General features: G+C 43.9%; 6 protein-coding genes across 12 annotated transcripts in view; 3 read left to right on the plus strand and 3 right to left on the minus strand.

Moving 5' to 3' along the window:
• The first annotated feature begins 10,811 nt into the window (after nt 1–10,811).
• On the plus strand, nt 10,812–15,265 carry smim35 (small integral membrane protein 35). Of its 2 annotated transcripts, none has more exons than XM_033049664.1 (5): nt 10,812–10,935; nt 12,285–12,323; nt 13,781–13,894; nt 14,473–14,506; nt 14,957–15,265. In XM_033049664.1, the coding sequence occupies exons 1-5, from the start codon at nt 10,899–10,901 to the stop codon at nt 15,111–15,113; spliced, it is 381 nt and encodes a 126-aa protein (XP_032905555.1). In that variant the 5' UTR covers nt 10,812–10,898; the 3' UTR covers nt 15,114–15,265. The 2 variants fall into 2 exon arrangements, with proteins under 2 accessions (XP_032905555.1, XP_032905554.1); XM_033049663.1 differs by having other exon boundaries at nt 10,814–10,935; nt 12,285–12,386.
• A 2,152-nt stretch (nt 15,266–17,417) lies between these two features.
• Nucleotides 17,418–31,329, minus strand: il10ra (interleukin 10 receptor subunit alpha). Of its 2 annotated transcripts, none has more exons than XM_033049703.1 (7): nt 31,025–31,329; nt 26,475–26,598; nt 23,029–23,207; nt 21,781–21,947; nt 21,003–21,156; nt 19,788–19,918; nt 17,418–18,096 (listed from the first exon to the last, which is right to left on the minus strand). In XM_033049703.1, the coding sequence occupies exons 1-7, from the start codon at nt 31,071–31,073 to the stop codon at nt 17,497–17,499; spliced, it is 1,404 nt and encodes a 467-aa protein (XP_032905594.1). In that variant the 5' UTR covers nt 31,074–31,329; the 3' UTR covers nt 17,418–17,496. The 2 variants fall into 2 exon arrangements, with proteins under 2 accessions (XP_032905594.1, XP_032905593.1); XM_033049702.1 differs by having other exon boundaries at nt 26,475–26,601; nt 31,025–31,328.
• Nucleotides 31,330–35,591: 4,262 nt separating this feature from the next.
• Nucleotides 35,592–51,050, minus strand: mzb1 (marginal zone B and B1 cell specific protein). Of its 5 annotated transcripts, none has more exons than XM_033049684.1 (5): nt 50,960–51,050; nt 43,853–44,219; nt 40,644–40,765; nt 37,116–37,220; nt 35,592–36,548 (listed from the first exon to the last, which is right to left on the minus strand). In XM_033049684.1, exons 2-5 carry the CDS (start codon nt 44,075–44,077, stop codon nt 36,392–36,394), a joined length of 609 nt encoding a protein of 202 aa, XP_032905575.1. In that variant the 5' UTR covers nt 44,078–44,219; nt 50,960–51,050; the 3' UTR covers nt 35,592–36,391. The 5 variants fall into 5 exon arrangements, with proteins under 5 accessions (XP_032905575.1, XP_032905580.1, XP_032905578.1 ...); XM_033049689.1 differs by having other exon boundaries at nt 36,149–36,548; nt 44,161–44,219; nt 50,963–50,996; XM_033049687.1 differs by having other exon boundaries at nt 36,149–36,548; nt 44,161–44,219; nt 50,960–50,991.
• An 11,483-nt stretch (nt 51,051–62,533) lies between these two features.
• On the minus strand, nt 62,534–70,559 carry LOC116991115 (uncharacterized protein C4orf54 homolog). Its single transcript, XM_033049464.1, has one exon. It carries the CDS (start codon nt 70,460–70,462, stop codon nt 65,783–65,785), a length of 4,680 nt encoding a protein of 1,559 aa, XP_032905355.1. The 5' UTR covers nt 70,463–70,559; the 3' UTR covers nt 62,534–65,782.
• Nucleotides 70,560–107,704: 37,145 nt separating this feature from the next.
• LOC116991134 (transmembrane protease serine 13-like) lies at nt 107,705–128,810 on the plus strand. Its single transcript, XM_033049499.1, has 13 exons — nt 107,705–107,863; nt 115,765–115,984; nt 116,662–116,766; nt 117,267–117,377; nt 117,471–117,600; nt 118,218–118,316; nt 119,967–120,010; nt 121,251–121,416; nt 122,103–122,281; nt 123,666–123,764; nt 125,135–125,277; nt 125,923–126,075; nt 127,716–128,810. The coding sequence occupies exons 1-13, from the start codon at nt 107,849–107,851 to the stop codon at nt 127,725–127,727; spliced, it is 1,476 nt and encodes a 491-aa protein (XP_032905390.1). The 5' UTR covers nt 107,705–107,848; the 3' UTR covers nt 127,728–128,810.
• Nucleotides 128,811–136,595: 7,785 nt separating this feature from the next.
• Nucleotides 136,596–144,179, plus strand: part of LOC116991211 (FXYD domain-containing ion transport regulator 6-like) — a 21,708-nt gene continuing 14,124 nt past the window's right edge. Inside the window, exon 1 of the mRNA XM_033049636.1 lies at nt 136,596–136,767. The gene's annotated coding sequence lies outside the window, so the exon portion shown is untranslated. The remainder of the gene's footprint in view (nt 136,768–144,179) is intronic.

A 144,179-nucleotide genomic window follows, 5' to 3' on the forward strand; every position in this document is an offset into this window, starting at 1 on the left:
CTGGCTGGTGTTCATTCATTCTCTCCTTCTAATATATACAACTATATGCAAATAAGGATGAGAGCGAAACTAATGCATAGTTAAGGCCAACCAACAAAAATGATCACAGGTGTTTGTAAAGTAACTGAACAGACTTCAACAAGGTTTTTAAACATAGATATGAATATCAGCCTCGTGAAATGTAAAATATGACTAACTTTCCAGGAAAAAAAAGTCAGATTTCCCTTTGACCTTCTCAAAAGAAAATATTCTCGGTCCCACTAGAGTCATTGGCCTCTGATCCCAGGAACTATTATTGTAAATTTGTGAGGTATTGTGTCTGGCACCATTTCCTTCCTACAATGTAGTGGCCCAAGCGGAGGCCATGCCAATCTCCCTGAAGGTTCATAATGACTTCTCTGATGTGACCAGAGCAGTGATGGCCTCACTAACACGTTTCACAGCCACTCTGCAATCTCAATGGATTTTATTTGCCTCTATTTACCAGGGGCCTTTGCTCCTACACTCCCTTTAGCATGTGTAGGGAAGAACTGCAGATGCTGGTTTAAATCGAAGAAAGACACAAAATGCTGGAGTAACTCAGCGAGACAGGCAGCATCACTGGAGAGGAGGCGTGGGTGACGTTTCGGATCGAGACTTCTTCAGTCTGGATTTCAGTCCTTTATTCCATGTTGTCTTTTCCCATTCTTCCTGCAGAAATGCAGCACCTCCCACTTCTCAAACTAAACTTCATCTGCCTGTTTAACCAGTCCCTTGATACCATGTGACAATGTATCAGTATTTTATTTGTATCTCATAATAAAGTTTTGCCGAGTTTTGTGTCAGCTGCAATTTGCAAAATGTGGTTTGCATCACATGTCAAGGTCATCAACGTAGAGTTATTGCTAAGTAAGAATGTGAAGTAAGAATTTCATTGTTCCGTTCGGGACAGGTGACATAAAACACTCGTGACTCTTGACTTGACTCTTATATTTAAAAGAAACGCCCTGGAACTGATCCCTGTAGAATTATTCACCTTCCTCATGAGAGGAATAGATCGAGCAGGTGCCCAGAGTAGGCATATCAAAGACCAGAGGACATAGGTTTTAATAGGAATCTGAGGGGTAACCTTTTCACACAAAGGGTGGTGGGTGTATGGAAGAAGCTGACAGAGGAGGTAATTGAGGCTGGGACTATCCCAACGTTTAAGAAACATTTATACAGGTACATGGATAGGATAACATTACCTCATCAAAACATTCCATACAATTGATTAAACATAGTTTTTCCATAACAAATCTACCTTGGCTTATTTTTTTTCATTTTCTTCCTGGTTACTATTCACTCTGTCCTGAATCGATGTTATGAAATGCTTTCCCCGTCCCTGAGTTTAAACAGACTGGCTGTGTTACTGTGCTAATCCTTGGTGCTTTGTGTTTGAACAAGGGAATAAGATTCACCATGTAGAACAAGGAACTGCAGATGCTGGTTTATACAAAAGGACACAAAGTACTGGAGTAACTCAATGGGCCAGGCAGCATCTCTGAAGAACATGGATAGGTGATTTTTTTGGGACGCCATTTTTTTAAAATGGCGTAGACTTGATGGGCCGAATGGCCTAATTCTATTCCTATCACTTATGATGTTATGAGTTTCAGGTGTTTAATAGCCTGATGGTTGTTGGGAAGAAGCTGCTCCTGAACCTGGACATTACAATTTTCAGACTCTTGCACCTTCTTCCTGATGGCAGGAGTGAAATGTGAGTGTGGTCAGGGTGGTTTAGGTCTCTGACCATGCTGGCTGCTGTTTTGAAGCAGCAACTGCTGTAGATGCCTTGGATGGTGGGGAGGTCAGCAACCGTGATGGACCAGGCTGTTTACAATCCTCCTCGTCCCCACCCAGAACCAGAACAGTTAGGTGACGTTTTGGGTCGAGACCCTGATTACTAATGCCAGGCTGAGCAGTCTAATGTGTTGCATTGATTTGAGCAGCTGTTTTCTGGGAATCCTGGGCTAATGTTCATTGTTTTGGGATATATATAGTTGGCCATTTTGGACTGAGATGAGAAGAAATACTTTTTCCCAAGACTAGAGGGCACTATGGTGTGAGAGGGGAAAGTTTAAATGAGATGTACGGGGCAAGTTTTTCTTACACAGAGTGGTGGTGGAGACAGATACCATGGTGGTGTTTAAGAGGCTTTTAGACGGACGTGTGGGGAGGGCGGCTACAAGAGGGGTATGGATCACATACAGATGAAATCAGTTTAACTTGGCATCATGTTTGGCACAGACATTGTGGGCCGAAGGGCCTGTTCCTGTGCTGTACTGTTCTATGTTCTAATTGATTGACGTGGTTGTGGGTATGTGGCATTGTGAGCACTCAAGAGCTGTATCTGCTCAGCCAGAGACAACCTGAAGGAAAGGTTTGAACGGCAGAATCAGGAACTACTGCTCAGCTGCACATTAGCAGAGTGGACTTGCGAGAATGTGGCTTATATTTCCCAGTATTTCTCTCAATAATTACCCGAGTTTTTGAAAATTGCACCAAATGCTTTTCCCATGAGAGGTGAAGACCTGGCAGTCAATAACAAACGTGATCCCCGTCTGTGACCTTTCCTGACAAATCATAAACAGAAACTGGGTGTGTGCTTGTCTTGGATAAAAGGCTTCATGCTGCATTCAAGAATGTTTTGCAATTTGTGGTCAGTCATACACATAGTATATACTGGCACCGAGGACTGGAGTGTGCTTTGTATTCTGATGAATGTGGTTCCTCACTCACCCAGTAGTTCCTGAGGCAGAGGGAGCAATCTCAAAAACATTTAGACTCCCACCAGCGAATGTTGTGTTGAGATTCGTGACGCAGGGTGGAATTGGGCCCCTTGGCTCACCAAGTCTATGCCAATCATCGCTGCTAACACACTAGTGGCAATTCACAGAGGCCAGTTCACCTTTCAAACCCGCACGTCTTTGGATGTGGGAGGAAACCAGAGCACCTGGAGAAAACCCACGTGGTCACAGGGAGAACGTGGGAGCTCCACACAGACAGCACCAGAGGTCGGGATGGAACCTGGGTCTGTGGCGCTGTGAGGCAGCAACACTACCCGCTGCGCCACTCTAGCAGGTTGCCAGCTCAGTGAGTCACCTGTCAGTGCGGGGCTCTGATGTGTTCATGTTACCTTTACCCAATCACTTGGCCAGCAGCACCTCTGCCAAAACTGATTGATGAGCTGCTGAGTCATTGGGAACTGCCCAAGGGAACTAAGGCTTTTATATAAATAAAAGGTTTAAATTGAATTAATCTGAAACTAAGCTAGAGAAGCAGCACTGAAATTCAAAGAAACTTGGAACCTACTCCTGCACCTATTGTCTATTGTCATGCAAATTTTCGGGATAATTGAACGATCAAAGAATCACTCAAATCCTTCTTAAACACTTTGTCTACTCCACTGCAAAATCTCCTCAAGGTATGCCTACTTTGAAGAAGTTCTCCTCATCTCTCCGGAGACAGTTTCACAACCTTCTCTCTAACTGATCCCCCTCTGTGATTCCCCCTTCCCTCCAACCCTACGACCACATCGTTACCCAGACTCGATCACCCTTGCTGTCTCCTCCCCTTCCTACCTCTCCCTCAGCCCTCGGGCTCCTCCTCCTCCTTTTTCCTTCCTTCTCCCTGCCACCCCCTATCTGTCTGAAGAAGGGTTTCGGCCCGAAACGTTGACTGTCCCCTTCGCTCCATAGATGCTGCTGCACCCGCTGAGTTTCTCCAGCTTTTTTGTGGACCAAGAATCACTCAAGTCGTGTCTGTTTCAAGCGTCAAAGGCTGTTGTTCATGAGCAGGGGGGAGAAAGTCTCTGTTAAGCTCACACAGCCTCTCCCAACAAAGAGAACAATCTAACGTTAAACTTTACAGTTTATAACAAACCAATAATAGTAACATAACGTGTAGGAAGGAACAGCAGATGCTGGTTTAAACCAAAGGTGGACACAAAAGGCTGGAGTAACAGTGGGTCAGGCAGCATCTCTGGAGAAAAGTATAAGGTGACGATTCATGTCGATTCCATTTTTCAGACTTGTTTTGAAGAATGGTCTGGGCCTGAAACGTCACCTATTCCCTCTCTCCAGAGATGCTGCCTGACCCGCTGAGTTCCTCCAGCATTTTGTGTCTATTAATATTAACATAATAGTTGTGTCTGTCGATAATAATGGCGATCGATTGCAAACATTGTGACCATATTCACCTGTTTGGGGAAATGGTTCTCCCATCCCATGGACAGCTGATACACAGCTCCTCAGCCAGTCACTAATGTTTATCAAGACACCCTGTCCATTGTAACCAAAGATCCTACAGCGAGCAAGATAGTCCACTCGACGAAAAAGACGTACGGTCATGGGCAGATTCGTGGGTAATTTTCGGCCCCATTTCCGTAACCGGCTTCCGTCTCTGCACCAAAGATCCCGTAGCGGAGCAAAGATACTAGTGCGGAGACGGAAGCCGGTTACGGAAACATCCACATAAAAATAAAAGTTATTTGGTAAAAATCTTCTCCTCATTTTCAGAATTTTAATTTAGTAACACAAACTGCTCCCCCGCAACGTTGATTACACTGCGGGTCGGGTCGGGTCGGGTTACTGAAATGGATGAAAAAAAGGCCCACGTTCCGCTCCGTTGCGTACTACACGTCAGCCCATTGCGTTTAGCAGGAGTGGTCTATAGGATGTTTGGTTGTCACCGTGCTGGAACCATAGCCCTGTGACCTTGTGTATCCAGCATCATGTGTCAGTGCTGATAAGGGAGGCCAGGTTCATCGCTTCTGTCTGAACACAAATGGAATGTGGTTGCGCGGGTACCACAATAACTAGTTCTCCCACATGTCTATGGTGCCTTTGCCCTGATCACTTCTAACAAGGTCAATTGTCCCTCATCATAAATGGAAGAGGGTGAAATCCTCCTAAAGTGTATAAATGTGGAGAGCTGGAGAGAAGTGAGGCAGGTCCATCAGTTAGTTGTTCAAGAAGGAACTGCAGATGCTGGAAAATCGAAGGTAGACAAAATTGCTGGAGAAACTCAGCGGGTGCGGCAGCATCTATGGAGCGAAGGAAATAGGCAACGTTTCGGGCCGAAACCCGAAACCCGAAACGTTGCCTATTTCCTTTGGGTTTCGTCCCGAAACGTTGCCTATTTCCTTCGCTCCATAGATGCTGCCGCACCCGCTGAGTTTCTCCAGCAATTTGGTCTACCCATGAGTTAGTTAGTGTCACATGTGGACAGTGGGCCAGGAGGCTCATCATAGGTACAGAGTGGGGAGAGGGGGGGGGCAGGAAATGAGGCTGGAAAAGAAACACTGAGCTAAGACAACGAAACTGAACGAGGGAGCGAGAAACAGAGAAAATGGGCAGGGGAACGAGAGGCCCAGAGGTGGATAGAAGAAGTGAAACCGAGACCGAGAGAGAAGGGAGAAATGACGGAACAGGAAGAACTAAATTTGACAACAAGAGAATTCTGTGAAGTTTGGTGCAGACAGATGAAAGACAAAGGCATTGTGCTGTGTGTTCCTGCACCAGCTCCGAGCCATTACACAGCGGGAAAGAGGCCAGGATGTCTGTCATCTCCTTGGGACATCACATTTCCAGTAGATCGCCCCTCACTCTTCTCAACTGCAAAGAATACCAATCAAATGTTGTTTAGTATCTCGTGATAAGATAGTGTCTTATCTGTAAATGGACCAGTCACTGTCTTTTGCTACTATGTCCTTTCCTGGATAAGGGGCCAGAATTGCAAGCACCATTCCAGGTGTGGGTAGACAAAAATGCTGGAGAAACTCAGCAGGTGAGGCAGCATCTATGGAGTGAAGGAATAGGTGATGTTTTAGGTTGAGACCCTCTCCCTGCCCCCTCTCTCTGCCCCTCTCTCTGCCCCTCTCTTGGCCCCCTCTCTCTGTCCCTCTCTCTGCCCCCTCTCTGCCCCCTCTCTGCCCCCTCTCTCTGCCCCCCTCTCTGTGCCTCTCTCTGCCCCTCTCTCCGCCCCTCTCTCCGCCCCTCTCTTGAAGTCCCTCTCTGCCCCTCTCTCTGCCCCTCTCTCCGCCCCTCTCTTGAAGTCTCTCTCTGTGCCCCTCTCTGCCCCTCTGTGCCGCTCTCCGCCCCTCTCTCTGCCCCTCTCTCTGCCCCTCTCTCCGCCCCTCTCTTGAAGTCTCTCTCTGTGCCTCTCTCTGACCCTCTCTCTGTGCCTCTCTCTGCCTCTCTCTCTGCCCCCTCTCTGTGCCTCTCTCCGCCCTCTCTTGAAGTCTCTCTCCTTTGTTTGTTTGTGTACATTTTCTATCGACATTAACCTGAATTTTTGTGTTATCTGGTTCTTCCACACCCTTGCTCATTAGTCGGAGAATCACGAATGAGGGGGCTATAGGGGCGACACGGTGGGACAGCGGTAGAGTTGATGCCTTACAGCGCCAGAGACCCAGGCGTGATCCTGACTACAGGATCTGTCTGTACGGAGTTTCACGTTCTCCCTGTGACCGCGCGGGTTTCCTCCCACATTCCAAAGACGTGCAGGTTTTTGTGTTCATTGGTTTCTGTAAAACTGTGAGGGGCCCCTCATGTTTAGCAGAGTGTTAGTGTGCGGGGATCACTGGTCGGTGCGGACTGCAGGGCCTGTTTCCATGCTGTGTCTCTAAAGTTTCAGGGTAAGGGGCCAAACATTGAATATTCTAGAATAATCACGTTCAACTTCTATGCCCCAGGGAATTGTGGAAGCCAGCTGATTAGGAATATTGTATGTGGAGACCATTTATATGCAAGAGCAGGGAGTTGAGGGCTAAGGGGAACCGGCATGGAGAGGTACGTGGGTATCCTGTTGAACGGCCGGGCTGGATTGAAGGGACAACGAGCCATGCCCTCTGTTCCCGGTTACTTGTGTGATGGAATCTCCACCTTGTCTGCCAAGCGACCCACTGATTGACCAAGTGTGTGTGGAAGGTGCCAGCAACTCCATCTACTGTTCACTTCTCTCACTGCGCCAGTGACATCTCCTTTAAAGGTACACAAAAATGCTGGAGAAACTCAGCGGGTGCAGCAGCATCTATGGAGCGAAGGAAATAGGTGACGTTTCGGCCGAGACCCTTCTTCAGACCAAAGATTTTATATCACACACACAAACTGTTGCCCCGCAACATTGCGAGTCGGGTCGGGTCAGGTAGGCCCCGGTTACTAAAATGGGCGGGGAAAAATGCCCAGGATCCCCTCCATAGCGTACTACACGTCAGCCCATTGTATTTCGCAGGAGTGGCCTATCTTGCTCTGCTCTAAGATCTTTGCTTCAGACTGATGGGGGGGGTGGGGGGGAGAAGGAAGGAAAAAGGGAGGAGGAGGAGCCCGAGGGCGGGGGGATGGGAGGAGACAGCTCGAGGGTTAAGGAAGGGGAGGAGACAGCAAGGGCTAGCAAAATTGGGAGAATTCAATGTTCATGCCATCCGGACGCAAGCAACCCAGGCGGAATATGAGGTGCTGTTCCTCCAATTTCAGGTGTTTCCTTTAAACATTGCCTCTCTCGTCTCCTGTCACCATCAGAGAGATCACCAGGCATTCTCATCCTACCGTGGGAAAGTCGACCCCAGGAGAGGGCGTGGAGTGAATGGGGACAGGAAGTTGTGGTAGGGTGGCGGTGGAGGGGCAGGGGGGCGGTGGAGGGGCAGGGTAGAGGGGCGGGGGGGGGATGAATGGGATTCAGCCAGGGGCTGTGGACGGGCCACAAATGGTAGCGAGGGGGGCCGGAGAATCCAATGTTCAAGGATGTGGGAGGAACTGAGTTGAGACTTGCAGACTGTCTTTAATCAGACTTTACAGGCACTAAAAGTTATTCCCTTTGCCCTGTAACTGTACACTGTGGACGACTTGATTATAATGGTATATCGTTTTTCTAGTGACTGGATAGCTGGCAACAAACATGCTTTTCCCCGCACCTTGTGCAGGTGACACGAACCTAAACTAAACTAAACTCATTGTGATTGTGGGTTGAGCCAAGGCTAGCACTCTCACTCCTCTCCTCCCTCACTCCTCCTCTCTCGGGTGGTCAGTGCAACTCACATTGGGTGAGTCAAACTGGGTCTCGACCCGAAACGTCACCCATTCCTTCTCTCCAGAGATGACGCCCGTCCCGCTGAGTTACTCCAGCACTTTGTGTCTATCTTTGGTGTAAGCCAGCATCTGCAGTTCCTTCCTACACACTGTGTCTGTTCCTCCATCACTCCAGGCCTGGGTCAGCTCTGGCATTCTCTCCATACCATGTCTCAACCAACCAGACCTCTCTTAGTCGTGCATGCCCGAAGATTCCCCGGTGAATGCCGCTGTTGGTCTACAACCCCCACAGCCCACATCAGCAGGGACTGGCCAATACCTTCATCTACAGCCTGCTACACATTTTTTCCCATATTCACGCACAGAATCAGTTGATTTCAGCGCATCAGGTCTATCCCACTCACAGAGCATCACCACCACCATATTCCCTGAAACCTGTTCTTCCCACATTCCAATCAACGGCCCATGGACCCACACCACATCCACACGACAGGGGAATTCACAGTCTCCAGTTAACCCACTGAACCACACGTCTTTGGAAGGACCTGGGGAAAACCCACGTTCCTTCTCAGAGTCCCCAATGGCCAAGGGTTGCTTCTCCTGCAGCTGTGCCGTGGCTGATGTGGTCAGTGTGGGGATTGCTGGGGAATGGTCATTTGCACTGGACCTCCATGCGTGGACATCAGAGAGGTTCTCACTCACTAACTAGATGCACCTTCTCTGGGGGAGGGGTTGTGGGGGGGGGGGGGGGGGGTTCCCATCATCAGTTCAGTTTATTGTCACGTGTACCGAGGTACAGTGGAAAGCTTTTTGTTGCGTGCTAACCAGTCAGCAGAAAGACAATACAGGCAGTGGGGACATTTCAATTTGCTTAAGGAATCTTTGAGAGAATCCTTAATGCTTCCTTTGTGTCCCTGGGGATCCCTCCTTGTGGTGGGGCTGTGAACTGAGTGCCTGTGTTGGGAAGCCATTGTGAATGTGCAGCATGTGAATGGTGGAGGCAGCCGTTAGCTGGACGATCGTGTGTTATTCTAGCCTGGCTGCTGGAGCTGCTCGTCTGATGAAGGTCTCTCAATAGGAGCAGGAGTCGGCCATCGGCCCTTCGAGCCAGCACCGCCATTCAATATGATCATGGCTGATCGTCCCCAATCAATAACCCGTGCCTGCCTTCTCCCCATATCCCTTGACTCCACTAGCCCCTAGAGCTCCATCTAACTCCCTCCTAAATCCATCCAGTGATTTGGCCTCCACTGCCTTCAGTGGCAGGGAATTCCACAAATTCACAACTCTCTGGGTTAAAAAAAAATTTCTCACCTCAGTCTTAAATGGCCTCCCCTTTATTCTAAGACTGTGGCCCCTGGTTCTGGACTCGCCCAACATTGGGAACATTTTTTCTCCTTGGGAACGTTATATGGAGACTGGGTTAGTGCTGACCACAAGCTTGCCTGTGTAGACATAAAGAACTGCAGACGCTGGTTTACGGACAAGGAAACAAAGTGCTGGAGTAACTCAGCAGGTCAGGCAGTATCTGGCGGGAACATGGATAGTTGCTGTTTGGGTGGGGACATTCTTCAGACTGTTTGTAGGAGGTGGGGAGGGGGGGGGGGGGGGGAAGGAAAGCTCGGAGAGGGAAGGGGCACGACAGAGCATGGTGGGTTATATGTGGGGGGGGGGGGTGATGGGCAGATGGTGTAAACAAAGATTAGAAAAGGTGTGAGATGAACAGATTGTACAAAACATATATTCTCCACAAGGTGGACAACAGTGGGATTCACCGTTGCTTCCAGTTCACCTGTAACGCTGCAGCAGCAGCAAGAACGTGGTTTTTCAGGTTTATACGACAGGTGAACACTTGTGATTCTTGCCAGCACTGACGTTGCTCATCTGAGAAGAAGAACAGGCAAAGATGATAACCTCAAACAAAGGTGTGGCAAGAGGCTGGTTACAACCAACAAGACGTACAAATCCTCTCCTGCTTCAATCCCCCAGAGCTGTAACACCTGCCTGAACCAACCCCTGGGAGATATTCTGGCAACAAAAATCCCACTGGTTTATTCAGGTACATATTCAGCAAGTATATTCCAATGTTTAATTGTGTTACTCTATATCTACATTTTTAATTTGTTTAGAGCAGTCCCCCTCTGGTTCACATTTAATAATTAAAAATAAAATTTAATTTCACTCGCAGCATGTGGAAGATGCAAACTAGAGTGTGAACTTTAGCACTGATGATGCAGTGATCATAGGTCACAGAAGGTCTCGAGTATTTTGCCCACTCTGTCCAGGATGAGATGTATAAACTGTGGAGGTCCAGCCGTAAGTGTGATGCTTCCCTGGTGCCCCAGTGCCTAGATATATGAATGGTCACCCTAGCAAGGCCCAGGAACAATGTAACAATGCAACAGCTTGACCGGCCCACCACTGCTACACCAGGTGCCTGAAGACCAGAAAGGTAGGGTTTCCCACACACACACTGCTCTTGCTCATGGAGGATGAGGTGGAGAGGAGAGGTGGGGGAAGGAGAGTGGAGAGAAATGGTGTGAAGATAAACAAGGAGAATGCATGGGGGAGGGGGAGGGGGAGGGGAGGAGATGTAGAGAGAAGGGAAGGGTAACTGGAGAGGAAGGGCAACAGAGATGTTAGGAGAAGTGAAGTGTGGAGCATGTAGCGGGGGCAGCAGGGTGATATTGGTGAAGTTATGATGCTTCACCAACTACATGTGCCCGCGCGGGCGGCTCAGCTGATGGTCCAGTTTATTTTGAGCACCACTGTGGTTGACTTGCCAGGAATCAGGACAAACCAGTTTCAGTCATAGCCCAGTTTGCTGGGAACTCTCAATCTCGACAGCAAATGCTGCGCTGGCTGCAGTCTCACGGAGAAATAATGGGTAAGCATACAGCTCTGGTTTGTTGCTTCAATGTTTAAACCGGTTTTATTCTTGTTACCCCCCCCCCCCCCCCCCATCTCCGTAGCATTGGAGGGTAAGGGAACTGTAAAGAATGAGGGATTGTGTACGCTTGTAACATGAGATGCTCTCTGCCTTTGAATATATTTATTACTTAACAACCTCTATCCTTTGTTTAAGAAGGAACTGCAGATGCTGGAAAAATCGAAGGTAGACAAAAATGCTGGAGAAGCTCAGCGGGTGAGGCAGCATCTATGGAGCGAAGGAATAGGTGACGTTTCGTGTCGAGACCCATAGATGCTGCCTCATCCGCTGAGTTCCTCCAATCTCTATCCTTTGTTTGGATTAAAAGGACAGGAACTTTTTTAACTTGGTGCCAATGTTTCTGCAATTATTATTATTGGTCAGGTGAGCAATTACCCAAGAGACTGCAAGTCTCCCTGAGACTAATGCCAGAGCTGTGTGCACGGGGCCCTGAGTGGTACATCACACTGCAGGTAATGGGTGGATGGCCCCCCATCTCCAATGCTATAGACATGGAGGGGGGCATCCATGCATCTGGGCCATGTCTAGCTGGCAGCTTTTGTGTGTGCAAAGTGGATTTGCAGGGCAATGTCCCTCAGTGCCCACCCTGAACACAATCTCTCTTCGTAGAGGGTGCTGATGGTTTATCTTAGTAAGGAATCTTAGAGCACAGCAGCTGATGTTGAATTGCAGGAAGCACAGCGGTTATTTTGTAGATGGCAGATTCACAGAGTGCAAAGTTTGTTAACCAATACAACTGAGTCCAATATTTCATTGCTCTTCCTGGTCCTAAACGTGGCCACAGATCTGAGTCGAGCTTCGCATTAATGGTTCCGCCAGATTGCTAATCACCACCTGTGAGAACATATATGTGATAGGAGCAGAATTAGGCCATTCGGCCCATCAAGTCCACCACCATTCAATCATGGCTGATCTATCTTTCCCTCTCAGCCCCATTCTTGTGCCTTTTCCCCATAACCTCTGACACCCGTACTCATCAAGAATCTGTCAATCTCTGCTTTAAAAATATCCATTGACTTGGTCTCCACAGCACTGTGTCAATGACAGACAGAATCTGGCAACAAGCACACTAGATTTTGTGCTCAAGTTTCTTAAGTTGACTGACTCCCAAGCTTTTAGTTCAAAGGCATGACCACTATCCATGCAAGCGTGGCTAGCTCCAGTGGATCGAGACCTGAACCTTACCAGAAGTACGATGAAAGCCGCAGGCTGACCACACCTCAGTGTTGACCCGAGCCTGGCTGCCACCAAAACCCACAGTAATGTGTATCTCTTCTTGTCTGTAGATCATCCGTACAGGAAACTCACAACAGTCGTTCCTTCAGGTGACGTCCTCCGACTTGTCGAAAGGCTGCTTACTCCCACGAACCACACAGAGACCGGAAATAGTAAGGAGAAATGTGCCGACATTCCATTCATTGCCGAATAAACCGAGTCTTAAATATCTAACCAATACCTGAAACTTAAAGAAAACAGAAATGCCATTTATATGCTACCTTGCGCAATCTTAGTGTGTTCCTAATGATCTCAAATGTTTTAGAGTTGGAGTGTGGGAGCAAACTGGAGCGGTCACAGTGAGAACGTACAAACTCCGTACAGACAGCACCCCTGATCAGGATCGAACCTGGGTCTCTGCCGCTGTAAAGGGCCTTATCCCACTTGGGCGTCATTGGCGTACACAGTGACGCGCGGTAACGCATGGCGCCCCAGGATTTTGTAATGCTCAAAATCTTCGCGCACCACCTGCGTGACGTATCCCTTGCGCACGCTGATGTACTGATGGCGTATGGTGATGCACTGATGGTGTACGTGTAGCGCATGGTGAAGCACGGTTACGCACGAACATTGCCTATGCTAATTTATTATGCGTCACCGTGCATCAACGTCCGTAACCATGCGCCACCCTTACGCCGTCGGCGCGCCATTGCGCGTCATTTGAGCGCCGCACCACGTGACCACCCGGGTATAAAGCGCTCATAGTTTTGAAAATTTTTCACTGGGAAAATCCTTGCCACAGAGCTCGGACCAAGTGCGAATTATATCGCAAATGGCTCCCAAAGGAAGCAGGGCCCAGAAGAGCACTTGGCGCACGGCTATTGTACTGCGAGACGACTTTTGCGCAACTGTCGCGCGTCAGTCACTGCCAGCCTGTCGCGTAAATGACGCCCAGGTGGGACAGGCCCTTAAGGCAGCAGCTCTATTGTTGCGCGCCACCATGCTGCTCACACTAACTAATCAGTACAAAACATTCTTCCACAAACCCTAACATCACCAGATATTCTACATTTCCAATAGCGTGGATTGGACGGTAAATATTTAGTGTAGACAAACTCTAATAGTTCCGGGAAGAGAGATCGCAATATATTAGTTATTATTATGATATTAATTATACCAGTTACATTCTCATTTAAATCATTACTGTGCTGAATGCTAGCTGTGAATGTAGTGGGGGTATCGTGAACCAGCCCCACACTAACACGTATGGAGAATTGTCTTCCTAGTTCAGTAGAATATGGGACTTGCTGTAAAGTGGGTTATTTTCATTTAAGAGGGAGAATGATAACTATGTGAGGGAGACAGTGAGGTAAAGCTAGGGCGATGGGCTGAGATGAGGTAGATGTGTGTACATCAGGCAGGGACTGTTCCTTGTGTCTTTGGTGTCATTTAAAAGGTCCAATCAGAAACATCAAACAAAAACAATAGTTAATGAAAAGGCAGAGTCTGTGCTGAGGGCAGTGGTGAGATGTGTTCATTCTGATAATGTTCCTCTCTCATGTTTCAGATGGCGGTGTGAATACGCGAGGGATCATCATTGCCGTCTGCCTGCTGCTGCTGACCATTGTTTCCCTGGCTGCCCTCTTCATCCTGTACCACCGACGTGGACACTCCTTTAAACGTAGACCAGCGATGTTTCTGTAACCACTGACCCCCCACCCCACTGACTGCCCCCCCCCACTGCCCCCCCCCCCCCACTGCCCCCCCCCCCCACTGCCCCCCCCCCACTGACCCCCCCCTCCATTGACCCCACTGACCCCCCCACGGCCCCCCCCCCACTGACCCCCCCTCCATTGACCCCCTCCCACTGACTCCCCCACTGACTCCCCCACTGACCCCCGTCACACGCGGCTGTGGTCACTCTTGGTGTAGGACCTCCCGGGGAACAGGCATGGGGTGAAGCAGGACCTGGCGCTGGGACCCTACACTTGGGTCATTAAACAGCCTAGCCCAGATGAGTAGGTTTTGGATATACAATGAGAAGTGAAAAATACAGTCAGATATCTCTTCTGTGAAGGTTGGGTTATGTTTCCGTGGGATACTGTGGTGTGTGCGTGCGTGCGTGCGTGCGTGCGTGCGTGCGTGTGTGTGCTGGTACCGTGCATGGGTGTCTATGTGGATGTGTCTAATATGAGACCAGCTTGTTGCTCCAATGCAAAGGCCGTTGTAATCCTTGTTCCTCCTTCTGTACGTCCACAGGACCCAAGATGAACTTCCGTCGGAATATTCTGAGGTACAGTTCACTATTGGTGTAGTTGTGGATAGTTCACTATTGGTGTAGTTGTGGATAGTTCACTATTGGTGTAGTTGTGGATAGTTCACTATTGGTGTGGGTGTGGACATAAAACAGAATGAAGTCAAAGCCTGGCCATTCTATGGAGTGCAGCATGTGCTGTTCCCTGGAAAAACCACAATGTTTAATTGTTGTTCAGTAAACCTGTTTGAGCAGAGTGAATGTGCTGCATTGCAGTTCCGCTTCACATTGCAGGTCTGAAGAATCTTGCACTAAACGCAGCTCTTCTCCTTAATCCATTGTAACACACATGGTGCCTGCACAATACACCCACCAGCCTTTGTGTAAAACAAGTTGCCCCTCGGGTTCCTAGTAAATATCCCCCCCCCCCCCTCACCTTGACTTGTGGAAGTGGCAATGTACTAACTGCTGCCTGGGTTATTTTTACAGGGAGCTGAACGCCATCCAGCTGGAGTTTCATCCCCCGTTCACTGTCAGTGGGATGATGAACAGTGTGGGGAATCGCAGCTCAGACCACCAGTTCCAGTATCGCAATACGAAGGGAGGGGGTTGGGGGCACAATGGGACTGAAGAGGATGAGCCGTAATTCTCACCAAATCACAGCTCGTTTTGCAAAGAAATGCAGAGAATCAAGAATTTAAATCATAAACATTCCTCTACTGCAGTAACCACTGTGCCACCACAAGGCATGGTGTATTTGGTGCCCTTTAATGTTTATTTGTTGTATGTTTATTTGCTGTTTTTTCCCAGACATATTAAACCCCTTATTTGGTTGTAGCAGAACATTGGCAATAACAGGCACCACCCCCTCCTCCCTCTCAACTGCCCCCCAACCCACCCCCTCTCCCCCTGTCCGCCCAGTGTGGTTCACTATAGCAAGGGTTTCTGTAATTCATGCTCCAACTTGACACCATTCAGATAATAATCTGCCTTCCTGTTCTTGCCACCAAAGTGGATAACCTCACATTTATCCACATTAAACTGCATCTGCCCACTCACCCAACCTGTCCAAGTCACCCTGCATCCTCATAGCATTGAGGATGCAGGATGACTTGAACATTCCCGTGAATACAAGCCCAGTCGACCCATTCTTTCATCATATGTCAGTCCAGCCATCCCGGGAATGAACCTGTTGAACCTACGCTGCACTCCCTCAATAGCTGCTCGGCTGTGTGTACGGAGTGTCCATGTGAGTTGTGCATAACCCAGAGTGGAGCCGTAAGCTTCTGCCATTCATTCTGCACTTTGTACAAGTTCAAGAGGTTCCAGAGTTCCTGCTCATTCATAATTAGTCAGTTCACAGCTTTGGTTTTTGTGAGTCTGGCTTGTCCCACTCTCTGTATACGGTCAGTGACGGGGCGAAGACGTTGCCATCAACGCCTGCCCACGAGGACGCGAACCAGCCTTGCCTCCATAATGGCATCTGTTTGGAGGCCAAGACTACTTGAGACTAGGCGTCTCCTCCAGACTGGCCCAGCTGGACAACAGAGAGAGACTGCTTTATCTGTACCAGCCTTTGGCTAGGAGTTTATACTGAGGCCCCACCTTTCCTCTTGGGGAGAAATAAAATATCCCAGAGTAAGTTTTAAGAGGACAATGAAGATGGATAATTCTGGCCAATATTTATCCATATATTAATAATAATAATAATAATACACTATTACAGAAACAGATCTGGTAAAGTGCTGATCTGGGCTTACTTGGCACAAAATGACTCCTGCATTTCCCCCAACAGTGACCACTCTAGTTGCTGCAAGCTCATAAAAGGAGTGAGTGAGTTATCTTTGACATTGGTGTAATGGGTCTTCTTGATATCTTTCTCCACCTCAGAGTTTTGTGAGAAACATTCGGCAGGTAGTTTACATTTTTCCCATTTCTGAGATTTATTTGCCAGTGCAAATGTTTTTAATTCAATATTTTTGTAATCATTTGAACATGAGAAGAAAAAGACTGATGCCTTGCATTTGTACTAGCACTGAGCTACATCTCACTAGCAAGTAGCTTGCATCTAGTTGTGATTTTGGAATATAACTATTGGTATAACGTTAGTACCTCCACCAATGTAAAGCACTTTGGTCAACGGGAGTTGTTTTTTAAATGTGCTATAGAAATAAAAGTGACGACTTGACTATAAATGTAGAAATGTTCTGGTGTGAACTTGTGTTCTGGTGTGAACTTGTGTTCTGGTGTGAACTTGTGTTCTGGTGTGAACTTGTGTTCTGGTGTGAACTTGTGTTCTGGTGTGAACTTGTGTTCTGGTGTGAACTTGTGTTCTGGTGTGAACTTGTGTTCTGGTGTGAACTTGTGTTCTGGTGTGAACTTGTGTTCTGGTGTGAACTTGTGTTCTGGTGTGAACTTGTGTTCTGGTGTGAACTTGTGTTCTGGTGTGCACCAATTTGTACAGATCAAGCTCCTAAGATATAATGCCCAGTTAATTGTTTTACTATAAAAAGGCACAAAGTGCTGGAGTAACTCAGCGGGTCAGGCAGCATCTGTGGAGTATGTGGATAGGTGATGTTTGGGGTCAGGACCCTTCTTCAGATGTTGGTTAGGGATAAATATCAGCCAGGGTATCAGGGCAAGAAGTACTCAGATCGAGGAGATCTACTAGTCTACCTGAGAGAACAGGTCCCCCTAGGGTGCTGTCTATTCCAGGATTCAGCACCTTCATGTCAGAGAGAACATCAGGTTATATGTTCACGCCTCAGCAGTGGGTCCTAAACATTCTGACCCTGTGGTGGCAATGCTGATTGTGATGCTCGTGTCTAGAATTGAATGAAGATTTTAATTTGTGCCCTTGTGAATAGCTTGAGCTGCCTTCAGCTTTGTGGAAATCATTATTTATCAAGGTGCTTCTAGAAATAAACCAAATTACAATGGGTGGGTGAAATGAAGTTTTTTTTAATAAATAGTTAATTATAAAACGCACGGTAATCACTTTCAGAATGTTGAATATGAAGATCTTTTGCTTAAAGTTCATTATCCATTAACACGACGTCACCTAAAGTGAGAAATGTGTTTGTAAAGTCTTGTGCCACAATGATGCTCGATATTGAGATGGTGCAGGATGGGGAGTCTGGGGTAGGCTCTGCCATGACACTGCTCATTGCTGCTACTGAGTCATCGTTAACCCTGGGCGTCTGCCTCTGATAGCCCAAGTCAGCCGTGCCCGCAGAGCATTCGCCTAGGTCCGGGCTTGCAGCCGGGATGTGTACCGAGCAGACATTGCCGGGCTGGGAACTGGTCTGTCCACACTCACAGTCAGTGCTCTGGACACTACTGGAGTTGGTGTTCTGGGCACCACTGGAGTCTGGCGTTTGCTGCCTGTAGAGATTCATAACCTCACCAATCAACACTATCCGCCCGGGCGAGTGGCTGCCAATATCGATCCCACTGTCCACGGAGGATGCCTCCCTCATCTTCTGCTCCGTCCATGGGTCATCCTGGTCCAGAATCTTGGTGACAGGGTGATGAGCACCGTCAGCAAACACCTTCTGTACCACCACATCCTCTATTAAACTCATGTAGTCCATTTTGCTCAAAAACTTCCTGTTCTTTCCAAAGGTTTCCTGTGAGAGGAAATAACAGTTTAATTGTGAATGCAATTTGCTAAGTAATGCAACAGAGAGCACAAGTTGGGAAATCTGCTGAAGCACAATGAGCGAAGCCAAAGCCTGTTTCAGCCCGGCTTCGAGCCGATCCTGAGGTGCCAGGTATAGACCATGCACATCCACCAGCAGGTCTGAATGCAGCCTAAACCTCATTCACCAATGTGATTCCATATGAACATTCAAGGTAAAGAGTGCTGTGTACCGGAGTAGATGGGGCATGTCTAGTATAGATGGGGCATTAGTGTAGATGGGACATGTCTAGTGTAGACGGGCCATTAGTGTAGATGGGACATTAGTGTAGATGGGACATGTCTAGTGTAGATTGGGCATGTCTAGTGTAGATGGGGCATTAGTGTAAATGGGGCATTAGTGTAGATGGGACATGTCTAGTGTAGATGGGGCATGTCTAGTGTAGATGGGGCATTAGTGTAGATGGGGCATGCCTAGTGTAGATGGGGCATTAGTGTAGATGGAGCATGCCTAGTGTAGATGGGGCATTAGTGTAGATGGAGCAATAGTGTAGATGGGGCATGTCTAGTGTAGATGGGGCATGTCTAGTGTAGATGGGGCATTAGTGTAGATGGGGCATGTCTAGTGTAGATGGGCATGTCTAGTGTAGATGGGGCATTAGTGTAGATGGGGCATGTCTAGTGTAGATGGGGCATTAGTGTAGATGGAGCAATAGTGTAGATGGGGCATGTCTAGTGTAGATGGGGCATGTTGGTCGGCATGGGCAAGTTGGGCACTGTGGGTTAGAAGCTCAACCAGCTGAGCCACTGCCTGTACCGGCTTCCTTTACTACACCACAAGGAAGTCCAATCCAAGGGGGTAGCTCCAAGCTGTAGTTACTCATAAACCCTGCGTAGATTATAACGACGCGTTTCCTTCTATGACAGACTCACGTGACCCAGTTACGTTTGTACGATTCTATTGCTTCATAGGAGTTTCTAAGCATAGCTTATTTTTCCCCCAGATGTACATGTCTCAAAGGGAAGTAGAAACTAACATTGCTGGTCTTGCCCCTGTTGCCCTAATGCCGTGTATGATTAATACCCGGGTGAATAATAAACTCACACTCATCCAGATTATTAATCATCAATGTTACCATACTGAGCTGGCAAACCAGGCGTGAGGATTAACACAGTGACATTACTATCTGGTAAACGCATACGGGGACATTCTGAAAGGGATGTGGAAACTGCTTGTGTAGCTGTAAGCGGCTCTTTATTTTTAATATATACAAAAAAACAGCGGTCCCCGCACATTAACATTATCCTGTAACAATTGTTCCCAGTGTGTGCAGGATAGTGTTAGTGTGCGGAGATCGCTGGTCAGTGCAGACTTGGTGGGCCGAAGGGCCTGTTTCCATGCTGTATCTCTAAACTAAACTAAGCTGAATTCTGCTAGTTTTCACGATCTAGTTCAGTAACGCTGATGGAAATACAGGGGGCACTAGTCAGTCAGAGGAGCAGGAGGGCGGGCAGGTTTGGGGTGTGGAGGATAGCCAACTATAGGATTGGCGTGGAGTCAGGGTAGAGTTATGCCACTGGGCTCACTCTGGAGGTGAGAGATTAGATCAGAGTCCTTGGCAGTAATTCACTTGAATATAATGGTTTGCAAAACTGTCAGTGAGTGAGAGAAGAACTTACTAGGACAGCTGGAGTCATTCTTCGTTCCTTCAAATAATACCGGCAGAACATCGCCAGGCAGAAGCAGAGAACAAACAGTGTGATGGTAGCACCAATTACTCCAACGACAGTGTTGATCAAAGTCTCCAAATCTGTAAAATCAAAGGCCACTAATTATCAGTAGGAATAACAGCATAATAAAAACTTAATTCAGGCCCTTGAGATTCATCTGCAATTCAATCAGATCAACGTCGATCCAAATCTTATCTCCATTTGCCTGGGTACTTTTGTTCTTTGTGGATAACAATCTATCACCCTCCGACATCCCACCCATCTCTGTTCCAAACTACCCTGTTATAACCTGTTCACAATCCCTAAACCAGCCCGATAGTTCCACATATTTCAGGCCATGTCAACCCAGTCTATGCTTCTTACTCCAAGATCTTTATTACAAGGGGGGTTTTACAGGGACGTGGACTTAGCATTTATTGTTTTGTTTATGAAGTCAACGTGAAAATATATGTTGCCCCAGAAATGATTATGGATCAAAGTGCTGCCAAATACATCACCCTGTTCTATAATGAGAAGTGTTTTATCTTATAATTAAGCAAGATGTGTTATCTAGTGCCTTTCATGCCACTGTTGTCTTTATCCAACAGATTCCTACTCAGCTTGGCTTCCTGTTAAATTGTAAATAAATGCAATGGCAAAGTAGGCACTGTGATAAAGGGATTGACTTCAAACAGGAAGTGTTACTAACTGCGTCACATTTAAATACTTCACAAATTCACATCCCCTTTGCCTCCCAGCGTTTATACTTGGACGGGCCAAGGCGTTTTTCATTTCGCACTTTTTACATTATTTTCTTGGTCTTTCCACTGGGATAAGATCTTAAGCCCATTGTTTCCTCACAGGTTTTCTAGGAACATTAGTCGGCCAAAGAAACGAAAACTTGGAAATGTTCAGGCAGTTCCTGACAGGAATTGGTTCATTTACTGAGTTTTCAACTCGGCACGACAGACCAGAATGGAGGCAAAACCTTTCTCAACCTGTCTGGACTAAATTCACTTGGCTCAGTTCTAACTGTTATGCCAGACTAATCTTGTCAAACTAAACTAACAACAGGCTCCTGAGATGTCACTAACATTTATATTAGTCAAATTCTTTGTATGTTGCAAACCATATTCGGCTAATAAATGAGTTACCATTATGCTCACGATTAATGCCGTACATTACCTGGATTAGGAGTTGGGATTTTGATACATTTCTCTTCTGTAATGTTGCTTTTCCTCGAGTCTCCGTATAAATATACTCTGACGCTGATGCAATAGATAGTCCCTGGTCGCACGGTAGTTTTGACCGGTGCTCCCGAACTGTGAAATTTCTCAGACTGTTGGAACATGAGCCGGAAACACATTAGCTATGTTGAAGCTCTGTATAAATTCAATTTATTAGTATTAAAGTAGTCTAGTAGACCAAAGCCAGTGTGGGCCTAGCAATGCTCAGCAGCAAGGTCGTGCAGGTAAATGACTGTCCAACTGTGCCTTATGCCCCTGTCCCACTTAGGAAACCTGAACGGAAACCTCTGGAGACTTTGCGCCCCACCCAAGGTTTCCGTGTGGTTCCAGGAGGTTGCAGGTGGTTGCCGGAGGTTGCAGGTAGTGGAAGCAGGTAGGGAGACTGACAAAAACCTCCGGGAACCGCACGGAAACCTTGGGTGGGGCGCAAAGTCTCCAGAGGTTTCCGTTCAGGTTTCCTAAGTGGGACAGGGGCATTACACTCCTGGGATGACTCGCTCTTGAGAAACATTCATCAGGGCAACAAGCAACAGGAGGATTTTGCTCCAGCCCTGTCAGGAGTGAGTGGGGAGATGTAGGTGGCTGTTTGACTACCAGGGCAGGGATGGGGCAGCAATGTGTACATTTGTCACCAGCAACCATCCATCAAATTTATGAGAATTACCATTGTCATTACTAACCGCCGCAGAGATTGGCAGAGATCCACAAGGTCTTACCCTGTCAGTGTCATTCGCATGGACATATATGATGTACTTCAATCCCTGTGGGTACACATCCCCCATTGACCTGTTTCTCTTTGCTGTGTACAGGGTGGGCGGGAAGAGTCGGACTGTAATCACGTCATGCTCCACTTCGGTAACAAAGGATGGCAAACCCAACAAGGCTGAAAGGAAATGAAATCCACAATTAGATTTTGGTCTACATACAAAATGAAAATGAATTAACCTGTAAGTATTAATGTGCCAATGAATGAGTACGGATATGCATGGTGAATGTTTCCATAGGTGCGCATTGATGAGCAAGCCTGTCAGTGCCTGATGTCCATAGGTGAATGTGGCAGTGTTTACATCAGTGAGCCTGCATGTCAATGATTATGGACGTCAATGATGATGTCTATGTAAATATCAATGCCTATTTTGGTCTGGACGTGTCTGTGAGCGTAAATATACTTGCCATGTTTATAAGATGGAGCATGTCAGTGAGTATGAGCGACTCAGTCTCTCTACCTTCCCTTTCTGCTCAGTTCCCTCTCCCCGACTCTCAGTCTGAAGGTCTTGACCCGAAACTTCACCTATGCCTTTTCTCCAGAGATGCTGTCTGACATCAAGTAGGTCTAGCTTTCCCTCTCTTTTTCCTTTTCCCAGTTCTCTGACTAGTCTTTTCTCTCTGCACCACCCACTCCCCTGACATCAGTCTGAAGAAGGGTTTCGACCGGAAACGTCACCCATTCCTTCTCTCCAGTGATGCTGCCTGACTCGCTGAGCTACTCCAACATTTTATGACTATTTTCAGTTTAAACCAACATCTGCAGTTCCTTCCTCCACAACATGTAGGTCTTGCTGCACACATAGACCATCTGCCACAATTAACTATGTCAAGCTAGCTGGAGGCAAGAGTCGTAGCTTCTGTTAGTACCAATGCTTACAAAGCAAAAACATCAGGCAGCCTTTCGGTTTTTGGTTAACTTTTGGTTAGGATAGAGTTGATCGAGAGATTATAATCCCAGCGATCACCTTGAAAGTTAGGCAAAAGCTGTGTTCTCAACTTGTGCCGTGGATATCTACCTCAGCAGTGAATTATTTTAAAGTTTCAACTCATAACAAAGCAACTTAAAAGTTATCTTCAGTCACCAGATTTGCAGAAATATTTCAAGCTGTCATCTTTGATTAAAAACTGTTCCATATGTGTAGTGGGCACTCGAGGTGATTGATGTAACAGTCACTGTGTGTGGAGAGGTTACTTACTGGAATCGAAGGGGTTGAACCTCGTCCCTTCCCATGTGGAGCTTGTGTTGCCAATCACACTTCTGACACTGACAATGTAGGTAATGTTGACATCCCATGTCTGTTCAGTCAGGTCACAGTAGCAGTGGGGAATCCCTGTACAGTGTGACACAGGGATAGGTTCTTCATCATGTCCATACCTGGGAATCAATAACAAGACTCATCAACACATTATCAGGCAATCTAACTCTCTCAAGAAGCAACCTCATTCCGGCGTTTCGTGTGCTAACTCTGGGCATTCATATTTCAGGATGTTCGATCACACGATCTCTTGCCTACAACCACCCTCCCTGATACTTATAAAAACAGGGGAGGACTACTTGTGTCCAAACCCACCTTTATACAACCCACCTGTAAAAGCAGGGGAAATGTAAAAAGACGGTGGTGCAGCGGGTAGAGCTGCTGCCTCACAGTGCCCCAGACCCAGGTTCGATTCTGACTCTGGGTGTTGTCTGTGTGGTGTTTGGGTGAACTTTATGTGTTGGTTGTACGATCTCCACGTGACAGCATGGGTTCCTCCCACATCCCAAAGACGTGCGTGCGGGTTTGTAGTTTAATCGGTTATGTGAATTGCCCCGAGTGGATGCAAAAGTGGGAAAACAGAACTGACGTGAATGGGCGATCGATGATCGGGATGGATGGAGGGCTGAAGGGCCTGTTTCCATGCTATATCTCTCAATCAATCTACTCTTCTCCGCATTGCTGTCTATGTAAGCTTGCAGCACGCTGCTGTGTTCTCCACGTTAAACAGTAACTATATTTCAATGTGATTTGGCCATGCTGAAAGGGCATTTGAAAGGCACTAGTTTCATGAAGGTATTTTTTATATGCACTTATATACATGTGGCGCCCAAAGTTGTGTGTGTCAATCGTGATACCAGTTGTGTGTTTGCTAAGTTTGAGAAAAGTCTATTACTTTGAAATGACCTTAAACATTTCCACTCTGGGCATGCAAAACATTGTATTAATATGGTGACACAACATCACTTAGATAGACACAAAAAGCTGGAGTAACTCAGCGGGACAGGCAGCATCTCTGGAGAGAAGGAATGGGTGATATTTCGGGTCGAGACCCTTCTTCAGACACTTTGGCAGAACCATTAATTCTGTAATCTGACTAAATCAACAGCATTTTCACAGCAGGGCGCAGAGTATTATTGTCCAATTACCCTGATCCTTGCGCACTAAAGGTTAGGCTCTCCGCAGTAAAGGCGTAGTGGTGGAATGGGAAACCCCAAGTCATTGAAACGACTTGCAAATGGACTTGGTAAGAACAGGGTTTTTCACAGAAAAGGTGGATGTGTTTACATGTAATGGATGACTCAGGGCCAAACCAGGAACAAGAAGTCTGAAGAAGGATGTCGACCCGAAACATCACCTATTCCTTTTCTCCAGAGATGCTGCCTAACCTGCTAAGTTACTTCAGTTTTTTGTGTCTATATTGGGGTCTATGTTTGAAGAGCATAATCAAAGTGCATTTAAAGGCTGCTTTAGCCCTTATAATTCCAAGACATCTCACTGTACAAGTGGGCTCACCAACACCTTCTCAAGGGTTACTGGGGATTAGTGACAGAATGCTGGCTTTATTAGTGACAAGAAAAGATCCCTCTGACTTTCCTGCTGTAGTTTCTGAGGCTGGCATGTAGTGTTCTAGTTAGAGTGTTGTGTTGACACAGTTCTTCACATCACCGTTTACTTCTCAGTTTAAACCACGTTGCTGAAATAAGTGCGTAATCACACACGCAAGATTCATGATCACTATGTGCGGGTTTTAACATTCCCAACATTGCAACACAATTACATGAAACAGCGTCAGTGAAAGTCAATATTAACAAAAAAATTGATAAATCAGGAAGTTAACTGTAAAATGCTGAAATATTGAGTAAATCAAACGAACTTTTTTTATACAGGCAAGTTCTGAGTCATCATGTTAGTCCCTACATAAAGCTATTTCAGTTCTTTCACTGGCTCAGACCTCCACTGAATCTCTGCCCAAATTTGATGTGAATTGTTCGTCTGTAAATGTACAATTCCTATTACGCCCAGCTTTCGACCTGCTCCAGATTAAGCAGGATGACCCATAACTCAACTGTGGTAAATAATGAAGGGGTTGTACAATGGTCTCCAGGACAACGTTGATCAACCTGGGAAATTAACTCTGAAAGCATAAAATTAATGCTGCAAAATGTGTAATGTGACGTTTTCAATTCAAAGTTATGAGGAGAAAGAAGGAGACACAGCCTCAAGTGCTATCTAAAAAGAAATAAAAGTGTTGGAGTAACTCAGCAGGTCATGCAATATCTCTGGAGAACAGGGTCAGGTGACATTTTGGGTCGGGACCCTTCTTTAGACTGATTGTAGGGGTGGAAGAAAGCTGGAAGAGAGGTGGCACAAAACCTGCCATCTGAGGAAGGTTCCCGACCCAAAACTTTGCCTATCCATGTTCTCCACAGATGCTGCTTGACCCGCTGAGTTACTCCAGCACTCTGTGAAACGTCACCTATTCGTGTTCTCCAGAAATGCTGCCTGACCCGCTGAGTTACTCCAGCACTCTGTGAAACGTCACCTATCCATGTTCTCCACAGATGCGCCTGACCCGCTGAGTTACTCCAGCACTCTGTGAAACGTCACCTATTCGTGTTCTCCAGAGATGCTGCCTGACCCGCTGAGTTACTCCAGCACTCTGTGAAACTTTACCTATCCACGTTCTCCACAGATGCTGCCTGACCCGCTGAGTTACTCCAGCACATTTTGTCTTTTTTTTTTGTGGGAAGTGGTAGGTGGATAAGGGTAAGGGGTGTTTATGATTGGCAGATTTGGTTGGATAAAGGCCTGAGATGAAAAGACAGAGTGTGAGATAGGGCCTGTAAACTGTGTTGCGTACGGTGCCCAGGGAAGAATGTGAGGCGTGCTCCGGACACAGCTGCCTGCCACTGGCTGGAGTCCACTGAGTGCTGCTAACTATGGATGCTTGCACTGATTGGTACCCTGTCTGCATGCTCTCTGATTCCAAAAACAAATAGTTGCAGTTGAAACAACTAGAATAAGTGCTGCTTGTTGTATTACAGGCACCCCAGCCCCTGCCTGCATTACAGAGCTCACATTGCCCATGTACCCACCACTTCATGCCAATCATATGCAAGTTCAATTCAGTTCAGTTTAGTTTATTGTCACGTGTACCGAGGTACAGTAAAAAGCTTTTGTTGCGTGCTAACCAGTCAGCGGAAATACAATACAATATTACAATTGAGCCACTTACAGTGTATAGATACATGATAAGGGAATAGTGTTTAGTGCGAGGTAAAGCCAGTAACAGATTCACTGAGCTTAATGTAGTTGCTGCATTAGAACCTTCACATATCCTCAAAGATCACCATGTTGGCTATGAGACAACGAGACTCTCTTACCTGTGGTACTGCACGTCATATCGGATGTGTTGTGGACCATTCTCTGCTGGACTCCAGTGAAGGATGTTTTCAGTATTCACAGAATTAAAATGAGGATGTAAAGGGGGCTGCAGGATGATGTCAGCTGCTGCAAAGAAAGTTAAGCAATAATTCCAGTGATCAAAGCAAGTTCACTCCACAGGTTGATTGTCAATGGTGTTTCGCACAATTAGAATTCCTCTGAACGTCCGCACATTTTTTCAAATTATTTCTCTTAGGCGGGATTGAAAGTTCAAGACCCAAGAGGGGATTACAATGAGCAGAGAGCAACAGGAAACAACATACAGACAATCAGTGTGTGGAATTGTGCACAAATATATCAATGTGTTGTGCAAATAATTACATTTGGCCTTGTATGACAATAGACAATAGACAACAGGTGCAGGAGCAGGCCATTTGGCCCTTCGAGCCAGCAACGCCATTCAATGTGATCATGGCTGACACAGGTATGACACACGTCTCATATGTAATTCCTGCCATGATTTACACTAAGAAAATTCCACCGTATATGCAGTACGTTGAGATAATGTGGGCGCAATGATACCAAAGAAAGACAACCTATTACTCTACGGAGACCAGAAAACATAATTTGGCCCCACCTCGTTCACGTTGCAATTACCAAGGCACAACGAAAATCTGCAATTCAACAATAGTTTGTTCAACAAGTCTGTACAAGGCCCTTGCAACCACCCCTGGTGTGTGCGACTTAGCTGGAGGGAGATGGGGTGGGGTAGCATGACTGGAATATATCCATATGAGCTCACAGCTATAATCGTGTTAATAGTGAAGGTGGTTTTGCCCTGGCACAAATGATTGTGTGTGGTCTTTTTCAGCAGCCAGGGGACACGATGTTTGCAATACTCATTATTTATATAGAATATATAAAATTGAGAGCTCAGAAACATACCTTTGATCGTGCAATACATGCCATTGTTAATGCTCCGTCACCAGGTAACCCAATCTTTTCTATCTCATCTACTTGGCTTACCCACAAATGTACCAGCATTACATTCACTTCCGCGACCCAACACAGGCAGATGTTTAGCTCTCTAGCCACTCTGCAGGTAGAGTCGCCCATTCATGAGCAAGTAATTATGTCATTGTTGATTCCTAGAATTTCTCTGAAGTGAAAACATCTTTTCCACCTGTTTCCTGTTAAACTACATCATAATAAAATAATGTGGGGAATTCAGTTATCGAGTGAATGTGCAGACTCATTTGCCCAAGGTTGGGAAATCAAGGTACTATGACAGCATTTAAAAAACACTTATGCAGGTACATGGATAGGAGAGGTTTAGAGGGATGTGAACCCAATGCAGCAAATGGGTCTAGCTTGGATGATGCATCTTGGTCCACATGGACGTTGCGTTGAGGGGCCCATTTCCATGCTGTATTGTTCTATGAATCTAATATTACAGAACTACATAGATATAGACAATAGATGCAAGAGTAGGCCATTTGGCCCTTCGAGCTAGCACCGCCATTTAATGTGATCCTGGCTGATCATCCACAATCAGTACCACGTTCCTGCCTTCCCCCCATACCCCTTGATTCCGCTATCTTTAAAAGCTCTATCCAACTCTCTTTTGAATGTATCAACTGAATCGGCCTCCACTGCCTTCTGAGGTAGAGAATTCCACAAATTCACAACTCTCTGTGTGAAAAGGTTTTTCCTCATCTCAGTTCTCACCCTAGATCCTCTGGCCACTAGTACATCAGGGAGATTATTTGTGTCCTCCTTAGTGAAGACGGATCCAAAGTACCTGTTCAACTCGTCTGCCATTTCCTTGTTCCCCATAATAAATTCACCCGTTTCTGTCTTCAAGGGACCCACATTTCTTTTAACTAATTTTTTCCTCTTCACATACCTATCATGTGCAGATCTTTATCAGCTTTCTTCTTGTTGTGGTTTATGTGCCGCCTACCTATTGTGGCAAGTAATTCAATAACTCTGCATGTTAGTAGCTGCCTGATTGTCACGTAACCAAAACCCTATCGGGTTTACTAATAATCCCGTCTGACCTTTTGTTACTATTTACCACCAAACGCCCCTGCTTTGTGCATAGGTGAATACCAAAGATCTTCAGGGTCGGTGCAGATTAGACTGGACCCTAGCAAAATAATTGGGAAAATGGGATCTGTTGCAGCACGCTATGTTGGGATGGAAGGGAAGGCGGAGGAAGCACCATCCAGTGTTCCTGTTTCTCACGGTGATTCATGGAGTTATCTCTTATTCATGGTGTTATCTGCATTAACTGTTGGAATTTTGTGAAGGCGTAACTACAGATGGGAGAAAACCAGTAGACGTGGCGTAATTGGATTTTCGTAAAGTCTTTGGTAAAGACCCATATCAGTCTGAAGAAGTGTTTCGGCCCGAAACGTTGCCTATTTCCTTCGCTCCATAGACGCTGAGTTTCTCCAGCATTTTTGTGTGCCTTCGATTTTCCAGCATCTGCAGTTCCTTCTTAAACCCATATAAAGATAATGTGTAAAATGAGGTGCATGGAATATGGAGCGAAGACTAGTTGAGAAGAGACAGAAGAGAGAAAACAGGATTAAAGGAGTGGTCGATGAAAACTAGTAGGATCATTGCTTGGGCATTGGCAAATCATATCACACATTATGTGTAGGAAGGAACTGCAGATGCTGGTTTAAACCTAAGATAGATACAAAAAAGCTGGAGTAACTCAGCGGGACAGGCAGCATCTCTAGAGAGAAGGAATGGGTGACATGAGGGAGTGCAGGGTAGGTTCACCAGGTTCATTCCCGGGATGGCAGGACTGACCTTATATGATGAAGGAATGGGTCGACTGGGCTTGTATTCACTGGAATTTAGAAGGATGAGAGGTTATCTTATAGGAACATAACATTCTAAAAGGATTTTAAGACAGGCTGGATGCAGGAAAAAAAAGTTCCAAATGTTGGGGGAGTCCAGCATCAGGGGTCACAGTTTAGGACTGAGATGAGGAAAATCTTCCACACGCAGAGAGTTGTGAATCTGTGGAATTCTCTGCCACAGAAGGCAGTGGATGGCAATTCACTGGATGTTTTCTAGAGAGAGTTAGATTTATCTCTTAGGGCTAAAGGAATCAAGGGACATGGGGGGAAAAGCAGGAACGGGGTACTTAGATACATAGACAATAGGTGCAGGAGTAGGCCATTCGGCCCCTCGAGCCAGCATCGCCATTCAATGTGATCATGGCTGATCATCCGCAATCAGTACCCCGTTCCAGCCTTCTCCCCATATCCCCTGATTCCGCTAGCCCTAAGAGCTCGATCTAACTCTCTGTTTACGGTCTTTTAACTGTAGATGATCAGCCATGATTATATGGCTCGAAGAGCCGAGTGGCCTATTCCTCCACCTATTTTTCTATGTTTCTATGCTCCCGTAATTTAAACTCAAATACTTCCTTCAGCTAACACTGCCTTTTAAATTCAAAGTCGCCTCTAGAGACTCAGGCGCAGAGTGCAGCTAGCTAACCCGGGTGTGTAGTCGTGAGTTCAAAAATTCATAAGTGATAGGAGAAGGATTATGCCATTCGGCCCGTCAAGACTACTCCGCCATTCAATCATGGCTGATCTATCCCTCCCTCCTAACCACATTCTCCTGCCGAAGATAGACACAAAATACCGGAGTAACTCAGCGGGTCAGGCAGCATCTTTGGATAGAATGGGTGGCGTTTAGTCCGCTGAGTTACTCCAGCTTTTTGAGTCTATCTTCGGTGTAAACCAGCATCTGCAGTTCCTTCCTACACATTCTCCTGCCTTCTCCCCATAACTCCTGACACCCGTACCGTACTAATCAAGATTCCGTGAATCTCCGAGTTCGTGTGAGTTTAAAGCAACAATCGTGTCCCCCTCTCGGGTGGAGGTGACTGTGAAACCACGGCGTGGTACAGCGGCAGTGTCCTCCTCTGTGGAGTTTTTCCTTCATTAACATTAAACAAAAGACTATCGGATCAATAACAAGTTGCTTTCCCCGGAACATTGCTGCGGCACACAGGACGAAGATTGCATTTCAGGGAATACTAATTTGGCTGAATTTGTGTGGCCAAATTAAGCGACCCTACGGATAGACACAAAATGCTGGAGTAACTCAGTGGGACAGGCAGCATCTCTGGAGAGAAGTAATGGGCGACGTTTCGGGTCGAGACCCTTCTTCAGACCTCCCCTGCCTTGAAACATAGAAGATAGGTACAGGAGCAGGCCATTCGGCCCTTCGAGCCAGCACCGCCATTCAATATGACCATGGCTGGTCATCCACAATTAGTGCCCCGTTCCTGCTTTTCCCCCGATATCCCTTTAGCTGTGACCAAGTCCTAATCAGCAGGTTTAACTGCGCCCAAGAAACGCCAACTAACGCCACTCCTCAAATTCTCTCATTTCAACACGTTTCATCGCTGAGTTAATGATCGACACGACAGGATAAAATGTGACCAATAACTTCTACAGCAACTGGAAAGTTTTCGTATTTTGCCGAGTAGATCGCTTTAGTAGATGAATGAACCTACCGGCGAGAGTGATGGCCAGTGACAGGAGAGTTGAGAGTTGAGGTTCCATTGCCCTTTGCTGTTCCAGTGATTAGATAAATATCCAGAGAGCATACCCCGCCTTTAGCCCTCAGTGTACTACGCCAGCCAGTCTGGCCCCGGGGCAGGTATAAACGTGGGAGGGAAGAGGGAAGGACAATCCGCTTCCGCCTCCACAACCGCGGCCAGTAATCAGCAGTAGCGGGGAGTTTTCTTCAAACTCTCCCAGAAGCTGATGCACTGACTGAGCTCACCAGCACGGGGTGTACGGAGAGGAAGTGCTTCTTGGACCTATTCCCGGCCAGCCGGCCGGCCGGTGTAAATAGGGCGACGAAACCGAAATATGCTCTCCACGTAACACAAACCATTTTAAACTCCACATTGCCAATGTTCAAATTACAACAAAATATAAGTGTTCTGCATTTTTGAATGGAGACAGAAAAGTCGGCGAATGTTGGAATATGGCACAACAGAAAAATAAAGTGCTGGAGGAACACAGAGGGTCCGGCAGCGCCTGTGGAAATAGAGGGATAGTCGACGTTTCGGATCATCAATTATCCCATGTATTGGGAAAATGAAATCTGTATCATAATTTTTGTGAATATTGTTATGTAAATATTCATGTCAATATTCATTAATTTTCGTGAAACAATATTAAACAATTTTAAACAATTATAAACAAAGTTAAATAAAAATCCCTTTAGTTAAAAAGGGATTGGGTGCACTAGAATTACACTAGATTTAATCAGTGCCACCAGAAAAGTAAATGCTAAACGTCTACTTCTTCTTGCGTATGGCGTGCACAGCCTAAAGTTGTGTTCTATTTGATCTTATTTGATTGTGCGCGCCAGGTTGATTGCATTCGTCGAAACCAAAGATACGCTGGTATCTTTGGTCGAAACAGGGCGGACCACGTGAAGGTTGCAATCTCCCACCCCAAACGTTTACTTCTGTGCAGGATTGTTTACAAGTTTACAGGTTATATTGAAAAGCCACCGTTTTTATTACTGACCGCACTCATTAGAATTAGTGAAGAATGGTGGTGGCAGGGATATCATCCAGAGTCAACTTGTCCTTTCTCTCCAGAGATGCTGCCTGACCTGCTGAGTTACTCCAGCTTTTTTGTGTCTATCTTCGGTTTAAACCAGCATCTACAATTCCTTGTTTAAGAAGGAACTGCAGATGCTGGAAAATCGAAGGTAGACAAAAGTGCTGGAGAAACTCAGCGGGTGCAGCAGCATCTATGGAGCGAAGGAAATAGGCAACGTTTCGGCCCGAAACGTTGCCTATTTCCTTCGCTCCATAGATGCTGCTGCACCCAGCTGAGTTTCTCCAGCATTTTTGTGTACCATCTACAATTCCTTGTTTTTCATTGTCTATCTGAAGGAAGGGAAGCACCAGACTGTCCCCATTCCTCCCGCATGTCAATATTGCATCATACCGCAAACAAGAAGGCAGGTTCTCAAACTGGTCAGCACAGTGGAGCACGAGTGGTGCTGCCTCATAGCACCAGAGACCTGGGTTTGATCCCGACCTTTGGGGCTGTCTGTGTGGAACTTATGCGTTCTCCTTGTTACCACATCTACTTTCTCTGGGTGCTCTGGTTTACCCCTACATTCCAAACACGTGCAGGTTTGTAGGTTATTTTACAAAATTGTCCCTAATATGTAGGAACGTTAAATAATGTGGAACTGGTGTGAATGGGTGATTAATAGGCAATGTACCCTGGAGAATCACCTAGGATGGTACCTGGTGTAGGGATATTTCAGTTAGGAGATTCAGATTCAGATTCAGATTCAACTTTAATTGTCATTGTCAGTGTACAGTACAGAGACAACGAAATGCAGTTCGCATCTCCCTGGAAGAGCGACATAGAATATGATTTCAATAAATAAATCTTTTTACATGAGATGAAACTGGTGAGACGAGTGGAGGAGGTTGGGAGTCCATAAATCATTGGAGCTGTATTAGGCCATTCAGTCCATTGAGTCTGGTCCACCATTCACTCATAGCTGATCTTTCTTTCCCTCGCAACCCCATTCTCCTGCCTTCTCCCAAGTCAAATATATTAACATTAAACGCGGCTATTTGTCAGATACATTTGCCCATATTAAAGGGGGATAAAACTAGAATAGGTTTAGGGTAAGGAGTATGAAATTTTGAGGGTATTAGCAGAGGACCTTTTCTCCCAGAGAGTGGTGTGTAGCTGGAATGCACTGCAAACAAAGGATAGAAGCAGAGTTGGTGACAACTTTTAAGAGGTATCTGGAGCGTTTGACGGCACTGGGCCTGTACTCGCTGGAGTTTATAAGGATGGGGGGGGGGGGGGGGACCTCATTAAAACTTACCGAATAGTGAAAGGCCTGGATAGAGTGGATGTGGGGAGAATGTTTCCACTAGTGGGAGTGTCAAGGACCAGAGGACAAAGTCTCAGAATAAAAGGACGCACCTTTAGAAAGGAGATAAGGAGGAATTTATTTAGCCAGAGGATGGTGAATCTGTGGAATTCATTGCCACTGATGGCTGTGGAAACCAAGTCAATGGTTATTTTTATGCTGGAGATTGATAGATTCTCAATTAGTAGGGGGATCTGAGTTTATGGGGACAAGGCAGGAGATTGGGGTTGGGAGGGTGAGATAGATCAGCCATGATTGAACGGCGGAATAGACTGAATGGGCCGAATGGCCTAATTCCGCTTCTACACAACTTATGAACTTGAATCATCTAGACATAGAAGACTATAGGCCACTTACACAAACATTTGATTAATAGGATTTGTTTGCATAGAAATGATGGGCCAGGTGCCCGTTGCTATACTGTGTGACTCTATGATCTTGTGTAAAGGGGGAGAAGTGTTAACACATATCTATAAATTCACTTCTTGTCTCGCTTTGACATCATAACAGTTAAGGATTATTCGTGGGAAAATGTTTTGTTTCATTTTTGGTTCCTTATCCATTAACTGAACGGTGTCATGAGATTATGGGACCAGTGGCCTGTGTAAAATAGGATCATACTTGTTCATTTTACAAAGCTAAATTAAGCTGATTGCTAGTGTAGTTATTCTGTACTTTCTCAAGAAAAACAAAGGATTAAAAGTCATTGTACTACTCAGAGTAACACTGACTTGTCCCAAATTCCAGTTTCACATTTTCATATAATGTTGCTGTTTCATGTGAACTGTAGCTCAACCCAAGTTGTGGTTCTGTTCAAAAGTTCCTGCTTCCCTCCATAGCCTGGCCGTTCACTATCGCTGTAACCTCTTTTCTGCCTTAGTCCAGTTACAGTATTGTTCACTCCTCAGGGCAATTGTTCCAGCATCAGCTTACTAGGCCCTAAATCTTTCTACCTTTCCTATTTTTACATAGGTGAGAGTCTGGAATGTGCTGCCAGGGGTGGTGGCTGAAGCAGATATGTTTATGGCATTTAAAAGACTTTTGGATAGGCACATGGATGTGCAGGGAATTAATGGATGTGGGTTATGTGAAGGTAGATAAGAGATGGTCTTGGCATTATGTTCGGCACAGACTGGGCCTGCTCTTCAGCTGTATTCTATGTTAAGATTAAATATTTCTCTTATCAAACTTTTAGTCACCTATTTTTATATCTCCTATGTGGCTCAGTGTCAAATGTTGTTCAATAATGCTCGTGAGAAGGACACAACTGGCAGCTCAATGTTCTAGGCTTTCATTGTTGTTCAAATTCATAAATGGTTAAATACAGTGGTCTTTTCTCTTTGGTCACCTCCTGTTTAGTCTTTTTAAAGTGTTTTTTTCTCTTTTCTTTACAGGATATGGTCATCCATAACAAGGGCATAATTTATTATCATCCCTAATTGCCCTTGTGAAAGTGGAGGTTAGGATCAGTAAGACTCAATGGAAGGAGAGGCAGGAAGGGGTGAAGGACGATGGTCATGCTGATGGACTGACGTATGTTTGTTTCAATGCAAGGAGTGTATGGAACAATGATGTTGAGGTCATTGTGGAAACATGGTTGTGAGAAGGATACACTGGCAGCTCAATGTTCTGGGTTTTCATTGTTTCAGATGTGATCGAGAGGGAGGCAAAAGAGGTGGAGGTGTTGCGCTATTTGGCAGATGAAATTTAATGCATACAGGTGCAAGGTGTTGCACGTTCTCCCCGTGACCTGCGTGGGTTTTCTCTGAGATCTTCGGTTTCCTCCCACACTCCAAAGGCATACAGGTTTGTAGGTTAATTGGCTTGATAAGTGTCAAAATTGTCCAGTATAAAATTGTCCAACTTCCAGTATAATCTCTGGTGGACTCTTCGGAAGGTACAAGGTCCTCAGAACCTGTGTGGATCAGCTGGAAATAGTATTTGCGGACATCCTTAACCTTCCCCAACTACAATCTGAGATATCAACTGCTTTAACAAGACCACACTGACCATCAGTTTGCAGATGACACCACCCATAGTGGGTGGATTTTGAACAATATGAGTACAAGAAGGAAATAGAGAGCTCGGTATCGTGGTGTTGTCATTATTGATAAAATACTTTGCCTTAAAACAATGTAATTTCAAAGCTTGAAATTATGTCAAATATGTTTATTTATGTTGATCTCTGTTACATAAGTTTGGAACACAGAAAAACTGCAGCCCTGACATCAACTATTGGCACACTATCCAATAAAACACTAATCTCCAGTTATTTCTGCCCAAAATAAATGGAATGCTGAAGACGCTACAACAGATAACTCTGAATTTAACTTTAATGAAACTAGTTAATGTTTTCCACTTATTGTTCAACACAATCAATAGTTTGTTTTAAATATGGCCGGTAGGTATTTGGATATAATTGGTTTCCCTGTATCCAAAACATTTATATGCTAGAATATTAGAATATTAAGTTTTGAAAACAGAACTGATCATCAATTTAAATAAGATTTAGTTGGATTAATATATTGATTATGTAATGCCCCTGTCTCACTTAGGAAACTTGATCGGAAACCTCTGGAGACTTTGCGCCCCACCCAAGGTTTCCGTGCGGTTCCCAGAGGTTGCAGGTGGTCGCCGGAGGTTGCAGGTGGTCGCCGGAGGTTGCAGGTAGTGGAAGCAGGTAGGGAGACTGACAAAAACTTCCGGGAACCGCACGGAAACCTTGCGTGTGGCGCAAAGTCTCCAGAGGTTTCCGTTCAGGTTTCCTAAGTGGGACAGGGGCTTAACGCTTCACGTGAAACCATGTCAGGGCTGGTGTGAATTGTGCCTGATTCCTCATTTTCAGTTCCACCATTTCAGTTGCTGTTTCTGTCACCTTCACTACCTCTCGTCACCTTTTCCCAATTCTCCACTTGCACCCCACACCCAATATGCTTACTATTGTGCTCAATGTTTACATTTCATCCTTAAAACCTGTTGTGTGCTTGGTGCAAGCTCCATTTTCACCATAGCAGATAAAATCTTCCAAGTAATCCCGATTATTTCTGTACTCATTGTAAATGTCATCTTCTGTGAACTCTCCCAGGTAAGCCTGGCACATTTTGAACAATCTGTAACAATGACACATAAATGTTAAAATGCGTGGAAGAACTGAAGTGAGAAGTACAAAAGCAATTTCTGCTTCCTCTTACATAAAATTACACCAAAGCCATTTTCAGCTTAAAAATATCTTTAAATTATTATAGTTTTGTGCATTTAAAATGATTTACATCTAAAAGACAACTTTAAACTGGATTGTTGTTCCTCTAAAGTGGCATTTGAACACACACTATAAGCAATACATTTACTGTGTAGAAATAATCCATAAGTGTGGGCCAACCAAACCAGAAGGCCTTCCACTTCCACAATCAACTACAATTAACATACAGAAGGTGATGTTAAAGTTCTCACAACTTAGTGGACATCAGAAATAATGAAACAATACGATACGAAATAACTTTATTTATCCCAGGAGGGAAATTGATCTGCCAAATCATAAAATACAAGATACATGAAATTAAAGTGATGAGTGGAAAGGAATGGGGATGTGCAAAGATTTAGGGGGGGGAGAGAGGGGAGTCAGTCTACCCCACGACAGAAGGGGGAGGAGTTGTACAGTTTCTGGTGTTTTTAGTTACCTTCCAGGCCATGGTCCACTCAACATTTTCACTCCTGTAAAGTCTTCTGTTTCCAGTCCTGGACCCGACAGGCGTTTAACACTATCCACGTCTATTACACCATGCCTGTATGGCATATCAAATAAAGCCAAAAATATCACTGATCTATAGGGCTTTAGGGTCAAATAATAGCAAATTCTCATTATTGTAAAAACGTGATTATGCAATAGAAGCCTTTGGATATGTTGAAACTCTGGTAAGTTTACCAGGGTGTGATCGTAATTTATTAAACTACACACCACAGTACACAACATACAATAAAGTTGGTCATCTCCAAATTGTTACTTGAGCCACATACAAATTGGTGAATGTGAAACAGGATTAGAAAGGTAAAGGTGTGGTGGGGTAGAAATGGGTCCCTATTCATGCGACACTGGGGAACGAGAGCTATTCTGAAGATAAGACACAAAATGCTCGAGTAACTCAGCGGGACAGGCAGCATCTCTAGATAGAATGAATGGGTGAAGTTTCAGGTCTTTAGACTATGTTTCAGAGAGCTATTTTGTTGGAATAGGCTTCATCTGGATCTTACTGAGACCTGTGTTTTTGTCAACCATAGGGTTGTGGACAGGGGTTTATGTTAAGAATAGGCTCCAAGAATAAAATAACTGCTGGAGTACCAGTGCTGGAGTACCTCAGTGGGTCAAGCAGCATCGCTGGAGAACATGTAAAGGTGACTTTTTGGGATTGAAGACCGGTCCCAATCTGAAGAAGGGTCCCGACGTCACTTATCCATGTTCACCCTCAGATGCTGCCTGACCTGCTGAGTTACTCCAGCACTTTGTGTCTTTTTTCCCATCAATGGGATGTATGGTAAATCATGAGGAAATGAGAGTGCAGTGGCATGGGACTGTGAGGGGAAATGACTCGTGACAGCAAATGTAAACAGTATCCAGCACAGAGCATATTCAGAGTTAGTCAAACTATTAAAAAACATCAAAGCACAATATAGATGAGTTGATGGCACACAACAATGTGTAAGTATGATTTAATAGTTGTCATGGGGAGATGGCTGCAGGGTTAACAAGGTTTGGGGTTCATTTTCCCAGGTCTACAATGTTCCAAAGGAGATTCACCAGACTAATACCAGGGATGATAGGGCCGTCCTTTCAGGGGATATACGCGTTAGTTCTGTGTTCCTTGGAGTTTTGAACTTATTCAAACATAAGATCCAAAGTTTGATGCCAAAATGTTTTCAGTACTGGGAGAGTTACAAAAAAGGGGACAAAGCTGAAAAATAAGGGCCATTCATTTAAAACTGAAATGAATAAAAATTTAGAGAAACAAGGAACTGCAGATACTGGAGTCTTGAGCAAAACACAAAGTGTTGGAATAACTCAGCAGGTCAGGCAGCATCACTGGAGGACATGGATAGGCAACAATTCAGATGGGGAAGTGAAACATTGCTTATCCACCTTTGTGTCTATCCTTCTGAGTAGCTGCCTGACGCACTGAGTTACTCCAGCACTTTGTGTAATGCATAACAGTTTCTCATGTCAGAGGGTAATTCATTTTTAGAATCCACTGCCTTCAAGGGTGGTTCAGGCTAGATCATTAGATAAATTTAAGGTGGAAATAGATTTTTTTGCTGCAAAACTTGAATGAATTTAGTAAATCGATTACATGCTGATGAAGAAGGGTCTCGACCCGAAACGTCACCCGTCCTTCTCTCCAGAGATGCTGCCTGTCCCGCTGAGTTACTCCAGCTTTTTGTGTCTACATGCTACATAATTTCATGGAAATCAACTAAACATTGTTTCTTGATAAAACTGAAAATTCTGGTTAAAGACTAACATTTTAGAGAAGGGTTAAAAATATTGGTGCTCCGATTATACTTTTGCTCTATCAGATGATGATCATAAACCTCATCATATATGATCTGAACCGCAATTCACTTTTGTTTGTGGTTTGTGATGTTGTTGGAAAGTTTTGTCAGATAATGTCTTTCTCACTCTTGTACACTATGACCTGACCTATGAAAGCAAGCATGCCATATGATTTATTTTCCACTCTATCTACTTGCCCAGGAAGTTATGGACTTGGGCCCCAAAATGCTGTTACGGGTCATGCCATTCATTGTATATTTCCCCTTTATATTTGTCCACATTTACGTCCAGGTCATTTATATATATCACAAACAGTTGAGGTCCCAACACAGATTCCTGCAGAACTCTACTAGTCACAGACCTGCAGTCTGAATATTGTTCATCCATCACAACCCTCTATTGTGCCAGTTCTGAATCCAAACATGCAAGTTATTGTTAATCCTGTGCTTCGTAATCTTCTGGATCAGCCTACCATAGGGAGGGGGGGGGGACTTTATCAAATGACTTACTAAAATCCATGTTGACAACATCCACTGCCCTATCCTTCCTCACCTCCTCAACAATCTCGATCAAGTTAGTAAGACAAAACATGCTATGTACAATACCATGCTGAATGTCCCCAATTAACCCATTCTCATCCAAATTCTATGCTGAAGAATTCTCTCCAATAACCTCCTTACCACCAACATCAGGCACGGCAGCTGATAATTCCCTGGATTTTATCTACTTCCCATCTTAAATAAAGGAACAACATTAGCTACTCTCCTATGCTTTGGGACCTGGCTAGTGAAGATACAAAGATCGTCATCAAGGCTCCTGTAATCTCCTCTTTTGCTTCTGTCAATAACCTGGGATAAGCCTCGTCAGGCCCAGGGGATTTATCCACCTTAATGTTCTTCAAAAGCCTCTACACTTCCTCCTTGTTAATCTCAAACTACCCTTGCATATTAGTGTTCTCCACATTTACTTCAATTTCCTTCTCTTTGGTGATAACAAATGCAAAGTGTTCATTTAATACCTCTCCTACATCCCAGACTTCAAATAGAAATTCCCTTTGTGATCCTTGAGTGGTCCTACCTTTTCCCAGGTTACCATCTTGTTTTTAATATAGGTACAAAAGGCTTTGGGATTTTCTTTCATCCGAATCATCAAAGCCATTTTCTGGGCCCCTTTAGCCCTTCTTAACGCCCACTTGAGTTCTTTCCTTCTTTCTTTATATTCCTTAAACGCCCGGTCCAATACCATCTTCTTAAACCTTGCATGCTTTCCTTTTTCTTTTTAACTAAATCTACAACCTCTTCAGTAATCCAAGGCCCTCCTTCTCACTGGAACATGCCAGTTCTGAACTTTGATCAACTGGTCTTTAAACAACTCCCATGTCAGATTACCCAATTGTAATTGCTCCTAGTATACCCTCCCGAGCTCCTCCTAATAAAGTTGTAGTTTGCCTTACTCCAATTTAGTACTTTCCCAATTCTGATTATTGATGTCTAAAAACCGTACACATAACAAATAAGTTCATTTTTCATCAATGCCAAGCTATTACGCATAATCTCATTTCAGTGTTTTTTTGAACACTTACTTACTTATCTATATCACTGTCCATGACAAAAAAAACTAAATGTTTCATTTTACATCAAAGACAAACTCGCAGCACACTCACCTTTCCCAACTCTGAGCACAGCACTTCTCCAAAGCATCAGTGTACTCAGATTCAGTCAGCATTGCTTTGCCCTCTTTCACTGCGGAGATCTGTGATTCCCTTTTGGAAAGATATTCTTGCATCTTTTCCACATCAAGTTGAACAATCATGGAAGAGTAGTTTGGCAAAACATCAATAAGTTTCAAAGAAGTAAAACCACTTTTTATTCATTATTATAATTCAGTTTCCTTCTGGATATGGTCAACAGGAACATTAATACTTATTCCTCACCCAAAACGTCTTCACTTGGCATACATATTTCTTTGTTTCACCCATTTCCAAACTCCCATAATAATATTCTCTATTTTGAACAAGTTGAGATTAGACATCCTCAATAATCAGATAGTTCAATTCCCAGCAAAATAAAATCTTAAGGACTTCATTGTTTTGCTATACTTTCATTATCTCTAATGTTTTGTCCACTGAAACATATGCCAGCCTGTAAAGGACTTACATCACTAGTTTGTTTAGTCTGTCTTTAACGAAAAGGTAGATATGTGAAAAGAAAGAGATTAGTTAAAACAAATGTAGGTCCCTTGCAGTCAGAAACAGGTGAGTTGATCATGGGGAACAAGGATATGGCGGACCAATTGAATAACTACTTTGGTTCCGTCTTCACTAAGGAAGACATAAATAATCTGCCGGAAATAGCAGGGGACCGTGGGTCAAAGGAGTTGGAGGAATTGAGTGAAATCCAGGTTAGCCGGGAAGTGGTGTTGGGTAAATTGAATGGATTAAAGGCCGATAAATCCCCAGGGCCAGATAGGCTGCATCCCAGAGTACTTAAGGAAGTAGCTCCAGAAATAGTGGATGCATTAGTAATAATCTTTCAAAACTCTTTAGATTCTGGAGTAGTTCCTGAGGATTGGTGGGTAGCAAACGTAACCCCACTTTTTAAGAAGGGAGGGAGAGAGAAAACGGGGAATTACAGACCAGTTAGTCTAACATCGGTAGTGGGGAAACTGCTAGAGTCAGTTATTAAAGATGGGATAGCAGCACATTTGGAAAGTGGTGAAATCATTGGACAAAGTCAGCATGGATTTACAAAAGGTAAATCATGTCTGACGAATCTTATAGAATTTTTCGAGGATGTAACTAGTAGCGTGGATAGGGGAGAACCAGTGGATGTGGTGTATCTGGACTTCCAGAAGGCTTTCGACAAGGTCCCACATAAGAGATTAGTATACAAACTTAAAGCACACGGCATTGGGGGTTCAGTATTGATGTGGATAGAGAACTGGCTGGCAAACAGGAAGCAAAGAGTAGGAGTAAACGGGTCCTTTTCACAATGGCAGGCAGTGACTAGTGGGGTACCGCAAGGCTCAGTGCTGGGACCCCAGCTATTTACAATATATATTAATGATCTGGATGAGGGAATTGAAGGCAATATCTCCAAGTTTGCGGATGACACTAAGCTGGGGGGCAGTGTTAGCTGTGAGGAGGATGCTAGGAGACTGCAAGGTGACTTGGATAGGCTGGGTGAGTGGGCAAATGTTTGGCAGATGCAGTATAATGTGGATAAATGTGAGGTTATCCATTTTGGTGGCAAAAACAGGAAAGCAGACTATTATCTAAATGGTGGCCGACTAGGAAAAGGGGAGATGCAGCGAGACCTGGGTGTCATGGTACACCAGCCATTGAAAGTGGGCATGCAGGTGCAGCAGGCAGTGAAGAAAGCGAATGGTATGTTAGCTTTCATAGCAAAAGGATTTGAGTATAGGAGCAGGGAGGTTCTACTGCAGTTGTACAGGGTCTTGGTGAGACCACACCTGGAGTATTGCGTACAGTTTTGGTCTCCAAATCTGAGGAAGGACATTATTGCCATAGAGGGAGTGCAGAGAAGGTTCACCTGACTGATTCCTGGCATGTCAGGACTGTCTTATGAAGAAAGACTGGATAGACTTGGTTTATACTCTCTAGAATTTAGGAGATTGAGAGGGGATCTTATAGAAACTTACAAAATTCTTAAGGGGTTGGACAGGCTAGATGCAGGAAGATTGCTCCCGATGTTGGGGAAGTCCAGGACAAGGGGTCACAGCTTAAGGATAAGGGGGAAATCCTTTAAAACCGAGATGAGAAGAACTTTTTTCACACAGAGAGTGGTGAATCTCTGGAACTCCCTGCCACAGAGGGTAGTCGAGGCCAGTTCATTGGCTATATTTAAGAGGGAGTTAGATGTGGCCCTTGTGGCTAAGGGGATCAGAGGGTATGGAGAGAAGGCAGGTACAGGATACTGAGTTGGATGATCAGCCATGATCATATTGAATGGCGGTGCAGGCTCGAAGGGCCGAATGGCCTACTCCTGCACCTAATTTCTATGTTTCTATGTTTCTATGTAGTGCTTCTCAGTTTGGAAGTAAAAATCTAATCATCGATAGCTAGCAATCAAAATGTATCTATCCGATAGCACAATGGCACACAATCAATTAAATATCTTAGTCCTTATTAAATGCATTCATTCTAAATTTACTCTTTTTTTTCCCAATTCAAATTTGGCTGCAGTTTCTATTGTAGGCCATCAGGTAGTGTGGAGGAAGGAGGGAGGTTGCAGAAGGACCTGGACAGGTTGGGAGAGTGGGCAAATAAGTAGCAAATGGAATACAGGGTAGCAAAGTGCACGGTCATGCAATTTGCTGGAAGGAATAAAGGCGCAGACTATTTTCTAAATGGGGAGCGGATTCAGAAATCAGAGCCTTGGGAGTGATGATGCAGGATTCGCAAAAGGTTCATTTGCAGGTTTAGTCTAAGGAAGGCAAATGCAATGTTAGCATTCATTTCAAAGGGACTAGAAATATAAAAGCATGGATGTAATGCTGAGGCTTTATCAGGTGCTGGTGAGGCCACATTTAGAATATTGTGAGCAGTTTTGAGCCACATGTCTGAGGAAGGATGTGCTGGCATTGGAGAGGGTCCAGTGGAGATTTTTGGTTATCAACTTATTAATTTTCCCTTTGGTATTGAAATGACTCATGTCAACGAATTAGTCATTTGTTAATTGAATAAATGTTCAAATTTGAATTATTAGATTAATAAACCTGGTTGCAAAATATAAAGGAAATGATAAGTAAAGACAGAAATAATGACAGATCGGTGCAGATAAAGATCACTGCATCTCAACACGAACAGTGCCAAAACATAGCACTGGTAGCACAGCACAGTACGTAGCCTACCTGGTAAGAAATAGCTCTGCAGGAATCACATTTCAAATGATCAGGCATATGGCTGGAATGAAACTCTTCATCATTTAGATCTGGCGCTTTCATCTCAAAAGTCCCCGAGCTTTGAAATTTTCCCGTATTTTGTGTAATAGACAATTTCTTGTTAATCTTTTGACTGACTCCGACGACGATGTTATGCACGCATAAAAGTAGAATTGTCAGAACAAGAAGCTTCATGATAGCCAAAGTGTTAATGGTTGGCGATATATTCAATCAGTGTAATTCAAAATCGAAGGCTGATAACAACTTCCAATGCTTACGTGGAACGATGCTGAGTTTCCTTGTGCTGCACCAATGAGGAAATGAAAAGTTGCACTGTCTGATTTTACAATATGAAAGGGGGAGGAGAGAAGAAAAATCATTTTTAATATAGTTTCTCAGAGATAACTCAACAATCGTCTTGCATCATCCCACATAAGCATTTGCAAAGTGAAAACTGTTAATGGTCATTTAGAAGACAATATTTGTCACTCTTTACCATCAACAATCATCTACTCCCTATATTTTCCTGTTACTTTCATACCTAAATCACCTCAAGTTTAGGAGACAACCTCTGGCCTCCAGTATTGCTTATCTAAACCAATTGAAATATTATCTGCTCATATTCATTGCCTGCAAGACAGAAATATTTAGTCTTGAAATGCTTTGTCACAATTTCTTGGAGCACTAAGAGACACTGGAGACTGCAGGTTCTGGTATCTGGAGGGAAATTGTCAGCCTATGTTTCAGGCTGGGACCCTTCTTCAGACCCAGCACAGATGCTACCTGGCCTGCTGAGTTCCTCCAACACTTTGTTTTTCAATACAGGGATACACACTGGGAGCAAGATTAGCCACATGACCCACAAACCTGATCTGATATTTGTTAAGATCGTGAGCCATCTGATTATAATCTATACGGCACATTTCTGCCAATTCCCAGTAACTCTTCACTCCCTTGCCTATGAAAAACATAGACACCTTTGCCTAAAAAAAAGCAAAGATTCTGCTTCTGCTACCCTTTGAGGTCGAGAAGGATGAGAGGATATCTTATAGAAACATATAATATTATTAAGGGTTTGGACACGCTAGCTGCAGGAAACATGTTCCCGATGTTGGGGGAGTCCAGAACCAGGGGCCACAGTTTAAGAATAAGGGGTAGGCCATGTAGAACTGAAATTAAGAAAAACATTTTCACACAGAGAGTTGTGAATTTGTGGAATTCTCTGCCTCAGAAGGCAGTGGAGGCCGATTCACTGGATGCATTCAAAAGAGAGTTCGGTGGAGCTCTTAGGGCTATGGGAATCAAGGGGTATGGGGAGAAGGCAGGAACGGGGTACTGATTGTGAATGATCAGCCATGATCACATTGAATGGTGGTGCTGGTTTGAAGGGCTGAATGGCCTACTCCCGCACCTATTGTTTATGTATCTATGGTGCCTGCAGCTGCCAGCAAATCCACCCTGCCGGCCATCCAAACATTCATCCGTATGTACGGGCTGCAATAAATCCGGCATTCGTGTCCTGGGGAGCACCTGTACGTAACTGTAATCACCTGCTTTTCATCTCATTGCATCGATGACAACATTGTTAACTTAATTACCTGCCGCACCTGTACAATAACCTTTTATAAATTATGCACTTGGACATAAAGATCCTTTATCTCCCGAAACATGCTCCATGTTATTTTTCCTGCCAGTTGTACAATTTCATATTTTCCCACACACTATATTGCATTTTCCAGACCTTTGCTCACAGTCATTTTCTTTGTAGACTTCTTTTGTCCTCTTCACACCTAACTTTGCTAGTAATCTTTGTGTCATCGGCAAATTTGGCAATCATACCTTCAATGCCTTTAGGCAAGTCTTTTATATATATTGTAAAAAATCACCAATCTCGAAAGAATCCCTGTGGCACGGCAACTATTTCATCTTGTCAAGCAGAAAAAGACCCGTTTGTACCTATTCTGTTTTCTGTAGCTAGCCAATGTCCTATCCGCATCAATGTTTCTTGCATCATGAGCTGTTATTTTTTCCAATAATCTATTCTGTGGCATCTTATACCATGTCATTGTAGCAGAATCAGGCCATTCAGCCCAGAGTCTACACTGTTATTCAATCATGACTGATCTATTTTTCCCTCTTAACCCCATCTCCTGCATTCTCTCCGTAACCTTCAACGCCCTTCCTTTAGAAATGCCTTCTAGAAATCTGTACAATACCTCTGACAGTTCCTTTTTATAAACTGCATGTTACTTTTTTTTGTAACACTCCAATAAAATTAGACAAAAATGATTTACTTTCATAAAATCATGTTGTCCATTCCTGATTACTTTGAATGTTGCCCCCTCCTTCCCTCAGCAGATCTGACAGCATCTCTGGAGAACATGTGGACGGGTGACGTGTTGGGTCGGGACCCTTCTTCAGACACAGTCCCCACCCGAAACATCAAGGCTTCCAGAGATGCTGTCTGACCCGGTAAGTTACTCAAGCACTTTGTATCTTATTTTGTAAACCAGCATCTGCAGTTCATTGTACCTTTTATTGCCTCCCAGCTACCATCCTGGGCTCTAAATACACTTTCCATATGAGTCACCAAATTATTTTTATTTACTATTCTGTATTTGCTGCTCACTCCTACTCAGCCACCTACAGTGTGCAGCTTGATGCAAGTATGAGAAGTCACACTTCATCTTCTTACTAGGCACATCACATCTGGATACCAATGAGTTCAACAATTTCATATAATCAATATTTCTAATTTAATTTATATTTCAGATTTCCAGCATGTACTCCACATTCCTTTTGTAATTCCACACTTTTGCAGTATTTCTAAGACTACAGACTGGCCTCATCCTTATCACAACCATTTTACATCTTGCATTCACACCTCCTCCAGAATGACCTTTGCTACCTAATGTCATGTTTTTCCATCATACATTCACACCTCCTACAGACTGACCTTTGGTCATTTTTATTTTACCTTGCATGGTCATTCATCTGTTACTTTATCTCTCAGTGGTTATGGGGAGAAGGCAGAAGAATGGGGTTAGGAGGGAGAGATAGATCAGCCATGATTGCATGGTGGAGTAGACTTGATGACCTGAATGGCCTAATTCTACTCCTATCACTTATGACCTCTCTTGCCTTTCAGTCTGGTTTCAATGAAACTAAAATGTAGAAACAAAGAACTGCAGTTGCTGGTTTATGGCAAAAATAGACACAAAATGCTAGAGTAACTCAGTGGGTCAGATAGCAACTCCAGAGAAAGAGGATGGGTGATGTTTTGGGTCAGGACCCTTCTTCAGACTATGCTGCTTGTCCCCACATGGCCTGAAAATATTCCCGAGTACTTGTCTATATGCAATTGTTTGGCTGCAACCTTCTCCTGGACATAAAGAATCATACGTCATCTGTTGGTCATCAGAAAATTCAGTTAACTTTCAAACCTCCACATCCTCCCAAATCTCACCCCAAAGCAGTGACTTAACTTCTTCATTCTTAAAACAATTAAAATATAATTTTTTTTTTTTTTTTTTTTAAATAGTGAGAGAAGGTAAAATATATAAAGGGACTGGGGTTTACTTATACTCAAGTTGCTGAATTCTAACTTGGAGCTTCAGCAGGCAATTAGGAAGGATCTGCTTGAATTTAGTGCAAGACGATTGGTGTGAAGGAGTCTCAGGAAGACCACATCTGGTGAATTGTACACAGTTTTGCTCCCTTTTCCACGAAGAGAGCAGCAAAGATTCAACAAACTAGTTCCTGGGCAGAGAAATTAAATTGACTAGGCTTGTAATCTCCAGAATTTAGAAAAATGTCCCGCTGAGTTACTCCAGCATTTTGGTTCTACCTGTGGTTTAGTCATTGTTTGGTTTCAATACATAAATTTATGGGTTATGATATTAATTAAATTAAGGAATCAGATAGGACAGGAATAAGATATTTGAGGTAGATCAGCCATGTTCTTGTGGAATGGCAGAGCAGGCCAAGTAGCAGTGAACTGCCAGGGAAGGTGGTGAAAGCAGATTACAATTGCAATGTTTAAGAGGCATTTACTCAGGAACATAAACAAACAAGAACAGGAGTAATATTATGGTCAGCATAGACACTGTAGGCCACAGTGTTTGTCTTGTGCTGCATTGTTCTTTGTGCCTACTCTTTGTTCATGTGCCATTGCTTTTGAGGACATTCTGTTTCAGGCAATGTAAAAAGCATTCTTCAAGTCTCCTTTCTATTTATCCATTTTAAGACTAACTGATCCTGCATGTACACTACAAAAGATTTTTACCTTATTTATGCCGTTCTAGATTTTGAAGGGTCAATATAATATTCTTTAAATAAACACTAAAAACATAACATGAGCTTGTGGCTCAGTTATCACGTGTTTTTTTTTTATCCTTGTGTCATATCAGAGACGCCAAAAGAAGAAATGGGGAGAACACATTTTGTTGGTTTACTGATAAGATTCATATTTCGGTCCCTTTTCAAACAAGTGCAGTTAACATTCAATGTTCTGTCTGATGCTGCCTGAAGTTGCTCAATAACTGATTCTGAAGAAGATACTTTACTGAAAATAACTTTTACCTATCTTTAACTTCTTTCTCTCAATTTCTAGACCATTGTGGTCGATGATATCTGTTCAGAGAAAAAAAACCTCCGCAGCTGCACTCACTTATACAACAGGTGTTAATTGTTTTCTTGAACTTGAATGGTTAACTTGAAATGTTCAAGAACATTTTATTTCCACTTCTGATAAAGGACAAGCATCCATTTTAATCCAGAATGCAGATTCCCTTGGAACAATACTTTGTATTTGTCCAAAGTCCACCTGATCAAGTCAGATATGATGTAAAAATAAGGTAGAGTTCATATCTCATGCTCCCCAAGAATTATAAGCAAACATAGAAACATAGAAAATAGGTGCAGGAGTAGGCCATTTCGCCCTTCAAGCCTGCACCGCCATTCAATATGATCATGGCTGATCATCCAACTCAGTATCCAACCACATCCAACTCACATCCAACCACATCTTAAATATTCTACTTTTGACCAGATTGTTCCTGATATTTTAAGGACCTTTTCAAAAATGAATAAAATGGTTTATTATGTGCTAATTCAAGTAACTACCTACTGTTTCTGTCACTTCAAAATTCTCATTTGTTTCTGATCTGAATGGGCTTACTCTGCTTGTTCTAGAGCGAGGGTGGTCAAGGGGTGACATGGTAGAGATATATAAAATGATGGGTGGCATAGATAGGGTAGATATCCAGCGTCTGTTTCCTGCGGTAGGACTATCAAAAATTAGAGGGCCAAGGTTCAAGGTGAGAGGGAGGAGTTTTAAAGATGATCCCAGGGGCTAGATTTTTCACACAATGAGTCAGTGGTGAATGGAATGAGCTGCCAGAGGAGGTGGTGCAGGCAGGAATAGTAACAACATTTAAGAGGCATCTGGACTGCTACTTAAATGAGGGAGACAGAGATTTATAACTAAATGCATGTGTGATTAGTAAAGATAGGCATTTTGGCAAGCTGAACGTAACTCTATGAACCATTTAAAAATGTACATGGCACAACTCGTGCGAATACAGATTATTTCATGTTGAAATAACCCATTTATTGCTTTTCATACAATCTTTATGTTATGTCTTTTAAAATGGTAATATTCATCTCCTTTCTGAACCTCCATCAACACTGAACTGGTCAAATTAACAACTGGAGGTTCAAAAATATCCTGAACATTCCTGTAAGGAAATATCAAATCAAAGAATAGCTCTGTGGAAACCTAATAAAACTTTTTATTAGCTAAAGCCAAACTATAAACACAACATAAAAGTGACATCAGGCTTAACAAACTAAAAACTGATCTTCACCCAATGAACCAACGAGTATTCTGTCCTGTCTAAGATAGGGTGCTATTTACATCACATTGATATCTGATGCGTTTCTTGTGGGTAAATGAGCTATCAAATGAGGAACCAAGTCACAGAGGGCATAAAAGTTCCATCTTCAATTACTCGTGCTGAGTGAGCCAAGTACGTTGGGCGGCAATAAGCAGCCCATTACCTCAAAGTTCCTAATTAGGGAAGAGTAAAATTTAGTCTGCATTCACAATAAATCCCAATCTGTTGTTTTCTGCTGAAAAATGTCTAGTTATAATCATCTCTGGAGAAAAAGGATGGATGATGTTTCAGGTCGGAACCTTTCTTCAAAAGGTTAGAAACATAGAAAATAGGTGCAGGAGTAGGCCATTTGGCCCTTCGAGTCAGCACCGCATTTCAATATGATCATGGCTGATCATCCAAAATCAGTACCCTGTTCCTGCTTTTTCCCCATATCCCTTGATTCCTTTAACCCTAAGAGCTAAATCTTCAGAGGACCCAAAACGTAACCCATCCTTTTTCTCCAGAGATGCTGCCTGACTAGGAGTTACGCCAGCACATAGTGTCTATAAGTGATATGGGAGAGTTGTTGGACTGGAAAATATTATAGAGATGATTGGGATGATGAGCAGTAGAAGGCAAGTGGCAATTGCTCAGTGCCTTTAAATGGATATTTGGGCCTGTTAGTTTGTTATGTGGAATAGTCTGGAACTATAGGTCACAGACTCAAAATTAAAGGACATTCCTTTGGGAAGGAGGAGGAATTAATTTAGTCAGAGGGTGGTGAATCTGTGGAATTCTGCCACAGAAGGCTGTGATAGTTAAGATTCTTGATTAGTACGGGTGTCAGGGTTATGGGGAGAAGGCAAGCGAATGGGGTTAGGAGGGAGAGATAGATCAGCCATGATTGAATGGCAGAGTAGTCTTGATGGGCCGAATGGTCTAATTCTGCTCCTATCACATGACCTTATGACCTAAAGTACCATTGAACCATATACAAAGACCTCAACACCAGGCCAACAATGATGTTCTGAAACACTAAGTTCCAAAGACAGATTGGTGTCAGTTTTAAATATTTGGTAACTAAGGCACAGAATACCCTGATGTGTTAGGAAGCTTCAATGTGAACCTTTCCAAAATGTACAATTACTAGGTTATCCGCATCATTCATGCCATGATGTGCACAAGGTTCAACTCTCACCACCTGTAATCCGGCAATCGCCTCAAGGACCCCCCACCGCCCCACCGCATCCACGTCACCCGCCCCCCCCACCCCACCGCCCCACCGCATCCACGTCACCCGCCCCCCCCACCGCACTCACGTCACCCGTCTCAAGGCCCCGCCTCCACCACACGTCATTCGCCCCCGCCTCAAGGACCCGCCCCCGCCGCGCGCTATTGGCTCAAGTGGCCCACGCTGGTTATGGACAGTTCAACCGACCAATGAGCGCCGTATAATGGTTGAACAGCATGCATGACGCGCGGGAGAGGCGGGATCACGTGGGGGCCAACGGCCGGGCCGGGGTCACGTGGGGGGGGTAACGGCAGGTGCGCGTGGGAGGGGGCCGACGTCACGTGGGGGGTAACGGCCGGTGCGCGTGGGAGGGGGCCGACGTCACGTGGGGGGTAACGGCCGGTGCGCGTGGGAGGGGCCGACGTCACGTGGGGGGTAACGGCCGGTGCGCGTGGGAGGGGGCCGACGTCACGTGGGGGGTAACGGCCGGTGCGCGTGGGAGGGGGCCGACGTCACGTGGGGGGTAACGGCCGGTGCGCGTGGGAGGGGCTGACGTCACGTGGGGAGTAACGGCTGGTTCATTCAACATGCAAACTGGTTATTCGGCCCGACGCGTCCATGCTGGCCATTGTCCTAGTCCCACTTGCTAGCGTCTAGTCACTGCTGCCACTGCCAATGGCAGGTTGTGCCCTATATCCACCACCCATGGTGAGAAAGTTGCCCTTCAGATCCTTTTAAAATCTTTAGTCCTTAAGCCCATGCCCTCTAATTTTAGACTCCTCTACCCTGGGAAAAGATCTGAGTATCCTGGGTGCCAGCCATTGTAAATGAGGGTAGTCAGTCTGTGGACCTCATTGCAACAGAGGGCTGAGGAGGCCAAGCCGGGGGATATTTTTAAGGCAGAGATGGACAGATTCTTGATTATAATGAGTGTCAATGGTTACGGAGAGAAAGCAGGAAAATGGGATTAGGAGGCAGAGATCAGACAATATTGAATGGCGGAGTAGACTTGATGACTTAAATCTACTATAACTTGCGAAACTGCTGGAGGAACTCAGCAGGTCAAGAGGGACAGATGACCCTTCGAGTACGCCCCTTCTTCAGAGTTTTACTTACCAGCACCACTCCCAGCAACGTGTTTAAAAAAATCAAGATTCCAGCATCTGCAGTCTCTTAAATTGGCAATTTAAATTTCCCATCCCATTCCCACACCAATTTGTTCAAGAAGGAACTGCAGATGCTGGAAGATCGAAGGTACACAAAAATGCTGGAGAAACTCGGCGGGTGCAGCAGCATCTATGGAGCGAAGGAAATAAGAAGGGTTTCGTCTGAAGAAGGGTTTCGGCCTGAAACGTCGCCTATTTCCTTCGCTCCATAGATGCTGCTGCACCCGCTGAGTTTCTCCAGCATTTTTGTGTACCCACACCAATTTGTCTGTCCTTGACTTTCTCTACTGTCACTGTGAGATGCTGGAGGAAGGACACTTTGCATTTTGTCTGGGCAGTCTACAACTCAACATCATGAACACTGAATTCTCCAATTTTAGGTAACCTGCAGCCCTTCTGTCCATATGATTCCTATCCCCTCCAGGCCTTCTGGAACAAAGACTGCCACCATTTCCCTTATCTGTGCCCCTGCTGATTTTATAAATATTCACAAGGTCACCTCAGATTCCTACACTCCAGGGAATAAAATCCAGCCTTTTGTTGCACATTATTTTGATGTTTAGTTTAGAGATACAGAAGGAAATGTCCATGCTGACCATCGATCACCCATTCACATTAGTTCTGTTATCCCTCTTTCTCATCCATCCCTAAACATTAGAAGCTAGACAAAAAATACTGGAGTAACTCAGCGGGATAGGCAGCATCTCTGGAAAGAAGGAATGGGTGACGTTTTGGGTCGAGACCCTTCTTCAGACCCATTCCTTCTCTCCAGAGATGCTGCCTGCCCTGTTACTCCAGCATTTTGTGTCTTGCTTTGATTTAAACCAGCATCTGCAGGTTTTTCCTACACATTTTGTCCCCTAAACATTAGAGACAGTTTGCAGAAGCCAATTAACCGACATCTGTACATCGTTGGAATACGGGAGGAAACCAGAACATTCAGAAGAAAACCATGTGGTCACAGGGAGAATGTGCAAACTCCACACAGATATCACCAAGGTCGGGATCAAACTCTGGTGCGATGAGGCATCTTCTACCATGTGTGCCAGTGTGCCACCCTTATTGCTGCTGCTTTTTGCTAACTGAGTTACATCTTTTTCATCAGTCTGAAGAAGGGTTTCGGCCCGAAACGTCGCCTATTGCCTTCGCTCCATAGATGCTGCTGCACCCGCTGAGTTTCCCCAGCAATTTTGTGTACCTTACATCTTTTTACAGGTGAGAATACTTTGCAAGTCAGCAATTATTTTTTGCTGAAGTATATGTTGTGTTTGATATGTTTTGGTCACTGGGGTTATTAAGTATCAGATCAGTCATTTTCACTGTACCTCGGTACACGTGACAATAAATAAACTAAACTGTCAATGTTGATCCTCAGCAGGTTATGTGACTGCACAATGTAAATGGCCTTGAGAAGCAAGGGAAAATAGCAACATTTCCTGCGGAAATTCAAAAAAATGTCTTACCTATAAAAGACAGAAGGTCGTGGTGGGAGGGCATTATTCTGGCTGGAGATCTGTGACCAGTGACAGTTTTGCCAGGATCAGTGCTAGGACACAAAAGAAAGGACAAAATTCTATTACTTCTGTTTTTAACATTCTGAAGACAAATGTGACCAAATTACTAGCTGAATGACAAGCTGCATTGTGTAGTGGAGATTCAGAAACATTGAAAGAATGTACTGTCACGTTCATTCTAATATTACAGTGTAATATTAAGCATCAGACTTGCTTTTTGCGATGTTTAATTGGCTTACGATACGGTACGATAGAACTGTATTTATCACAGGAGGGAAATTGGTCTACTAGCAGTCATAAAACACAAGATACATGAAGCATGAAATTAAAGTAATGTGGAAAGTCTAGAAATGGGGATGGGCAAAGATTGGGGAGGGGAGTCAGTCTACCCCATGACAGAAGGGGGAGGAGTTGTACAGTTTGATAGCCACAGGGGAAAAGGATCTCCTCTGGTGTTCTGTGCTGCTTCTTGGTGGAACCAGTCTGTTGCTGAAGGTGCTCCTCAGGTTGACCAGTGAGTCATGGAGGAGGTGAGCTGTATTGTCCAAGATGCTCCACAGTTTGAGGAGCATCCTCCTCTCTAAGACTTTCTCCAGTGAATCCAACTCCACCCCTAGGACGGGGTCAGCTTTCCCGATGAGCTTGTAAATTCTGTTGGCCTCTGTGGCTTTCGCTCTGCTACCCCAGCATACGACAGCGAAGAAGATGCAAAATGGAGGAACGTTTTGAAAGTCCCAGGGAGGTTGCAATAAAGCTTCCATTTTCCCAAGGGTAACAGTGCAAACTGTCTACAGTCATGGGGATTTACAGTATTGGGGAATATTTTCTTTACAAAAGCTTGCAGTGTAATTTATTAAATAATAGCAAGTGCCATTGAACTTGCCATTATTTATCTCGCCAAGATAACATAGAACCAGTGTGAACGGGTGATTGGTGGTTGGTGTGTACTCTTTCGGACTGAAGGGCCTATTTTCATGCTGTACCTCTAAACCTTGCTGGGTTGTGGATCCATGGCTGCCTTCTTCTAAAGTCAATAATCAGTTCCTTACTTTTACTGACATTGAGAGCAAGATTGTTGTTCAGGCACCATTCAATCGGTCGATCGATTTCCTCCTCCCCCCCCCCCCCCCCCCCCCCCCCCCTCCCCACATACACTCTGAACCATCATCTCTGTAATTCGTTCAACAACAGTGGTGGTGTCGTCAGTGAATTTGGAATATTACATTGATTGTAACTGTGTCCAGTTACACATTCATGCGTATGGAGTAAATCTCCAATATCATGTCATCGACTTGAAAGACAGATGTTTCCTGTCAGAGGTTGAAAAGAAAGAACAAACTAAAAGGATTCTGTGAAATTATATTTTTGCTACCTTCTTTTAACAAAAGTCCCTATCTTCCCCCGATCTAATTATCAGAGGACTGATTCATTTCACCGATACATATTAATGTTTAGAAATTCTATTGTATAAGCATGTTTTATTTTGAAGCATTAGGGAAATTAAATTGCTTTTGACATTTCACATCACTCTGAAAATTTGACTTGGTACTTGTGGTGTCATAGAGTATTACAGTTTGGAAACAGGCCCTTCGGCCCAACTTGCCCACACCGACCGGCCAACATGTCCCAGCTACACTAGTCCTGCGTTTGTCCCATATCCCTCCAATCCTGTCTTAATCATGTACCTGTCTAACTGTTTCTTAAACGTTGGGACAGTCCATGCCTCAACTACCTCCTCTGGCAGCTCGTTCCATACACCCACCACTCTTTGTGTAAAAATGTTACCCCTCAGATTCATACTAAATCATTTCCCCTTTGCCTTAAACCTGTGTCCTCTGGCCTTCAATTTCCCTACTCTGGGCAAGAGACTCTGTGCATCTACCTGACATATTCCTCTCATGATTCTATACACCATAGCACATTTCACCAAATAATGCATGTGGATGATGCAATTTCCTGTACAATGCTCCGTTAGGAATATGAAAGGGAGCATGAACTATTTGTGTAGGGAGGAACTGCAGATGCTGGTTTAAACCGAAGATAGACACAAAAGGCTGGAGTAACTCAGCAGGTCAGCCAGCATCTGTGGAGAAAAGGAATAGGTGACGTTTCGTGCCAAGACCCTTCTTCAGACTTTAATGCATGGCCTGTGGCCAATTCACCACATGAACAAGTGACAATAGTACAGTAGTCATCCAGTTAACAGCCAGGTAAGCAAAGACGGCAGAAACTTCTAGGTGTCTGTCTTTTGGATCCAGTGTTAAATTGTTACTCAGAGTGCCCCTTGGGTAAGCATAAACAAACTACAGCGTTATTTTAAAGAAGAACAGGCAGTTCCTTGTTACCAGTTCCTTGTTACACTTATACATAACAAATCTCTTTATATATTAGCCAAAATGATTAAAAAGACAAATGATCTGCTCATTTTCTCTGTAATTGAAAGGCAAAAAGTTGCTGAAAATCTTGTGAAAACACCTGCTGGAAACATGTGGCAAGTAAGTCATGCGTAAAATATGGAAATAAAACAGCACTGACATTCACATCAAAGACTCTTCATCAACATTTTTTTGACAGAAAGTCATAGAATTCTAAAGCATACTAACGGGCCATTCTGCCCAGCATGCCCATGCTGACATTTTTGTCCATTTACATTCATCGCATTTCCCTGCATTTGGCATGTATCCTTACATGCATTGCTATTTAAGTGCCTGTCTAAATGGTGACTGTATCTGATTTCACCACCTCTGGCAACGAGTTCCAGATAACTACGTTCCTTTTTTAAAAATAAACTTCCCCTCAAATCTCTTTTAAAACACTTCCCTCGCACCTTAACCCTATACCCTCTTGTTTTTAATGCCACTAACATGGGAAATGATCCCTGTCTACTGTCTCTTGTGTGATTTTTATATACATTATTGGGTCATACTTCAGTATTCTTCCCTCCAGGGCTGCCTATCCGGTCTCTTCCTAAAACTATTCTCCAATCCAGGCACCATCCTGATGAATCTCATCTGCACTCTCTCCAGCATGACCACATCTTTCCTATCGTACATTATTTGTACATAATATTGCAAGTGTAGTCTAATTTTACAAAATTGCAATATAATACCCCAATTTTTATATTCTGTGCCACAACCTACCTAGGCCAGTCTTTAATCATTGCAATACTAAGGGAATGCTGCTAACTTAGAAGGCACTGTCTTTCAATTGAAATGTTAAACCAAATGGATTTGGAGTGCACTGGCTGCTCTGTTTAGAATTCAGGATGGGAATTTACTGTTACAGTTCAAGCATGCAGATTAGATGGGAGGTAGACAAAAACCCTGGAGAAACTCAGCATCTATGAAGCGAAGGAATAGGTGGCATTTTGGGTCAAGACCCTTCCTCAGATGGGATGGGATGTGAGTGATTAGGTGTCAGGGACTGTTGGACCTCCAGAAGAAGTAATAAGATCAAATTATGATGATAAAACGTTGCATTAATTCCCATTCTGTTGGATTTGGGCCCATGCAAAGTTTGAATGTGGGAGTTTACTGCATTACCTGCATTAGAACAGCAACTAAATTTCAGAAGTAAGGCATTGGCTGTAACATGTTTTGGGAGTATACTGAGGTTCTTTCACATCCAAGTTATTTTTTTTAGATTGGTATAACACTATAACACTGTAACACTGTAACAGCACACTATGTAAAGGACAGGTAGACCCAAAATGCTGGAGTAACCCAGTGGGACAGGCAGCATCTCTGGAGAGAAGGACGGTCAGCTTCTGGATGTTCAAGACCTTGGGAGGATGCAACGATTAGATACAGGAAATATACCAGTAGTGAAGGGCTTCTTTTATGTGCAATGATGCACAAAACTGCAATTGTACTCAGTGCAAAGAAGTCTAAGTGCTCACAGGAATGAAAGGTTTTAAGAAACAAAAAATGTTCTATTTACAAGAAGGCAATTTTACTTCGGAGTCACGTGAGTGACTACGTGAAGAACCCCGCCACGACGCATGCGTGTCATATCGCTTCACGCTTGCGAAACGACAGGCGGGGTGGAGTGTTCCCCGCAGCGGTAAGTTTGAAACCGCGACCTGCAGGTAAGTGATTTACTCTGCGGTAGTTTTTGTCCCGGCGCTGTTTTTACACAGGGGGGGAAGCTGGACAAAATAGTGTCCACAAGTGCTGCGAGTAAAGCTGGCTGGGGAGGACCGCGAAGTTGCGGGAGCCAGCAGCAGCTGAAGGCACAAGCCCCGTAAGGGATCAGCTGTGCCGACATTTGGTCCCGCCCGGCCGTCGAATTCATGTCCAAATTATGTTAACACAATTCCTCCTACAGTCATCAAGGCAGACGTGATGCATGGACTCGTTTCCATGGCATGAAATCACAGAGCTTTAAAATCTTCACGCAGTCACTCACGTGACTCCGAAGTAAAATAGTAAGATTAAACGAGAACTTACCAGTTTGAAGTTTGATCTGTATTTTATGAGGAATTACGATGAGGGATTACGTGCCCTCCGCTCCCACCCTTGATCATATACTTAACTGGTATCTCTTCTCTAATCTTACTATGTTTAGTCATTACAGTTATTTGTGATTTCACACCGCTGCTTTGAAGAATGACACGCATGCGTCGTGGCGGGGTTCTTGACGTAATCCCTCATCGTAACTCCTCATAAAATACAGATCAAACTTCAAACTGGTAAGTTCTCGTTTAATCTTACTATTAAACAGTGCATGTAAATTTAGAGAAATAGGCAAAAGAACCAGAAGGGCAAACAAGATTGTTTTAAAATTGTGCAGTGGGTTGTTATGATCTGGAATTCACTGCCTGAAGGGTAGTGGAAGCAAAGTCAGCAAAAACCTTCAATAGGGAAATGGATACATATTTAAAAAGGAAACACTATCAGGGGTGTGGGGAAAGAGCAGAGGAAGTGGGACAAACTGGATAGACTTTCAAAGAGCTGGCACAAGCGCAATGGCCCAAATGGCCTCTTTCTTTGCTATATGATGCTATGAATGTTATTGCTGTTGAACGGCAAGATGCAACCAAATACTTACCTTTAAATCCCTTCTAATCCCTCAAGATCTGAACTATGCAAGATGAATTAAATTACAGTATTCAGCACTGCCGTGGGCTGTCTGTTCTTTCACTTTAACAGAATTCAGTTTAGTTTCTTGGTTTTCTCTGTTGCAATATAGATTATATTGTCAGTTTGCATCTAATGAGTGTCAACTATTTTCAATAGCTATGCAACTGATCTTGGGTAACAATCACGCCAATTGCATATAATGATCAAATTCAAAGTCATCCTTGCACATACATGGTCTTCCCAAGGCATTTTACAGTCAATGAACTTTTTTTGAACAGTGCTCACTCTTCCCAGTTAGGAAATAGTCTAGCAAATTTTTAGAAAGCAATCTCTTATACAGCCATGTAATGACCAGATAATATGCCTGAGTAATGTTGATTGATGGGTGAATATTGGTGAGCCTCAGATTTCCTTAGGGTAATGATTGAAAAGTACACACGTCCTACTAAAATGTAATGTATCCTGATAAAAAGTGTTGGAAAGAACTGCAGATGCTGGTATAAACCGAAGGTAGACACAAAATGCTGGAGTAACTCAGCGGGACAGGCAGCATCTCTGGAGAGAAGGAATGATAAAAAACTAAAGAGTACATTTATCCAGATATTTATATACATTCTCATACAGGGTACACACATCCAAATAAATTGACAAGTGCATGCTCATATGCCAGTGAAGAATCTATGTAATAAGCACTCCTCACAGCAAGCTATGAAGTTGCAGTTTCTGGTGGTGCACATTGCTGCTGCTGCTGATGGTCCACAGAATCTTATGGTTGTCCATTTTTGACCTGTCAGATATCTATTGAGTGTATTGAGCTGATGATTACACTGCTGCACAACATGATGTACCGTGTTCTCAATGTGAGCATTCAGCTTTATCACCACATGGACTGTACAGTTGCCACATCTACTAATGCCGTGTTTGACAGATGCATCTGCCACGGGTCTGTTGGTGAGCACAAGGTCATTCAGGTTTATCCTCTGTGTTGGCTCTCATTACCTGCCTCACGTGCAGACTGGCTGCTACATATTTCAGGGCTCAGTCATCTCAGTCACTGTGGTGGTACTAAGCTGACAGAAATTGAGTTTATTTGCCCAAAGTATACTTTGTGTTATTATTATTATTATTTTAATTGGTTCTAACATGTATTGTACAACATGGAGGAGCACTGATTTTTTATCAACTGAGGGAGAATGATGATTGATAATCAGAAGGAAGTATTCTTGCCCATATTTGAATGTGCTTGAGGAAGCCCAGAGCTATTCCTTCCCACCTATATATCAATGCATTCCCCCCTTTGGTCTTTGCTGCCAGATGGACAGGAAATGCTGCAGATTGTGATGGAGGAGTCTGCCACCTTGTCAGTAAGATACCACTCAGTGAAGGAAACTAAGCCAGGTTATCACTTAACCAACTGGACACCAGTCCTCAGACGTTTGTGAGAGGGACTTTGCAGGTAAGTTGAGAATGAGTGACTTTGCCGTGTAACTGGAAGAGTGCAGTTTTATTTTCCCTGTAAAGCTAGCTGCTGGGATCACAGCTGCAAATCTATATGCTGACAGTCACAAGATTAGCAATGACCCAGTGCAGTAGTACCCATTGAACTGACTTTGTGCAGGAGACCCATATTCTGGAACTTGGCAACTGAAGACTGCAACATTTATGCGTCTTTTAAAAGCAGTATTGTCGTGACACACATACTGTCTTCGTGCTAGTAGAAATTCCTTTTGTGCATTTTAGACCACTCTACCTCTGACACTGTAGCAAGCACTGGGAGTAGCAAACTGGATTATATATTTAACCTTTTTGGAGTGAATGTTGAACACATTCTTCTGTTGCAGTGCCACAGAGAGGGGAAGCTTATGTGAAGCTTCACAGAACAGGTTGGAAGTGAAGAACTTTGAGGCTTGATTTGGCACTGTAAAATTATCTGTAATGCAATTCAAAGTAAATCGTTATTTTAAAGTTCCTCCTGCAATAAAACCTGAGAAGCAAATGGGTCTGGGTCTGTGCCACACAGTTCAAAGTAAATCTGCACATAGAATATGAAAGAGTGGTTGCATTGCACTGTGAACACATTTAAGACAAAACGGTTCCATCTTTAGTTCACGATTATGTAAAATATTTGGGATTGTTGACTTTTGATGCACACTTGCATTCAAACACACTGGCTGTTCAGCATTTGTATTACATTAACTTTTCTCTGACAGTAAGCAGCTTTAAGCAAGTGACCTTTACTATTTATATCTCTCTACTCGTCCCTCCATGATTTTAGTCCAAGTGCTGCCTGGCACTCCCAACTTTATTGTTTCCTCTTTGAACCTTTTCCAACCCTTTCCTGTGTCGGCTGCAGGTTGGATTTCAAAGCTGTTGACATTAATCCTCTGAGACAACTGGTTCAGTTTGGAACCCAAACCAGCAGCAGAACAGCTCTGTAGTGATTTACAAAGGTTGATACCAGAACAGGCAAGATTGTGATTCTGTTCTCTAGATAAGACAATACTGAAGGATGAACAGAGGTCGTGTATAATTATGAAAGAATTTGATAGAGTAGCCATGGAGCAAATGTTTCCTTCATGTGAGGTGTTTTCAATATTTTGGCGAGAATTCTAAAGCTGAATTTATGATATTTGGAAAAATACCTTCATATTAAGAATGTAATTAGAATGAAGAACTTGCTTCTACTGGGAATAGTTGAGGTGAATACCATTAAAATATTTAGGGGGAAGGAACAGAAGGGTATTGTGCTTTGGTTAAACATGACAAGGTGGTTTGATGCTCATGTGGATTAGTTAGTCCAGTAACCTGTTTCTGTGCTGTGTAATGCATGTATTCAATACAGTAGCAGACACACATTTAACATCAATTTTTTAAATAACTGTAGAACTTGTTAACATTTTTATTTTGCACGTGGTCAAGACTATTTAATTGCAGCATATTGTATCTTCTACCCTAGCTGTACACCTGTAGCCTCTGTCCTTCTAAACACATCTCACTATCCAGTCAGGAGATGTAGGAATACTAATTTTAAAGGTAACATTTTGCAATTCTTTTGAGCATGTCCCGAGCCAAGTGTATTTTTCCTCATGGTGTAAAGAAAGAACCTTCTATTATATAGTGCCTTTCATAACCTCCAGACAGCTCTATGAATTTTGCAGCCAATTAGATACTTTGAGGTATAGTTACTGTGTTAATATAGAGATGTAGCTCGTTTTCATGCTGGAGGTTTCCACAGTTACATGATGTTGTGAAATCAATGTGTTTTAATAAAATTGCCTGATGACTGGATGGTGAATCTTCACCAGGAAGAATTCACCTGGTTTTCTCTCAATGACACCTGGGGATCTTTTATATTCACCTCTGAGGATAAACAGAGCCTTGGATTTAATAATCAATCAATAGGCAAATGCTAATGGATATAGTTAGGAGGATACAACTTAGCAAGGGGAGAAAGAAATAGAAGGATATTGCTAGTTTGGGTAAATGTGCAAAATTGGTTGGATGCTCTGTGGCTCAATCAGCCTAAACACTACTGTTTATTAGTACATTCACAACTCTGGGTTTACTGTTGCATTGTTATAAAGTGTAAATTTTGCTCAGCTACATGTTGCCTCGTTAAGAATTTATCATCATATAATAATAACGATGTTTCAAAATGGTAGCTGCTTCAATTATGGTCCTCTGTTGAACAACAAAGGAATATAACTGAGGATTTCACGCTTTTTTGCTGATAATCCCTCAAGCAAAGTGTGTACTGCTATTTACATATTTACAATAAAATTCTCTCAGGAGGTCTTTATTTGTTATTCATCATAAGATGCAATCATTTTCATACAAGACAAACCTGTGGAATACAAGTGTGATAGCATATCAGATACCGTAACATGCTTTAATCTGGTACAAAACATAAGCAGAGCTCTAAATAGTATTTGCATTTTCAAAAGGCGTGATTGTAACTTTAAAAAGTAACAAAAGATATATGATTCCACAAATCATTTCTTACACTAAAGTCACTATAAAACACTATATCCCTTTCAGGCTTTGAAGAAGTTACAGTATACAGTGTCTTTCATGATCTTGGGGCATTCTAAATTACTTGACAACCAATAAACTACATTTGAAGTATAGTCATTGTTATAATGTAGGAAAAATGGCCAATTTGTACACAGTAAGGGAGTAACAAACTGCAATAAATAAATGACTAGATAATCTGTTTTAGGTACTGAATGAGGAATAAGAGTTGAACAAGGCATTGGAGAAAATTCCCCTGTTCTTCAAATAGCATCATCTGACCTTTCACACCAAATGTACAGGACAGACTGGGTTTCAATTTAACAGCTGATCTAAAATCGAGTACCTCCTTCAGGGTATCTTCCTGCAGCTATGTTCTTGGGAATGGTAGCCTAAATGTTGTGCTTGTGTTTCTGGAGCAGGTCTTTAATCCACAATATTTTCACTCGGGTTCGAGAGCAACCCTCTGCTCAATAGCCTGATTCTGAGAATTATCGCAATGAATTTAGGATCAAGATCATTTTCATTGAAGACTAATCTTAACATAAAACAAGCATTTTTATGCTTGACATCAGTAATAACTGGGATGGTTCAGAGGCTGTTAGCTGTCTGTTTTACCTAGTGAGTTTCTGACTTTTGCTGGGAAGGCCAGAATAGAACGACCAAAAGGAATTGTCTTGAGCTCCATTCTGTCGTTTCATAAAAGGTTACATGAATATTGTCCCTAAGACCAGAAACCTCTCGGGGCTCGTTTTACCTTGGGCATTTACTTTCTGTTTCAAAGGGCATTGATTTACACATAGGAGCATTTCTGCAAAAGCCCTGCAGGAGCTTTTGAAGAGCAGACATTAAATTTGTTGAAAATAGATCTTCCTCCACAAGTACCAGCAGTTTTACAACAAGAATTTTGAAGGTTATTAATCATTATAATTGTGGGATTTTGAAGCTAAGAAACCATGGCCATTAGTACAATATTGCTTTGCACATATAAACATCACAAGATATAAAACCTAAAACTTAATGCATAAATAAAACTAGTAATAACTCCCATTTTATAATGTTTCACTGTCATATCAGGACTCTATTTGCATACTATTGTTAATCACTTTCATGTACCTACTTTCTTCACTTTTCTCAAATATGCTTGCTCCTAACAAGGTCTAGCTCTCCTTGACTGCTCTTTTCATTTAGCCCAGACCATTAGGTTTGACACAGTGGCCATCATAGTACACTTTTTGTCCCTTCATTGTCCTGTTCATACAAATTTTACCAGTAGGAGTCATGAACTCATACAGCATATCGGATGGCATTTTACCAATGTACCGTGCATTGCCAGCTCCCTGAAAGAGCTGTGCAATGATTCCTATCCCTCACAGATTATCATTAATTCCCCTACATAGAATATTTTGAATTTATTTTTGAAAGTTAATGTAGTTTCTACTTATACTATTGCTTCAGGCAATGCATTCCAAGTAATTACATCTAAAAAAAATGCAGCTGCTTTTCCAATGCCAAATTAATTTGCCTCAGCCAAAGTGAGGATGATACTTGTAAGTGGGAGCCGATTAACAGAGGGAGGACAAAGTACCTGGCAGAGAACAAAAATGGTGTGGCAAATATTAGAAAATATATTTCTATGGCCATTGGTTTCACGGACCCATTTCTTACTGAACAACTCTTTTCTCCTTTCTCCCCATACCACATTTGTAAATCATATTTTTATCTTTGAAAAAATTACGGAAACCTTAATGGATCTATTTTACCTCCTTGGTATGTACAATGAATAACATCATTCCAACTCACACTCAACAGTCACTATACTTCAAGGGAGATTTATTATGTTAATATCTTTAGAGCTGATATATAAATGCAAGTACAAATTAAACTGAGCAGCTTAATTTTTTAACAGGCACCTAATTGGAGATCACCATTAGTCATGTCAATTTCTACTAATGGCATTGGTGGAAAATATATCCCCAACATTAGCAGCCAAAGTTAATGCTAAGTGCTCAATCTGTATTATCCCAGTAATGCCTACATGAAATGTAGTCTAATTTAACTTCGAAGCTGACTCAATTAATATATAGGGTTCAAGAATCACTCCCTAAAATACGTTTCTGTTGACAGGTCTCTGAATTCATTTAAGGTGTTTTTTTGTGTCAAAAGGTAAGAAAAGTTGTTGGTATTTGTTAAATTAATAATATAGCTCATCTTTATAGACTAATTGATAAATTCTATTTCAGATTGCACAGCGATATATTGATGGCCGAATGTAAATTCCTCAAAAGTGTGACACATGAAATAAAACGTTACGGAGCATTTCTTTGCTTGAACCACCTAGATTGCAGTTAACTGTGGACTCACAATCAAGTTTGCCGACAATTTTACCACATGCACTACGCCCATATGAACATTATTTTTAAATCATAGAAATATTCATGTCAGTCTTTCTTTAAATAGTTGATTAGATAGTATTTGTGGAACTCACAGGAAATGTACCGTGGGTCCAGAGCACTGTCCTCACATAACTTTGCCCTTTTACTGATTGTTTTATGACAATAAAACATTACATTTATGTTGGCTTTAAGCAACAGTAACGAAACATCTTTGATGTTAGTTCTTTTCACTCAAACTTCAGGGACCAAAAGTCAGCGAACCCATTGTAGCCATGTATGAATTGCTCATGTACTTCAATAGCTGAAAAAAAAAGGCTGGGGCGATACTCAATCAATTCTCCTCGATTCTTTGGTTTTATATTGAACCGAACTCCTTCCATGAACTAGGGCACACTAAATGCTTCCTGGCATCATTTGAATAAAGCCATGAACAAAACCTTATGGCCCTGGAGTGATAATGTTGAGATGCCTGGTGGAAATTACTTTGTATGGTGTACAGTGCTTGCCAGCTGTCCATTGCGTGGCAATGTGGTTGAATCTGCAGCCAATGTTTGATCCTTGCTCATTTGCAGGTTCTTCTTGCCCTACCGTAGCCTCTCATCAGATATACCGTATTTTCTGCTTATTCCACTGCAAAGCTACTTGGCCTTACGTGGGGCAGATAATTGCTCATGTCATAAGTATGTTGGATTGGCCAATAACCTATAGCTTTATTGTCTTTGACATCGGCATTAGGTTTTGCCTGTGTTGCTACTTGCTGCAGAGTAGGCTGACTTGGGTTTGGATATAATGGCATACCTGTTGGTATATAATACAAAGTTTCCATCTGTGTAGACTCAGAGGAGAAGCTCCTATGGATGGGGTGTTCATGGTGGTGCATATCTGCTTTATCTTGTGCAGAACCTTGTTGAGACAGTGATTGGCTTTGCATCTCCAGAGGTCTCTGAGAAGACACAGGAGGACCAACAAATACTCCAGGATAAGGCATATTGGGTAAATAAGATGGACCCATAACTCCTGGATGTAAGATGTAAGGAGAGAAAGGCACTTGATACACACCACCAAAGGGTTGCTGAGACATTACAACTTCCACATATTGTCCTGTTACTGGGTCCAATAACATTCTGCGTGAAGGTTGAACCGGAGCATCCACATAGTAATAGTTTCCAGTCTCTGGATCCACAAGCATCTTTTTCTGAGTCTGAGGGTACTGAAAAGAAGGGATGCCAGGATTACCTGTTTCTTGAGACTGGGATACATCACAAGCTGTCTCCACAAAGCTTGATGGCATTGTCCCTAGAAAACAAGGGGACAATTGAGGCTGACCTTGTTTTGAGGAGCCATAACATGGATTCTGAGAAGTCTGTGGCTCCTGGGGATGAGAAGGTGACTGCATTTCTTGTTTTGGAGGTTCAGTTAGCTCCAAGCTGCGCTGATGTTGAAAATAGGGCAATGGTTTAATGGCGGTAGAATGAGGGGAAGTGGTTGTTTGTCCCAAATTTGGCACCTGTGACCTTCGTTCCTCACTGGAAATAGCAAGGTAATTTACACTTTCCAAGGATGCTGATCCATGTTCTTGTGTGCCTTCTGCTCTAGCCGATTGCACACCTGCGCAGGAATTCTGCTTCTGATCCAGGCCAAATAGTCTGGTGACTGAATTTATTGGAGGAAGTGCCTTCACCTTCAATTCTGCTGAACTTGGAAGGATTTGTGAAGTTGTATCTTGGTATTCCACTAAAGTTGAAACAGGGATATTAGTGGCAGAGGCTGATGTGCTTTTCTTATTAACATTGCTTTCAGATTTGTGAGTTGATGTCTTTGCTGTGCTGTGTGTGCTCTGGTAATGATTTGTGCCTTTCACAGTAAGTGTACTTTGTTTATCTGTGACACTTATTGAAGAGGGTTGAGAAGCTTGTGCAGTAATGCTATTTAAAGCCTGATTCTTCATAGATGAATGTTTACTTCTAATGTCATCATCAGATGGCTCAGAGTTATTCTTGCTTTCTTCTTCTAAAATCAATGATAAAACATAACTGTCCTTTATTGGCTCTTTTAGCATTTTCAGTCCACTTTTTTCCACTGTTTGTGCTTGTTCAATGTTTTTTACTTGATCCTCAGAATCATTCTTGTTTTCCTTCTTAGACTCGCTCTTGCTTTCACTAGTCTCGGTGCAGTAACCCGGGAGTCTTCTCTGATGATCCTGCCAAGCCTGACTCTCACCAGCAGCTTTCATTTTCCCAACCCTTTCTTCATTTGACTTTCCTAGAACTTTACACAGATTCTCCAGCCGCACTTGTATATCTTTGACAGTTTCATATTTCCCAAATGTTACATCTATTACATCACTCTTTGATGTGGAATTATTTGAAACACTTTTCTCCTTTTTCTGTCCAGCTTGTGTCTCATTTTTAGACTCGCTTCTCCTAGGCAACTTTGTGACTTCTGCAGTTTGGGAGAGTGACTTAATCATCATCTTACTTTCCATACCATACTGAACAGTCTTAATATTCTCATCTTTTCCTATGGGTGTGTTAAGCATGGAGCTCCCAGAAGATTTTCTCTTCTGTTCTACCTTGACTTGACCTTCTGTTCCACATTCATCCTTTCCTTTGATTTTTTCAGTCTTAAAAACTGAATATTCAGAATTGTTATTTTTACTTCCCAGGTTTCTGGCTTGGCTTTCTTTGTTGAGTTGTCCTTTCCCAGTTAACTCTTGAGTCTTCTCACTGTTTAATGAAGACATCCTTGATGATGTCTTCTGAAGATCCAACTTGGAATGGAGTTTCTCCAATATATCTTTACCTGCCGATAACTTTGCATCATTTATGTTATGAGTTGGAGTATTCAAATGTATATTCTGATTTTCCACACTTTTAGGCTCATTAATCCCCACTACTTTGGTATCATTATTCTTTGAAATTGTAATCTTCTGGAGTTTATTTGTATGTTCTGGCCTGTTCTGAATTTCTCTTTTAGAATCAGCTTTTCCATGTACTGAATTGAGATCCTCATGGAGTGAAGATATATTTCCAATATGCTTCTTTTCACTGTTTAGTTTTACTGAATCTTCTCTTTTAGAACCAACTCTATTGGTTGGCACTTTGCTATCATTCTTCTTTGGAGCAGGCTCTACAAAATCCTTCCTGAACTTCTCTGCTATGTTTTGATTAGCCCCAATGGATTCTACATTCTTATCTTCTGTGTATGCATTAGACATTGATAAAGATGAATTCTGGTTCTCTACTCGACCAGAATGTCTTATTTTATCCTGTGAAGTATTAACTTTTTTTGGAGGCACCTTGGTATCTTCCATTCTTGAAGCAAATGGAATTTGTAATTCATCATCATTCATCATTTTCTTTTGGGAGTTCTTCATTTCAGTTGATTTAGTTGCCACTCCACACTCTTTCTCCCCGTCTTTTTTACCACTCTGAGTTTCAGTTCTTGCTTTTTGTGGGTGATCAATTGTGCTTTTGTTTGTGTTGAATGGAATCAATAACTTGATATCATCAGAGTATGTCCTGGAGGTGTCTGTGCTCCCAGCATAGGTCCAATATTTTTTGTCGACTGATACATTGCTGTTGCTTCTCCAACCAGTTGTCTTGCCGTGGATGTAGACTGGCAGTATGGGGGAACCTTCCACTGCTGCAATGGTTTGATCAGATGCCATGGGCATGCGTGAGCCATTGGGCTGAAGAACCTGTGCAGATCCAAAAGCTTTTGCTTCATTGGCATTGAATCTTAAGGCACCATAGGTATTCTTGACAAGCTTGCGGACATCCCGTACCTGGTGGATCGGACCTTTAGTTTTCTCTAGTACAGATTCTCTTCTTTTAAACTGTAACTCTTGGATCCTGCAGCCATCTGTTTCAAACTTAAATGAAGCTGGAAGGGTCATATACTTGGGGTCGAGGGCAATGACCTTACTCAGAGAGCCAATGTGTGGAGCCAACTGTTCAACAGTTCCAAAGGGATCTACTTGATGCTGGTGTTTGGCACCAGAAGCAGATGTCTTCCCTAATGGCTGTGGCATTGAGATGCTCCTTGAGACATTCCTTCTTTCCAAATTACTACCTGACTGCTTATAATTGGCTTTGTCCTCGCAACGTGCCACCAAACTGCTGGTCTGCAATCTCTCTCTGGCAGCAGGTGGGGTACAGTCCACATCATCTGAGGCGCCTCGGACGCTTGGTGTTTCGGATTGATTGTTGGCCAAATTTCCGCCCAACCCCATGGCCCTCCCTGGCCTCACTGCTCTCTGGGCGTCGAGGATGTCGTGGTTGGTGTGCCCGTCCACGGAGATGCCTTCACCCTTGAGGGAGCCGCCGCTGTCTTGCCGGAGGACGCCCCTCTTGTCATCTGCACCCTCGCCGTTCACTTCGCTGCTTCTCCTCCTCAAGAGCGCCGCCACATCCTCCCCCATGATATCACTCTCCGGCTTTGCGCTGGAATTACGCCGCTTGCCTTCGGCGTTGACGGGGAACTCGAATTCCTTCAAGTTGACGGAGGAGGGGGTGGAGGGCACGGACGAGAGGGGTTCGTGGACGGCGCCGCGTTCCATCTTCAGTTCTTGCTCAAACTGCATCTTCTTGAAGATGACATTGGAGATGTGGCAGGATGCGAGCTTGGCTTTTTTGGAACACTCCTCCGTAGACTCCATCCTCTGCAGCGGCCTCTCGCTGCCCCCTTCCTTCACCTCCGTTCCCGCATCCTCTCTGCAAACACCGATCTCCTCGTCCCTCGCTGCCATCTCCCCACACCGAGTGCCATCCTGCCCGCCACTGGCATCGCTGGTCCCGAAGAAGGTCAGCTCGCTTCTCTCCCGCTTCTTAAACTGGATCTCCCTCTTGGGGACGGTCCGGCCCTCCTGTGTCTCCACGGCCACATCCACACACTCAACCTGCCCTCCCCCGAATGAAGGGCCGCCTCTCTCCTCCCTGCTCTCCTCGCTCTTTGCGCTTGCGGCGCGGATGGGGGTGCCGGGTGGCTGGTGAGTTTCGGCCAAGTTGGCCTCACTCAGCTCGGCGTAGGTGGACCACTTATTGGTGGCGCTGCTGTCATCCGACAGCGACAGGGACCACTCTGTGGATGCCCTGGAGCTGGAAAGCTCGATGTAATTGTTGTGGGGACAGGCTAGGCTCCGGAAAGATAAAGCAGTCAGCTTTCGCACCTCGTAGTCCGTTTCATCTAATTCACTCACCAAACTGGCCGTGTCGCTCATATAATCAGCGCAGGCGCTTCCAACACTTCCACGAGGGTCCTTGGAGAAATGGTCCCCAAAGTCCTTCTCAATCTGGAACATCTCCCCAGTTTCTGTTCAGTCCGTGGCCTTGGGCGCATTCACTGTGCCTTCGCGCTTCTGCTCTCCAAAGCTGTGCAGCTTTCTCCCCTTGCTCACTCTGCACTATTCTGGGCAGTGGCTGACAGCTGAACCTGTCGCTCTCCCTCGTCCTTGCAGTTGTTGCTGTGCCCGTCCCTGCAACAACCCCCCTCCCCCGCCTCTCTCGTTCTTTCCCCCGTCTCCCTCTCCCTCTCCCTCCTTCTAAGGATGGATCAGGTTCATTGCATTTGCTGACTATCCCTTCAATCTCCGGATTGGCGTTTGCAGTTCATAAATTATAAGCAGTGGCTTGGACCAAAGGTTGTTTTATTTTTAATATTCCTGAAAATGTTTTCTTCTTGTGGTGTCAGTTTGGATGCAGAGTTAAATATCAGGCATCTCTCTGCCACCTCTTCTGTAGATCACCACTTCCACTGTATTATACAAGGTGTTTACATGTTCTATAGTAATGGGGTTTGCCAGCCTTGAGTTGACAGAGAAACATTCTTTTTGAGAGAATCCTCTAAATTGATATACATTTATAATTGTCCTTTTCATGACAGTGGAGGTAAAGGTCTTTTTGTTGGCAATTAAGTATTTTTGAATGATACAAAAATGTGAAGTACAAACACCAATTAGTCATAGAGTGATACAGTGTGAAAATAGTCCCTACGCCCCAACTTGCCCACACCGGCCAACATGCCCCAGCTACACTAGTCATCGAGTGAAACAGCATGGAAACAGGCCCTATGGCCCAACTTGCCCACACCGGCTACATGTACCAGCTACACTAGTCCCACCTGCCTATGTTTGGTCCATACCCCTTCAAACCTGTCGTCCTTCAAATTCCTTTGAAAATTACCGTTAAATGTGCTTCCACTATTTTTCCAGGCAGTGCATTTCATATGGCAAAAAATGGTGCTGTGGGAATTTTTTGTATGTCTGTCTGAAAGCGCAGACAAGGCCTCAATTTAACATTGCATTTGGAAATTAATACCTTGACAGGCAGTGCTGTCTTTGCATTGGACTGGGATTTTCAGCCTAGATATCTGGAAAAACAATTAAACCCATGGCCTCTTGAATTGTAGGTGAGAGAGATCTCCACTGAGTGATGGCCGATGAGAAATATGGCTCGTGGTTGTACTGATTCGCTCTGTTGACTGATTAAAACTGGGTTACCAGCAAACAGCTAGAAGTGGTCTTTCAGGTAAGTGACTCCTACTGACCGTGAATGTGCACATTTGACGGGTTCAAGACTGGCTGCATTTTTCTTCATGATTGATTTATCCAGCTAGCACTCCCCGTCTAGATCCGTTCATCATTTGAGCTGTGACTTCAGGTGAGGAGAAAACAAATTGGAAATAAGGAGGGGTATTGACTAGAAAGAGGGGTGTTCACTTGTACACCATTGTGTACTGTACACCAGTGTGTACAAGTGACTGTTAAAGAAGGAATGGTGTTCACTAGTGACATGAGAATTCAAATGTTACTAATTGTGTATCATGAATATAAAGTGGACAATAAACACTTGATGAGCTTGGAATCTTCATAGTTTCACAATGTATGAAAATGTATTTTAACCTTTTTGTGTATTTATAAAAATAAGATAAATAGCAGATTCTACAATCATTTTTGGATAATACTTTGTTACTGTATAGCAGGAGATTTTTTTCAGCAAATACATGGACGAGGTACAATTTTGCGTGTACGGTGATTTTAGTGCTTGGGACTAAATTGGGGTTACCATAGCAATGTATTTGGCTTGTCAGCAATTTCCATCAGACAACACTTTCATAAAAGGACCAGAGGTAACTTAATCAGTATTAGCTATGTGGAATGTGAGAGTTTGTTTGGAGAGTTCCTTCTCTGATTACAGGGAACCTGGAGGTTATTAGCAGAACTAGAATTGGCTGAGCATTTGTCATGTTTAATGCTGATTTCTTCCTGGATTGACCTCTCAATGAGAGTATTTCAAGAGTAGCCAACACCTTGCTTCAACCACTCTGAAATCCAACCAGCCACTGCATTGTAAATGCAGAGAGGGTGAATAGGATTCAGAGCCAAGGGTCAGGTTCTGTTTGCTCTGAAACATGAGTTCAGCAAGAGGATCCAAAACCTCGAAGTAGAAGACAGTGTTCCCCTGAAGCATTCAACTTATTTCACAGTGTTAACTTCAAGTTAACAAACCAATACAACAATGCGTTCATTTTTATTGCAGCTATTTTTAAAATTATTTTCATGATTCCAAATGCTGTCTCTTGTGATCATGTGGTTATAAATTCAGCAGGCACCCTTCTCTCTAAAGTACTCATTAGCTAGACTCCTAGTAAGGAATAATTTTTCTATCGTTTCTTCTAACACAATGTTTCTGCTTCCCTTCTCCTACATGTTTTGTATTTGCAATTATTTAGAGTCATAGTGATATAGCGTGGAAACAGGCCCTTCAGCCCAACTTCCCCACGCCAGCCAACATGTCCCATTCTTGTTCCTTTATATGCTCCCACAATAACTCTTCCATTCCAGGTATTATTCTATCAAATCCTTCCCTAATCTGCTTCCAATGAGTTATCATCCTCCCTTAAATAAGGAGATCGATACAATACGCAGTTCTCTAGGTTTGGTCTCACCCAATTTGACTGAAGTATAAGCTCCACACTTTTACATTCAATTCCATATAGCAATAATTGATAATATTCTGTGTAAGGAAGAACTCCAGATGCTGGTTAAAATTGAAGGTAGACACAAAATGCTCGAGCAACTCAGCGGGTGAGGCTGCTCTCTGGAGGGAAGGAATGGGTGACGTTTCGGGTCGAGACCCTTCTTCAGACTGATGTCAGGGGAGGGGGCGGGACAAAAATAGAATGTAGGCGGAGACAGTCGGACTGGTGGGGGAGGGAATGGAGAGATAAAGAAAGGGCTATCTGAAGTTAGAGAAGTCAATGTTCATACCGCTGGGGTGTAAACTACCCAAGTGAAATATGAGGTGCTGTTCCTCCACTTTGCGTTGGGCCTCACTCTGACAATGGAGGAGGCCCAGGTCAGATTGGGAATGGGAGGGGGAGTTGAAGTGCTGAGCAATCGGGAGATCAGATAGGTTATGACGGACTGATCGGAGGTGTTCAGCGAAATGATCTCTGAGCCTGCGCTTGGTCTTGCCCATGTGGAGACAATAATATTCTATATTATATTAATAATATTCTGTCAGCTTTCCACGTTACTTTCTGCACCTGCATTTTACGTGTAAATTCCGCACTAGAACTCTCAGATCCTTCTGTATCTCTGGGCACTGGACTCTCTCACCATTTAGTATTACTTTATATTGTTCCTGCCTATTTGAATACGTTCACATTTTCCCACAATATACACCATATGCTACATCTTTGTTCACACATAACCCATCAACATTCCTTTGTAGCCTCCATAGGTCCACTTTACGATGTATTTTGCTACCTATCTTCGTGTCATGAGCAAATTTAATAACTATTTTTCATCCGAGACATAAATTATAAAAAAATAAAGTGCTAACACCAATGCGTGTGGAACACCACTCTTTACATCTTGCCAATCGAGGTAAGACCCATTCGAGCCTTGTCTGTTTCCTGTTAGTCCAGTTAGTTATTAAATGGTCTATCTACACTAATTTGTTCAATCCTGCACCATGATTCTCCACAATCACCTTTGATGTGAACCTTATCACATACCTTCTAAAAATCTACCCACAATACATCTACTGGTTCTCCTGTATCCATGGTCTGTTATGTTTTCAAATAACTCAAATAAATTGTTGAAAAGTGATTTATTTTTCAGAAAATCATGATGCTTTGTCAGATTACTTTGAATTTTTGTAAATACCCTATTTTAATGTAAATAATAATAGCTTCAGATATTTTTCCCCAGACAGATGTTGAGTTAATTGACCTTTGGTTTCCTGTTTGCTGGTTCCCTTTTTGGATAAAATTTGCATTTGTCTAATCTAATGGAACCTTCCACGAATTCCATGACAAACGAGATATTCCCTATTGTAGTGTTTTAAAGTACAGTATGTAGCTGAGAACATTGGAAAGCTGTAACTATCATTTTCTAAAGTTTCCTTAATTTAGTAACTGTTTCTTTAACTGGAAAATGATCCACTTTTTTAAACGGCTGAATGATGAAATTTAGGAAATGACCAACAAATTTACATAATATCCGTTGTGGGGAATATTACAATACAAATTTATTTGTCATTTGAGCCCCAGTGAGACTCAAACGAAATTTTGTTTCCACAGCCATACAAACAAAGACAATTCCTAGACATACACACAATTAAGTTCACACAAACATCCATCACAGTGAACCCACTGTGATGGAAGGCAAAAGTCTTTTCTCTCCCCTGCTCTCCATGTCTCTCCCGATGTCCAAGCCCCAGGCGGGCGATGATAAGTCCCACGGCCATTTTAGGCCGTGCCGGGCGATTTACGGCCCCGCTCCCGGTCTAGAAGTCTCGAAGTTGGAGCCCCCGGCGGGCGCTGTAATGTCCCACGGCCATGAAGCCGCGCCGGGCGATGTACGTCCCCGCTCCGGGTCGTTCCAACCCCGCGACACGGGCTAGAGAAGTCGCGTTGCGGGAGCTCCGGGAAGCGGTCTCTCTCTCCCCCCGGACCCGCGAGCTCCCGATGTCCCAGTCCACCGGACCTGCGGCTGCGTTGCTGGAGCCTCCGAGCCCCAGGAGTCGAGTCGCAGCAGCAGCGAGTCACCACCGCTCCCCACGCTCCGAGGCCGGCCAGCCCCACGATGATGAGTAGTCCGCAGCTCCGCTGTCTCCCGAGCCCCCGGGTCGTTCAGGTTGGAGGCCGCTCCACGGTGCTAGGCCCCAACGACAACGGAGACCCGACAGGGAAAAGGTCGGGTATCCCGGACAGGGAAGAGATTTTAAACGGTTTCCCCCTCCCCCCACATATACACATTTAAAAACCAGTATTTAAAAAACACCAACACTACATTTAACTAGACAAAAAATAAAAAAAGACAGACAGGCTGTAGGAGCCGCTGCAACGAGTCGCGCCGCCACCAAGTGAGTGAGAATCTTGAAAAATATGTGTAGATCTGCGAGGCCCAGTATAAATTTGCAAATGAGAGTTCAAGCTCACTGAATTCAAGTGTTTTTAGAGAGATAACTAAATAGTGGGCAGTTAGTATTTCCAGGTGTTATTCATTTGGACTTCTGTATGGCATTTGATGAAGAGGCTGTTAACCAAAGCTCTTTGAATTGAAGGGAACTTAGTGCAGTGGCTGGAAAATTGGCTGAGTGGGGATTAGGCAATGACTGAAATTGGCAGAATGTGATTGATGTGACTGCAGTGACCTGTGTTGGGGCTCTATATTTTTCAAAAGTCCATAAATGACCTAGATGATTAAATGGCAAGTTATATATCCAATTGTGCTTGTGACAAGAAATAGGGGGCATTGTAAATCGATGTAAATTCAGGCATTAAATCCAGAGAGATTAATTGATTGAGTGAACATGAAAGACTGAAGCAAATAGATTTGGAAACTATTAAAATCAAAGTCTGAAGAAGGGTCTGGACCCGAAAAGTCATCCATTCCTTCTCTCCGGAGATGCTACCTGTGCCGCTGAGTTACTCCAGCATTTTAACCAGTGATTTAAACCACCATCTGCAGTTCCTTCCTACACATTTTTTATACTATTATATATGCCCATCCATTTTGCACCTGAAAAGAACGGAATGCTTTCTAAATGGTGAGAGGTGTGATTTAATAGAAGTTGAAATATACCTCGGGGTCCACATAATGCCATGGACAATACAGAAAATAATCAAAACCGTTTATGGAATGCTGCTTTTTATAACTAGTGGACTGGGGGTCAAAAATACATATTGTGTTGTACTTGTGCAAAACACTTCTTCCACCACACCTGGAGTCTGTGAGCAGTTTTTGGCACCACTCATCGGGAAGGCTACATTAGTCTGAAAATCAGATCAAATCTTTCAAAAGCAATTTTGTCGATAGCTTTATCAGGCAGTGAATGGCAACATTTTCGATAAATTTGGATAAACAGAGGTATTAAGGAAAATTGGGCAATTATCCCATATGGAGTTAGATTAGAGAACAGCCATGAAATGGTGGAATGAGGTTGAGGAGCTAAATAGGCTAGAGTGGTTCCTATAGTCATTCAGTGCTCTTATAAACATCTTGTGGTGATTAAATAAAACAAATGCTGTATAACTGCATGTTTTACCAGGAAAGAGAGTTGATAAAAATGACTTCCATCCCGGATGGTCAACAGGGAAGGTTTTAAGCAAAGGGGCATCACCAGCAACAGAGTTGTGTGGCCTATCATCCTGGATTGTCCTGTAGTCTCCCAGAGTTGAAAGATAATTTCTTGAACACTATAGTAAACAAAGCACAGGAGAAAATCATAGAAGGAAATTGGAAAAAAAACACAATTTCAACACAAAGAGAAATGCGATGAAAAAGGAGAAAAGATTGTCAGACTGTGCTGAGTCACTAGGGGTGGCCAGGACTAGGCATTGTTTCAGATATGCTAAGGATGAGCAATAATTTGTGGCAAGCAATGTCCCCATCCCGTGCTCAGAGCTAACTGATGGAAATAATTTTTTGAGCTAATTTTAATGTTATGTTAAATACAATAGCTTTATTTACCTGACCATACTGCACTCACTATTGCTTTTTCAAATCCTTCCATCTGATAGCATAATTCCCAAACCTTCAAAGATCAAGTCCAGATGCAAATGAAAATGATCATCGTCATTGAACCAACACTTCATGGAGAAGAATGACGAAACAGACAGAATCAAGGCTGAAAGGAGTCATAGCAGAGATGATGTCGACCAAGATGTAATGAATGGGTTTTATGGATATGATGGCCAAAGGCCAATTAGCCAGTTATCTGAAACAGGTACATTGCTGTACGATGAAAATGTGAAGTATACGCTTGAGAAACTAGTCCACGGATAAAGTAGCAGAATAGGAAATATTTTAAGGAGCAAAAAAGCCCAGCGAAATGTGACCAAAAAATTATGTCTCCTGGATAAATTTCAGGCAAACAGTAACCTCCTCTTGGCAACAACCAATTCCTCTTTCTGCACCCAATCTTACCACAGTGCATGTGCTCAGGAATCCCCCAGTCAGCATGGGGAAACCCTACCATTCCTGAACAATGGTGGTTCTTTCCATCCTTATCTCCAGTGTGTGAGATTGAGAAAGGACCAATTACCATTGTGCCATTTGCAAACACTCCCTGTCTTGTAATAAATTGCAAGTAGGAAGATTGCAAGGCTTGTCTCAGCCTGACTGCCACATATGCTTCATTAGCACTTGTCATTTTTGTGACCTTGTTCCTGATTGATGATCTATTATCATCCAGATCTAAAATCATTTCTCTGTTTCTTGGTAAGAATATCTTTAAAATAAAAAAAACTAAACCACTTCAGTTTTCCTGGGAGCTCATGTGGTGAGCATTTGTGTGTGTGTGTGTGATAACAGAAAGACGAAGATTCCTTGCAAGACATATTTCTATCTAAGAGCCTGCTGTTTCTCACTCTCTGGTCTCACACATGAAGACAGGCCTTTGATAACGTACTGGAATGGATTTGGAGGGGACTTGATGGTGAAAAGCCAATTCCTCCCAACTCCAGAGAGCAGGATTATGGAAAAAAAAACAGGAGAAATTTTATCTTCATTCCAATAAATTCAGACTTCATTTCCATGCTGGCAAAAAGAAACCGACAGTGCAGGAAGGAACTACTGAAGCTGGTTTAAACCGAAGATAGCCACAAAATGCTGGAATAACTCAGCAGGACAGGCAGCATCTCTGGAGAGAAGGAATGGATGACGTTTCGGGTCAAGATCCTTCTTGATGACATTCCTTTATTATGTATGATCAGCTGGGAAGCTGCATACTTAAACATCAACTTTACCTGCAACTGCTTTCAGTAATTATCCTTTTTTAGAGAGATGAGGAATCCATGTTGACCAATAAACATGGCACTATCTTTCTCACCTTCAGAAAAGTTATAGAAATCATCAAAATAAAAATATCTAAATATGGAGGCAGGAATATGTGGTCATGGGGGTATTATCAAGATTGATTGCAGTCCCAACATAGTTATGCCTTTGAATCAATGGTAGGATACATAGTTTGATCATGTCATGACCAACACAAAAGGTGTAACACTCTATTGCCTATGTTATATGTGTTGAAATCCAGAGATCTGGACCAGCAAACCAGAAAAAATGAAATTAAATATTGCTATTATAACTTGAGAATTTTAATTCTTCAGTATAAACCAGCATCTGCAGTTCTTTCCTGCAACAAGGTAAACATTTATTGACTGCAGCAGTTCAGGAAGGAAGCACGTCACCAGTGGCATATCATGGCAACTTGGAATAGGCAATAACTATCAGCATTGTTCATTGTACCCACATCCCAAGAACAGAGATGGAGTTGATGCCAACAGAACACAGATCCAGGTTGGTGAGAAGATGTCTTCACCCCAGGCAAGCCGCCTGGCATCAGCTTTCCCTCCTTCTGAAAAGATATAGAACTGCTCTAAATGTAAAAGTCCAAATGATACGTCCAGTGAGATCCTTCAAAGATCTATCTGTCCACATTCATCATTGACCAATATAGTGCACAGTTTATCAGGTATTTGTAAAGGATTGAGTCCCACTCAGACAATGCATTGTCAACCAAAGCATGAGGACTCATCCTAATACCATGCATAGATGCAGGGGAAACACATTCCCCACCCCCAGTACAGTGGGTCAAAAACCTTTGTGATCCATATTTATTGAAAAATAACACTGAGATTGCCTTATAAAATTCAACCTCAGAGATCTGTGATACACATCAGCCATGTTTTATTGTTTAACAAAGTTGGAATATGGAAACACGGCTTAATCTTGCAGGGCCTAAGGAAAATGGCATGAATGGGAAACTTGGCCACTATGGGAAATGTGAGCTCTGTTGCCTGCAAGACCAATAGATCTCATTCTCAACCTTGGCTCTGTTGGCTACACACTTGACTTGAGGTCACTCCAGGGAATTGTGTACATAATCTTATCTGAGATGTGAGTGGTGCAGCTCGAGATGATGTCTTCCGGTTGAATGTCCCTATCTGCCCTCGTGGATAGGTGTAAGACATCCCACAGCACTATTTTGAAGAACTGCAGATGATTTTCGCTGGTGTACTGGCCAATAAATAAACCTCAACCAACTTCACTAAAAATAGATTATTTGATCTTTATCACATTTCTTGTTCTGGGATCTTGCTTAGTGCTAATTGGCTGTCCTATCTTCTAACTCGACAGAGTGAACGCATATCAAAATGACATTGTGACCAAGATGTCTTATGCATTCCTGAGATCACTGTAAAAATACAAGACACAATTTAACCTTACATCGAGTCTTGTAGCTTGAGTATAGGAAATGGATCTGAAAAGATTGCAGGCGGGAGGTGCGGATAAACAGAAATCATTTTTGAATGTGTATGCTCTAAAGTTACAGTTAGCAGCAGGTGTCCAAATCACACCCAGCCCAGAATCTGCAGCCTGCTATCAGACACAGTCACGTGGTAGCTAAAATTATCCACAGCTGGGTCGAGTCGTATTAGCAAATGTTGTTTGAATTCATTGTTGCCCTGGAGACAAAGCTTTCTAACCCATACAGAGTTGAAAGAAGGAAGATGTCAACACGACCACGACAACAAATGACCCTACAAACCCCCTTCAACCTTTTCAATATGGCTTAAAATGCCTTCCCTCTGGATTATTCTCCGCTATTCTGTTGCTCTCCTGGCCAGACTCCCAACTTGCAATCCGTGTATATTTCAACTCATTAATACTCGTATCCTAGCTTGCACTAAGCTCTGTTCACATTTCACCCTTGTGATCTCTGACCTACACTAGATTCCAATCCAGCAACACATCTCGGTTTTAAAACTTTCATTCTTGTTTTTAAATCTGTCTCTATCCCTCTCTAGCCTCTAAATTATCCAGGATTCCTGCACTATTCCTCTTCTGGCTTCTGTGCATTCACAGTTCTACTAGATCCACCATTGAAATTCATGCCTTCAGCTGCATTTGCCACACGCTCCACAATTTCCACCCTACATTTCTCCAGCTCGACATTTCTTTCCTACTTTAGTTTGTTCCTGAACACTTTTTTTTCTTGAGTGACTGTCATAATATTTCCTTATGTGATCAGTGTCAGATTTTGACTGGCAATATACTTGGAGGGATCAGGTTTTGGAGAGATCTTAAAGGGTACTAGCACAAACTGGCCTTTAAGGAGTGATCTCAGTTGCAGATTATGGTGCATCTAATGCATCTTAGATTGGATATTGCATGTTGTGTCAATTGAGGTGACACAAGAGACTGCAGATGCTGGAATCTTGAGCAAAGCACAGTGTGCTGGAGGAATTCAGCAATCCAGGCAGCAACTATGGAGGGAAGAAACAGGTGCCAATTTGGGTCGGGACCCTTCTTCAGGCTGATTGTCGCAGGTGGGAGAAAGCTGCAAATGAGAGGTGGGGTGATACAAAGTCTAGCAAGTGATAGGTAGATACAAGTGAGAGGTGTTGAATTGGGAAATGGGTAGGATATGTGACTGGCTAGAGATGATAAGGTCACAAAAGTAGAAGAGAAGTGAATTGAAAAGCTAACCAGTGAGGTGGAAGGGGACAGAGCAAAGGGTAAAGATGGGGGGGGGGGGGGGGTTAAAAGGGAAATTATGACAGTCAATTGAGGAACCTGTTGTGTGAACAAAATAGGAATTGAATTGAATCCTTTATTTGTCATTCAGACCTTTCGGTCTGAACGAAATGTCGTTGCCTGCAGCCATACATGTAATAATAAACAACACACAATAAACACAAATTAACATTGGTTATGTTGTGAAAAGGGAGGTCAGGAGTGTGGAGATGATGGGGAGGGAGAAAATGATCTGGAGGAGGGAAAGATGATGGGGAGATAGTTGTTGATTGGGAAAGATTTGGATTATTGGAAGGGGAGTGAATGCTGCGTGGTGTTTCGAGAATTATAACAAACCATGCCAGTATAAGGGTTATGTGGGAAGGAACTGCAGATGCTGATTTAAACCAAAGATAGGCACAAAATGTTGGAGTAACTCAGCAGGACAGGCAAACTCAGTCTGAAGAAGGGTCTCGACCCAAACATCACCCATTCCTTCTATCTAGAGATGCTGCCTGTCCCGCTGAATTACTACAGCATTTTGTGTCTATCTCTAGTGCAAGATTTGTTTGCTACATGTGGAGCCACGGATATGCTTAAGTAACATTGCAAAAGTGCTTTACTAAATGTAATAATATCAAATATACCCTTTCCTGTGCTTAAACACAAACTGTAATGCCATGTTTCCCTGCACACATGCTGAAGGTGCTCCTGCAATCAGGTACGTATTATAAGGGGAAAAAAAATTTCCCAACAGCTAGAGAATTGAACTCTTACCCTTATTGGTCTCACCTCTCTTGATTCCTCAACAATTACAATCTCTCCTCTTAATTCCTACCCCTCTCTCAGTCTCAATGATCAATCCGATCCTTCACGTTCTAGTTATAAGACTAATTGTATGACCAGTGTGGCACAGGTATACCTCAGAAGCTCACAATTGCCTTCTTCTCAAAACTTTGTTTATGAAAGGGAAATTTCCAGGGGTTTACAGAAAAATAAAACTGCAATTCGGGAACTTCAATTTCAGGAAGTAAGAAATAAGGAAGTTCTGGTTTATTTACTGAGTATGGAGGATGAAGCTGAAAATCCTGGGGAAGTACAGTCGGCAGAACTGCAACAGTTGATGCAAACTGTAATGTACCCGTCAGTAAATCAGTGGAATTAACACCCGACGGGCAGCACTGTCAGTACTGTCTCTGGCAGGTTGAAGATAACAGTGAACGGGTCCTTTTCACAATGGCAGGCAGTGACTAGTGGGGTACCGCAAGGCTCAGTGCTGGGACCCCAGCTATTTACAATATATATTAATGATTTGGACGAGGGAATTGAATGCAACATCTCCAAGTTTGCGGATGACACGAAGTTGGGGGGTAGTGTTAGCTGTGAGGAGGATGCTAGGAGACTGCAAGGTGACTTGGATAGGCTGGGTGAGTGGGCAAATGCATGGCAGATGCAGTATAATGTGGATAAATGTGAGATTATCCACTTTGGTGGCAAAAACAGGAAAGTAGACTTTTATCTGAATGGTGGCCGATTAGGAAAAGGGGAGATGCAACGAGACCTGGGTGTCATGGTACACCAGTCATTGAAAGTAGGCATGCAGGTGCAGCAGGCAGTGAAGAAAGCGAATGGTATGTTAGCATTCATAGCAAAAGGATTTGAGTATAGGAGCAGGGAGGTTCTACTGCAGTTGTACAGGGTCTTGGTGAGACCACACCTGGATTATTGCGTACAGTTTTGGTCTCCTAATCTGAGGAAAGACATTCTTGCCATAGAGGGAGTACAGAGAAGGTTCACCAGACTGATTCCTGGGATGTCAGGACTTTCATATGAAGAAAGATTGGATAGACTTGGCTTGTATTCACTAGAATTTAGAAGATTGAGGGGGGATCTTATAGAAACTTACAAAATTCTTACGGGGTTGGACAGGCTAGATGCAGGAAGATTGTTCCCGATGTTGGGGAAGTCCAGAACAAGGGGTCACAGTTTAAGGATAAGGGGGAAATCTTTTAGGACCGAGATGAGAAAAACGTTTTTCACACAGAGAGTGGTGAATCTCTGGAATTCTCTGCCACAGAAGGTAGTTGAGGCCAGTTCATAGGCTATATTTAAGAGGGAGTTAGATGTGGCCCTTGTGGCTAAAGGGATCAGGGGATATGGAGAGAAGGCAGGTACAGGATACTGAGTTGGATGATCAGCCATGATCATATTGAATGGCGGTGCAGGCTCGAAGGGCCGAATGGCCTACTCCTGCACCTATTTTCTATGTTTCTAAGACTTATTTCTGGACTGAGAGTGTGGGCAAATGGTGCTAACTCCTTCACTTTGTACAATGCATGTGACATGTGTATGTCAGGGATGCAAGAAAAAGGGAGCTAAGTTTCTTTCATATGCTCTCTTTCAAAAAGGATTGCGCCATTGTCACCCTCACTGTTTTTTCATTTCAAACCTCCCTCTGTCTTCGGCGGCCCGACTCGGAGCTGAGGCTGCGGGACTTGGAGCTGAGGCAGCGGGACTCGGAGCTGAGGCAGCGGCGGCCCGACTCGCTGAAGCGGCGTTCCAGCTTTCGGCAGCGGCTCGACTCGGAGCTGAGACGGTGGCGGCCTGACTCGGAGTGGAGGCAGCGTTCCGGCTTTTGGCATCGGCCCGAATCGGAACTGAGGCGGTGGCGGCCCGACTCGCTGAGGTGGTGTTCCAGCTTTCGGCAGCGGCCCGAATCGGAGCTGAGGCGGCGGCGACATCACTTCGGAGGTCCGCTGGACTGGAGGGCGGCATCTTCGGCCTGGATCGCCTCAGCGCAGAGGGAGAACAAGGAAGGAAGAGACAGAGACTAAGACTTTTGCCTCCATCACAGTGAGGAGGTGCTTGGTGAACTCACTGTGGTGGATGTTAATTTGTGTTTATTGTATGTTTTGTTATTTATTATTATTGTGTATGACTGCAGGCAACAAAATTTCGTTCAGACCGAAAGGTCTGAATGACAATAAAGGAATCTAATCTAATCTAATCAGGTGTTAGTTGTGGCACAGTAGGGCACCAGTATTACTTCTGTGTCATGAGGTTGTGACAAAGCCTGGAAGCTCCCTCCAAGGCAACACTGAGAAAGCACCCATGTTCTCAGAGATAGAACAGTACCAGGCCCATCGGCCCACAATGTCCACGCCGAACATGATGTCAAGTTAAATTAACTCCTGCTGCCCGTATGTGATCCATATCCCTCCACTCCCTGCTTATCTACATGATGCAAAAGTCTCTATAAATGCCACTATCATCTCTGCCTCCACCACCATCCTTGGCAGACTGTTCCAGGCACCCACCACTCTCTGTGTAAAAAACATACCAGGCACATCTCCTTTAAATGTCGCTCCTCTCATCTTAAAATTATGCCCTCTAGTCTTGGACATTTCCGCTCGGTATAACAAGTTTTGACTGTCTTCCAGGTGATCCTATTTTGAAGAAAAGTAATGTCTGATAAATATTTCTTGCTCAATTGACATATTTTAAAAGCATAGATTATTTGGTCATTCTGCTATTGCCATTTTTAAGAACTTGCTTTGAAAAAATCGGTTGCCATTTTAGTACATTGGAGCATTTATTACACTGTAATAGCATTTAAATCGTATAAATCATAGACATTCATGGGACCAAAGGAAGTCATTCAACCTTTCATGTCGATGTCAGTCAACACGAACTTTAATTTAATCCCGATTCCCAGCTGTTGGTCCAGAGCGTGCTGATTATACTGCTCACCAGGCTCCTTTTAAATATGGTAAGAATGCATGTTTCCACCACTCTTTCAGACGTTGATTTCCAAATCTTCCCCACTTGTCTTTTAGCCTCATCTGTATACGTTAATCCTTTACTAAATTACTTAATGAGTCCCCTACCATTTTTCCTGCCTTTCATTAAATCAAGTTAAGTTAAATTTATTGTTAAGTGCACAAGTATGGTGAGGTACAGGTACAATGAACATGTTGTTTCCACATAGACTCTGACCAACACACAGAAACATAAATTATACATACATTCTGCAAGGCAGTGAAAGTAAAAAGTCTGTGCAAAAAAGAAGACGTTAATGCATCTTATATACTATGTATTGGTCTTGTTTAAGTACCCAAGGGGGATCATGACAGAAGCCTCCTCGTGGCGATCCCTGGCAACGATGACACGATGCACTCTGATGCGTTAGGCGACCAATTCTGTCAACATGTTGGATGATGACAGAAGCCAACAGCGAGCTCTACATCGTCTGACACACGAGCGAAGGAAGTAGCCAGAAAACAATGTACTTGTAATACGAGCAAGTGTAAAGAAGGGTCACCACATTGCTCCCTAAGATGTGAGCTTGCTCTATGGGAGAGATGAGACAGACCATGCTTATCTACTCTCCAGTTTAGAGTAATATGAAGTGATTTCTTTGAAATATACAATTTTTTTTAAAGACCTAAAGGCAGAAACAGGGAGAATGTTTCTCTCACATGGATTCTCCAGAACCAGGCGTCACAGCTCTGGAATAAGGTGCTGGCCATTCAGGACTGAGGTGAAAACTAATATCTTCATCCATGGGGTGGTGTGCCATTGGAATTATCTATCTGTGGAAGCTCGGTCACTGCATAGCTACAAGACAGAGATGAATACTTTTTTGGATATTAAAGTTGTCAAGGAATATGGGATTATTGTAGGGAATGGATCTGAGGTAAAAGATCACGATTTTTTTGAATGGTGGAACAATGGTTTAATGGTGCTTTATTGTCCTTGTGCACTGCACAGTGAAGTTATTGTTTGCAAAGATCGCACATGCATGAGTTGCCATATTTTAGCACCATTTACAAAAGAGTCCAAAGTCTGGTCCATGTGCTCAATGTACTGGAGCGGCTCCCGGTCCAGGTCAGCCCCAGGCTGCTGCAGGGCCTCTTCCGTCGCCCTTGACCAGCTCAGCCCACCAACCAAAGTTCTTCTCCTTGCCTGACCCACTCTGTGTCCCTGGAGCCCCAGACTTTTCTGTTTCTTCTGTAGCCACACTTGAAGGCACTGGAGGGAATACCCTGGTCTTCTGCTACCGGCCCACTCCTCGCATCCGTTGTGGCCAATGACGCCCATCTCCTCAGCTCTCCGTTCCTCGGGGCCGAACTTGGCGGCTTCCGAACTTCCCCCTGCAGCCGTGGTCCGCCGGATCTTTCTTCGCAGCGGCGAGCCAGGACTATCGCCGCGTGTGGCCACGGGTGCTTGGAGGCTTCCCCCTTCAGCCACAATCCGCCAGGTGTTCCTTCACCGGCCACCAAGTCTCCTGGGTCACTAAGTTCCCACTCCGCGTCATCTCGATAGCCTTCTCACGCGTGTGGCATCCTGGGAGCCTTCTACCGAGAACCTCTAGATGAGCCACATTGCTGCTTCTTCTGTTTGTATGTCCTTCTATTGGTAGCCTTGTAAATGTGCTCAGCATCATCTCTGGTGCTGTTACTTCCTTTCTGTATTGTGGTGACCAAAACTATTTAAGCCAATAGTGTCCAACTGTCCTGTTGCATTCAGGACCTGTGAAACTTGTGCACCAAGATCCCTCTCTACACTTACAAGCCCACAACCATTTATTGTTGCATTCTCCAAATGTATTACTTCACACTTCTCCAGATAAAATTCTATTTAACACATTTATGTACTTCTAAAATAAAACCAGAAAATGCTGGAAAATTCAGCAATCAGGAGATATCTGTGAAAAGAGAAACAGAATACAGCCCGTTTCTCTTTTCACACCAGCTGCTGATATTTTCTGGTTTTATTTCAGATTTCCAGAGTTTTTTTAATTTATGTCCACATACTTCTTAGTCCCACAACCTCTGCCAATCAGAAGTCCACAAATTTTCCTTTTGTAATATTCCGTTGACTCAGCCTCAATGTCTTTCTGATTTCCTCTACACTTAGCACCCACTTTAAGGTCATGACCTCGGTACTCTCCTTCCTTACCAGAGGAAGTATCGAAACAAATTATCCAACACATGATTAAATGGGTTATGTTCTAATATCATTGGGAGTCAGGCAGCGAGAAGAAGGTGAGTTGTTTTGCTATTTACATGTAAGTTAACTGTAGAAGAGTCATTATCTTTCTGCGTTTCATGTCCAGCTGAAACTGATACCTCACAGAAGACTGCAATCGCTGATACTAACAGTTTGTTCACAAACTGTTCATAGAATTGCAGGACCGTTGCAACATGGAGGAAACCTGTTTGGTCTTTCATATATGTGCGAGTTTCGTACAGAGTGTACAGTCTTTCATTCAGCCAATGATCTTCTCTGGAGTTTGCAGTTTCAAAGTTCCGATTGATTCTGTTAGCACCAAGTTTGGATCATGAGTTCCAGACCATCACCACTCTTCCAAGAAAATTGTTATTGGTTAATTTTTCACTTTCATCTGGGAATCCCACGTACACAAAACATGTCTCCAAGTCTTTGGGATGGACATCACGATGTGGATGATCATTCAAAGAATACGGACTACCCCAATATGAATCTGGAGGGGTTGTGGGAATGTGGGGGGGAATGGAATGGCATTAGTGTAGGATTACTGTTAATGGTGGCATAACGGCTAGTGTAGATTCAGTTAAGATGGCGGACTGCAGGAGTGGGGCGCCGTTGTGTATGGCTGCTCTGCCTGCAGTCTGTCCTTTCACCCTTTTTTATTTTTATTTTTAGTCCTGTTACTACAAAATGTTTGTTGGAGGTCTTCTTTTATGTGGTGGGTGGGGGGAGGGGAAGGGGGAAACTTTTCCTGGTCCCTACCTGGTTGGAGAGGTGGTTTCCCTCCGAGCTGCTTCTTCGCCCCTTCCTCGCGGCCTACCATCAGACTGTTGCAGCGTTTCCTGTCGGGATCGGCCGGGTCTACAGCTTCGGCGGCGGTGCAGCGCTGGGACACCAACACGGAGTGGGTGATGCCTTACCGGGTCACCGTGCGGTAAGCTCCGGAGTACTGTGACCGCCGACCAACATCCGAGGAGCTGTGGCTGCGGAGCGTCCAGTCGCAGGCGGCGCTGGATTTAAACACCGCGGAGCCTGGGATTCGAGATCACCAGAGTCGGAGCTCCAACCAGCGCGGTCTGAAGACATTTCCAAGCCGCCGAGGAGTGTTCACCCGATGCCGGCATTCCAGCTTTCTGGCAAGAGGGCCTGAAACCATCGGACTGGCTGCGGAGGCCACAAATAGGCCCCGACCTCGGGTGATCACAGAGGGAGAGGACTGAACTTTCTGATGCCTTTCCCCACAGTGGAAATTTTTTATTCTGTTGTGGGGGGACGTTTGTGTTGAATTATACAATATGTTGTGTCATTTTTCTTAATTTTAATTTTTCTATGGATGTACGGAAGCTTAATTATTTTTTTCTATGTAAAGCAGTTTGGTCTCAACGCGAGTTGATTTAAACGTGCTATATAAATACATTTACTTTACTTTACTACTATTGTGCTATGAATGATTACCAGAAGGTGCTGTCATAAATTCTTCTCAATTGGTAGCTTTTACTTCGTGGTAGCCTTCTCTTCACCAGGATTGAGCCCCATTGTAATGCAGTTGCAGACCTGAGCCCACCAATAGTGCCCAGTAGCAATAATGTGCCAGTGTAATACAGCACTACAGCTCAATGATTGAGGGTGACATAAGAGACTGCAGGTGCTGACCCTTGAGCAAATGACAAAGTGCTGGAGGAACTCAGTAGATCAGGCATTATCAAAGCAGGGGAATGGTCAGACAATGTTTCGGGTTTGGACTCTTCTTCAGACTGACGGGAGAAGAGGAAAGAAAACTGTTAAGGAAAGGTGAGGGGAAGGAATGGGGGAAATCTAGTAGGTAATAGGTGGGAATAGATGAGGAAGGATGATTGGCAGATGGGTGGAGACAGTAACAAAGGCTAGCAGTTTGATCAGTCTGGTTTTGGGTTGCACCCCAGTTTGTAATGAATGGCAAGTTGCTGGAGACTTAATGGTTCTTGGTAACACTGGCGAATCATTTACTCAGGATTACCTTTTTAGCCCCATATCATTTCACAGCCGCATCTGACCAGTTGTAATGCCCCTGCTCTTTGTGTGGAATTCCCCTCAGCAAGGGGAATTTATTTGTTGCAATCGAAGAAGATGGGACATTTATCACGTTCCTACAAACAAACAACTTCCTCTTCAGAAAACCAGTTCCAGCTCTGACCTTTGTTGTTTACACTCTGAGTCAGTAAGTTTTAAATCAAACTGCAGAGACTTGACACAAAAGTCTGGGTTAGTATTCCAGTAGAATGCAGAGGGAGCAATTTATTTTCCGAGGTACAATGTTTTAGATTTTAATTTAAACTGGCACCATTCTATTTTTTTCAGTGGGCATGAGGGAATCCCAAGGAATTATTTTGAAGATCAGCAGGGTAGTTGTCTGAGGTGTCAAATAATCAGATTAAATGTGTGTTTACATCGTACTGTTTCTTTAGGAACATGTTATGTATAAAACAATTCATTATTTAATTGGCTGTAAAGCGCTTTAGGATGTTGTGAATCACACTAGTTGGGATTAACTCTATCTTTTCATTGTGGTTTTAGGAATAATGATGTCTCATCACACTGTGGAATCAAACTGCTCAGAGAGACAGGATCTTTGACCCACTGGATGTAAGCTAACCACCAGGCACACATTTACATGACACTGATCCAATTTTATTACAACATAGAGCAGTACAGCAGCAGAACAGGCCCTTTGGCCCACTATGTCTGTGTCGAACATGATGTGAAGACCATCACTTATCCACCTGCACTTATCCCTCCATTCCATTCATATCCATGTGCCTATCCAAAAGTCTTTTAAATGTCATAAACATATCTGCTCCTGCCAGCACATTCCAGACACTCAACATCCTCTATGTAAAAAACTTGCCCCACACATCTCCTTTAAACGTTGCCCCTCTCACCGTAAACCTCTGCTCTCTACTACATACTTATTTGATTTTTCCATCCATGCTACCCTATCTATGCCTCTCATCATTTTATATACGTATCAGGTCTAAAAAAAACAGAGAAAATAATCCAAATCTGCCAACCTCTCCCTGTAGCTAATACCACATAATCCAGGCATCGTTCTGGTAAACCTCCTCTGCACCCTCTCCAAAGCCTCCACAGAGATGGAAGACTAGAGATAGACATGTTCTCGCGCATTCCCATTCACAAACTCTCTCAAAGTATTTTATGGTCAATTGAGTATTCTTTAATGTGTAGTCACCTTTACAATGTGTAAAACACAACAGCCAGTCTGTGCATTCCAGCAGCATTCAAACAGCAATGTGATAAAGAACAGAATTATGTGACTGAGGAATAAATACTGTCCTAAACAGGTATGCATAACATCCCTCAGAGAACCTCAGTTTCAATGCTCAGCTAAATAACATTTTCCACGAGGATGCCTCCTCACAATGCAGCACTGCCTCAGTGCTGCACTGGAATCCCACTTCTCACGGCCCTCTGCACTCACATTTGTGGTACGGATTCATTCCTCAGCCAGTACCAACTTCTTCTTCTTCTATGTAGTTTCTTTTGGCGGTTGGCAAACAACTTTTTAGTGCATTACCGCCACCAACTGGTATGGAGTGTGGATCAAATAACATTATAACTTATATACTAATAACCTATATCTTTCCGAACAAATTGGTTACCCTGAGAAAAAGCAATAGGATTTGATAGCACTTATATGAATTCTTTTGTAAAATATCTATTAAATCAAATTGTACTTTTTCTTTTCTGAATCGTTCACTCATTTGTCTTCTTTCTTCCTCATACCTCTCACAATGTATAATGACATGCTCTATTGTCTCTTCTTGCCCACAGTATTCACATCTGCCTGTATTATGCTTGCCTATTATAAAAAGTGTACTGTTCACACCAGTGTGTCCAAATCTGATTCTTGAAATTACTGGCACCTATTTTCTGTTTTTTCCTGCACATCTCATTTCTCCCACTTTCCTCTGGACTCTGTAGAACCACCGTCCTTTCCGCTCTTCCTCCCATTGCTTTTGCCATCTTTCCTTCAGTCTTTGCTTAATAATGTCTTTGATTTCAGTTTTACCTATGTTAATACTTAAATCAATCTTACTTCTTTTTGTTACCTCTTTTGCTACCTTATCTGCCATTTCGTTTCCTCTAATGCCAATGTGTCTGGTACCCATAAACATATGACTGTAAGCCCCATCATTTGAATTCTGAATAGTGTTTGTTGTATTTCAATCAAAATGTCTGGTCTACTGTCTGAATGGCTGTGCTGTAAACTCTTTATTGCTAAACTTGAATCTGAACAAATAACTGTCCTTAAAGGCCTGGTATCCTCGACCCACCAGTACCAACTACATCTGACCGCAAGCCTGGTCTTCATTTCCAGGATAGACACAAAATCCACCGGGTGGGGCCACCAGCAGTGGCTGCCTCACCAACAGTCTGTCTGTCTCCTCTCTGTTTTTATTATTTTAAGTATGTTTTAAAAGTATGATTTGGTGTTTCTTGGTCTGTTTTATGTGGGAGGTGAGGGGGGGGAATTGGGGGAAACTATTTTCAATCACTTACCTCGATGGAGATGCGATTTTTCTCCGTATCGTATATCCGTATCGTATCTCCGTCCCCCCCTGCGGCCTAACAACATGGAGTGGTGCTGCCTTTCCTGAAGACCGGCCGATGCTTCAAGCCGCGGGCGCACGAACTTTAACATCACGGAGCCTGTGATCCTTTGCTGAGGATCGCCTGTGAAGAGCTCCAACCATGGGGCCTGTGGACTTTAACACCGTGAAGCCCGGCGGTCTCCGGTAAGAAGAGGCCGACTCGGGAGCTCCATGCTGCGGAGTATTTCAATCCGTCCCGACGCCGGACTTTCCATCATCCCGACACGAGGGCTTCGGACATCGGACTGTCGGCAGCGGCGACTGTGGAGGGTTCAACAGCCCTGACCACGGGTGAACAAAGCAGGAAGATGATTAAACTTTATTACCTTCCATCACAGAGGAATGTGGATTCCATTGTGGTGGATGTTTATGTTAAATTTTATTTTATGTTGCCTTTTACTTAGTATGGCTGTATGGTAACTCAAATATCACTGTACCTTAGTTGGTACATGTGACAATAGATTTGAACTTGAACTTGAAAAGCTGCAGTAACTCAGTGGGACAGGCAGCATCTTTGGAGAAAAGGAATTGAATTCCTTCAATTCCAGCAAGCAGGCAAACACAAGCCACCAACACAGGAAGTGCGGAGGTTGGATGATCACAGGTTCCAGCTGTGACAGGCAGAGTAACTAGAGATAGGCAGAAAATGCTGTAGTAACTCAGTGGGACAGGCAGCATCTCTGGAGAGAAGGAATGGGTGGTGTTTTGGGTCAAGTAACTAGAACTTCTCCTGGTGAAGTGTGCCACCCGCTGGTGGAAATGAATAATTATTATAACAAGAGAAATGGTCTGGGTACTGGGGAAACAAATGAAAGGAAAAGAAAATATAAGAAAGCATCTGTGCAGAGCATCAGTCTTAATATTTAAACTCTGATCTTTTGTCTAAATATTCACAAGAAAAATGACGGCGAGGAGGAAGAAACTGAAGGAAAATGCGTGATTGAGGTTAGAAATTATGAAAGAGATGATTGTCCAAAGCAAACATTAGTGCCAATGGATGTACATAAGAACTAAAGGTCAGTCCAGAAGAATTGTAATTATTTACATTTGAAGCTCTCTGATGGCATGGATGTGGTGAAGATGATCTAAAATGGTTGAGGACTTTGTAATGGAATTCTGGAGACTTCCAGTGATGTCATTAGTAGCTCAATTTGATGGCAAGTTTTTCTTGCACAGAATCCAGCATTGACAGTCTCTCATGTCTCCATTTCAGCCAAGCGAATTGTGTTCAAGTCTCACCATGGCAAACTGTGGGCCAAAGTTTGGTCAAACAGTTTGGTGGTGTACAACAAGCTGGCGTTTTGGAGTTGCTGCCTTTTGTGTGTGAATTTCAAGATGGGCAGAGAACTCAACTTGTACGCTGTGTTCTCCCACTAACAGGAACAGCAATGATCACATAATGGGTTTATAATAATACAGCTGAGGAATAAATATTAACCATCACAACACTCCAGTTCAGCTTCAAAGCAGCACCAAAAATATTTACTATCTATCTTAGAGGTGTATATAGGGCCTTGATTTAGAGTCACATCTCATTGGTGATCTGTGCTAATTTGCTATTTCTTTGTTAGTTAAAGGGACTCTGCTGACATTAGGAGACATAGAACAGTACAACACAAGAACAGGCCCATCGGCCCACAATACCTGGGCTCAACATGATGCCAAGATCATCACCTACCTCCCTACACATAACCCATATCCCTCCATTTCCTGCATATCCATATGCCTATCCAAAAGAGTTTTAAATGCCACTAACATATCTGCTTCAACCATCACCCTCGGCAGCACGTTCCAGGCTCTCACCACCCCTTGTGTAAAAAACTTGCCCCACCAAACTCCTTTACACTTTCCTCTTTGCACCAGACACCCGACTAATCACTTCCAAGATTGATAGCGTGTGGCTCAAGCATCTTCCAAAATCTGCCAAGTCTGCTCAAGCAGTGAGTGCTTTCTCCACCATTTAGCTACAGAGGTTTCATGCGTGTCTCAGTGTTGCTTGCTCTGGCAACATTCCACATCATCCTGACCATGGTTGTCACTGAGAGTGGGTTAGGCTGGAGGCAGAAACATCGACAGACACTCTCCTACCATAGGGCCATCAGGGGCACAATTTCTTACCTCAGCCTCTCTGTTAAACTATGTATTCACAGAACATAGACACAAAAAGATAGATTAACTCAGCGGGTCAGGCAGCATCTATGGAGGAAAGGAATAGGTGACGTCTCAGGTCGAGATCCTTCTTCAGACTTCTCCCACTCTGAGTTCTCCTACACTTCTCCACACTCCAGCCTTTTGTGTCTATCTTTGGTGTAAACCAGTATCTGGAGTTCCTTCCTACACATGTATTCACTGTCTTGGCTTTACCATGGCTGTCGGAAGGAACATAGCTAGGCACTGCTCTCTCCATGGAAGTCAAGATCACATTGGTTTTCCCACTAAAGGAAACTTTTCCAAGTTTCTGCAGTGGATCTCTGACATGAAAATTGCTGCTGGTGGTGATAGTTAGGTGGGTATAGAACAATGTTGATTGGTTCTGTAAACTCGGCAGAGTAATGGCAGATGGAATTTAATTCTGATAATTGTAAGGTGATGCATTTAGGGAGGTCTAATACGGGTAGGACATAGGGCCCTTGGGAGCATTGAGGAACAAAAGGACCTTGTACAGGTGAAAAGATAACTGAAGGTGGCAGCACAGGTAGACTGGGCGTTGAAGAAAGTTAGTTTGCTTTAGTCAGGGCATAATGTGTAAGAACAAGGAGGTTTTGGTGCAACTTGATGAAACATTGGTTAGACCACAGCTGGAGAATTGAGGAGGGACATGGCTGCACTGGAGAAGATGCAGAGAGATTCACCAGCCTGTTGCCTGGAGGAGAGACTGGGTAGATTCTATTTGTTTCCACTGGAGCAGAGGAGGCTGTGGGCTTCCTGATAGAGGTGTGAGAAATATAGAGCAGGCACATGGTAAGAAACATTTCCCCAAAGCAGAGGGGTCTAAGACCAGAGGACATTATGAGTACGGGTGTCAGGAGTTATAGGGAGAAGGCAGGAGAATGGGGTAGAGAGGGAAAGATAGATCAGTTATGATTGAATGGTAGAGTAGATGAGCCAAATGGCTGAATTCTGTTCCTAGATCGTATGAACAAAGATCATGGCTCGAGGATAGACAAAAATGCTGGAGAAACTCGGTGGGTGAGGCAGCATCTATGGAGCGAAGGAATAGGTAACATTTCGGGAAGAATTTTTTCATACAGCGAGTGGTTAGAGACTGGATCACACTGCCTGGGAAGTGGTGAAGGGAGTTGCTTTCACAATATTTAAGAAGTATCTGGATGAGTACTCGAGTTGCCAAGGCAATGAAGACTATAGAAGTCTTGGGAAATTAGATTAGTATGGATGCACTGGTCGTAATATATTAAAATTCCTGCCTTCAGGAAGCGGTCCCACAGGATTGGGATTAATCTTTATCTTTGCCGAATCTCTGTAATCTTCTCAGGAAGTAGAGGCGCTGATGTGCCTTCTTTACAATCGCATCGGTGTGCTGGGTCCAGGAAAGATCTTCTGATATATGCACGCCCAGGAATTTGAAGTTATTGACCCTCTCCACCATAGGCCCGTTGATATAAACAGGATTGTGGGTCCTCATCCTTCCCTTACCAAAGTCCACAATCTGTTCCTTGGTCTTACTGGTGTTGAGAGCCAGGTTGATGTGCTGGCACCATTTGGTCAGTCGGTCAATCTCACTTCTATACTCTGACTCGTCCCCATCTGTAATTCGTCCAACCACAGCAGTGTCATCGGCGAACAATTGTTACTGAGGATGAAGTGGATCCTCCAATTCGAACAGACTGTGGTCTGTGGATGAGGAAGTCGAGGATCCAATTGCAGAGGGATGCACAGAGGCCCAGTTCCATGAGCTTGGTAACCAGCTTGGAAGGGATGATGATAATAGGCCAAAGAAAGTAGTGCAATCTTATACAACGTCGATAGTAGTTTGTGGCAGAGCAGGGGGTTCTGGTTAGAGTTGTTCGAATAGTGCACAAGCCTGATGAATGATAGATGGGAAGAAGCCGTTCTTGAACCTGGAGGTAATGGTTCTCAGGCTCCTGTATCTTCACCCCAATGAGATGAGAGGGTGGTGTGTGCCTTGGATTATATAATTGTGTGTCTTTGATATCATTTGCAGGTCGGCGTGGACTCGGTGGGCTGAATGGCCTGTTTCTATGCTATATCTCTGAACTAAACACATAGAGTTAAGTTTAGTTTACATGATCAGTGTTGTGTAGCTCTTCAAAGGAATAATAAATGTTATGCTACCAATGACACAGTTTGTAAGGCAGCCCTTGACAGGTGACGTGAAGCATATTTATGTTGTCATTAGTAGAGAAACTAATGGCTGATCAAGTAGAGATTGATTTACTTTTAATCTTTATCTTTGTTACTTTATCATAGTTTAAATAGGCATCATGTTCAGCACAAACAGTATGGGTCAATAGGCCTGTTTCTGTGTTGTACTGAGCAGTCCTAAGCTGCTAGCTACCACTTTGGAAACCATATAACCATATAACCATATAACCATATAACCATATAACAATTACAGCACGGAAACAGGCCATCTCGACCCTTCTAGTCCGTGACGAACACATAATCTCCCCTAGTCCCATATACCTGCGCTCAGACCATAACCCTCCATTCCTTTCCCATCCATATAACTATCCAATTTATTTTTAAATGATAAAAACGAACCTGCCTCCACCACCTTCACTGGAAGCTCATTCCACACAGCTACCACTCTCTGAGTAAAGAAGTTCCCCCTCATGTTACCCCTAAACTTCAGTCCCTTAATTCTCAAGTCATGTCCCCTTGTTTGAATCTTCCCTACTCTCAGTGGGAAAAGCTTATCCACGTCAACTCTGTCTATCCCTCTCATCATTTTAAAAACCTCTATCAAGTCCCCCCTTAACCTTCTGCGCTCCAAAGAATAAAGCCCTAACTTGTTCAACCTTTCTCTGTAACTTAGTTGCTGAAACCCAGGCAACATTCTAGTAAATCTCCTCTGTACTCTCTCTATTTTGTTGACAAAATACCCTCAGAGTATCTTTAATCGAACTTGACTGGACTTTATCTTGCACTAAACATTATTCCCTTTATCATCTGTACATTGTGGATGGCCCAATTGTAATCATGTATAGACTGTCGCTGACTAGATAACATGCAACAGGAGCTTTTTACTGTACCTCGGTACACTTGCCAATAAACTAAACTAAACTACTGTTCTATGTTCTATATACTTCATACAGAACATTGACCATCAGCATAAGTAGTGCAGCCCTGAAGAGCAGACCTGTACAAGTGGCATGTGTTCCAGTCGTGCCCTGTGATAGATAAATCAGATGTATCTCCATACAGGTGAGAGGCACACACGTGAATAATCACTACGTGCAGACATGTGCATTGTAATCACCTGCTCAGGTGTGCATATTCCCTTGCAAATTACAGGTCTGTACTTGCGTGCAGCTTTGGGAGGATCCCGTCATTCAAAGAATGTTCATGTTGTACAACTGGCTATTGAGGTAATTGTAGCAAGCACCCAAATTGTGTGTTAAAATACATACATTCTTAAGAGCACTTTACATCATTCTCTGCATTCCTGACAAGATTCAGAAAATCTGTCTGCTCAGTCAGAGGCTGCTCAGCTTATTCTACCTTAATAAGGGAGCGTGAAATCCCCTGAGCAGATGTACAGACTACTGTAGATCCACTGTAGACCCCTATCCCCTCTCAAGCTTGATATCATTCACCGTAAATCTATGATCAACCTTAGAGACGTGATTCACTTTGACCTTTACTGCCATTACCATTGGCCATTGTCGTAACTAGTTTAGTTTAGAGACACAGCGTTGAAATTGTCCCTTCGGCCTACAGAGTCCACGCCAACCACTGATCACCCGTTCATATGTTCTAAGTTATCCCACTTTCTCATCCAGTCCCGCCAACTGGGGATCACTTACAGAGACTACAAACTCGCACATCTTGGGATGTCGGATGAAAACAGAGGACCCAAAGGAAAGCTACAAAATCTTCACATGGACAGCACCTGAGGTCAGGATCATGGGTCTCTGGTGCTGAGAGGCAGCAGCTCTAACAGCTGTGCTACTGTGTCGCCCCTGATGAAGCCCCAAATAACCTGGGTCCCAATCACACACAACTTCTTCCTGGCCTTCCATGCAGGGGCAGAATGATCAAGCTTGAATGCGCAACTAGTTCAGCCCTGGGGTGTGTACCTGTACAATTAGCAGGTAAGGGCATACCTGAAAAGTTATAATTACATTTTATGTCTGTTAGGAAAGAATACATTCTGTAGAGGTGAGAGATGTTGCTGTACCTGCATGTACCTACTTCCTGTGGAGACATGTGCAATGCTTTCATCTGTACAGGTTTGCACGTGCCTCTACAGGTTGCATGTTTGTCTATGCTTCAGTCAGTTTGCAAAGTAAGAGGTCGCAACTCCATACTCCATGCGGGTCAGATCCACAGGATGTCAAAAGCTGTAATTTGTTTGAGATAACAACCGTAATAGGAGAATGAGGCAATCGAGGGGAAATACAGATTCTGTTTCATGAACACAATTGTTCACTCACTCCATTTGTTGTGATCTGTAAGACCCAGTATTGAACCACTAGAGCTAACCCGGCAGCACCCGATATCTCACTCACCTGAAGTCCCAAGTCACACAGAACAATCTGTTGAATGTTGCCTAGTGATTGTTGCTCTGGACTCCTGAGCCAGTGCAATGGTTGCATTGATAAATACACAAGGAAAGGCATTGATGCAATGCTGTTACTGTACTGACGTGCAGAGAGTATTTCAGTGAGTCAAGAGTGTTTTATTGTCATATGTCCCAGAAACAATGATATTCTTACTCATGAAGATGGAATATCTACACCATGCATATAAGACACTTACTAATCATTATTAATACAAAGAATTCAAAAGGGCCCCCTTATCTCCTGAAAATAGGGGAAACAATAGACAATTGGTGCAGGAATAGGCCATTCGGCCTCTCGAGCCAGCACCACCATTCAATATGATCATGACTAATCATCCACAATCAGTACCCCGTTCCTGCTTTTTCCCCATATCCCCTGACTCCGCTATCTTTAAGAGCCCTATCTAGCTCTCTCTGAGATATCCAGAGAATTGGCCTCCACTGCCTTCTGAGGCAGGGAATCCCACAGACTCACAACTATCTGGGTTGCATTGAACACAAAAAAAAAGTTGGAGGTAGATGCAGCCCTGGGAGGTTTGGTAAACACGTGAAGGGGAAAGGAATGCAGAGGAGTCACAGGCAGGTTGAAATAGTGGGTGCATGAGGCTCTGGGACAGTAGACACACCCAAAGCCACAAATTGGTCCAAATAGATGTGGTCAACGCCACTGGTGAGAAATAAATCTGCAGTTATTTGTGCTGACATCATGATAGCTAGGAAGCAGCTTATTGTACTCAGTGTATGACATGTAGTTCAATTGGTTTCCACTTTACCTGCATCTGTACCATGTGACAGCACCCCCTCCCTTAGCTAACCTCAGACCTCAGACCTCTACCACAGGCTGACTGACCACAGTGGCCAATCAGTGGAGAATAAGGAGGAAGAAGATTAGACTTTATTGTCTTCCATCACAGTGAGGAATATGAGGAATCCACGGTGGTGGATGTTTATGTTGCCTTTTATGCAGTCGTGTGTCTTTGTGCTTTTTTCTGCTATGACTGTATGGTAAATCAAATTTGACTGTACCTTAAATGGTATATGTGACAGTAAAAGACCATTGAACCAATGATCATATTGAATGGTGGTGCAGGCTCAAAGGGCCGAATGGCCTACACCTGCACCTATTTTCTATGTTTCTATGTCTCACAGTGACAAGCCTGTGATCAAAACTATTACCAACTCTATCCACAGCAACAAAATAGCCACTGCTCCAACAGCACTCACTGATCCAAGATCACTGTCATCATCTGCATCCCGGCTTATCAAGGTGAGCACAGTAACAATAGACAATAGGTGCAGGAGGAGGCCATTCGGCCCTTCGAGCCAGCACCACCATTCAATGTGATCATGGCTGATCATCCCCAATCAGTACCCCGTTCCTGCCTTCTCCCCATATCCCCTGACTCCGCGATTTTTAAGAGCTCTATCTTGCTCTCTCTTGAAAGCATCCAGACAACCTGCCTCCACCGCCCTGTGAGGCAGAGAATTCCACGATGGAGCAGGTGGATGATGGTGTCCGCAACACCCACCTTTGTTTGTTAAGTGAACTGCAGGGGGTCCAGGTAGGGTCTGACAAGGGGCAACACTAAGCAAACAATATAAAATGTGAGGTATTGATAGATTGGAAGGAAAAGTAGGTCAGTGAGTACAAGAGTGACACACATTAGTGAGAAATAGGATTGTCACAGTCACTGTCATTTTGGACGAATTGAAGTTTATAGAGAATTGAAATCATGAGTAAGTGACATTATAACATCAAGCCCAGTGATAATAAATGCACAAATGTGGGCTTTAGCAGAGAATAGTTGAGGCAAGACGTGGTGGAACTGGTCTTGTTGATGACAGAGTGTTGGATGGAAGTGTAGCTCAAGGACAGGTGTGTGGGTCAGAAGCGTTTTGATCAACAGTATGGCCCAGGATATCGTGCTGCCAGAGCCGCACACTCCCACTAAACCCGCAAAGGGCGTGAGGAGCAGATTTCTACGATACGATACAATAAAACGTTATTTATCCCAGGAAGAAAATTGGTTATAAAATACAAGATGAAATGAAATGAAATTGAAATTGAAATTGAAATTGAAATTGACACATGAAATTGAAGAGACAAGTGGAAAGCCCAGGATTGGGGTTGTGCAAAGATTGGGGAGGGGAGGGGAAGAAGGTGAGTCAGTCTACCCCACGACAGAAGGGGGAGGAGTTGTAGTTTGATAGCCATAGGGGAAAATAATCTCCTGTGGCATTCTGTGCTGCTTCTTGATGGAACCAGTCTGTTGCTGAAGGTGCTCCTCAGGTTGACCATTGTGTCATGGAAGAGGTGAGCTGTATTGTCCAAGATGCTCCACAGTTTGAGGAGCATCCTCCCCTCCAAGACTACCTCCAGTGAATCCAACTCCACCCCCAGGACAGAGACAGCCTTCCTGATGAGCTTGTTGATTCTGTTGGCATCCATGGCCCTCACCCTGCTGCTCCAGCACACAACAGCATAGAAGATGGCACTGGTCACCACCGATTGATAGAACATCAGCAGCATCTTACTGCAGACGTTGAAAGAGTGGAGCCTCCTCCAAAAGTACAGATGGCTCTGTCCCTTCTTATATAGTGCCTCACGTTCCTGGACCAGTCAATACAATAATACAAATTTATTGTCATTTGAGCCCCAGTGAGACTCAAACGAAATTTTGTTTCCACAGCCATACAAACAAAAACAATGTCCTACAGACATACACACAATTAAGTTCACACAAACATCCATCACAGTGAACCCACTGTGTTGGAAGGCAAAGTCTTTTTACTGTCCAGGTAAACTCCAATGTAATGTCCACAGGTATTCTGAGAGAGGTTCACAGCTTTCATCCAGGGTAACAGCTGCACGGCCACAGGCTGGATGGTGGTTGGGTTCGGTGGGAACCAGGGAATGAAGACGGAAAGGTAATGAGTGAGTTTAGTGGGAGTTAGCTGAAAGAGGAGGAGGCTTTCGATGCTCGCAGTCTATTTATGAGCTTGTAACCTGCCACATTGCCGAGTGCAGCACCTACAGGGTACAGCACAGCTCCCACTGACCGATCCATGATCACTGTCATCATCTGCTCTGGCTCCTTGCCTAACCCAGCACAACACTAAGAGAATTCCATGCAGAGATGGCGTACGGGATCTGCCTTAAGCCTGAATGGAAAGGAGGGCAATGGTGGGGTGAGCAGGGGGTTGCTGGGCATGTGATGGATGTGGACAGACGGCGAGGGCAGTAGATTTCCACACGAAGTAAACAATAATAAATGGGTCTGAAGAAGGGTTTCGGCCCGAAACGTCGCCTATTTCCTTCGCTCCATAGATGCTGCTGCACCCGCTGAGTTTCCCCAGCAATTTTGTGTACCTTCTAATAATAAATGTGAAGTATTGATGGATTGGGAGGGAAAGTAGGTCACACACGTGACACACATGACTGTGAAATAGGGCAGTGGCAGTCACGTTTTGGAGTAATTGGTTTACAGAGAATTGTAATCACGAGTAAGTGAGATTACAACATTGTCTAGTGGCGATAAACTCACAAATGTGGGTTTTAGCAGAAAATCGGTGAAGCAACCAGTCTTGTGGAACCAGTCTTGTTGATGGAAGAGTTTATTTTTTGTATTTTTTTGTATCAAAAATAATTTATTTGATTACGAACACGATACAAAAACCAAAAAACAAAACAAAACCATGGTGACGCACCCACCACCATATTACATACCCACCACCATATTACATACCCACCACTATATTACATACCCACCACTATATTACATACCCACCACTATATTACATACCCACCACTATATTACATACCCACCACTATATTACATACCCACCACTATATTACATACCCACCACCATATTACATACCCACCACCATATTACATACCCACCGCTATATTACATACCCACCCTATATTACATACCCACCACCATATTACATACCCACCACCATATTACATACCCACCACCATATTACATACCCACCACTATATTACATACCCACCACTATATTACATACCCACCACTATATTACATACCCACCACTATATTACATACCCACCACTATATTACATACCCACCACTATATTACAAAAATAACCAACTTATTCAGACACTAAATTCCAAACAACTATGTTACAGATATACTAAATAACTACTATACAACGATGTCCCTCTCTAACACTACCCGGGCCTGGACGTAACCTCGGTAAAGGGGCAAGCATCTATCTCGGGCAAAGCCCTCTTCTGCCTGGGGCAGTGACGTGGATGGCCAGCTTGACTGATGGGAGAGTGTTGGATGGCAGTGTAGCTCAAGGACAGGTGAGTGGGTCAGAAGCGTTTTGATCAACATTATGGCCCAGGATATCGTGCTGCCATAGCCGCTCTCCCGCTCACTCCCACTAAACCTGCAAAAGGCGTGAGGAGCAGATTTCCACGATACGATAGAACTGTATTTATCCCAGGAGGGAAATTGGTCTGCCTCTATAAAACAGTTTTGAAACACAACAAGATACATTGAACATGAAACTAAAGTGACGAGTGGAACGTCCAGGATTGGGGATGTGCAAAGATTGGGGAGGGGGAGGGGAAGGTGAGTCAGTCTACCCCATGACAAGGGGGAGGAGTTGTACAGTTTGATAGCAACAGGGAAGAAGGATCTGCTGTGGTGTTCTGTGCTGCATCTTGGCGGAACCAGTCTGTCGCTGAAGGTGCTCCTCAGGTTGACCAGTGTGTCATGTATCTGAAATCCGAGGCCTAAATGGTGAACAGGAAGGGAGAGAGGACCGTCCCCTGTGGGGCCCTTGTGTTGCTCACTACAGTGTTCGAGACTCAGTTCTGTAGCCTGGCATATTGCGGTCGTCCAGTCAGGTAGTTGGTGATCCAGGACACCAGTGGAGCATCCACCCGCGTCTTCGTCAGTTTGCACCCCAGCAGTGCAGGTCGGATGGTGTTAAAAACACTGGAGAGGTAGAACATGACTCTCACAGTGCTTCCCAGCTTATCCAGGTGAGCACAGGAACAATGGAGCAGGTGGATGATGACGTCCTCCACCCCCACCTTTGTTTGTTAAGCGAACTGCAGGGGGTCCAGGTAGGGTCTAACCAGGGGGCCACACAAAGTAAACAATAAAAAATGTGAGATAGACAAAAATGCTGGAGAAACACAGCGGGTGTGGCAGGAAAGGAGCGAAGGAAAAAGGCGACGTTTTGGGTTGAGATCCTTCTTCAGTCTGAAGAAGGGTCTCGACCCGAAACATCACCTATTTCCTTTGCTCTATAGATGCTGCCTCACCTGTTGAGTTTCTCCAGCATTTTTGTCTACCTTCGATTTTCTAGCATCTGCAGTTCCTTCCTAAATAAAAAATGTAAGGTATTCATGGATTGGGAGGAAAGGTAGGTCAGTGAATACAAGAGTGCCACACAGTGTGAAATAGAGCAGTGACAGTCACGTTTTGGAGAGAATTGTAAGTTTACAGAGAATTGTAAGCACGAGTAAGTGAGACTACTTGAGTTAGCAAAAAATTGTTGAGGCAAGACGTATTGGAACCAGTCTTGTTGATGGCAGAGTGTTGGATGGAACTGTAGCTCAAGGTCAGGTGAGTGGGCCATTGTCAAGGTCATGTGCAACTTACACATCTAGGGCATTAGCAGAAAATAGACTTGGCAAGACAGAAAGGAAATGGGGGTTTAGTGGGAGTGAGCGGGAGAGTGACTGGCAGCACGATATCCTGGGCCATAATGTTGATCTAAACTCTTCTGCCCACTCGCCTGTCCTCGAGCTACACTTCCATCCAACACGCTCCCATCGGTCAAGCTGGCCATCCACGAGTCTGCCATCAACAAGACTATTTTTTGTTAGAGCCCACATTTGTGAGATTATTGCCACTAGACAATGTTGTAATCACACTTACTCGTGATTACAATTCTCTGTAAACCAATTACTCCAAAACGTGACTCTTGCCACTGCCCCATTTCACAGTCATGTGTGTCACGTGTGTGACCTACTTTTCCTCCCAATCCATCAATACTTCACATTTATTATTGTTTACTTTGTGTGGAAATCTACTGCCCTCGCCGTCTGTCCACATCCATCACATGCCCAGCAACCCCCTGCTCACCCCACCATTGCCCTCCTTTCCATTCAGGCTTAAGGCAGATCCCGTACGCCATCTCTGCATGGAATTCTCTTAGTGTTGTGCTGGGTTAGGCAAGGAGCCAGAGCAGATGATGACAGTGATCATGGATCGGTCAGTGGGAGCTGTGCTGTACCCTGTAGGTGCTGCACTCGGCAATGTGGCAGGTTACAAGCTCATAAAGAGACTGCGAGCATTGAAAGCCTCCCGCTCTTCCAGCTAACTCCCTCTAAACTCACTCATTACCTTTCCGTCTTCATTCCCTGGTCCCCACCGAACCCAACCACCATACAGCCTGTAGTCTTGCAGCTGCTAACCTGGATGAAAGCTCTGAACCTCTCTCAGAATACCTGTGGAACAAGCAGCCCACCTGGTGCTCCAAGTCCACAGTCTCTCAATCCAAGGCGGTCAAGTCTGGGATAACAAACCAAAACATGCAATTTATTCAACATTGTCAAAGTCACGTGCAACGTAAACATCTAGGGCCCATCTGTCACGAACGTGGGCTTCAGAAGAATATTGTTGAGGCAAGATAGAAAGGAAATGTGGGTTTAGTAGGAGTCAGCTCGGAGGGTTTTCGATCAGTCTGAAGAAGCGTCTCAACCTGAAACATCCCCTATCTGTGTTCTCCAGAGATGCTGGTTGTGTCTTTGTTTGTAAACCCACATCTGTAGTTCCTTACGTCTATTAAAATAGATAATGTTGGAGGCATTCAGTATATCGAGCAGGGAGATGAAACGGGCTGGTGCTTTGGGACAAGAACCCTTCTGTAGAACTGAAAATAAAATAGGGAGAAATAAGAACCTGTTGAGTTGCCGAGAGAGAGTGGGTAGAAAGAAGAGTGAATGGCAAGGACTGGAAATAAATCAAAGCTGACAAGGTAACAATTACTGAAAAAGTCTCGGACCAGAGGCCATAGCCTCAGAATAATGGACATATCTTTAGAAAGGAGATAAGGATGAATTTCTTTAGTCAGAGGGCCTTGAATCTGTGGAATTAATTGCCGCAGATGTTGTAGAGGCATCAGTGGGTATTTTTAAGGTGGAGATTGACAGATTCTTGATTATGAAGGGTGTCACGGGTTATGGGGAGAAGGCAGGAGACTGGGGTTAGGAGGGAGAGATAGATCAGCCATGATTGAATGGTAGAGTAGACTTGATGGGCCGAATGACCTAATTCTGCTCCTAGAACATGAACTTATGAAAATAGCAGCTATGGGCTTAAAAGGAAATTGAAACAGAAGCGTACATCCTTATCCATAGAAAGAGAGGAAAAAAAGCGTTTCCTTGAAATTGTTAAATTTGATATTAGGTTCTGACGACTGCCATGGACACAAACAAGAGATACGTTTCTATTTCTTAAGCTGATGTTGGGCATGTGCAATTAGTTCAGAGTGAGAGGAATTTAGAAGGATGAGAGGGAATCTTATTGAAACATATAAGATTATTAAGGGTTAGGACACGCTAGAGGCAGGAAACATGTTCCCAATGTTGGGGGAGTCCAGAACCAGGGGCCATAGTTTAAGAATAAGTGGTAAACCATTTAGAACGGAGATGAGGAGAAACTTTTTCACACATAGAGTTGAGAGTGTGTGGAATTCTGTCTCAGAGGGCGGTGGAGGGTGGTTCTCTGGATGCTTTCAAGAGAGAGTTAGATAGAGCTCTTAGGGATAGCGTAGTTAAGGGATATGGAGAGGGCAAGTGGATGATCAGCCATGATCACATTGAAAGGCAGTGCTGGCTCGAAGGGCCAAATGGCCTACTCCTGCACCTATTGTCTATTGTCTATTGTGAGAGTTGGCTGAAAATTGAAGTGAGTGAAGGGAACTAAAGTATCCTTTCCCCAGTCAACATTTCAACCACTGAAGCCCTAAGTGCAGTTAGTTGAGTATGATGGACAAATGGCATAGTTTGTGCCCTACACTTCCCCAAACCAGATCTTATTCCAAGCTCTGGCTTGGCCAAGATTACAGGCTGGATGATGAAACAACTCAAGGATGGATTCAAAGCCTTCTGGAAATGTGCTTACCTGATTCCTGCATCTCCGGGCCCAAGGCTGCTCAGGTTGGAGAAGGAGAGTTTGGGATGGATTGTGGGCTTCCAGTCCATTTGTTAGGAGTATCAAAGATTTGCGTAAATGGCAGGAGTGTATCACCTACAGTCCACAAAACCAGAGTGAACACAAGACATTCTCAATCCTAGAGAGTCTTCATCTAAAGAAGGGTGTCCACCCAAAAAGGTCATCTGTTCCTATTCCCCAGAGATGCTGTCTGACCAAAAAAAACACTGTTTTTTGTGCCTATCATTGGTTTAAGTCAGCACCTGCAGTTCCTTCCTGTACCCTGTAGGTGAATTGTAAAAAAAAAACTTAATTCAGCCATAAGATTTATTTGGTACTCCACGTTTCTGCACTTCTGACTCTATACATCTACCTGGGGGTGGGAGATTGCGACCTTCACGTGGTCCCTGTTGCAACCAATGCAATCAACCTGGCGTGCAGAATCAAATAAGATCAATTAGAACAAGTTGTCCACGCCATACGCAAGAAGAAGAAGTCATCTACCTGTTTTGTTTCACTTCATTATTGATGATGATGCATTTTTTGCTGCCTAGACCCTAGGTTCTGTAATTTATTTTCTAAAATTGTACATCTCTCTCCTTCTCCTCCTTTAAGGTGCTTCTTAAAAGCTCTAAAAGTGTTCTAATCTCCTTTATATATCTTAATATCAAATTTGGATTGTTTATGCTGCAGTGAATTCTTGTTGAGATAATTTACTGCATTAAAACTGCTGTACAAGTGTAAGGCATTTCTATTGGCAGCTGTTAAATATTCAACGCACAAATCAAACTCCATGTACCTGGGCGTGGTAATGTACGTAATACACAGGGACAAGCTTTTCACGTCAAACTGGTTCGCCAAGTTTTATTTAATAAAGTCAATGACACCAGTCGCTATGCTCACAGTCTGTGGAGTTTCTCTGACATTCAGTTCATCCTACAGTCTTCTATAAATCACTGCAAGTGAAGTGCGGTAATTCAGACGTCAGGACTTCGGCAGAAACTCTACGCTTCATAACTCCAGCAATGTCTTCCTCTAAGGTAGTTATTTATACTCGGTATGGTTGATTCATTCTCAAGTCTGGATCGCTGATTCCTGTCTATAGAACAATTGGGGAAATTCATGTTCCCCAGTGTTAAACATGCAGTTTCTGAAAATTGATATTCATTAATGAATGTCCATTTATGAACAGAAATTGTCATTTTGTTGTTGGTCGCTGATGGTAACTACTGCTCGTGTTTGGTCTCATTGGGTAGGTTTGGACTTATGCACAGGGCGGATACAGGGTGTGTGCTTGGGACGTGGTGGTTTCTACAGGGATGGCGAATGTCTGCAGAACAATGACTAAAGGCAGAGTCTGATAAAGGTGTGCGCAGGAAAGTGTCAATTCTGTGGAAAATCTTTACATTGAGTTTGGTCAGTGTGCACAGAATGTGTGCATAGAAGTGCAGCACTGTTTGTGCAGGAGTTCACATCAATGTGGAGAGGGTAAGGGTCAACATGAAGGTAATGAAGGTAAATGTGCAGTTAGGATCAACATGGAAGGGGTTAGGGTCAACGTGAAGGGCATTAATACACAAGACAGTACTTGGATACCAGAGAATGTCTATCTGGCTGAATGTATGGAGCAAGGAATCACAGACTCAAGTCATTCAGGACGGGGCGGCACCTTTGGAATTCTCTAAGCAAGTGGCTATAGAGTATCAGCTCCTCAGTACATTCAAGACAATAATTGGTGAATTTTTCAATATTAAGAAAATCAAAGCGTATGGGGATAGTGCAGGAGATTGAGGCTGAGGTAAGAGATTGATGAGCAAACACGATGGTGGAGCTGGTTGGTTGTTTTCTGCTTCTTATGGTTTCCTCTACCCCAAGGAAAGTGTTCAGACTTGAGACAAGGTCCGTCCGTGTTCCAGATGGAATTCACAGACAAGGTCTCATCCGTCAACAGGATATACGTGTTTGGTCTAAAACCTGTGCACAACTTGGGGTATGTACAGCTTGTGTACAGCTGAGGTTTATACGCTGAAAACATCTATGATCGGGGAAGAATTATGGAATAGCATTTTTACATGTAATGGAGTATGTACTGGAAAGAATATTCACGGGACAAGATGGGAATACAAAGCACAGGAACAGGTTGTGTACAGCTGAGGTTTATACGCTGAAAACATCTATGATCGGGGAAGAATTACGGAATAGCATTTTTACATGTAATGGAGTATGTACTGGAAAGAATATTCACGGGACAAGATGGGAATACAAAGCACAGGAACAGGTTGCATTGATTTGCAGGACGTGGCATCACTGGCAAAACCTAGCAATTTCCGCTTGGCCCAAATTTCCATTGGAGAATCGAGTGGCAAGAAGTGCATGTTTTCAGTGGAATATTGGGTGATGCTTGAGTGTGCTGGATTATCCTTGATAATGTTGAGTTTATTGAATCTTGATGGAAATGTGTTCATCTTGATGAGAATATGAATACGTGGGTTGTTTTTCTGGAGTTGTGTGTGTGTGTGTGTGTGTGTGTGTGTGTGTGTGTGTGTGTGTGTGGTTAGCGTTATGGGGGTATGTTTGTGCCTGTGCCCATGAACTCATGCTACAATTGTGATTACTGCAGGGCTTGCAGCCCTGACCCCACACATCGGCCAGCACACACTCCCACTCTATCGTGTGCATGTCCCTGCCCAGACAATGCAAGCGTACTCTATCACATGGCTAAATCATGTTTTGCAGACAGTGGAGAGGCTGTGTGGAGGCAGAATGTGAGTCATCTTGGGACGAGCCCTTGTAAAATAGGTGCAGTCTTTGGACATATTTCAGCAGAACATTGTAACTCTTTGCATTGTTTCTGTTCTTGATGTCAATGCTTCTCAGTCACTGAATATGTTGAGGGTTGAGATTGATAGTTTTTTGGGCAGTGGGAAACGGACAAATGAAGTATCGACCATGATCTTATTGAATAACCCTACTGGCTCCCGTTCTAACAGTATAATTCTGCGAGGCTATGGACCAGCTGCCTTACAGTAACTGGTTGACTAGCGGTCAGCTTCATCCACTGCCTCTAACAGCAATGGTTGATCTTGTGTTAAAGAAATGTTCTTTCCTCATAAGTAATGTGAACATAAAAGGTCATTGTAGAAAGTCTCCTGTACACACATTATGGTGGGTACGCTTGTTATAATCCCCTTCCAAAGGCAATCCATGCATATTTGGAAGCAGTGTAAGTCAAATGCACTAGAGTATTTAATGCATGAAGGAGCAACCATGATCTCAGTGAATGGCCTCCGCAATCTTCTATTTGTTATGTGTTTACTCTTTTTAACATTCTCATTTTGAGAGGTCCAGCATCAACTGCCTTGTAGCAACTGATCGACAAGTGATCATTTTAATCCACTACCCTGAACAGCAATAACTGATGCCTTACGATTTTGATTATGGATGACTGTTTTAACTAAAGGAATGCCACATCCCAATGATCTACTTAACCTGACCCAATCAATGCAAGTGTGGACGTCATTACAGGGTGTTAATCTCACAAATTCACCTCATCTATTCCCCTTCAGGTAGGCCAGCTCCTCCTGAAAGACTGAAAAGCTTCTCCTGTAATCCCACTTGGATCCCTAGTGGCTACATTGATTGGGTCAGGTTAAGTAGATCATTGGGATGTGGCATTCCTTTAGTTAAAACAGTCATCCATAATCAAAATCGTAAGGCAACCTGAATATTGCAAATGTGATACTGATAGAGTGGTTGATTAGGGAACAATAGAAATTATGAGAAAGTGGAAAGTTGGTTTAAATTGTGATTGAAAACATTTGTAGTTTTGTGTTCTTTTTTAAAAAGGTCCTGACAATGTCCTGGGGGGATCAATCTTAAAACTCTCCTCACCTCGTCTAAAGTCCATTCCTTAAGTTCATTGTTATACAGCAACGTACTTATATAATACTCCAGCAGCATTAAAACCTTGTAAGGTGCTTTAATGTCTGAGTTTTAAACAAAACATCGAACATTAAACCATATAAAGAAATATTAGAACAATACTTTAAAACACTTCTGCTTTAACCGTGCCTTTAGTCATCTGTCCTAATAATTCTCCATGAATTTCAGTGCCATGTTTTGGCTGAAAATACTTGTGTGAATCACCTTGAGATAGTTTGGTACTTTGGAGGCTTCCTTGCCATTCTCTCCCATGTACTGTAAAGATGCACAGAAACAAAGAATGCAGCAGAATTTGTTAAATGAAGAATTAGAGGGTTACCTCTAATATGATTGGGCAAATTCCCAAAAGTTGGATTACATCCTTCCCATTTGTATTGCCTCCACATTCCTCTCGATTGTTGTTCACTTCACTGATCAATGTAGAGCCCAATGGAATGCACGGAGATTTGTCACTAACATAATTATTGACTTTCAATTAAACATTACTTGTTTATCGATCTCAGCCATTGTTTTGTAGTTTCATGATGTTTGTTCTACTCTGGAGATCTATCTTTAGCTGCTTGATGACTTCAGAGCAACCTCTTTGTGTAGGTTTGGCCAACCCACTGATACGTATTGTGTATCGGTGCAGTAGCCAGCTGAACAAAGTGATATATGTTGCTGATATATCTCACCTTTAATTATACCAAATGGGAGTCATACCCTCTCCTTTCCAAGGTGAGTCAATGGTTTGTGTGTATCTGCATTGAACGTGCAAATGTGAGCTGTGTCGTTCAAAGTTACCGGTGCAACAATACCTTTCGAGTTGTGAAACATTTGGCAGTTTCAAATGTCAAGAGTTGGGTGTAGCTGCTTACAGCAACAGTTTTTGGAAACTTTATACATGAACTAACAAACTGACAAAGCCCACCATGATCTGAAAGCACATCACATCTTCTACTTAAGCTTTATTGCTACCTAGCAATTAAACATGAACCTTGGAACAAGAAATATGGATGTTGAGTGAAGGAGCAGGTCTACTTATCTCTTGAAAAACAAAAAAAACTGTAGATGCTGGAAAACTTTGAGAAAACAATTGGAAATACTCATCAGGTCAGTCCACATCTGTGGATTTGAAATGGTGAACATATTGGTTGCAGACTATTTAGCAGAACAGAGACAAAAGCCCATTAAACAGCAGGGAGGGTGGTGGAGAGGACAGCATCTGATCAGGTAAAGCACCGGTGTCCATGGGGACAAACTGTAAACAAGACTATTTGGTGGATGAGTCAATGCAAACAGTTAGAGAATGAGAACATAAACAAAAGAACATTTATGAAAGATGGTGGGCGTTGCAAGGTGCAGAGTAGGAAGAGATGACAGGATGGTCAGGTTGGGCAGATCCCCACGTCAGGAGAAAAGAAAGGAACAAAGAGGTGACAGTGTTCAAGTTCAAGTTCAAGTTCAAGTGAGTTTATTGTCACGTGTCCCTGTATAGGACAATGAAATTCTTGCTTTGCTTAAGCACACAGAAATAGTAGGCATTTACTACAAAACAGATAAATGTGTCCATATACCATGATATAAATATATACACACATGAATAAATAAACTGGTAAAGTGCAAATAACAGAAAGTGGTTATTAATAATTAGAGTTTTGTCCGAGCCAGGTTTAATAGCCTGATGGCTGAGGAGAAGTAGCTACTCCTGAACCTGGTTGTTGCAGTCTTCAGGCTCCTGTACCTTCTACCTGAAGGTAGCAGGGAGATGAGTGTGTGGCCAGGATGGTGTGGGTCGTTGATGATACTGCCAGCCTTTTTGAGGCAGCGACTGCGATACATGGATTTTCTCCGGGTGCTCCGGTTTCCTCCCATATTCCAAAGACAGTCAGGTGTGAAGGCTAATTGGCCTCTGTAAATTGCCCGAGTGTATGGCGGAAGTAGTGTACAGGTGATCGTTGGTCGGCGCAGACTTGGTGGACCGAAGGACTTGTTTCCACGCTGTATCTCTAAACTAAAATGAAAAATGCAAGTTTTGCATATTATTATTTACCCGTACTAGTGAAAGGAATCATATATTTATCAATAGAAATGAATTTAATTGCATTCAGATTGTCAATTAGACACACTAGCTAATATATTGAACATTCCCACTCCAGGCTAACATCCCTTATATGACCATATATCTTGAGTATTTCACTTTTCTTCTGCAAGAGCTTTGTACACAAGCTCCCACAAATAACAATGTGATGGTGACTAGGTCTTCTAATGTAGGTATTAGCCACAAAATAACTATTGACCAAGTCACTGAGAGAACCTTTGTACCCTTCTTCAAATTGATGCCAAAGGATTTTACATAAAGATCTACGGAGAGTTTGAAATTAGTTATATAATTACAAATGTTTTGTTTTTTTCCATTAAAATTTTCAGTTAGACCTTGTGCAGAAGAGCATGGGAGTTTGAAGTGACTTTTGCTGAAATGCATGTCAATTTTATTGATCCGTGCTTCTAATGGAGACTGTGGAGGTCCATCGATCCAGAGGGTGGTGAACATGTGGAACTCATTGCCACAGGCAGCAATGGAGGCCAAGTCAATGGATATTTTTAAGGCGGAGATTGACAGATTCTTGATTTGTACGGGTGTCAGGGTTATGGGGAGAAGGCAGGAGAATGGGGTTAAGAGGGAGAGATAGATCAGCCAAGATTGAATGGCAGAATAGACTTCATGGGCCGAATGGCCTAATTCTGCTCCTATCACATAAACTTGTGAAGCGTAAATAGGTTTGTCGGCATTACTGCCAAAACGGTCATTATTACTGTATCTGGTCGAAACTGACATAGTCTTGGCATCAAACAGATTGATGTGGCATGGCCTCGGATTTGAAAACCAAATTCCCAATATTGAATGAGTTTCACATTGTAAAATTTGTTAATTAAATGAGACAGCTAGCCTCCGGCATCTGAACTGAGGGTGGGAAGATTTTTGAGATGAATTAATTTACCATCTACCTCTCCATGTTACTCTTGTTCGTATCTTTTCAACATGTCTTGTTGCAATATTTACAGCAACTATTTCATCAAATAAATACATTTTCATTCCATCTCTTCCTCTAGATGTTTTTATCATGTATTCCCCCAGTAACAGGTTCAATATTCTCACCGATAAGTAAGGAAAATCCTTCTGAATTCTCTAAAGTTGCTCTTCCTCACAAGTGGAGAAGCACTCTATTCAAAAGCAAAGTGCCGCTGTTAATCAAAAGCTGTGGTAGAGAGGGATAAGCTGGGGCATCTAAAGAGAGAATTGAACCTTTTGTTGCATTTTCAACAACCACATCAAAGCCTTGTGTGATTTGGGCATCAACGTGGCACATCTAGTAAAGCCACCAGAGGTCTGGGTTCAGTTCTGGCCAATGGTGCTGTCTCTGTGGAGTTTGCTCATTCTCCCTCTGACTGTCTCTGTGGCTCTGGTTTCCTTTCATGTCCCAAAGATGCGCAGGTTGATGAGCTAAGCGGCCACTGTAAATTGCCCTGAATGTAGCGGTGAGGGGTAGAGTCTGGAGGGGATTCTCCTTCCACCCACCCACAACATGGGCAGTTTGCACTCGTCAGTTAGTCTGCCAGCCAGCACATTATTGGGATGTGGGAGAGGGGTTGAGCACCCAGAGGAAGCCTACGCAACATGTATACACCCACTCAGCACTGGTGATCAGGAGCGAGGTACCAGCGCTATCTGCTGCACCATCATGCTGGCCGTTCCAGTTCCACAGTGTAAACAAACAATCTGGAAACCATGTGTTTCTGTCGAGCACCAGTCAGCATGAGTCTGGGACAAATGGGTATGACTGTATCCATCTCAAACAAGGGCCGGTGTGACAATGCCAGTCTAGAGGCTGTCAGGGAGGTTACCAAAAAACATACCAAGCAGAATATGCCAGAAGAGATACTGATTTTCTTTTAAATAAAGTAAGTTTTTCCAACGTACACAAAAATGCTGGAGAAACTCAGCGGGTGCAGCAGCATCTATGGAGCGAAGGAAATAGGCAACGTTTCGGGCCGAAACCCTTCTTCAGACTGATGGGGGGTGGCGAGGAGAAGAAAGGAAAAAGGAGGAGGAGAAGCCTGAGGGCTGAGGGATGGGAGGAGACAGTAAGGGCTAACAAAATTGGGAGAATTCGATGGGAGAATGCTCTCTCCGAAGTTTTTCCAACACCTATTGTAATCTTGTTAGCTTTAAGTTAATTGATTTCAAGCTGTGAACTAAATCTGGAACTTCCCATGTTCTGTGTCAAATTTAATCACTCTGTGATCATGTCAAATAAAATGTAACTGGTCGTTACTGTGATTTGTCAATACTGTGCAGACAAAGGCGTTTTAGATTAAATTCCATTGAAACCTGTGATTCATTACTGCTCTGACTTGAAACTCTTGGAATCAGTTCAAACCCCATCCACCCTGAGGGTAAGAATGCTGGCACTCACTTGCTTCCCTGTGTCCATCCTAACCTTAACCCCCCCCCCCCCCCCCCCCCCCCCCCCCCACTGCAACTTGGCCCAAATTTACAATCACCCTCAAATTGACTGATGCGAAAGGAACTCGTATGCCATGCTGGTGGAGCAGAAGAGGCAATAGCTGCATTTATATGGCACCTCTCACAATCTGACAACATCCCAAACCAAAACTCTGACAGCCAATGAGGTGTAATCAGAGCTGTAATGTCAGAATGCAACTATACGCTTCCCACCAACACTAAAAATATAATGAGCAGTTTATCAGTGTTGGCACAAAACACTGTATACAGTGGTACACTGTGTGTCCAAACATTCAATTTGGGTAAATCAAATCACTAGACACACAGATAGACACAAAGTGCTGGAGTAACTCAGCGGGTCAGGCAGCATCTCTGAAGGACTAGGTGACGTTTTGGGTCGAGGCCCTTCTTCAGACCCCATGCAATTGCTGTTAATAGGAAAGGTGTGCAATTAATTATTTAATATTGAATTCCTTTCTTTCTTTATTACAGAACCTTTATGGCAATTACTTGCCAGAACACATTCAACCTCCAGCGTACGGACAGAGCCAGGAAAGGTTTCCACCACCACCCTACCCCAGTGTGCCACAGGGCCAACCTCCTTACAACAGCTCTGGACAATATCCTTCTGCACCGAATGCTCCACACCAACCTTATTACATCCCCACTCCAGGACCAAGACATCCACCAACTCAAGTCACCCAAGACATAGGTAGGTTTTGGATGTGTCTTTAACACATGTCTTATTGTGTCTGGGATTGTTGTATTCGTGACTGAGTTTAACTCTGCAGGTGAACATGTCCATGTATGAGGGAGTGCATGTGTACGACTGATGGGTCTAATGAGCCATCTCTTGTTCCTGATTATATAAGTGTGTCAGATACATAACTCAGTGTGGATTCATATTCATGCATATATGTAGATCTTATAGCAGAGAAAGTTGTTTGAGTTAAGAAATTAATCAAGATAAATTATTTGACGAATGAAACAGGGATTTGTAAACTATAGTGTTCAGTAATAGAGTCTTTGGGCAAAAGTGCATGATGGAGAGCCCCTGAATGTTCAGTGTGTCATGTCAAAGGGCAAGTACAAAGATCAGGCAATATCTGGAGAGGTGATATTTCGGGTCAGGACATTTCAAACCACAGAATATTTAGTTTTACTTGTTCACTGTACACTTTATGGGTACATTTCTGTGGCAATTTGTCATGAACCTGGTGTAACTTCATGGCAATTTTCCCTGGTTGTCAAAGTTGTATCAATTGTGCATCCAACAAGTTAGGAGACTTGGCGAGGAGATTCACCAATATGTATGTTCATTTCAGTCACAATGTATTTCAGTCTGTCCCTTCGTGTAAAATCCTTAGTATCTTCTCTGTTTTCTTTCAGGTCGCAAATCTACACAATGCTGCAATCCAAAGAGGAGGACCTACTGTTATATCATCTCCCTGTTTCTGGGCCTATCCATTGTTGGCATTGGTGCTTGGATTGTTAGTAAGTACATTTAAACTAGTCCTGTTGGTGAAACATGAATAGTTGAGTGGATGACAGTAACTGAAGAACATGAGGCTAAAATGAAAAGCTGAATGTCCAGTGGGAAGCACACACACAGTCCAGCTGATGAATCTGTTACTTGGCATTGCCTAGTGGTAAAGAAGGGATATCAAGGGACACGCAGGCCATTCACCCCCTGGAACCGCCATTCACTGACACAGTGGGTTTGTATCATAAGAAGAAGTTGTCTTCTTCTGTTCTTAATTTCCAACATTACTGGTCACTCCATGGGTGATTCAGGTTAGTTGAACAGCTCCCCATATTAGGGACATGGGGACAGATAAACCCTTGTCGCTGTTCTCACCATTCAATTAGATAATGGTCGATAATCAGGGGAATAATTGTCTACTCATCCCACAATGTCCTTTACAAGTACATGTACATCTCAGAATGTACTGACTGACACAATGTCAACAAGTTACTTTGCTTCCTCCTGCTAGTCAAGTTCGTGATGGACAGTGCAACACAGTCGACCACCCACTGCCCCAGCTCGGTGACTCGGTGCAATAGCATCAGTGAATGTGACGACAACAGCGATGAACTGGGATGTGGTAAGCTGCTTGACCCATTCACACTCATTCATTAAACATCTTCCATTAAAGGGAAATAACTCAATTAAACCATTACTTCATTTACTCTTCCAGTGCGATTTAACGGAGTGGAATCACGGCTGGAGGTCTATGGGTGGCAACAAAAGCAATGGTCACCTGTTTGTTACACGGCCTGGAGTCAAAGTTTGGCAAGCAAGACATGTCAACAACTGGGATTCACAAGGTACACTGATCGAGTGTCTAGACATGGCATGCAGAATACAAGTAGCAGATGAACAGGGTGTAGCAGGAAGGCCTACTGTTGGGATGCTGGAGGCTTGTAGGAGGTGCAGTCATCTATGATGGGGATGCTAAGTTATGACAGACAGGGGTTGAATATTGGTACAGAATGTGAAGGTCAAGGTCCATTCAAAGCAAAATTTGACACAATTGTCATTCAAACCCTTTAATAAATCCATGCGGACTTTACTAATCAAACCATACTTGGCCAAGTGATTGTTAGTTCTATCCCTTATTATCTTTTCCAACATTTTGTCCACCTGTGAAATAAACCTGATTGGCCTGCAGTTGCTGCATTTACCCTTCATGCTTTGGTTGTAATGAGCAGCTTTCCTGCTCAGTCCCTGATTGGCCTTCACTGACCATATGACCATATTATTGCATTCTCTCTCAAGTTCCAGCAGTCTCCCCCCTTGCCTCTGAACGCTAGTCTCTGCACATTCATCTGCAGTGGTTTTGGTAGCATTGTGTTGTGCTGTAGCATAGTTTATATTCTTTCAGATTAAATGGATACAACATTGTTCGACCACTGGAAGATCATCTTGTGCAATTGTTTTTCAGTTATTACCAAACCAAGCGTGTGATTGGAGACTCTTCTTCAAACCTTGTTATCAACACATCACAACAACTGACCAACCTGCAAAGTATCCTGAGCTACAGGTGTGTGTTACTGGTTGTTAAATAAAATAAGAACAGGGGCTGTTGAGCTCCTTGGAGAGACTTGTCGTCAGGTCATAGAGCAGAGGAACAAACCGCCTGATGACCTCTACACTAATCGTATTAACGGAACCCACCACATTATCCTCCCCACATTCCCATCAACTCTCCCAGATTACACCACTCACCTACATTCCAGGGGCTATTTACAGCAGCCAATTAACCCACTAACCCTTATGTTTTTGGGACGCGGAACGAAACCGAGGCATTGGCATTGGTTTATTATTGTCACCTGCAGAAGGTAAATGTGGCGCAGGACACATGGAGCAGATGAACAAGGTGTAGCAGGAAACCCTACAGTTAAATATTGTTGCATTCTCTCTTATGTCTCCATCAGTCTTTGTTTGTACGCTATCCAGTCTAATCGTACTGTACAGGAGTAGGATCAATCCAAAACACAGTACAACAGGCAGTGAATAGGGAAGATTCCAGAATGTAGAATATAGTCTTTCAGATCTAGAGAATTATCTAGATTGTGATATGGCCGTACCAAAAATAACCAGTGAAAGAAATGAGGTTAAGTTGTCACGTGGAGACATAAAATGTCAGGACACTGACAAGTGACTCCATGGAGAAGATGATCAACAATCAGTGTATCGGATGAGGCCCCAAAGACCAGGGTGCAGCAGGCTTTGGTTCTATGTTCTACCCAATGTCACGCTAAGAAGTTGGACAAACCTATGTTGTTTTCTCTGGAGTGTTGGAGGCTGTGGGAAGACATGATAGAAGTCTATAACATTATGAGAGGCATGGATAGGGTAGACAGTCAGAACCTTTTTCCCAGGTTGAAATGTCAAAGACCAGAAGGCATAGTTTCAAGTTGAGAAGGCCATTGTTTTAAGGAGATGTGTGCTTGAAGTTTTTTTACACAAGGTGATATGTGCCTGGAACAACTTTACCAGGCATGGTGATGGAGGCAGATTGGATAGTGGTGTCTAAGAGGCTTTTGCATAGGCACATGGATATGCAGGGAATGGAGGAATATGGATCATCAAAAGGTCAAGTAGATTAGTTTAACGTGGCATCTTGTTCAACTCAGACATTGTGGACCAAATGGCCTGTTCCAGTTCTATACTGTTCTAAGTTCTATGTAACTGCAGCTGGACAAGCAACCCTCCCACCCCTCGTACTCTAGGCTCAGCCTTGGTTTTACTTGTTCATCTAGAGACATTAGCATTGGTTGGGGTTGTTTATCTTACTGCCCCCATTGCAAATGTGATGCCCCCATTGCAAATAACTGAAGCCCACAAACTGAACATGAGAATGAGTGTCTGCAGGAGAGGACATTGCTTGCAGTTTTAGGAGAAGTCATTGTTTCTCAAATACACGCAGTGTCACAATTTGAATGTAGTCATGAAAAAGGATTGAAGAATTTGTGGCGGATAGGTTTCATTTTAATGCTCAGATTTAAATCCACCTTGTGTTTAATACACACATCACATCAGTCAACAGTTACCATGCTGTTACACTACCCTGCAGTGACCTTGCCCTATGTCACATGAATCTGCACTGTAATCTGCTTTGGCGTAACATTGATCTGAGATGGATCAATTTTGCATTTCATTGATCATTAATGACGCCCTTTTTTTTCAGCTCCAAGTGCCTGACGAAAGATGTCGTCAGTCTCCAATGTGTTGGTAAGCATGATTATGCTTAAACTAAGTAGTGTTATTTCTAAAAACCTTCAATCCTGGGCAATGGGATTCATTCAATCCTAAACACGGTGCTACTGTTATCTACTTACTAGGTAGGTTGAGCGCAGGTTAGAAATGTAATGAAATCCCCTTTACATTGTCTGTTGCAGTATATGCTCCTCCTCTACCCTGTTCAAGATGCTATTATCTATTATAATCCATTGATAATGCAGGTTTATATCATTGCCACTAAAGATCAACCATTTTGTTGACATGTTAAGGATAAAGGGGAAATCGTTTAGGACTGAGATGAGAAAAACATTTTTTACGCAGAGAGTGGTGAATCTCTGGAATTCTCTGCCACAGAATGTAGTTGAGGCCAGTTCATTGGCTATATTTAAGAGGGAGTTAGATGTGGCCCTTGTGGCTAAAGGGATCAGGGGGTATGGAGAAAAAGCAGGTACAGGATTCTGAGTTGGATGATCAGCCATGATCATATTGAATGGCGGTGCAGGCTCGAAGGGCCGAATGGCCTACTCCTGCACCTATTTTCTATGTTTCTATGATAGAGGTAAACATATGAATGATATTTGAAGTCTAGCCGAGTGCAGTGAGGTCCAGGTATGATGACAATGTTGCTTTCAGCAGCTTCTTCTTGCGAATGAAACATAAACCAAAGGAATAGTTATGATCTCAAGCCGGGTGTTGAGCAGCCAGGTTGTTGTCTTCAGCAGCAAGACAGGTTCACAGACTGTAGACTAAAACATAAACTACCCATACATTCTACACGACAAAAAAACTGCTAAAAAAGCTAGTCTTTTGCTTTTCACTGTCTTGTAGAGTTTATGTGTAACGTATGTTTTTGTGTGTTGCCTGAGTGCAAGATATAATTAGGAAGCATGTCCATGATAGTTCCAGAGGTGGTCCATTGTGTTCAGTTGCTGAGCTAATGTTGGCGTCCTGCAGGTTGGTTCAAGCAGCTGTTTCTGAACCTGTTGATGTGAGACTTCAGTCTCTGTACCTCCTGCCTAACGGTGGCAGTGAGAAGGCATGGCCCGGAGAGTGGGCATCCCTGCTAATAGATGCCACCTACTTGAAGTAGCACGTCAATGGAGGGAAGGGCCATGCCCACGATGGACTGGGGCATATCATGAATTTGGAACTTATCTGCATGCAATCAATATCCATAGGAACAATAAAGAATAGAAACTAAATTGTTTGAATATTATCTCTTTGCATATAGATTGTGGCAAAAGGTACAAGTCATCATCCAGAATCGTGGGTGGAACAGCAAGCCAAGAGGGGAATTGGCCATGGCAAGTTAGTCTCCACTACAAGTCACGGCCAGTGTGTGGTGGGACCCTCATTTCACGTGGCTGGGTGATCACTGCAAGTCACTGCATCTTTGAGTGAGTATAAATGAGTCTTCAGTTATAGTGCAAAATGAGCAGTAGGGGGACAGGATCTAGAGGTGGGGGAGTTGAAGATCGATGTAAAAGGCGGCACAGTGCTACGGTAGAGTTGCTGCCTCACAGCGCCATAGACACGGGTTCGATCCTGACTATGGATTCTGTCTGTACAGAGTTTGTACGTTCTCTCTGTGACTGCATGGGTTTTCTCTGGGTGTTCCAGTTTTCTCCCACATTCCAATGGCATGCATGTTTATGTAGATTAATTGGCTTCTGTAAATTGTCCCCCTCGTGCGTTGGATAGAACTAGTGCATGGGAAGTTGTTGGTCAGCGCAGACTCAGTGGGCCAAAGGGCATGTTTCCACGCTGTATCTCTAACACTAAAACCTCCAAGTCCCACAAGGAAACCGTACAAAACATGTAAAGTCTTTGCCTTATGGCCTTTGATTCCTGGTGGGAATATGCTTACTGATATCTTGTCAGTCCTTGGGATCAAATATCAGATTGGGGCTTCAGTGATATAGTCAGGGTTACTATTAGGCTGAATGTGGACCCTGACATTTCATGTGTGTTCATGCTGCTTGGCATTGTGGTCGACTAGTTTGGGGGAGGAAAGGTGTGTATCAGCCAGTGAGAGAATCAATCAAAGCTTTAGAAACTGAGATTGGCCTTTCTTTCATTGCAGAGATGAAGCCCATATAACGTCCAATTGGGAAGTCTACAGTGGTTTCATTTCACAAAGGCAACTCTCAAAAGCCACACTGAGTTTCATCTCAAAAATTATCGTGCACAGGGACTACAATCAACACACCAATGATAATGACATTGCTTTGTTGAAGCTTCGCAATCCATTGGTGTTTACAGGTAATGTCCTGGTGATGCCACTTGGCCACGGCCAATGACACATTTGTTGCATTCTCACAAATCCTCTAAAGTAACAAACTGTAACATCACACCTTTGTATAATGACCATCACCCTAACAGTCCAATTGGAATTCATTTCTGAGATACCCAGTCAATGTCCAAAATCAATTTGGTTATTGGAGCAATTATTCTTAATTTCTCATTCTCACAGGAGAGGTTGTAGGGGCTGGTGAATGGGACCCTTCTAAGTTCTAACATTGTGGAAGTTGATCCCAATCCCTCTACACCATGACCCCTGCAGGGCTATGGACAGAACCTTGTGTCAGCTTTCAGAGGATTGAGGAACGAAAGACATGGGGTGGGATTTTTCCTTAATCTCGAAGCGTTGGAGATACATAGATACATAGAAAATAGGTGCAGGAGTAGGCCATTCGGCCCTTCGAGCCTGCACCACCATTCAATATGATCATGGCTGATCATCCAACTCAGTATCCCGTACCTGCCTTCTCTCCATACCCCCTGATCCCTTTAGCCACAAGGGCCACATCTAACTCCCTCTTAAATATAGCCAATGAACTGGCCTCAACTACCCTCTGTGGCAGAGAGTTCCAGAGATTCACCACTCTCTGTGTGAAAAAGTTTTTCTTCTCATCTCGGTCCTAAAGGATTTCCCCCTTATCCTTAAGCTGTGACCCCTTGTCCTGGACTTCCCCAACATCGGGAACAATCTTCCTGCATCTAGCCTGTCCAACCCCATAAGAATTTTGTACGTTTCTATAAGATCCCCTCTCAATCTCCTAAATTCTAGCGAGTATAAGCCAAGTCTATCTAGTCTTTCTTCATATGAAAGTCCTGACATCCCAGGAATCAGTCTGGTGAACCTTCTCTGCACTCCCTCTATGGCTATAATGTCCTTCCTCAGATTTGGAGACCAAAACTGTACGCAATACTCCAGGTGTGGTCTCACCAAGACCCTGTACAACTGCAGTAGAACCTCCCTGCTCCTATACTCAAATCCTTTTGCTATGAAAGCTAACATACCATTCGCTTTCTTCACTGCCTGCTGCACCTGCATGCCTACTTTCAATGACTGGTGTACCATGACACCCAGGTCTCGCTGCATGTCCCCTTTTCCTAATCGGCCACCATTTAGATACTGGTGCAGATGCTGGTGTTTCCTCAAATGTGACATCTTGCACAAATGCCACAGTGGTGTGACATCAGACCACGACTAGATACTTGTGCACTGAGCCATCCCAAACACCTAGGGACTGGTGACGCCTATTGTGGAGGCCAAGGAAATTCCGTAAGGATCTGCTGTAACGTACATGCTTGTGAAATCACGTTATCTTTACTGTAGCGTTATGCATCATTTATTTTTCAGCTAAAATCATGCCTGCCTGTTTGCCAACCGCCAACCAGCAATTCCCCGATGGATCAAGTTGCTGGATCACAGGATTTGGTCTTGTGGAAGAAAATGCAAGTAAGTAAGGCAGTGGGGCAATACAGTGGGGCAATACAGTGGGGCAATACAGTGGGGCAATACAGTGGGGCAATACAGTGGGGCAATACAGTGGGGCAATACAGTGTGAGGCGATACAGTGGGACAATACAATGGGGCAATACAGTGGGACAATACAGTGGGGCAATACAGTGGGACAATACAGTGGGGCAATACAGTGGGGCAATACAGTGGGGCAATACAGTGTGAGGCGATACAGTGGGACAATACAGAGGGGCAATACAGTGTGAGGCGATACAGTGGGACAATACAGTGGGGCAATACAGTGGGGCAATACAGTGGGGCAATACAGTGGGACAATACAGAGGGGCAATGCAGTGGGGCAATACAGTGGGACAATGCAGTGGGACAATGCAGTGGGGGCAATGCAGTGGGGCAATGCAGTGGGGCAATACAGTGGGGCAATGCAGTGGGACAATACAGTGGGGCAATGCAGTGGGGCCATGCAGTGGGGCCATGCAGTGGGGCCATGCAGTGGGGCCATGCAGTGGGGCCATGCAGTGGGCATCTTGTGTTTCCATCCCCTTATGTCCTGTCTGTAATTTGCCACCATCACCATAGTTAGACAAAATAAACATTGTTCATTTTATAAAGGAATTTGAAGAGTGTGGCAACTTCTTAAAGAAAGTGTGGCAACCTTAAAATAACATTCCTTCACAAGACCTTGCCTTTTTTTTATGTGGATCAAGGTTGTTGTTTCTTCATTGGGAAGTGCTAAAAGCTGAAGTTATCATTGCAAAAAAAAATCATGTTGATTTCTGACCAATAATTCTTGTCAGGACATGTTAATGGCATCAGTTTTAATGAATCAGTGGAAACTCCGAAATGTAGGTACAAACCTCTCCATAATTAAATAAAAAGTATGGGGTTGGATTTTCCCTTAAACTCGAAGGGTTGGAGATTGTGGAGTGTCTTCAGATCTGACATCTCGCACATCCCTGATTTTGATCTGCCGGCTATTGAAGGTCTTGCTTTTAGCTCTCAATGTTGTTCTCAACTCTACGATTCCCTCATTAAAACTCTCTCGCTTTCCCCTTTGAAAATCTTCGACTCAGATTTATAATCATGAACGTTGCCTGTCCTAATATCACTTTTATTGGCAAGGTGTGTTGTTTTAAATAATTATGTTTTGCGAAAGATCCTGGTTTGTTCTGATATGTTAAAGGTGTGGTTGAACTACCAGGTGTGTAATATGCCATTTATTTTCAATAATAATACTCATTCGATGATGTTTGCTGTAGCAACTTTAATTCATTTGCCTGTTTCGTTCAAGGCTGGGTAGTCAGCCTGTCCGACCTCCTGAGTGTAATTCCCTGTGTCATTCATTTCAGACACTGCTTCTCACTCCCTCCTGGAAGCTCAAGTTAACATCATCAGCAGAACAACGTGTAACACAAGAAAATTCTACGATGGGCGTATAACAGAAAACATGATCTGTGCTGGCACGGTCACGGGGGGAGTCGACTCCTGTCAGGTGCGAGTTAGAAACTTAGCAAATCCACACTGTCTGTCAGCACTAGAGGTCCACCATGAAGTCCCAAATGAACTGGGTCCGATCATTGCCCACTTGCTGATGGCAATGGGGGTTGGCATCACTGGGTGTTCGTTACTCATCTCATTCACAGAGATCAACATTCCTTAAATTGGAAGCTTTTATTACTACACGGGCAAGGGCAACTTTGAAAGACATTGTTTCAATGTCTCAGGAAAATCCGCCACCACAGATGGCGTAGGCCCCTCACCACCCTACACTGGGCAGGGTAGCGTTTGTGTCCAACTCTCGAAACTGGAACATGAAAACCTGATGTTCTAGCGTAGGAATGACGGAGTGCCACTTGACAGAGTCACGGAGGACAGTCAGTACAATCTGACACTCTAATCTTTGGTCATCCTGAGGAGTGCTGGAGTGTCTAATCAGATATAAAAATGGCTGTGCAAAAACCCCTACCTATCCTCCATGTTCTGTTCTAAATAATCATACTTCACCTTTTGAATACAAGGTTAAACTTTCCAGCACTTCAATACGTTAGAAACAAGCAGCAAGCCCTTCGATAGTGCTCGTGGTCTATGTTTCAATCACCTTAAGATTAACTGTGGAAATGTTCTCTTTCAAACCTAGGGTGACAGCGGTGGGCCCCTGGTATGTAAAGCAGACGGCATCTATTACCTGGCTGGAGTTACAAGCTGGGGTGTTGGTTGTGCTCGCAAATACAAGCCAGGTGTTTACACAAACATGCTGAAATACACACAATGGACCTACGCACAAATGGAGGTAACTATGACACCCAGTCCTATACTCATGAAGGAAAATAGTGTGTGATAAGAATAATCTACCTTTAATCTACTAAAATATCCCTGGGATTTCACAAGAGTGTCGACAGACCATGGTTGGGTGAAGGAAATTCAGGATGGGTGAAAGCAAGAAATGGAAAAGTAGGGAACTCTTGGAGGATTACAGGAGGCTGGAGGAGGTCACAGAGATACAATGACAAAGCCTTGGGGATGTTTGTATGTATGTCAGCTGTTAAAATCGAACTGTAGATACACTAGGAATTGGCGAACAGGTAGCTCAGAGTGAGTGGGGCATGGGTTAGGATATGGTAGCAAGGTATGTCCCTGTGGTGGTACTGCTGCTATGCTCAGGCTTATTATTAAGGATTATACCCCATTATTCAGCAATGTATTTGCCAATTAGGCTGGTATGTGATTTGGAGAGGAATTTTCAGATGGTACCCATAGCTCTGGTAGAAATCCCAGGCTTGAAAATGATGTTGATGAAATCTTGTATTGGTAGCATCTCTTGAGATGAAATCTTGGACAGGCAGCATCTCTTGAGAGAAGGAATGGGTGACGTTTCGGGTCGAGATCCTTCTTCCAAAACATCACCCATTCCTGCTCTCCAGAGATGCTGCCTGTCCCGCTGAGTTACTCCAGAATTTTGTGTCTGCCTTTGATTTAAACCAGCATCTGCAGTTCTTTCCAATACAAGATTTCAAGTTCAAGTTCAAGTGAGTTTATTGTCATGTGTCCCTGTATAGGACAATGAAATTCTTGCTTTGCTTAAGCACACAGAAAATAGTAGGCATTTACTACAAAACAGATAAAATGTGTCCATATACCATGATATAAATATATACACACATGAATAAATAAACTGATAGTGCAAATAACAGAAAGTGGTTGGTAATAATCAGAGTTTTGTCAAGATTGAAGAAACCTTGATGAGTTAATGCAGACAACACACTGCAGACACACTGGGTCACGGAGGAGAGAATGTTTATATTTAGATTATTTAGTATAAAATGTATTAATATTTATTATATAATATTTAGATTGGTCTTGCTGCCAGTAGGCTAGGATGTTGTTGAATTTTCCAAGTGTTGCCCAAGGAACATGTATCCAGGCAAGACAAAATTGCTGGAGAAACTCAGCGGGTGCGGCAGCATCTATGGAGCGAAGGAAATAACAACGTTTCGGGCCGAAACCCTTTTTCAGACTGATAGTCTATCTTCAGACTATCAGTCTGAAGAAGGGTTTCGGCCAGAAACGTTGCCTATTTCCTTCGCTCCATAGATGCTGCTGCACCCGCTGAGTTTCTCCAGCATTTTTGTCCACCTTAAATTTTCCAGCATCTGCAGTTCCTTCTGGAACATGTATCCAGGCAAGTTATTTGTATTAAGACAGGTGGCTAAATGTGTTGGTATTTCCAAGGGAGTGAGTGTAGGGTGTATGTCTGCACAGGATGAATTCTCTATTCAGTCTGAAGTGAATCCTGAAGGGATTATCATATTGTGTAAAGCATTCATTGTCAATCAGTAATAGGGCCATTTTATGAAGTTTTACTGAATATGAACTAGTGCAGGGTTAAATTGCATCTTCCCGTATCTAATGTTTTGCCCTTTATTTTCACAGAGTAACAAGTAATGACATTGACCGACAGTGAATACATAGTCAACTACTAGCCGTGTTTGTTCATCCCAGACAGTGGCACTTGTATAAAGGAAGTTGGTCAGGGCAAGAGACTTTGCCTATCACTTGTCCGGCACGAGGAAGAGAGTTTGTATTGGTGTGGAGTGCAGGTTTACTCACTCAACACAGAGAACATTTATCCGCACATCAACTGTTGATGCCACACCTTGTCGATCAGACTACTTTTCCGCCTTTCACTACTTTATCTTACTTTATTGTGAAAATTCCTACAGAATCCAAAGCTAATTGGGATGTGACCGGCTCTGAATGTAAACACTTCCTCCTTTCAAAGGTCTTGCCAGAGATTTTCAATTGGAGATCCAGCACAACATAATTTATTATGACTGAAAATTAGTTTTAAGATACAGAGCCTGAATTAGTCAGTTTCTTTGGAAATTTAGAAAAGAATCATGTTCATTAAGGTTCAAAAATGCTTATTAGTGGCCCGTTGACGTGAAGAGACAGTTTAATTCCCACAGATACAAGGAGTGCAAGTGGCAGTGAATATCGGCTGGGAGTGTGTGTGTTGGGAGGATTGGCCAATGGTGTTTATACTTGTAGACACACCCCTGGGCCAACATATTGTTTGCACACTAATGCAAAACTCAGTTTACATGCCTTAAAATTTGCATTTCAAATTCTGCCTTCTTTCGCACAGATTCGGGCAAATGTGGGACAAATTGCAGCAAATTACAGTTGATCATAGACTATGAACAAAGGTTGTGAATAGACTGGCTCTGGGGGCTGTAGGTGCTTTGGCCCAGAACTCATCAGAGTTTGGCCAGGATATCACTTGCTTCTGTTCAGTGTCAGTGTGTAGATTGGGGCTCCTGCAATGCTAAGGAGCCAACGTACTTGTTTTGATATCAATTGAGCATCAGGCCGGAAGGAATGAGATGGGGGCAGTCACGTGGCAATTCAACCCTTCTTGTATATTGGACAATATCATCCATCACTCAGCTTGCAACTCCACTACCTGCCCTGACACCATCGTGTGATCACATCTTCTGAAAGACCTTGATTACAATTCTCTTTAAATAAAAAAGCAAAACATGGTCATCAAAAATAGTGCCAAATCCGTGGATCATGGAACATTTTAAAGTTATTGATAAGCTTTAAGAATGTGCCTTTCCTTCATTCTACGGCCTGTAACAGCCAGTAGCCATATGTGTTTTATAGAAAATAGACAACAGGTGCTGGAGTAGGCCATTCGGCTCCTCGAGCCAGCACTACCATTCAATGTAATCATCCACAATCAGTACCCCTTTCCTGCCTTCTCCCCATATTCCCTGACTCTGCTATCTTTAAGAGCCTTATCAAGCTCTCTCTTGAAAGCATCCAGAGAACCTGCCTCCACCGCCCTCTGAGGCAGAGAATTCCACAGACTCACAACTCTCTGTGAGAAAAAGTGTTTCCTCATCTCCGTTCTAAATGGCTTACCCCTTATTCTTAAACTTTCAAAATTTTTATGGATGCTCCTGCTTTCCCCCCACATTCCAAAGATATGCAGGTTGGTGGCCAATGTAGACTGCTCCTGTTGTGTGCGTGAGTGCTCTGCACCTGAGGAGAGTACATTGGCAATGTGAGGATAATAACATGTGATGATTATTCGATGAAATGGACGCTTGATGCATGGCATGGTATGGGCTCAGTGCTGTTTCCATGCTGTATGAAGCAAAGACTCACTCTATAAACCTGCGCCCTGCTGTTGGTCCCTGGCTGTGTGCACTATCATTATTGTAATTTTCACCACCTTCCTCCAAGTCCAATTCCAGCTTTGTTTTACCTCGTTGACCTCAAATGGGGGCTGCCTATAACGATAACAACAACTTGCATTTACACAGCACTTTGATGAAGCAAAAATGCACCATGACACTTTATTGGGGAATTATCAAACAAAATGTAATAGCAAGGCACATTAGGAGATCTCAGGGCTCAACTATTGGGTGAAAGGCTGAGTTTTTCTGAAAGAAGAGAGAGCTAGAGGAGAGGTTAAGGAGAGGACTCCAAAGAATGGAGACCAGGCAGCAGAAGGTGCAGCTGCTGAGGGGGGACAACTGCACAGGAATCCAGAGCTACTGGAGCACAGAGTGGGAGGGAATACTGAGCCCAATACTGAGTTGTGAAAAGCCCTTATCAAAAAAGCACTTACTTAACCCAAGCCCACTCATCTCAGAGTTAACTTTAATTGAGTTAGCATCCATTTCCTTTTGCGAGAAGTACCTCCACACCTTTATTCACTTCGCATAAACAATATTCCTAATTTCTCCCACAAATTGCCTGACTTTGAATTGAAGTTCCCAGAAAGCCACAATCCAGCCTTCGTCTTCATAGGTGCTAAATTGCCCACAAATGTGAAGAATTGATGAAATATGACTTTATTTATATATGGTTGATGTGATATATTTTTCTATTCACTTTAATCAATAAATTACAGAAACAAGCATTGCATTTTCTTGTAAGAACGGGATATGAAGTTTTAATTTAAGCGTTAGAAGTTGAGATGTTAAACTCCTTCAGTGTTGAAAATACGGATTGACATCCAATGTTGGCCAAAGCACTTTGAACACCAATAACTTGAAAGCATAATATATGTACGGTATTAAACTTGAATGTAGAAATAGATCTGATTTATTGTAAATATTATAATATAGTATTCAATTTTGTTTTCTTTAGAAAATAAAATGAGATATATTTTCATTCATATTTAATGGCTTTTGTCTTGACTTGTGAGAAGAAGGTAAATGTAATAAACATCTATCCTAGTAAGAATGGAGCATTTTTTTGTTCCAGGGAATAGACAATAGACAATAGGTGCAGGAGTCGGCCATTCGGCCCTCCGAGCCAGCACCACCATTCAATGTGATCATGGCTGATCATCCCCAATCAGTACCCCGTTCCTGCCTTCTCCCCATATCCCCTGACTCCGGAAGTTTCACATGTAGCTATATAGGCCTTTGGTTTGGTACATTTGGAGCATCGTGTGTTGTTCTACAAGTGCAGGCTTTATAAACGGTACAGAGCAGGTTCACAGGATTACGGGGTCTTTAGCCACAGGAGAGATTGGACAGACTTGGATTGCTTTCTGTGGAATGCTGAAAGTTGAGGGGTGACCTGATAGAAATATATAAAATTATGAGAGGCATAGATAGGGTGGACAATCAGAACATTTCTCTCAGAATGAAAGTATCTGCTAATATTGTACCTTTATTAAAAAGTTCGCAAATACTAGAGGACAAAGCTTTAAGGTGAGGGGGCAAAGTTAAAGGAGATGTGCAGGGCAAGTTTTTTTTACACAGAGGGTAGTGTGTGCCTGGAACGTGCTACTGGGAATGGTAGTGGAGGTGGGTTATGATAGTAGCTTTAACAGGCATTTAGATAGCAGGGAATGGAGGTACCTAAAGAATGTGCAAGCAAATAGGAGTTTGTCTTGGCATCATGATTTGGAACAGACATTGTGGGCCAAAGGGCCTGTTCCTGTGCTATACGGTACAATGGCCAGACTTCACTGGGATTTCCGCCCATTCCTGCCATTATCCAGGACCACCTGTATTCGGGTAGTTCATGGCTAGTCAATATCATAATCCGTGAAGCCTTAATCCTTTGGAAATCTAGCCAACAAAACTACATTCATTCCCAACGGTTCCATTTCCAGTTGAGTGCCAGTTGTAGATATTGACCACCAAGCCTCGAGATAGACTTCATCATTCCTCAATCACTTTAAGGCAAACCTCCTGTGTCCTAAATTCCCCACCAATCAATTCTGTCAAATTATTTAAGGTAGACAAAAATGCTGGAGAAACTCAGCGGGTGAGGCAGCATCTATGGAGCGAAGGAAATAGGCGATGTTTCAGGTCAAGACCGTTCTTCAGACTGATATTGATGTGTGATGTCACTCCACTGACAAATTATTTAATCTTTCATGAATGTTAAAGAGGTCAATTAAATCACTCCTTAATCTTGAGTATAGTCTAGGAATCTACACCCGTTTCAGGGATGTATCGCCATTTGATTGGGCAGAAATTATCACTAGTTCAATAGTGGTTTATTGTCACATGTACAAAGTGTGAACAAACAGTGCAATTATTTTCTTACAACCAGTCCAGTAGAGTATTGCCGTACCTGACCACATCCCAATCAGCAAATTGTACAGAAAATGTTTACTGATCCCGCATGCAAAGTCCAGTCCGCGCTCTAGCTGTTATGAGCGGTGCCCGAACCAGGCCAGCGCCAGGCTGCTGCAGAGCCTACAGCTGTTGCCTCCCTTGAACGTGAGGATCGACCAGTGAACGCACGTCCCTCTCCTCACCCGTCCATCTTTGTTGATCCTTAATCCTAATCTAAATCCTGTTTTATCGATGATCATTTCCCTCTTAAATTAGTTTCCTGTATCAAAAATATTAAAATGATTACACTTGATTTAAAATCTCCCAAGCCTCCATCCATCACATCCCTGGTTTTTCCTGTGCCTGTATAATCCCTCAAGACATCCATGTCCCTTCATAGACACAAAATGCTGGAGTAACTCAGCGGGACAGGCAGCATCTCTGGAGAGAAGGAATGGGTGATCCAGTCTGAAGAAGGATCTCGACCCGAAACATCACCCGTTCCTTCTCTCCAAAGATGCTGCCTTTCCCACTGAGTTACTCCAGCGTTTTGTGACTATCTTCAGTTTAAACCAGCATCTGCAGTTCCTTCCTATCCATGTCCCTTTAGTTCTTCCCTCTTGATTGACCTAAATTCCTTGGTCTCCATTGGAGGCAACCGTGCTGTCAGATTTCAGGATCCTCTCCATAAACATTCCTGCTCTCTTCCTTGAAGACTACCGCTCCACCAAGCTTCTGGACAGCTGTCGTGAATTCTTTGGCTTGCTGTCAATGTTTTGGCTGAAGCTGTTCCTCTGAATTGCCATGAAATCATTGACTCAAGTAAATGCATATACGTGTGGTGGAAAGAAAAGATTACAAAACTGCTACAACCTCTGATTTTGCACTCTCTCTCCAACACAGAAGTGGGGGATAGAGCCAGGTTTTTGAATGGCCAGCTTTTACACAGGGCAGATACATCACGATCCACCCACACTCGGTGATTGAGAGAGCTGACTGAATTGGCAGCTCATGTCCAAGGACTATTCGTGTTAACATCGCTGCAGTATTTATCTCCATGCAATACCTTGAGGAAGGCAAGCTGTTTAAGATAGACACAAGAAGCTGGAGTAACTCAGCAAGATTGGCTGCAAATCTGGAGAAAAGGAATGGGTGATGTTTTGGGTCGAGACCCTTCTTCAGACTGGTATCACAGTCGCTGCCTCAAAAAGGCTGGCAGCATCATCAAGGACCCACACCACCCAGGCCACACACTCATCTCCCCGCTACCTTCAGGTAGACAATACAGGAGCCTGAAGACTGCAACGACCAGGTTCAGGAACAGCTTCTTCCCCACAGCCATCATGCTATTAAACTCGGCTCGGATAAAACTCAACATTAATAGACAATAATCTGTTTATTTGCACTTTATCAGTTTAATTATTCATGTGTATATATATATTTATACAATGGTATATGGACACACTGATCTGTTCTGTATTCATGCCTACTATGTTCTGGTGTGCTAAAGCAAAGCAAGAATTTCATTGTCCTATCAGGGACACATGACAATAAACTCTCTTGAACTCTTGAACTCGAGGGGTAACTTTTTCACGCATAAAGTGGTGCGTGTATGGAACGAGTTGCCAGAGGAAGTGATATAGAGGTGTACAATTACGGCATTTAAAAGTCACTTGAGTAGGTACCTGAATAGGAAATATTTGACGGGGATTAGTCCGAGTGCAGTCAAGTGGAACTAGCTCAGATGGTCAACTTAATTGGCAGGAAGAAATTGGGCCAAAGGGCTTGTTTCCATGCCACATGGCTCTAAGACTTTATGACTATGGCAGCTGGCACATAGTTATCAACTACAAGACATCTGTCATGGTCACAAACCTTAAAGCCGAGCTACTGAGCAGGATGTTGGATGAAAGAATTCAGACCACAATTAACCTGGAACCAGAGTTTCCATAAAACTTCTACCAAAAAGTTGAAACTTTGAACTAACTTCTTTAGCCAAATACAGAATGGAAAGAAGACGAAATATCACAAACTTTTATTTAATTTCCAATATTTAAAAACCTATGAAATAATGAAATGGTCAATTTGAAGAACGACAATCTGTGTAAAGATGATATTTTCAAGGCCAGTAAACAGATGATTAGTAATTATTGCATAATATACCATTGGATCTCAGTCTACCTTGTTCAACAAAAGAAAACATTTTAATGCTATTCACATACAGAATCATTCAAAAAATATTAAGTTCAGTTGAGTTTATTGTCACATGTACCGAGGTACAATGAAAAGCTTTTTGTCGTGTGCTAACCAGTCAGTGGAAAGACAATACATGTTTACCATCAATCTATTTACAGTGTACAGATACATGATAAGGGAATAATGTTTAGTGCAAGGTAAAGCCAGCAAAGTCCGGTCAAGGATAGTCCGAGGATCTCCAATGAGGTAGATAGTAGTTCAGCACTGCTCTCTAGATGTGGTAGGATGGTTCAGTTGCCTGATAACAGCCGGGAAGAAACTGTCCCTGAATCTGGAGGTGTGCGTTTTCACATTTCTGTACCTTTTGCCTGATACGAGAGGGGAGAAGAGGGAGTGACCGAGTGAGACTGGTCCTTGATTATGCTGCTGGCCTTGCCGAGGCAGCGTGAGGTGTAGATGGAGTCAATGGAAGGGAGGTTGGTTTGTGTAATGGTCTGGGCTACGTCCACAATTCACTCCAATTTCTTGCAGCGTGAGGTATAAGTTTATCAGATTGTCATAATGTTCGCTAAGAATGAATTATTAGAAGTGTCTTACTGGTCTACAACATTGTTTTGACTATTCGGCTCAGCATAGTGGGAACTTAAGTGTTTCACTAGGGGGGTGAACCAGCCACAGGCTTTCAATTACAAAAGAGGGAAGGAGATGATGTCCATTTTGATTTTTGAGAAGTAATCATCACAAAGTAACCAGGCTGTGAACAATATTTCTCCAGCAAAACGTCTTGTCATTGACCTTACTCATGAGTGAGTGTTTAATAAGCACAGTGGTGCAGCGGGTAGAGCTGCTGCCTTATTGCTCCGAAACCCATCCTGATCGCAGGTGCTACCTGTGTGGAGTTTGCACGTTCTCCCTGTGACCATGTGGGTTTTCTCCGGGTGCTCCAGTTTCAAATATTGATGTGGACGCCAAGGAGAACTCCTCAACGTTGCACCATGGAACCTCTTCCCTGAGAGAGCAGGGCTTTGTGTTAACATCACCTCAGTGCCAGACAATCCCTCAACACTGCCCTTACACCTGGCATCTCTCTCCAACTTGCCCATCAGTCAGCTGGATTGGGACCGCTTGTATAAGTTCATGGTCAGCATTGCTAAAACTAGATAGACACAAAATGCTGGAGTAACTCTGCGGGACAGGCAGCATCTCTGGATAGAAGGAATGGGTGACGTTTCGGGTCGAGACCCTTCTTCAGACTTCAGATGGAAGAAGGGTCTCGACCCCATAAAGTCACCCATTGCTCCTATCCATTGATGCTGCCTGTCCCACTGAGTTACTCCAGCATTTTTGCCTATCTTCGGTTTAAACCTGCATCTGCAGTTCCTTCCTATTGCTAAGACTAACTTTTTTATTGAGATTTGGAGTAAGGACATTGAATTGAGTTTAGTTTAGTTTATTGTCATGCTTACCGAGATACAATGAACAGTTTTTGTTGCATGCTCACCAGTCAGCTGGTTACAATCAAGCTGTCTACAGTGAAACTACTTGTTGATGGGAATATCATGAATAAGGTTTAGTGCAAGATAATGCCCAATAATGTCCAATTAAAGATAGTACCAGGGTCTCCAATGAGGTAGACAGGACTGCTCTCTAGTTGTTGGTAGGATGGTTGAGTTGCCTGATAACAGCCGGGAAGAAACTGCCCCTGAATCTGGAGGTGTGCGTTTTCAGACTCCTGTACCTCTTGCCCGATGGGAGAGGGGAGAAGAGGGAGTGGCCGGGGTGAGACTGGTCCTTGATGATGCTGCTGGCCTTGCCGAGGCAGCGTGAGGTGTAGATGGAGTCGATGGAAGGGAGGTTGGTTTGTGTGATGGTCTGGGCTGCGTCCACAATTCACTCCAATTTCTTGGGGGACGTGGATGCAGCTGGTCCCAAACTGGGCTGATCTGAGTGACGGGGGTTTGATTGATTTACGTCTGGGTTTTACCCACGGATATTCACGTCTGCTGAAGGCCATGGATGATTCATGCACTAACACGGCCACACTTGTCCTGTCCGCCCTTTGCTCACACCCGAGTCGTTCACACTCAGGGGCTCAGGTGGTCACAAAGGAATATCCAGGGGCTTCACGTTGGAGCGGGACACAGCGAGGGGAGAGGGGTGTGAGTGTGTGGGTGGGGGGTGGGGGGTGCTTTTGTCAGCCGTCACTGGCCGGGCTGGGAGGGAGGGAGGGGGGGGCTGCTCTGTCTCTCCATCGGGGGGACCCAGTCGCGCTTCCTTTTGTCAGCCCCAGTCTGTGTGTGTGTGTCAGTGGGTGTGTGTGTGAGTCTGTGTGTGTGTCAGTGTGTGTGTGTGTGTCAGTGTGTGTGTGTGTGTCAGCGTGTCTGTGGGTGTGTGTGTCTGTGGGTGTGTGTCAGTCTGTGTGTGTGTTCGTGTGTCAGTGTGCCAGTGTGTGTGTGTGTGTGTGTGTGTCTGTGTGTGTGTGTGTGTGTGTGTGTGTCAGTGTGTGTGTGTGTGTCAGCCTGTGTGTGTGTGTGTGTGTGTGTGTCGGGGCGAGGCGGGCGGGCGCCGGGAGACAGACAGACAGACAGACTGGAGCCGAGACCCCCGCCCCTCTCGGCGCTCAGACGAGCCGGCGTTGGTTGTAAAGGGGGGGTCGCACCGTCTGCTTCATCCGGGGAGGAGAGTGCGGAGAGGTGAGTCTGTCCCCCAGTGTGGGTGGGTAGATAGGGGGAAACTAGCTTTCATCCATCTCAGCCGCGTGTGGAACGTGTTAGTGTGAGCGAGCGAGTGTGAGTGTGAGTGTGAGTGTGAGTGTGGCAGAGCCGGTGTGTTGTGCGCTGGGCGGTTTCCCGTCCATGTGTTGATCCGGGGAGAGAGAGATGGCTGGGTGTGGGGGGGTATGTGGGGGCGACATCGCCGTCTCTCTCCCCCCGGTAGACGGTGCTCGGTGCCCGGCTCATGTGTCGGGGCGTTGCCGCGGGAGGTGCCGGCTCTCGGGGGAACATTGACACCACGATCTGCACAATACAGTCAGTGTGGTGGATGTGATGGGTCTGTCTGTCTGTCTGTGACTGTGGGAGAGGGATCTGTCTATATCCCCCCTCATCCAGACCCCCCCCCCCCCCCTGGACAGCCTCCCCTCCCCTCCCATCCCATCCCATCCTCCGTGTGAACGGGACCGGGGGCCGCGAACACATTGGACGTGTCGTTTACATCAAACCTTCCGCTCGGGGAGACTGAACCCACCCATTGTGTGGAACTGTTCACCAGTGTGTGTGTGTGTGTGTGTGTGTGTGGGTGGGTGTGTGTGGGTGTGTGTGTGGGGGGGGGGGGGGGGGGGTGAGTTTTACCTTCTCCCTTCACGGTCTGTGGAGCCTCGTTACATTGACCGAGTCAACGGTGACTCAATTGAGGGGGGGGGGGGGGGGGTATTTGTGTGTCTAGCCGGATAGTGGGGGGACGCTTCTCCCCGCCTTGTGTGGGAGCCATTGAGGTTGTTGGGACCGGGTCCACAGTTAGTTGCAGTCAGCAGCAACAAGCATTGCATGGCGCTCAGCCCCAGCCCCAGCCCCAGCCCCAGTCCCAGCCCAGCCCCAGCCCCAGCCCCAGCCCCAGCCCAGCCAACACGGGGGCAATGGATAAAGGATTTGTCAGCGGCTGAGAAAACCGTTCAAAATGTTAACCCTAAAGGCAGGAAGGATGGTCACCTTGTCACGGGCTGTCGGAGCCCCCCCTCTCGGAACCTCCTCTCCCCCTCACCCTCACCCCCCTCCCCTCACCCCCCCCCCATCCCCCTCACCCCTCCCCTTCCCCGCACCCCTCCTCTCTCGCTCTCTCTCCATTGCTCATTCCCCCTCTCTCCGTTTCACACGATGTGCTCTCTCAGTCTTTCAGAAATTGGACTTCCCATTGATTTTAAGACAAATCGATAAGCGTAGACTGTCCGCAGTCTCATCAAACACCATGGGTCGGGAGTGTAGCTGCCTCTTCACTGTCTTCCAGGAAGCCCAGAGCTCTCAGGCATGAGCTAGATACACACTAAAACCTCTTGTGTTTCACCCAATCAGCCACTCCAAGCACAGCCATGGTGGAGATCAGAAACCGTGATGCAAACCCCTTTGTGTAGGAAGGAATGGGCGACGTTTCGAGCCGATACCCTTCTTCAGCCCATCCAAGCTAATCCTTAGAACTCAATTCTTTCAGATCCAGTAACATCTTTGTAAATCTTTTTGGTTTAACAACATCCTTCTACAGCATGGTGACCAGAACTGTACACAGTAATTGTGGCAAAACATCACCCATTCCATCTCTCCAGCTGAGTTACTCCAGCTTTTTGTGTCTATCTTCAATGCAGACCCTTTTAGTTGCTTCGAAAAGTTCAGCATCAAGCTGGATGTTTGATAAGCCAAGCAGAAGAGGTCTATGTGTGAATGTGAAGGCTAGGATTAGAACTGGTGCCACAAAGAACTGCGTTATACACAGTGAAATCAATAGTGGGATATCGCCAGGGAACTTGGTCGAGGTGGGACAGGGGATTTGGATATAACTCGTGTAATATCAGCAAAGTTGTTAACTGGTTTGAAATGGTTGTGAGATGTTCAATGCAAAATCATCTCTCCCCTTCCCATATTTTATTTCAAAATATCACACATGCTGCATAATATTCTATTTTTACCAGGATCAAGTTCTGGACTCTACAGGTTTCTGTTACCAGCTAAATAAGAATATTTCCAAACTGTACCCTAGCTGTTCTCTAAATAGCACAGTAGACTCATTTACCACAGATACTCCGAAAGCTGCTGTACATCTCCTGATGTCTTTGTTTATGTCTCCATGTGCAGTACAGAAACAGGCCCTTTGCCACAAGATAGACACAAAATTCTGTGGGACCGGCAGCATCTCTGGAGAGAAGGAATGGGTGGTGTTTCAGGTCGAGACCCTTGACCTGAAACACCACCCATTCCTTCTCTCCAGAGATGCTGCCGGTCCCACTGAGTTACTCCAGCTTTTTGTGTATACCTTTGGCATACAGTATCAATGTTGAACCTGGTGCCAAGTTAAACTATTCCCCTTTGCATTCCCTGCATAACCATGTGTGTATCTAAAAGCTTCTTCAACACCACCATCATATCTGCCTCCACCACCACACCTGCCAATGCGTTCCAGGCACCCACACTCAATGTGTAAAAAAATGTACCCCAAATTTTTTTTTATCCCCAACTTACCTCCTCTAATCTTTGCCCCTTTCACCATAAAACTCTGCTCTCTAGTCTTTGACTTTTCCACCATGGGGGAAAAAAGGTTCTGACTTTCTGCCCTATCTATACCAATCAGAATGTTATATATACTTTATAAGTAATGCCTTCTAATTCAGGCAGCATTCTGATAAACCACTTCTGCACCCTGTCCAAAGCCCACACATCCTCCCTATGAAGGGGTGACCAGAATTGCACAAATTAATCATGAACTAGGAGCAGAATTAGGCCATTTGGCCCATCAAGTCTACTCCGCCATTCAATCATGGCTGATCTATCTCTCCCTCCTAACCCCATTCTCCTGCCTTCTCCCCTTAACCCCTGACACCCGTACTAATCAAGAATCTATCTATCTCTGACTCAAAAATATCCATTGACTTGTGGCCTCCACAGCCTTTGTGGCAAAGAATTCCACAGATTCACCACCCTGCAAGATGCAAGTGCCCACATGATTCCTTTGCTGGGAGGGCATTAAGATGCTCATTCCTGGATTGTACACTTCAGCCTTCACCCTGCTTCTCCTTGTCCTCTCCATTTTCCCACAGCTTCTCAGAAATATGACTCAGAATAAAATAAACAAAAGTGCAGAGGTTTGCAGGTGAGAATCTGAATGTCAGTGCAAAGCAAACTTTCTTGTTTCAAACTTGAAATCCCCAAGGGCAACCCTCATTGAGCGCGGAACAATTAATTCAGCGGCTTCACTAAGTTAAAAAATATATATCTCAAAGGGACTGCGTTGCTCAATGAACATGTGGGAGAAGGGAGCATAATCTTCATCGGCGTAAACCAGCATCTGTAGCTCCTTCCCACACGAGAGGGAATGAAAGGCAGTGAGACTTGGGAAGGGAATTCTGGAGCTAAAGTCATTGCTGCCAAGGTTGGGTCAATGGAGTTTGGAGATGTCAGGAATGCCGTACGTCCTGAATGAAGCCAGAGATGGCTGTGTGTTTGAGGGATGGGGGAGACTGGAGTTGGGGAGGAACAACTAAACACACAGCATTTAAAATCTGAAATAGACACAAAATGCTGGAGTAACTCAGCGGGACAGGCAGCATCTCTAGAGAGAAGGAATGGGTGATGTTTCGGGTCGAGCCCTTCTTCAGATCCGAAACTTCACCCATTCCTTCTCTCCAGAGATGCTGCCTGTCCCGCTGAGTTACTCCAGCATTTTGTGTCTATCTTTGATTTAAACCAGCAGTTCCTTCCGACACCTTTAAAACTGAGACCTTGCCAGACTGGGAGATCAGTTATAGACAATAGACAATAGGTGCAGGAGTAGGCTTTTGGCCCTTCGAGCCAGCACCGCCATTCAATGTGATCATGGCTGATCATCCCCAATCAGTACCCCGTTCCTGCCTTCTCCCCATATCCCCTGACTCCGCTATCTTTAAGAGCCCTATTGAACTCTCTCTTGAAAGCATCCGGAGAACCTGCCTCCACCGCCCTCTGAGGCAGAGAATTCCACAGACTCACCACTCTCTGTGAGAAAAAGTGTTTCCTCCTCACCGTTCTAAATGGCTTACTCCTTATTCTTAAACTGTGGCCCCTGGTTCTGGACTCCCCCAACATCGGGAACATGTTTCCTGCCTCTAGCGTGTCCAAACCCTTAACAATCTTATATGTTTTGGATAGTCTTGTTTATGGAGGTTGTAAAGCCTGTTCTCCACCCTTACCTGAAGTAACATCAATCTGAGATATTTTTAGCCGCTGTTACGTAACAAAGATCATCTGTAGCAGTTTGTTTAGTTCCAATGTCAGGCAATCTGGGATTCCATTTCAGGGCTGCTGTGCTGACAGGTTATACAGGGAGGGAGTGTTGTTTGAAGCATGCGCCACTGGCCATCTAGAAATAATGACAGTCTTTAGATAATTGATCCAAGATTGTGGTCGACCCAGCCGGCTATTTGTGAGCTCGTCACGGAAGTGGATCGACAATCGCTCCACATTTTTAAATCTTTACTCCTATCTCTACATTGTAAATGTCAATTGTAATCTTGCATTGTCTTTCTGCTGACTGGTTAGCACGCAACAAAAGCTTTTCACTGTACCCCGGGACAATAAACTACATAAACTAAACTATTTCTGCAAGTTGATGGGAATGTTACATAAAACCATAGAAATACACAAAATGTTGGAGTAACTCAGTGGGTCAGGCAGCATCTCTGGAGAACTTCAATCGGTCTTTTCCAGACTATACCCTGAAGATGGGACCCAGCCCAAAATGTCACCTATCCGTGCTCTGCAGAGATGCTGCCTGACCCACTAAGTTACTCCAGCGTCGTGTCTTTCTTCGGTATAAACCAGCATCTGCACTTCCTTGCCATTACATCAAACCACACTTGCCCTCTAGCCTTGCTCATGAGGTCAACGTCAAGCGTCCACAGTCTGCAGAGAGAGACACATAGGTGGTGAAACCACATTCACACGGACAAGATATGAAATCGTTCAGTAATGCTTCAATCTCACATCTCCTACGACGCCACATAGACCAAGCAAAACATTCGTTATCTATTTAATTCCCACCAGTCCTTGGCAATCCTTCCACCTCCTCAATTTTGGACTCTTGCATTTCCTTCATCTTAATCCCTCTTATGTTGCTGGCTGTGTTTCCAGCAGCCTCCAAACCTCCCAGCCCCTTCCCTTCCTTTAAAACTCTTACACCACTTTCTCCAAATATTTGGTCACACAAGTGTGAAAGCAGTCCACCCTTTCACACAAAGGGTGGTGGGTGTATGGAACAAGCTGCCAGAGGTAGTTGAGGCTGGGACTATTAAGAAACAGTTAGACAGGTACATGGATAGGACAGGTTTGGAGGGATATGGACCAAATGCTGGCAGGTGTAGATGGGACATGTTGGGCCGAAGGGCCTGTTGGAAACTATCACTTGATGACTCAATGCTACCTCCTTTGGCAGCTCAGTACCAAATCTTATTTGATGCTGAACCTTAGAGACTCTTGTGCAGATTTGTTCTGTTGTGTATTAGTTGTCTCTGCTGTGGGTTTGGCTGTATTGGCTGAAGCAGAATACACTTCACAATATACACCCCAGTTCCCAAAGTCTTTGGTACCTTAGCAATCAGCTTGGCATGATGAGACATTCTACACAATACACAGTGCTGGAGTAACTCAGCAGGTCAGGCAGCATCTCCGGAGGGTCTTGGATAAGTAACATTTAGTGTCTCGAAACCTTGAGTCAGGAGGATGGTGCCCGACCCAAAACGTCACCTATCCATGTTCTCCAGAGATGCTGCCTGACCTGCTGAGTTACTCCAGCACTTGGTGTCTTATTTTGTCAAGCAGCATCTGCAGTTCCTTGTGTCTGCTTTAAACACCATAAGCCAACGATCTAAGCACACCAACAAAAAGTCTGCAGTGTAACACGGATGTCATGTTTCTGATGATCAGATTAAATAATTTAATTCATGCATTTGCTCCCATTCTTAGTTCCATATCTGTGGGTTCACTATGTAAAGTGCTGTCAGCTGTGCATATATGAATATGTGATCACCTATTTACATCTTTTGTACATTCATTCCTTTTCTGCCTTCTGTCTTAAACAAAACTTGAAAATCCATCAGTGATCAGCCAGCTGCTGAACGAGAACGGGTTGATATTTCACCCTCTGCATGGGTGGTGCGTTTGTCCTGGAGTTTTGTGCCATCTGGGTTTTGTTCCTTAATGTTTGTTCTTGCACAGTCTGAAAGATCATGTACGCAACCGCCAGTATCTGGGTGTGGGGCACATTTGTATTCTGTTAGTGTGATGGTTCTATTTACTTCAAAGCTTTGTTGCAGACAGAATCTATAATGGGATCGCCTGAAATCAAACCACGTCATCAATTGGCCAGTTGTCACGGGTGGTTTGAAGTGCCCTAACCAAGTAGCCGTGAAGGCATGGGATATTGCAGAAACAATCAATGGCTGGCTTGAAGATTATACTTGGGAGCCCTGCTCCCCCACACATCAGGGTGGGAGTGGTGATGGCCACCTAGATATGAACCATGCTGCCCGCCTGGTCCTGCTCTGTCTGTCCAAACAGTGGCCATAACCAAGGAGGGTCATGGGCAAAGCAACAGTCCCAACCAGAACAGCTGAACGCATGTTGGGATTGGACCATGAGGAGCGATGGTGACAGGGGAAACAGTTAGTATTGGGAAGCCAATGCCGATGAAGTAGATTTGTTTACTCCAGCACCTTGTGTCTTTCTGCAGTGTATACCAGCATCTGCAGTTCCTTCCTACACATCATACCAATGCCAATCTTGTTTGCCTGATCTAACGGTGGTGAGAGTCCACATCTAACACCATGTAGCTCCAGGCCAGGACTTTCCACCCAGTCACAAACCAGCTCTGATCAGTCACATCTAAATGGTGTCAAGTTGGGAAAAGGGGAAGTACAACGGGATCTGGGGGTCCTTGTACATCATTCGATGAAAGTAAGCATGCAGGTACAGCAGGCAGTGAAGAAAGCGAATGGCATGTTGGCCTTTATAACAAAAGGAATCGAATATAGGAGCAAAGAGGTCCTTCTGCAGTTGTACAGAGCCCTAGTGAGACCACACCTGGAGTATTGTGCGCAGTTTTGGTCCCCTAATTTGAGGAAGGACATTCTTGCTATTGAGGGAGTGCAGCGTAGGTTTACAAGGTTAATTCCCGGGATGGCGGGACTGTCATATGCTGCGAGAATGGAGCAGCTGGGCTTGTACACTCTGGAGTTTAGAAAGATGAGAGGATATATCATTGAAACATATAAGATTGTTAAGGGTTTGGACACGCTAGAGGCAGGAAACATGTTCCGAATGTTGGGGGAGTCCAGGACCAGGGGCCACAGTTTAAGAATAAGGAGTAAGCC

Source organism: Amblyraja radiata, chromosome 33 (assembly GCF_010909765.2).
Source record: "Amblyraja radiata isolate CabotCenter1 chromosome 33, sAmbRad1.1.pri, whole genome shotgun sequence".
Taxonomy (NCBI): Eukaryota; Metazoa; Chordata; class Chondrichthyes; order Rajiformes; family Rajidae; genus Amblyraja; species Amblyraja radiata.

Bases quoted from the DNA above. Each gene is read 5' to 3' on its own strand.
- mzb1 (XM_033049684.1), bottom strand. From the start codon at position 44,077: ATGAAGCTTCTTGTTCTGACAATTCTACTTTTATGCGTGCATAACATC. The intron at 40,766-43,852 runs GTAGGCTACGTA...GATGTGGAAAAG, and splicing joins GCAGAGCTATTTCTTACCAG to ATGCAAGAATATCTTTCCAA. The intron at 36,549-37,115 runs GTAACTAAAAAC...TCATTGTTACAG, and splicing joins AGTGGACCATGGCCTGGAAG to ATTGTTCAAAATGTGCCAGG.
- LOC116991134 (XM_033049499.1), top strand. The intron at 115,985-116,661 runs GTAGGTTTTGGA...GTTTTCTTTCAG, and splicing joins TCAAGTCACCCAAGACATAG to GTCGCAAATCTACACAATGC. The intron at 122,282-123,665 runs GTAATGTCCTGG...TTTATTTTTCAG, and splicing joins CAATCCATTGGTGTTTACAG to CTAAAATCATGCCTGCCTGT.
- LOC116991115 (XM_033049464.1), bottom strand. From the start codon at position 70,462: ATGTTCCAGATTGAGAAGGACTTTGGGGACCATTTCTCCAAGGACCCT.
- smim35 (XM_033049663.1), top strand. From the start codon at position 10,899: ATGCTGCGCTGGCTGCAGTCTCACGGAGAAATAATGG. The intron at 12,387-13,780 runs GTAAGGAGAAAT...CTCATGTTTCAG, and splicing joins CCACACAGAGACCGGAAATA to ATGGCGGTGTGAATACGCGA. The intron at 14,507-14,956 runs GTACAGTTCACT...TTATTTTTACAG, and splicing joins TTCCGTCGGAATATTCTGAG to GGAGCTGAACGCCATCCAGC.
- il10ra (XM_033049702.1), bottom strand. From the start codon at position 31,073: ATGGAACCTCAACTCTCAACTCTCCTGTCACTGGCCATCACTCTCGCC. The intron at 21,948-23,028 runs GTAAGTAACCTC...ATTTCCTTTCAG, and splicing joins GTTCAACCCCTTCGATTCCA to CCTTGTTGGGTTTGCCATCC. The intron at 21,157-21,780 runs GTAAGACCTTGT...ATGTTCCAACAG, and splicing joins ATGCGAATGACACTGACAGG to TCTGAGAAATTTCACAGTTC.